General features: G+C 44.6%; 1 non-coding gene across 1 annotated transcript; it reads left to right on the plus strand.

The window, feature by feature from the left end:
- The first annotated feature begins 23351 nt into the window (after positions 1–23351).
- On the plus strand, positions 23352–23500 carry LOC122112774. Its single transcript, XR_006148264.1, has one exon. It is a non-coding gene; the product is annotated as a small nucleolar RNA SNORA57 (small nucleolar RNA).
- Positions 23501–144179: the final 120679 nt, after the last annotated feature.

A 144179-nucleotide genomic window follows, 5' to 3' on the forward strand; every position in this document is an offset into this window, starting at 1 on the left:
GGCTTCGCAAGGGACAGGCACTCCAGGTGCACACAGGTGGGCTCTATGGTCACTGAGCAGCCATACCATCACTGAGGTGAAGGTCCCAAGGCCCTGGAGAAAAAGGCTTTTAGCTGTGAAGTGGAATAGAGCCCTGCTTCCTCAGTCTTTTCAAATTAGCCTGCAGGGTTGGTCTTCTTGCTGCAGGGGTGGGAGGGACTGGCAGACAGCTACCCCAGCCCCATCTCAGCTAAAGCCCCATGGTCCCAGCCTAGACAGATGCAATTTATCTACAGCCCAAGGAAAGCTGGAGAGGAATGCCTTCTCCCTCCTCTTCCTTGCTGTTTGGGGCCATTCATCACCTTTGTTATTTTTATAGCAGTGTGGGAATGCTCTGCTATGTCCCCCCACTCCGGGAAACATGAACTAGTGAGGAATCCAGGAGTGTGTTACAGAGGAGGGCATGGAGACAAGGAGGCACAGAAGGGCGATTAAGAATGGGATGTCAGATCCAGGTACTCATGGCCACGCCTGTAATCCTGGCTACTCAGGAGGCTGAGATCTGAGGGGTCGTGGTTCAAAGCCAATCCAGGCAGAAAAAGTCTGCGAGACTCTTATTTCCAAAAAAAAAAAAAAAGTACTCAGAAAAAGCCAGAAGTGGCACTGTGGCTCAAGTGGTAGAGTGCTAGACTTGAGCAAAAGAAGCTTAAGGACAGCACTCAGGCCCTGAGTTCAAGCCCCAGGACTGGCACACACACACACACACACACACACACACACACACACAAAGAATGGGATGTTGGGTTCTCACCTTGCTGCCTTCCTACTTCTTAGTTCTCCCTCCACCCCATAATTCCCCAGCAGGACCTCAGACTTCATCTGAGTTATAGGTCACAACAGAAAAGTCACTCTGAAAGCAGAGGGGGGTCACTAGGATGCTTCTGGTATGGCGCCTCTAATTAGTGCCAGCCTAGTAACAGTGGCTTAAGGAGGCCAACAGGCTCACTGGGAAGATGGGAAAGGAGAGGGAGGAGGAATAAGGACACACACTTCCCCAGTGTGGCAGAGTCTGCATTGCTCTCCAGTGATGAGGTGAGCTGGATAAGGGCACTTTGATACCATCCAACCCTGATTTGAATCTTCACTCCACCATTACATGTACAGCAAAGGCTGGTTGTAAAACACCAGCTGTAACTTCCTGTTCTAGTTCCATTATAATCAGAAGGGGCCACCATCTAACACATTGGTATGTTATATTATCAAAATACAGAAGTCTTGCAAAGTATGCCAGTATGTAGCCTATGACTGTCTTCCTTTCTGTCTCTATTACATTGTGGTTTGGTAAGATGAAATACAAGGAAATACTTTATCTTCCTTTTGTACCTTTTATGTTAGCTCAAAAAGAAAAGTTTTTCAGGTATACAAAAGCATCTCGAATATAGGTATAAAATAGCTATGAATGCCCTTCATCCTTCCACTTCCTGAACTTGAACTTGTTTACTGGAAGGATTTCTAAGTAAGATCACAAAATCTATCCCCACAGAATTGTTGTAAAGCCCACTGCACCCTCCAGCAGCAGATCCCAGCAGGGCCCACCCTGGGCCGCCTCACTGGGTCAGAGCAATTAGCTGAATTGCACACACAGTTGAATTGGAGTCTTACAATACAGAGAGGGAAATAGCTCAGGTTGACCCAAGAAGCAGACCCTGAGACAGGATTCAAGTGCTAATAATTTGTTTGAGAAGTGCCAGACACACAGATAGGGGAATAGAGAAGTGACAAAGTAAAGGAGGACAATCCAAAACATGTGGAATTCAGCCATCTCCCCATGGTATGCTCTAGGGAAGGCCATGATCACCTGCCCAACACTCTCCATGTCACAAGCACCTAGGCAATTGGCTGGATGACTTTATATAGGAGCTGGGTCAAGGCTGTATCCATGGATGCTCTCTCCTCCTGAAATGGGGAAGCCAGGTCCAACTAGCCATCTTGGCCATGTGGTGGATAAGAAATTGGGTTTAACTGGTGCCATCTTGTCTTCATGGTGGAGGAAGGGGAAGCCCCACCTCCTAGAGGCAGGGGCGGGGACTTGGACAATAAATTAATGAACCTGCCAATCTTGTGTCAGGAATTCTCAAGCTCCCTGTGACCCTGCTCCCTGACCTAACCCTATTTAGGCACAGACCACTCGGGTGCCATTATATCATGCCTCGTGTCCGTGTCTCCTAGCTCTCCTCTGTTTACCATGGTGTCCCACTTCAGCTCTCTACTGAGATTGATCTGGTTTGTTGGTATTGTTTTTCTGCTCTTTTTTTCCCTCTCCTGCCCTCATGGCTCAGTTTTCTGACAGTGTTAAGTGTAGTTGAGGAGCTACAAGTCTTTGTGACAGGAGTTCCTCTGCAGATGCCAGCTTTCCAATAGACTCCCAATTTGACCTCTCAAATTGGTTTCTCTCTCCAACATAAGGCGAGTGGCCTCCAGAAGGTCTAGGCAAAGCCCTGGGTACTGAGTTGTCTATCCTGGAGGCTAGAAGACATCAGGACCATCCCATCTGCTAAGAGAGTAAGGGTACAGCTACGTCTCAGCCCGCTGCCCCAGCCACCTATGGCTATGACAAGCCTAGAGCTTCTCCAGGGCTCTTGAGCAGCCTGTGGGGGACTATGAAATGGGTGGAGAATTATGACATCTCCTGAGCTTTTTGACTTGGAAGGAGCAAATTTGTCAAGGGAGAGTTGGTTTCAGCTGGCCAAATATTCATTAATCTACAAGGTAGCCAGGTCTACAAATTTCATCCAAGTGATATTAAAATGTATTTACATAGAGAGCTAGGTGATATATATACATATATATGAATATGTAAATATCTAAGTTTGTAAGTATCTGTGGTGCAGAATGGAAATGAGACAGTGGGTGCAGAGCCATGAATTCATAAAATGTTGAAAAGGAGCTCTTGCCAACCTTTTGGTGTGTTATGTTATTAAGGTACAGGAGACTTGCAAAGTACGCTGTAAATTTAGAAGTTTAATGCATCATTTGCAGAAGTCTTCCATGGAGTTTGCTCTAAGAAAGGTCAGTAAGGAGGGAGGGACATCATGTCCATCTTCCTGTCACTGCAAGAGGTGCAGTAGGAACGACTTTTCCAGCCAGAGCTGGCATCTCATCCGCTTCCTGGGGACTCAGAACTTCCTGGTTGGATGGAGTTACCATGTGAAGATGTACAGGTTGTGCCTGGCACAAGCACATTAGAACCTTACCCATGCCATCCTCACCAAACCAAACCAAACCACCCAAGGCAAGATCTGCATTTAACTGAGGCAAAAACATTTTCACTTAACTTGCACAAAAGGACTATGTGGGTAACAGACATCCTGGCATCCATCACATGCAAAACAGACAAACCATCCTTGTAAGAGGCAAGGAGCAGAAGCTGGCAAGAGTAGAACACACAGAGAGAGGGTAGGTTTGCACAAGGAGTATTCATTTACCAGGCTATTATGTCCATGTTACTTCTAGACACTAAGAGGTATTAGATTCAAGGGCTGACAAGGTTGGTCTTTTCTATCTTTTTTTGCCAGTCCTGGGGCTTGAACTCAGAGCCCTGGCACTGTCCCTGAGCTTCTTTTGCTCAAGGCTAGCACTCTACCACTTGAGACACAGCACCATTTCCAGCTTTTTCTTTTTATGTGGTACTGAGGAATCAAACCCAGGGCTTCATGTATGCTAGGCAAGCACTCTTCCACTAAGCCACATTCCCAGCCCGAGGCTGGCTTTTTCTAAGCCCCCTTTTCTTGGCTTGTTAATGGCTTTCTTCTCCCAGCCTTCCCTGGGCCTCCCATTGTATATATCTTTATCCTGATTTCTCCTTATTAAAACACCTAATACATGGGAATAGAGCCCTCTCTGTTCAGTTCATTGTCAAAACACCACCTCTTTGAAGACCCAGTCTCCAAACAGGGTCCCGTTCTTGGGTACTGGGAGTCATTTTTATATGTGAATGATGACTGTTGTAAAGTTTCCTTCCTGGCAAGCTTCTACAATGAAGAGGCAGTGCTGTACTTTGCTTGGGACTCCAACATATAGTCTCTGTAACAGAACCTCCTGTTTCAGCATAGCTGTATATGGCATGAGTTCTTTCCACCAATTCCATCCTCTTCTGCTCCCCCTAAATCCCTGGCCTTTTTACAGCCCATTACAATATTAGAACAACTGCTTTCCCCTTACAACCAATCAATCCAAGGGTCACATGGTAGCCAGTCTCTAGGACAGCCACCCTGAGATGACCATGACCTCTTGGGATTCCTATGATTGGATAGTCATGTCCCCCACTGCACCAGGGTAACTAACAAACACCACCAGGAATCAGCATGGTTTGTCCCAGATCAGGTTATAAAAAAGTCGGTGTCTTCTATCTTGCCACTGCCTTTCTTGTCCTGAATCACCCAATCTGAAAGAAGTGGTGCAGGCCATTAGAATCCTCACAGTAGGACCCAACCAGCAGAAGTCAAAGCTTCCTGCACACAGACACCTGAAGCAGCTTGGAAACAAACCTTCCAGGCTGAGGCAACCTTCAGATGCTGTAGCCTGGCTGGTGCATGGACATTCTGATCCTCAGATTTCTGATCCACAGAAACTAGGAGATAATAAATGTTTGTGTTTTGGAGCCGATAAGTCAGGAGCCATTTGTTATGCAGCAAGAGATTAGATACAGGCCAACGACATGTTGGGTCATTATCAGGGTCAGCCTTGCACAGAATGACCATCAGAAAGCTATGCCTGGGTGTTATCAGCAGCTGTTACAGGAAGTAGCTGGGTTCTGGGTACCAATGATTGTACAGTGCCCAGCTGTGCACTGTGGACAGCTTTCACAACACTGTAATCCTCGTTGTAAGAAGCACTCTAAGAGCTTAATACAGGGCTCAAGCATTCATTATCCGAACCCCCACAAACATGAGGTTACCAAGAGAAGATGGTCTCTACTGGTGATATTAGTCCTCCTTCTTATTCCTCCCACACTTGCACTGGGGGTCTCTCTTTTCCAGTCCCATCAATGTCACTGTCACTACACTTCTCATGGTTGGCAGATGATCAATACCCTGCAAATACAATGCAAACTGATTGCAAAGTATAATTGCAAATTTTGCAAGAAAAGGCAGGCCGATTTCATAAAGTCTACAAAGGTGAAGTAGAAGGGCTGGCAGCATTGTGTACAAAGGCTTTCACAAATCTAAGGCAGGAGGAGGAAGCAGGAAACATTCTGAGAGACATAAACACAAAAGGAGAGCCTCCTATCATGGGAATATCAGAGGATGTGGAGAAGCTCTTGAGAAATGTGGTCAAGTGTTGGGCGGTTTTGCAAAAGAATAACTCTGTGTATGATCACGCGGCAAAGTCAGCATGCATTTGAGAATGTTATCTCATTCTATCATGCACTTTGCTTAAGAAAATTCCATCAAAGAAAGTTTCTTGTGCGCTGGACGCCAATGGATCAAACTTGTCATCCTAGCTACTCAGGAGGCTGAGATCTGAGGATCACAGTTCAAAGCCAGCCAGGGCAGAAAAGTCTGCGAGAATCTTATCTCTAATTAACCACCAGAAAACCGTAAGTGGCACTGTGGCTCAGGTAGTAGAGTGCTGACCTTGAGCTGAAGAGCTGAGGAACAGCACCCAAGCCCAGAGTTCAAGCCCCACGACCAACAACAATAACAACAAAAAAGTTTCTTGTGTTCAAAGAACAGGCAAAAAGTATCCCATGCAACTGCAACATTAAGTATGTATTTAAAATCAACTTACTTTAGTAAGTTTTGTTTTCCTGTTTCACAATTCAGTCTAGCAAAGCTTTTTGACAAGTACTCACTATAAAATGATCTCATTTATGCCTGATCCCTTTTGTAGATGTATATCTGTGTATGTATGAGAAAGAAAAAGAGAGAGAGCTTGAGCATGCTGTGGGGCTTAACTCACGGCCTGGGCACAGACCCTTAGACGTTTTTTTTCTCAAGACTGTTGCGCTACCACTTCAGTCTACTCTACTCCTGGCTTCTTAGTGGTTAATTGGAGATTCAAGGGTCTCATAGTCTTTCCTATCCAGACTGACTTTGAACTGCAGTCCTCAGATCTCAGCCTCTTTTTTTTTTTTTTTTTTTTGATCTCAGCCTCTTGAGTGACTAGGGTTACAGGCATGAGTTACCAGTGCCTGGATCTTTTAACTTTTACAGCTCTAGAGATTGAACTCAGGTCCTTCTACACGCCACTGAGCTATATCCACAGCCTAAAACCTAATAACCTAACAACCTGTTCTATTTGCTGGTATCCCTAAACATCAAAAGCCAACCCAAGCAGCAAGGAATCCACTCTTTTTTTTTTTTTTAATTTAATTTTATTTTATTTGAGAACATACTGTATAGAGGGGTTACAATTACATGGGCAGGATAATGCATACATTTCTTACCAAGCATTGCAGCCTCCTCCTTTGTTTACCCTTCACCTCCCTTCCCAGCCTCCCCCCTCCCCCCCACCCAATCATACCCCCCCTCTCCCCCCCACACCGACATTGTAAAGCTGGTTTTGACATGACATTTTGAACTTCTCATTGTTACAACAGGTCCACCTGAATCCTAAAACGACTTGTTTGTCCCCGTCTCCTCCACATGTTATACTGACATCAAATATAGTGAAAGCGGGGGTTACACTGTGGGGGAGGGACATACAAAGCAACAAAGAAATAATCTTATAAATGCGTTAGAAACACATGCATGAAAGAAACAAAAACATTAAAATACATATTTGAGGGTTCGTTTTCCTAACATCACATTCTCTGACTTTTTCCGCTTGACTCATACCTATACTAGATATTGCAAATAAGGGAAACCATGGGACCTATGTTTCTTGGGCCTGGCTTACTTCACTTAATATAATTTTTTCCAAGCCTTTCCATTTCCTAACAAATGGGGAAATGTCATTCTTTCTGATGGAGGCATAGAATTCCATTGTGTATATATACCACATTTTCTTGATCCATTCATCTACTGAGGGGCATCTGGGTTGGTTCCATATCTTAGCTATGGTAAATAATGCTGCAATAAACATAGTTGTACTGGTAGCTTTAATGTGGTCTTTTTTGTAAACATTAGGGTAAATGCCCAAAAGTGGGATTGCTGGGTCATAGGGGAGTTCTATGTGAAGTCTTTTGAGGAACCTCCATACTGCAGGAATCCACTCTTTTAAAGAACTCTGGCCTCCTTCCTAATGACCTGACCTTTGAAACTTTCACGTTACACATTTTGCATGGCATTCCAGGAAGCTTATTCAAATCTTACTGTTAACATGTTTTAGTTTCCTTTTTTATGCTTGGTGCCAATTTTTCCTTGCTAGCTACCTTAACTTCCTCTGTGGAAAGAGTCAACATTATTGAAAATTCCTGCAGCTTCTCTCTGGGGAGCAGGGGCTTTCTCTTAACTTCACCAAGGGGTCTTCCTCTGCTTCTTACCCTCCTGGACCCCGGAAAGCCTCTGGCCAGTGTAGCCACAAGCCCTGCCTCCATCCCCCTCCTTTGCTCTTGCCTCTCTCCTGGTACTCTGGCTAGCTGTCTCTTCATTTCTGTCCTCCCCTTCTTGGCCTCCTTTTTCCAAGGTAGAATTTTCCCTGCCTGAAACATTAGCTTTCTTTCCAGATGTTTCCAGATGATGTCTAGAGAGCTGAAATGATCCAAAAGCCATATATGATCAACAAGGCTTACCTTATCCTTAAGCCCCTCTGTGATGTATTCTGCTGTCCACTTTCATCACCCCACCTACACTCATTTTGACTCTTTAGCATATTATGAAATACTGTAAGTACATGGAAAGGCATAAAGAACAATGCAAGGGATATCTGTGTACCTTGTGCAGCTTAAGCAATAAAACATAACTGTCGAGGTGAAGTCTTCTATCTGCAGCTCATTTTCAATTATTAAAGAAGCAGACAGAAGGGACTGTATTTGAGGGCAGCCTGGGGCTTGGTGCAATCATGAATAAGGAACAGAGGGGCCATAATTTCTGGCTTACATGCACTCCCTCTGACATCGACTCTTCCCTAATGTAATGAGCTGCCTATCAGTCTTCTCATTGCAGAATGAGGAAATCAGTTCAAGGGTCATCTGATATGATAGCATGCAGTTGTTAAGACACGGGCCATGGAGCTGGACTCTCCAGGTCTGAGCCCTGCTTCCAGGATGTGCTAGCTGTAAATAGAGACTCACTTATATCAATGTTCTCCACCTCTAGCTATCTCATCTCTGACATGGGGATAGTGTATATTTGCTTCACAGGTTTTTTTTTTTTAAGATTGAATGTGTGTGTTACATAAGTGTTTGCTGCTGCTGATGCCTCCACTGCTAGTACTACTGTGATTACTTAGCCCAGATTATTCCTGTAAAGAGAGCTCTGTGTTCTATCCAATTATCTGTATCCAACAGTCTCAAATGCCTGTAGCTACAGCCAGTCAGCTCCAACCATCCCAGATTCAAGACTCAATCATCTTAGGAAAATTTTACAATCTCATAGTCTACTGTTCATGATTCACCCTTGCCAGACTGGTGCTTGGTCCTGTTCTGACTCTGTGTCCAAGGACATTTGGGGTATGTCTCATACCTTAGAATCCACTCTTTTAAGTTTGAGAGGAGCAGGTTGCAGCCAGACATTCCTAGATGTGACCACTAGCCAAGAATACCCCACTACCATCTCTCCTGGCATATCCTTGCTTATGAGGGTTTTATGATAATTATATCCCTTTGCAAATACCCTTGGTTGGTAAACAATTACAACTTTCAGATCCGAGACCTCCCTAGCCTACATCAGCCCACATCCAATAAGGTTCTCTTCCAATAAGAGTTTCCCATCTCATGAATGACACTTCACTTCTACTAGCTTCCACTTTCTCCCTTAACAAAATAATTAAATTTTCTTTAAAAATCTATACAGTCTCGCTAATCATCCTTCTGCCTTGGCATTTGCCCACTGAGCTTACAAGCAATCTGAAGCCCAGAGCTAGGTTAGGCCTTCACACAAATGCAATTGCATTTTTATTGCTGCCATAATTTTGAGTTGCTGAGTAATGAGATTGATCTCTCTGAGAAGTGAAAAAGCAAATATGTGACCAGTCAGCAGCCAACTCCTATTTCTTTGTAATTTGGTGCCGTTAAAGACTATGTCTTATTTTTCCTTGTATCTGGTCATGGCAACCTCAATAGTCATGAACTTCCTAAGCAGGCTCCACTTTACCCTATTTATTTCTTAAAACCTTTGTCCTGGAGTGGCAGGATTCTCTGAAAAGTACAGTAACTTGGCTGACTCTCACCAATCAAGCAATTGAACAAAACTTATTTTTAAGAATTGCTTAAAGTCTCTGAACATTACTCTAAAAGCATAAAACAAAAGGAGAAATAGTCCTTGAATAAAATCAACTAAACCTTATTTAAAGCACCAGCATCTATGGTATTTGTTCCACAATTCTAGTTCCATATTATAGAAACTACTCCAAGCCAATGTGACCAGGAAGAGGGCTCTCTGTCTCCCAGTTCCCAGTCCAGGGCTGTCATTTCACCCTGGCATGGAAGATGACTAGACATTTCTCATCTTCTTCCCAGTCTGTGCTGCAGAAACACTTTTCTACTTGATGCCACAGGGAAAGCCAACATTGCCCAGCTAGCTCTATTTCATGGGCGAGGTAAGAACACTGGGGCCTAATCACCATCTCCCAAACTCATTTGTAGGGAAGAGTTTCCATGTTCTTGGAGATAGACTATAAAAGAAGAACATATCACGCTGGTGAGAGTCCACCCATCCATCTGGAAGATATAGCAATTATAAACATACATGCATCTAGTAACAAAAATCCAAAATGGCTCGTCAACACCCACTAAAATGGAATAGGGAAATAGAAAATTATCGAATATTGTAAACTTCAATACTTATAGAAGAACTAGCTTTCAATAGTGGGTAGAGCAATGAAGCAGAAGGCCAAGCAGAAAACAGAAGACTTGAACAACAAAACAAACCTCCTAAGCCTAAAAGTCCCTATGGACTGTTTCACAAGAGGGCATCAGAACACATATTCTTGCAGGTGTACATGAAACACCAAGATAGAACTCGAGCCAACCACTAGACAAGCCTCAATAAATTCAAATGGACTGGAATTTTTTAAAGGAAGTGAAGAATGTTCTCCAACCATGATGGAATTAAATTGCAGATCAGAAAGAGAAGGAAACTTGGTAACTTACACAGATACATAGAAATTAAACAACACATGACTAAATAATGGACACAAAAAATAAGTCACAAAGAGATTTAGAAATTTTAGAAATTTAGAAATTTTTATTATTTAAAATTACTTTGAGACAAATAGAAACAGACGCACAACATACCCAAATGAATGGAATGCAGCTGAAATATCGCTAGAGAAGAACTCATAGCTATACATAACTACCTTTTAAAAAAAGTAGGAGGGGGCTAGGAAGGTGGCTCAGTGGTAGAACGCTTGCCTTGCATGCCTGAGGCCCTGGGTTCGATTCCTCAGCACCACATAAGCAAAAAGAAAAAAGCCAGAAGTGGTGCTGTGGCTCAAGTGGTAGAGCGCTAGCCTTGAGCTGAAGAGCTGAGGGACAGCGCCTAGGCCCAGAGTTCAGGCCCCACGCCTGGACCAAAAAAAAAAAAAAAAAAGTAGGAAAGGTCCAGATAAGATGACAAAGTAGAGGCTTCCTCTGTGTGACTCTCTGAGTGAGAAGTCAGTGCAACAAAGGACAAACTATATTCCAAAGAGAGGAAGAGATGACAAAGACAGCTGGAAAGCATGGAGAAACAGAAAAGGACTACACGGAAAAGTAGGAGACAACATACAGTTCAGTCCTGGATTGCTGGAAAGGAATGTAGAGCAAACAGAAACTGCACCACAATGCAACCGAAGACAGCCTTGGTGAAACAGTCTGGCAACCCTTGCCACTGGAGAAGCCCACAGTTTCACAGACCATAAATCCAATATAAGCATTTGGTGTGACAGACACTCCTTCCTGCCTGGCAGACCAGCATTGGAGAAGAAATCCATTTTGCTGGTCCCTGTTTCTTAGAAAGCTATAGCCAGGCATTATCTTGAGAGGGAGGCTTAAGACTGATCCACTCTGGGGACATGAAAACAAGGAGCCATCATGTGTCAGGAAGCCCAGAGACCCTACCCGGATGTCTAAGTGGGAGATGGCCACAGGAAGCAGTTGAGGGGGAGATGGGGAGTTAGACACAGACCTGCTAAGACATTTAGGAAGCAGGGAGGACAGGATCTGAAGGTCATCATGGTCAGTGGCCCAACCCACCGTAGCAGGATGCAAACCCCATCATCCATGATCATAACAGAGACTGAGCGTCCCCAGCCACAGCCAGCAGGTGACACAGCCTCCACTGCTGCCTCCCTGTTGTTTTTGGTTTGTTGCTAGGCAGGACAGATCCTGGTGAGCCCAGGTCCAGTGGATTGCTTGGTTTCTGGTTTCCTCACCTTCCTAGCTCTACCAAGTAGGTTTCTAGATAGAAGCTGGAATGAAAGATCTACAACCAGAAGACAATGCCAGATTTACTTGACTTTGTTCCTCACAAGTGCAGATGTCAGTGGGGGTTTTTTTGCACACACACCACACACACACACACACACACACACACAGAGCACACAGAGGACATCCTGAAGCTTGAACTTTTATCACTCCCGGGTGCATAAATGAAGGCAGTGCAACCTTTGGATCAAGTGAAAACCTGACTGGCTCACAGAGCACGATGCTCACTGGGACCAACAGCAGCTCTTGGTAGGCAAAGAAAGGAAGAATCTAAAGTGAATGCAGCCCTGAAGCTGACAACTGACCATCGAACAGCCTGTCCCTCAGCCTTCACGCAGCATCAGCCTGAACAGTGTTGCTACTGTTTCAGAAGTTTATTATGCCCTCTCTGAATAGCACTTGGGACTGCCTTGAAAAGAAGACTACTCAGTAAGAAGACCCCCAGACAAAACTAGAAGTGCTTTCCATCTCAAGAGATACACAGATCACAACTTAGAAACACAAGAAATATGAAAAAGGTCACACATGACTCCTCCAAAAGTTCAAAACTCTTCAATAATTGAACCTAAACATGTTGAAGAATTCAAAAGTCTAGTTTTAAAACTGATCAATAACCTCAAAGAGTATTTAAATAATCAGATGAAGAAGTCAATTTAAGACCTAGATGGGAAAAATACCAACAACTTGGACAGAAAATTTAACAACCTGAGCCAGACTCATATATGTAATGCCAGCTACTTGGGAGGTAAGGATGGAGAATGCAGTTCAAGGCCTGCCCAATGCCCCCCCCTCCCAAAAAAAAGTTAGGGAAAAATTCACCTCAAAGAACAATCATGGCATGGTGTTTAATAACTATAATCCCAGCTCAGCAAGAGGTACAAGTAGGGGCTGGGAAGGTGGCTCAGTGGTAGAGCACTTACCTTGCATGCATGAGGCCCTGGGTTCGATTCCTTAGCACCACATAAGCAAAAAAAAAAGCCAGAAGTGGTGCTGTGGTTCAAGTGGTAGAGCGCTAGCCTTGAGCTGAAGAGCTGAGGGACAGCACCCAGGCCCAGAGTTCAGGCCCCACAACTGGACCCACCCCCCAAAAAAATAGGTACAAGTAGATAGATGGTGGTCCAGGCTGGCCCAGGCAGAAAGTGAGATCCTATCTGAAAAATAGTTAAAGGCAAAAAGAACTGTAGGCATTGCACAAGTGGTACAGTGTTTGGTTATCAAGACAAGACCCTGGGTTTAAAACCCTAGTACTAGAAATGGAGGCATGATTCAAGCAGTAGAGCACCAGTCATGAAAGAAAAAGATCTGCCAGAGTGTGAGATCCTCAGTTCAAGCGCAGACATTTAAAAAATGAATGCTTTTCCCAAAACCCAAGTACTGCCAAAGAAAGATAGACAGACAGAGAGATCCAAAAACTTAGATGAAAAAAGCAACAAAGAAATAGAGATTCAGATTAGGTGTATTGAAATGTTGGAAATGAAAAGCTCAATAAATCAGATTAAAAAGTCAAGGAAAAGCTAAGTGCCAATGGCTCATGCCTGTGATCCCAGCTACTCAGGAGTGTGAGATCTAAGAGTCCTTGTTTGAAACCAGCCCGAAACTCTTATTTTAATTAACAACAACAACAACAAAAGTCAGACACAGAGCTGTGGCTCTAGCCTTAAAAAAGGAAAAAAAAAAAGCTCAGGGACAGCACTCAAGCCCTACATTCAAGCCCCAAGACTGACACAAAAAAATGACCAAACCTTTGAATTTATAGTATATTAGAAGGGACCAAGATATTGGCTGAACACACAGAAAACTTATTTGATAAAATGGAATATCAGAAAATTCTCCACATTTCCTAAATCTAAGGAAAGACATGGATATGAGGCATTTAGAAACTCAAAATAGACATGACCAGAAAAGGACCTCTCCATGTCATATTATAGTTAAAATGCCAAGACTTCAGAACAAAGAAAGAACACACAAAGCTTCAAAAGAAAATGGTTGAGGTACTTACAAAGGGAAACATGTCAGAACAACAGCAGGCCTTGCAGTCAAAGCCCTGAAGGCCAGCAGAGACCTTAGTAAACTGGCATTGATGGGCTCCTCCCTGACCACCTTGGCACTGCCCAGCCATCACCAGTCCAGCAACCTGCACAGGAGAGCAATGAGCACTTAGTATCTCTCTCTTCAAGGTTAATCTTCACACTAGGCCTGTGTGAAGAACCACTCTGTCATGAAAAGTGAATGGATGCCCTAACTCCAGGAAATAAGGTATTTTCACTCAGGAGCAAAGAGAGAAATCTCAATTTGATGAAGAAGAGAAGATACAGGATGACAGAGAGATGGATGACCAGATTGGTATAGAAGGACCAGGAAATTAATTAAACCAGTACATAATTCAATATATGTCAACACACATAAAAGAAAATTTTTTGGTGTTGGTACACTTGAGCCACAGCTCCACTTCCAGCTTTTTTGATGGTTAATTAGAGATAAAAGTCTCATAGACTTTCCTGCCCAGGCTGGCTTCAAATGACAATCCTCAGATCTCAGCCTCCTCAGTAACTAAGACTACAGGCATGAGCCACCAGTGCCCAACAGAAAAGAAATTTTTTATTTTGTGGGATAGCTCAGGGATGCAATAGTGATAGCTACACAGAAAACCAAGCGACAAATCATGATTATTGTAACCCAATACAGTCAGACAATAAAGAAAATATAATCACAGTATGTAATGTAACCCAATCTGAAAATAACTTTGCAATGATATAAATACTAAATATACATCTTACCAAAAGTGCCAATCTCATCCTACTGAGAGGATGGAGAAATGCATTTGTGGGAGACAAGAGAGCTAAATCCTATCCTTACATAGAAAGAACTTCCTAAATTTTAAGTAATTTCTAAACCAGAACTAAACATGTTACTGAGAAACATGATGCTAACAACTGGAAGAAATAGCTGAGGGTTGAAAATGGTTGGCTTGACAGAGAAGGAATCAGGAGGAGGAAAGAATGCTGCCTTCACTCCAAAGCCTTACATAAATATTTATTCTTTTGGATTATGTACATGAGTGTTCGATGCAGACTACACATTAGCTGATAGTGTTGAATTCAAGTTAAATTTTTTAGTTATGGTAATGATGTTACCATGGTTACAGAGAGGCTTGCTTTTAATTGTTAAGGAATACATGAAGTATTTAGGAGCAACATGTTTTTAAACCATTCTTCAGAAAGATAAGAGGGGAGAAAAGAAAGAGAGAAAAAGAGAAAGAGACAGAAGGAAGGAAGGAAGGAAGGAAGGAAGGCAGGCAGGCAAAGAGGAGGGAAAGAAAAAGTAAGATGTTTGTAATGCACTTTTTTGGTTTGAACTCAGGATCTTGTGGTTACAAGGCAGATGCCTTGCATCCTGAGCCATGCCTCTGGCCCCTTCTTGTGCTTGGAAGTGTGTGTGTGTGTGTGTGTGTGAGAGAGAGAGAGAGAGAGAGAGAGAGAGAGAGAGAGAGACAGACAGACAGACAGACAGACAGACAGACAGACAGACAGACAGACAGAAAGACAGAAAGACAGACAGAGACAGAGACAGAGACAGAAACAGAAACAGAGAAAGAGATTCAAAGAGAGACAGTGACAGAGAATCTTGCTTCATTCCAGGGCACACACCTCTGCCATGATCTACCAACTTTAGGCTTCCATTGTGTCTAGGATGACCAATGTGTCTACGATGGGTTCAGAAAAGGTATCACAAACCTGTCCAGGCTTGACTCACATCACAGTCCTCCCAAACGGCGATTGCAGGTGTGAGCCATCAATGCCTAGCTATCAAATACCTTTAAATCATGAAGGCCAATGGCTCATACCTGAAGCACTAGCTTCTTAGGAGGCTGAGATATGAAGAGCAAGATTTCAAGCAAGTCTAAGCAAGGATGTCCATACAACTCTTGTCTCCAATCAGCCACCAAGAGGCCAGAAGTGGAGCTGTGGCTCAAGTAACAAAAGTGTCCAGGGACAGGATAGTGCACAGGCCCTGAGTTCAAGCCCCAGGACTGGCACAAAAACAAAAAAGGTAATGATAAAGCGGCTTATACCTGTAATCTTAGTTCCTCAAAAGACTGAAATTCAGAATATTGCTGCTTCAAAGCCAACTCAGGCAGAAGAGTCTAAGAAATTCCATTTCCAAATTAACCAGCAAAATGCTAGTCTAGAGGCATGGAATGGTAAAGTACCAGCAAGCAAGCAAGCCAAGAAAACTTCAGGCCTGAGTTCACACCCCAATATCAGTTAAAAAATAAAAAGATAAGATAGGTAGGCAGAAAGATAGATAGATAGATAGATAGATAGATAGATAGATAGATAGATAGATAGATAGATAGATAGATAGATAGAGGAAATGTCAAAAAAAAAGTTTATTGGCGATGTAAAAAAGGATGCATCATCTTGCCCATGTAATTGTAACCCCTCTGTACAGTATTTTCACAATATAAAAGGATACATATATATTTATTGTAAATAAAATTAATATCCATTTTTAATTTTGCAAAACAAAATGGAGGAAACTAGGTATATGCATTACTCTGATCAAGTTTAAACTTGAAAGCAAAACATTTGTCCCCAGGCATGTAGAGGCTCTTAAAATGTGAACTAGCATAGTTAGTTTTAGCAGTGGCATTATTTTTTCAATCAACTAAAAACAGGCAAGATCCTGATAGACCACTGATGGCTACAAGTGCACAGTGACAAGAGAAGACACCAGCAAGTGTCTTTACACACACATGTTCACACATGTGTGAACACACACACGCACATACACACCCACACACACCATTCTACAGAATCAGGGTCTTGTTCTTAATGTGCAACCCTGGAAACAAGAAAAAAAATGTTCCTGCCTTACTCTGGGACAACAGGTAGGTATCAGTTCAGGTCACCTTAGGTTCGAGATGGTCCACAGAATGGCCCACAGCTTGGTTAAAGAGACAAGAAAGAAGTATTATCACAAATTTTGAAAGGCAGTGAGTGTCAAAATGGGCCTTGGCGGGTGACATGGCATTGCCTAGTCCAGGACCGCCTCCCTTGATCCCTGCATGCATGGTGCTTGAGTCATTAGAGTATCTGCACTGGCTTTTTAGCCCCAGGGCTATCCAAAGCGACTCATCTCTGAACATATTAAAGGCCCTACTTCATGTTACTATTTTCTGTCCATAGTCTATCCCAATCAATGGAACAGCTCATCTCCTAACAAGGCCAATGAAAATGCAGATCCCGGTGCCTTCCGTCACATATGGACCTGTGCAGAGCATCAAAACCTTCCGGTCACCTGGGCCAGCGTTTCCAGCTGGGCTCAGGCAGGTGGACCCTGATCTGTTGCTTCAACCCTTACAAACTCAACAGTAGTCTCTTCAGGCTATCTAGTGTCACCTTTTATTATTATTATTATTATTATTATTATTATCATTATCATTATTGTACTATCTTTGGTGCTTTGGGTTAGTAATGTCATGATTTAGAACACCCTCAAGCATGTACTAAAACAACATCTGCAATTTCCAAGCACAGGAAGGCTGCAAAGTGCCTTATGGAAGAAATGCATGTTAGGTATGCCTCATTCAGACGCAGATTACAGTGTTTTTTCAAAAGAGACCAATGCTCTTGATAACATATATTAAATAAGGTGTCTTTTAAGAGAAATTCATAGTATTAAGTCACATACTGAGCAGTTGACAGAAATGTGGTGACCACAGGCCCATAGTGACCTAATCTCAAGTTTTCCCACAAGCTGAGGCTCACCGTTCATAAACTCGGCATTCAAAATGACTTTGTAGAACAGGTTCCATGAATAACAACCATCAGTGGCACAGTGGGATTGTCTTACCTGTACTTTCATAGCTGTAGTATTTCCCATGGCCATCTTCTGTCCAAAACTCTGGGACAGTGCATTAATATACTGGGAAAACCTAGCGCTGGTGGCTCACACCTGTAATCCTGGCTACTCAGGAGGCTGAGATCTGAGAATCATAGGTCAAAGCCAGCCCAGGCAGGAAAGCCCATGAGATTTAATTCCAATTAACCACCAGAAAACCAAAAGTGGAGCTGTGGCTCAAGTGGTAGAGTGTTAGCCTTGAGCAAAATTGCTCAGGGACAGTGCCCAGGACCTGAGTTCAAGCTCCACAACTGACAAAAAAAAAGATACTGGGAAATGTAGACCACATTCATAGCACCTCCATTACAGTATTAGTTATCCAGTTATCCTTGTTCTTATTGTAAGAAAGGAGAGGCAAGCAAGAGTGACCAATACAATCTCAAGGCTTTACTGGGCAACAGGCCTGCTGGGCTACTCCAAGCAGGAAGGGAGGCAGCAGCCATGGACAGGTGTGGGCTGAATTTAAGCAAAATTTCAGGGGGCAGTCACATGGGTCACATGGGCAGTCACAGGGGTCACATTACATACAGCATGGGAATTTGGGGGTAGGGTCAATTCCAAGAAGAGGTGTTACAAAGGTGTTACATGGACTACAGGAATTAGAAGGAGAGTCACATTCTGAGAAGGAGTGTAATGAGACTGTTGCAACTGGGGCAGGAATATGTATGTCACACTGGAAAAAACAGTATCAGGAAATAGTGACATATTATTTTTGTAAACAAGTGGACACAGGGTGGGGACTTAATCATTAGCAAGCTGACTCTGAGACCTTAGATTCCCATCTTTTTTATATATAGGTTTAAGAGTAAAAGGCAGAGGATAGAGGGTCAGCAAGACATTCTCTAGCTGGTTCCTGCTAGTTGGGGACGTGGGTTCTAGGGGTAGAAGGCGGAAATGTCTTCAGGTCCACAAGAAGGGACCAGAAAGAGCTCCTTGGTGATGAATGTGTGCACACCTCTTCAGATGAAATCTGAAAGAAATCTTTTGAGGCAGGGGCCAAACAATAAGAAAAGAAAAAAACATTATTAGAGGACCTACAAACAGCAGATGGGAGGGAAGCCATCTGTTTAGGGTGGAAAAAAAGTTGAATGACTTGTCTAGCTCCTGTCTCCTGTGTTCCAAGTGATCCTGGAATTGGTGGGTTATATCCCTAACTACTCCTGACTGATTACCATCTGCTGACTGGGTAGGGGAGAGCATGGTGGACTGGTTAAGAATAACCAGTCAGAAGCTAGGGCTAGATTGAAGTGGTTAATGGCCCAGTGGGAGGCCTGATATGGATGGAAGACCCACTATAAATAGAAATAGCAAGTAATCGCCAGGCACCAGTGGCTCATGCCTGTAATTCTAGCTACTCAGGAGGCTGAGATCTGAGAGTCACAGTTCAAAACCAGCCTGGGTAGGAAAGTTTCTGTGAGACTCTTATCTCCAATAAACCACCAGAAAACTGGAAATGGCACTGTGGCTAACCTTGAGTGAAGAGCTGAGGGACAGCACCCAGGCCCAGAGTTCAAGCCCCATGACCACCAAAAAGAAAAGAAAAGAAAAAGAAAGAAAGAAATAGCAAGTAATAGATATAAATACCTACCAGTTAAAAGATAAACCAGTTTATGGATTAGATAGGCCTGATCATGAAATATTTTCTCTTAACCTCCTGGCTCTGGTTAATTTTGACAGGACAAACACAAAGTGACTCCATTTAGGATCTGTCACCATCCCCTCTTATCTGTGCAGTTTTTCCCAACTGCCTCTGGGTGGACCCTCATCAACAGGCTAGCTCTGTCCTAGTCGGTCTAGGAGGTCTCTTCTTGCTGGATGATGTTTCACGTGGCATGTTTGCTCATTGTGGGATGGCATGTCCCAGATGACTGATGGTATGTCCCACGTTGGGGAGTGGGCAGTGACTGACAAATTAAATGAGAGTTTTTGTCAGTAGTCCCTTTTATTATTTCCAAGTGAAGCAACAAGGAGACAGATAGAATAGTTCTGAAGCAGTATCTAGATGCAACTTGTTAAGAATTGAAGTTTGACCAATAAATATTTGTAAGAATTATTTATCCCTCTATGAGTCTGACTGAAAATGCTGCAGAGGATCAAATCTGTAATAACAAAACTCAATATTATGGGCTGGGAAGGTAGCTCAGTGCTTGCCTAGCATGCATGAGGCCTGGGTTCAATTCCTCAGCACCAACTAAACAGAAAAAGACAGAAGTGGCGCTGTGGCTCAAGTAGTAGAGCGCTAGCCTTGAGCTGAAGAGATGAGAGGGATAGCACCCAGGCCCAGAGTTCAGACCCCACAACCAAAAAAAAAAAAACCCCTCAATAGTGATCATAATGAGAGTTTTGAAACAGCAACTAATTAACTGGAAATAGCACTTTAGGATACTAAAGATTTAAACCACTGTCAACTCTGTGTCCAGGATGGCTTACATACTTGGGAAATAGACATATTACACACATTTGTTTGCACCCAAATCTGATAAATTTCTTGTGGTTTGAGTTTAAAACTGGCTCTTTTTTTTGGCCTGGGGAGCCAATTAAGTCTTGGTTACCTCAGAACTGTACAATGACTCTCCTTAAGGCAATTTACTGTTATACTACCCAGAGCCAGGCTGCTGGGGCAAAGAAGTTTGCTAGGCTTTTATCCCAATCCAAACCATCCTTCCTCCTTGTCAAGGAGTTAGGCTCACATTTTAAGTATAATATACCAAGAGGGCTATTCCCTAATTTTTGTCATAAGCAGCACCGATAATAGTTACATTTGAAGTCAAAAAGCAAATAATTTAAGGAAATGTCAGAACTAAAAAAAATATTAAATATTGAAGGCAAAAACACTTTAGTTACAGGGCTGGGAAGATGGCTCAGTGGTAGAGCGCTTGCCTTGCATGTGTGAGGCCCTGGGTTCGATTCTTCAGCACCACATAAGCAGAAAAGATGGAAGTGGTGCTGTGGCTCAAGTCAGCTTGAGCTGAAGAGCTGAGAGACAGTGCCCAGGCCCAGAGTTCAGGCCCCACAACCAACAAAAAAAAAAGAAACAAAAACACTTTAGTTTAATAGAAGACTTTTTCTTACACTATAACAGTTTTTATGTACACGCATACACTGTGCACAAAAAGTTTTAAAGCATGCTTGGGTTTTAAAAATGAAAGTTGGCCATAAGTTGTTTTTTTTTTTTTTTGGAATTCCAGTGGCAAAAGACATTTTGCCCATTGCATGATAGAACTACATGTTCAATGCTAGAGAGAGAGAGAAAGAGAGAAAGAAGTTGGCTTATGCCCATCCCCATCTTTGTGTCAGCTACACAGGCCTGGCAGGCATGGGATGAAGGTTAACAGCGGGAATTTGCTTAGAGAGAGAGACAGAGACAGAGAGAGACAGAGACAGAGAGAAGGATGAGCAAGGAGAGCCAAGAAAGCTTAATGTATGGAACCCCTGATCATTTACCATTGTGCTGGCAGTAATTTCCCAAATCTCTGAGAACATTGTAAGGTGGCCAGACTTAATTGCAATAAAAAAAAATGAGTCATTTTGGCTTTATATATGTAAAAGGAGTCTGATGTGGAGGTGGAGGGGGAGAAGTAGAGAAAGGGGTCTGTAAGGATGTAGAGGAAGGAATCCCCACTGAGGATATTGGGCCATCCTTAAGCTATTTTATTTTTTTCTCCTATCAGGGGAGGACTGAGAAATAAAGTGGGAATGGAAGGGAGCCATGCCCGCAAGAATGGATGGGTCAGTGTGGGTGAAGCAGTGAGCTGTCAAACAGCTCAAAAATTTACTGGGAGTCTCATTGGGACACTGAATTACCTCCCTCAATTTGTAGTTGATAGACTTACGGACAGTCCAGTCAAGTAGAAGACCATGTTATCCCTAAGGGTCTGGTGGGGGTGAGAAAGCTGGTAATTTCACCCTGGGTAAGAGTGAGGTACTGCTTTCTGACCAACAGGTTTTTGATTAAAGTATTTAAACTTTTATTTTAGACAAGCTAGAGAAGGAGAAAGGAATGTGAACATGAACAATGCCTTCAGAGCCAGCCAGGGAAAGAGGTGGGCTGGTGCCACAGCAGTTGGTTGATGGGCAGTGCAGGAACGGGTGTGAGGTAAAGAGAGAAGTGGTAGTGAAGAGGTAGAGGGAATAGAAGAAGGCGGGCATTGATAAGGTGGTAGAGAAGGAGGAAGAGATCGAGATGTGGAGTTGGGTAGGGAATGTGGAAGATGGAAAATGGCCAGCAGGATGGAAAGGCAGGTCTGTGTCAAGGAGAAGGGCAGAAAAAAAGCCTGAGCATAAGGGATTTCTCCAGCCTTGCCACTTCAGTGACAGAAGTTATCCAGGTCTGTGAGGATATTAAAGGTGAAGGGACCATTTTCAAGACATCAAGACCCATTGTCCAGTTGGTATTAAGGCCATTCCACATTACAATAGAAAATTAGTCTTGGGTTTAATAACATCTGAGAGACCTAATTCATGGAGATTAGCCAAGAGACAGCCCAAAGGGGTGTTCTGAGTCAGTTTAGATTGAGAGGTACACATTTTAGGCAGAGTGTGGCAATTGAGATCCCAGTAGAGGAATTTTCTGTTGCTCTAGGTGTCCCTGGGAGCACAGGAGAATTCCTAGTAGAGTAGGACAATGCCTTAAGGGATCATCACCCATGAGACAGGTCAGCAGCAGTGTTCCCCAGCCTGGCACCTGGTTATTTGTGAACAAAATGAAAGTAGATAGGGAGGCTCGTAGAGACAGGAGGTCAATGCTCACCCTTGCAGATCCAATCGTGAGGCAGGCATGTAGAAAGAAGTCTGAAATCACTGGCCGAGGAGAGTAAAGGTTGCTTGCTCCAAGGAGGTTGAGGAGGAGGGCCAGAGGCCAATCAAACCCCTATAGGGGGATCATCCAAATCCAAACCACTCCTCCCCAGTTTCGGCATCAGGATGTAAGAAATGAGAGGCAAGCAAGAGCAACCAATACAATCTCAAGGCTTTACTGGGGGACAGACCTGCTGGGCTACTCCAAGCAGGAAGGGAGGCAGCAGCCATGGACAGGTGTGGGCTGAATTTAAGCAAAATTTCAGGGGGCAGTCACATGGGTCACATGGCAGTCACAGGGGTCACATTACATACAGCATGGGAATTTGGGGGGTAGGGTCAGTCCGAGAAGAGGTGTTACCTGGACTACAGGAATTGGAGGGAGAGTCACATTCTGAGAAGGAGTGTAATGAGACTGTTGCAACTGGGACGGGAATATGTTTGTGACACTGGAAAAACAGTATTGGGAAATAGTAACATATTTTTGTAAACAGGTGGACATGGGGTGGGGACTTAACCATCAGCAAGCTGACTCTGAGACCTTAGAATTATTTATCATTGTGATGGTTGTTACTGTACAGGAGGTATTGTGGGTTATTATTGTTGATCTCTTTCTGTGCCTGACTTGCACATTAAACTTTATACACATACAGAAAACTAACACTAAGAAATCAGCCTAGATGCCCCTCAATGGACAAATGGATCGAGAAAACATGGTATATATGCACCATGGAATTTTACTCATCTACTAGAAAGAATGATAGTGTACCATTCATAAGGAATTGGAAAGGCTTGGGGAAAATTATGTAAGTGAAGTAAGGCAGATCCAGAGAAACAAAGGTTGCATGGTTTTCCTCATTTGTGGTAGCTAGAATGTGCCTATAAATCTATAAGTAAACACACCAGGAGGTATGCAGACAGTTACAAATGAATTAGCTGAAAGATAGTAGACTCTATGGAGAGCTCACATGGTATAATTCTTTAGAAAGATTAAGTCAAATAAGTGCTAGGAAATGGGCACTTGTAAGAAGGGGGTGGCACCATGGGGGTAGACAAATGAAGGGGGAAGGAGGAGAATACAGTCAAGAATTCATTGTATAGCCCTCCATTTCTTGGCGGGGACCGGGCATGCAGTCCTGATCTCCATTATGTACAGAAGCAGAAGGAAAGGTCTCGAGCCCTCTCGGCGTCATGTCTTCGGTGCCGGCAGCTTCTCGCATGCCGGTTCTATCCTCAAGCGCCGGGACACGCGTAAAAATAAATAAATAAAAATAAAAATGAAAAGGAATTCATTGTATATGCCACAAAATTAAGAAAAATTTGGGAAAGGGTGGATTGAAAGGAGGTGAAAATGTTGAAGGAAGTGATGTAGATCAAGGTGCATTGTATGTATAAACTGCTTGATTAAATGGCAAAAAAATGTCTAATACATACCCTACCAAATTAAGAATAATGAGAGAAGGGGTGGGTTGGGAGGGATGAGTGAGATTGTTAAGGGGTGGCATTGATCAAGACACACTGTATTCATAAACTGCTTTGTTGAATGGCAGCTCCTTTGTACAACTACTTAAAGATAATAAAAACATTTTAAATATAAAACATTTAATATAATATAAAATATTTAAATATAAATATTTTTCTTTACCACTTCTGGAGAGGAGGTGGGGAGGGAAGAGATAATAAAGCAACAAGGGAAGAGAGAGCAATGCTCAACAAGAAATGTACTCATTGCCTTACTCATGTAACTGTAACCCCTCTGTACGGCATCTTTACAATAAAATAAAACTCAGGAAGTAGCGCTGTGGCTCAAGTACTAGAGCGCTCGCCTTGAGCTGTAGAACCCAGGGACAGCGCCCAAGCCCAGAGTTCAAGCCCCATGACCGACCAAAAACATAAAATTTAAAAAATAATATATATTGTTTTTTTAAAAAAGAAAGATAAGAGATATAGTATTCACAGGGCTCAGTAATATCCACAGATTCAGAGCTCTGAGGAACAAGGAGGATTGTGTATGCATGAATGTGTGCATCCTCCCACAGCTTTCTTTTAAAGATCATATGAACTGATCCACCTTTGTCCCACCATCAAATGCTCTTCCCCAAAGACAACATGGTAAACATCAAGGATGTGGCTGGAAAGAGGAGGACATTTTAGAGAAGGTGTGGAGCTCACTGAGCTAGGGACTACTTAATGAACCCAGCTCTAACAGTAGGGCCCCTCAACCCCACTGAGGGAAGAGGGAAGGGAAGGCTTCTCATGGCCTCATCCATGGATTCTTCATCCACGGAAAGTAACTAACACTGAAAGAACATGGGCACTTTGCCGTGAGCCCCGGCCACCTCTTTCGTAAGATTATTCATACAGTGCTCTTCCTCCCTCCCCCCCCCCCAAATCATCCAACAAATGTTTGTGGGACAAATAAACACCTTGACACAAATAGTCTTTCTTCCCTTGAAAATCTGATTCTGAAAGATCTGGCCCATTCTTAATTATGGTTTATTATTCTTCAGGGTGTTTTTATTTTCTTCCTATGAAGGAACAGTGTCTTCAATTCCACAGCAAAAGCCACTAGGTAGTCAGTTGGCTCTGTGACTGTAATTTACAGATTGTATAAGCAGGACAGCTAACACGACCTCCATTCTCAACATGATCTGTGCTGGCACCCTGTTCCCACACGTGGCACCCTAGTCCATACTGAGGCTGGCCTTGGGTCTATACAATTAGCTGGCATTGAAATCCATGCAGCTAGACTGACAACCTTTATACCTCCAGCTGGCCATCAAAGTTCCCGGCCTTTCCCTCCTGTTCCCATACTTGGCTAGCACCCCAAGTCAACCCAGTTAGTAGGTAGGTCCCCCCATCTGGCTGGCACTTTAATCCACAAAGGCTGTCATCCTCCAACACAGCTAGAACCTCATTTACACAGCTGGCTGGCAATCCAGCCCACACCACTGGAACCCAATGCCCACATCTGGCTGGCACTCCAATGTGCACAGCTGGCACGTAGATGCAAACAACTGACCGACAACTCAGCCCACACAGATGGCACCCCAGTCCTTGCAGCTGGCTAGAATCCAGGCACTCACAGCTAGTGCCCAGACGGCAGTTGGACCCGCTGAGACGCTTCCCGCTGTTCCCTGTTCTACACGAAGAAGGCTGTGTTGGCCACCGAGCACATGCCAAGAGATGACTCTGTTCTCACTGCACTACACCAGGCTTAGTCACACAGGAAGAAAATCGGTGAGACACTGAAGAGAACTTTCCAGCCTGATGAGTTTCTGATTTCCCCAGGAACCTCTGTTCCCATGTCTCAGAAGGTGTGAGTGTGGCACTCAAATGTTTCTTGGGGCAAACTTGGACCTGTGCCAGGAAGGAGATGGGTCCCTTCAAGGATCGATGTAGATCTCAGGCACGGCTAACTCAGAAGCACTGCTCAGACCTTCACCAAAAGCAAGACTCCCGAAAAGGTCCACTGTGACCCTTCTGAAAGTACAGAGACTCCACATTGCTGACCCCTGCAGGCAAGGCCCTGGCGGATCACTGCACTCAGAGGAGCAACCCTTGAGAGTTGTGGGCGCTAAACCAGACAATCCACAGGAGTCCATCAGAACATCAGGAACCGTGTTCTACTGGGCTGGAATACACTTGGAAAAACCACACACATTCCGTGTTCTTTGAACTCCTCTGATGATTTGTAAAACACCCAAGGAGAGCTCCCATCCACAGGAGCACCCACGCCCAGGCAGGAATGTCCCCTAAGAACCGTCAGAGAGGACAGCTCACTCAAGTCCCAGACTCTCGGTCATTTACAGCACAATGGTACAGCCATCATTACCTGGGTTCCCTTGGAAACACACCACGTGGTTTACTTATCTTGAAAATGAGGATGAGACTGAAGTCTCAGAATCTCCTGTTTCTGCTTCAGTCTGAGCTGATCTAACCCCCAGTGCCTCTCTCCCCAGGGCACCTAACAGGGAGAAGAGAGACCATGAGAGTTAGCATAGCCAGATCCTACTGGCCCTTCACTCCTCCCTCTCTCCCCACTCTGCATCCGCAGGGCTGGCCTCCCAGGTCCTCTGGATTTCAGGCAGCTTTGGCCAACACTACACACCAGCGACCTGGAAGAGGGGAAGCGGGGAGAAGTAAGGAAGTTGGTTCCCTACGCCCCTTCCCTTCCAGGTGATATTGGCAGAGGCCCAGTTCCTCTGTCCTAGGCCATGGCTTTGCCCATCCCTCCAGTCCTGGCCAGGTTCTATAATCCTCCCTCCTCTTCTCTATCCAGGCCCACTCTGCTGGCCCCAGCGTGCTTCAGCTCCCTATATTGGTTCTCTGAACCCTGAATTGCTTTAATAGTCCCTTCTGTTAGGCTTCAGCTTCTGGTCCTGGACAAGTGTCAGTACCCGGCCTAGCAGCCAAGCAGAGCTGCAACTCAGTACAATTAAGAAAATCTCTCTGGCAAATGCTTCCTGGCTTTCACAGCCCATGGGCAAGCATTACAGAGAAGATGCACAGTTGAAAAGCTATACATATTGCTAATCAGCAGACACACACCAGCATCCACCATTCTCTTCTACCCAAACTGTTGTCAATATATCACTGCTTTGAGGATCCATGGCTGACCAAGAATTCCTTTTTGAACTGGAAGAGGCACTGACAGAGAAAAACACACAGACCTTGAGCATTTGCCTTCTGATTCTCAAATGTAACGAGCGGCAACAACAACAACAACAAAAAGGTTTTGCCTAGACAAACTTTGCCTAGATGTAGAGAATATTCCAGAGTTATAGGTCCTTGGCACTGAACAAAGTTCCAAGGATGGAGAAGAGGAGGGAAAGTCCAATTTCCCACAAATAGTAAAAATCACCTTCTACAAAGGCTGGTGATCTCCCTTGACCAGCTCAGAGTTCTATCCTGCTCAAGATCCTGGCCCCATCCAAAAGCCTGGCTCTCCAAAGAAAACAGACAGCTGTGTCCAAGGTGCAAATTCACAGCTGTGGATCCAGGATGCTGTTGTCCTAAGGGCAGGCTTCATGAGACAAGTTGCAGCCCAGGTGGCCACCCAGGTGGGCCACAGAAGTGGCAGGGACAAGGTCAGGAGTGGTCCTGCCCTGCCGCTGGCTCCATGGCACCTGTTATTCCAGGCCAGTGGCAAGACCATGAGCCACGCAGGTCCATGGCAAGGTCCTCCTCCAAGAGCCCACTTGACTACCCAACACAGCCACCTCCGTGTCTCTTGGCTGGCAGTGGCTGGTATGGGATGGCCTGTCCCACCTTCAAGAACCCCCAGCTGAGCAATCCCACTCCTGGGCATTTATCTAAGCAATCACAAACAAGGCCACACTAAAGCTCACAGCACCATGTTCATTACAGCATTGTTTACAATAGCTAAGATATGAAGCCAACCCAGATGACCCTCAATGGATGAATGGATCAAGAAAATGTAGTATATACACAATGGAATCCTATGCTTCAATCAGAAAGAATGACATCACCCCATTTGTAAGAAGATGGAAAGACTTGGGGGAAAAAAATCATGTTAAGTGAAGTAAGCCAGACCCAAACATAGGCTCCATGGTTTCCCTCATTTGTAATAATTAGTATATGTCTGTGATAGTCCTAGCAGAGGATCACAATAGCTCAATAGCTATGTACATATGACCGAATAAAATGATACTAATCAAAATTAACTCCAAGATATGGAAACAAGAGGGTTTTTTAACGTGCTGTGTGAAATTATTTTTTTCTTTCATTTTTCTTTCCCTTTGTTTTATCCATTACGGTCACTGCTTTTGATTTGTGTACCCTGTGTCTTGTATATATGTTTATCTGATTTGGGAAAGGGAAAGAAAATAACAAAATGGTGCGACAAAGGACCATGGGTGAACCAATACAACAGCGATACTCACAAGACACTACATTGGAAGTGAACTTTACAACTTGTGGAGGAGGAGAGTGGGAGGGAAGGAAAGTGGGAGAAAGCTAGGGAAGAGATAACAATGTTCAACAAGAAATGTACTCATTACCTTACTAGGTAACAGTAGCCCCCCCCCCCGTATATCACCTTTAAAATAAAAATAAAATTTAAAAAAAAAAAACAAAAAATGTACTTATTACCTTACTCATGTAACTATAACCCCTTTGTACAGTATCTTTACAGTAAAAATATATTAAAAACAAAAAACAAAAAACAGACTGAGCGAGGCACTGGTGGCTCCCATGAGTAACCCTAGCTACTCAGGAGGCAGAGATCTGAGGATTGTGGTTCAAAGCCAGTCACCATGAAACTCTTACCTCCAGTTAACCACCAGAAAATTGGAAGTGGTACTGTGGCTCTAAGTGGTAGAGCACTAGCCTTGAGCACAAAGAGCTCAGGGATAGCACCCAAGACTCTAGTTCAAGCCCCACAACCAACAAAAAACAAACAAACAAAAGAACTCCAGGCTGGAGAACCATTATCTCAGAAGCATGTTATATTACATTATTTTAATTATGTAATATTATATTGCTCCACTTTATAGATGAGGACTAAGGCCTTTGTTAGTAGCCAGAAAGAAATGGAGCAAGTATGGGAAAGCGAAGCTCAGGACCAGAGGAGCAGGAATTTGGTGAGGAAGAGGGGAAGCAGAGGCAGAATAGACCAATATGAAGGAAAATATTACTAAGCCTTCGAGAACAAGCAGGGGCACTTCCGGCCGTGAGCGGAAGGGCAGTGCCATCACAGGCCGAAGGAAGTAGCAGCAAGGGCAGCCAGAAACTCGCCGAGTCCTGGGACGCTGTGACTCAGCCAGTGCTGGCCCTTACCCTAGCCACACCCACTCCAGCCAGGCTGTCCATGCTCCATCAGCAATGCTTATAGTTTCTAAAGTGCCTGACTCAGCAGTCAGAACTGGACCAACAACCTTCAACATAACAGAGTTCCCTGCTCTAGCAAAGATTACCTGCTAATGCAAAAGACTATTTTAAAACACATAATTAATTCTTTATGTATTAGATGATAAATATTGTGCAAAAGTAGGGAGTTCTAGATGAAGAAGATGCTCAGATATTTAGAATTAAAGGATGGAGAGAGTGGGCCATTCAGATATTTGGAGAAGGGGTAAAGGGGGCAGCAGGTACAAAAGCCCTGAGGCAGAGACATTCTGGATGTTTGAGGGTCATCAAGGATCCAGTAGAGGGAGCAAAGGACTGAGTAGGGCCTAGAATCATCTGTTGATGCACCTTTGGGCCCCTCAGGGCCGTCATTCATGGAAGGAAGACAGTCCCCAGATAACAGAGATAGGATGCCTTATGTCTATGATCTCTACCGCCCTCCTCCCTGAAGTATGAGTCTTAGCCTGAGTAAAAAGAAGTCCCAAGTAAAAGCGGAGAGTCAATGCCTGGGAAGCCAGAGCAGTGGCAGGTGGGGAGCAAGAGGGAGTAAGAGGCCACACATGAGCACCAGGAGATGATAGCCTGAGAGCTTCCTCAGTCCCCCACCAGGCCACTGCCATGGCTGGGGAAGGGAGAGCCCAGATGGGGAATTCATGAATGGTGCCACACAGGAAAGGGGTCAAGTCAGAGGTGAGCAGAAGGGGCCTGACAGGGCCTCTCAGGTTCACACTAAACCTGACTGTGCACATGCTCCCTGACTTTCCACTGCCCGCTGCTGAGCCAGGCTCCGCCCCGCCTGCTGCCAGCCCTGCTCCCACCAGGATCCTGGTGAGTGGCTAAGGCTGCCCCTGTCCAAAGGCTGGTAAAAGGGCTGCCATATCCTGGGGTTTGATCCTCAGAGCAAAGCAAACCTCTGGCTCTTACAGATACCCCAAGGGAGAGACAAAGAAAGAAGAAGGTGTTCCCCACACGGTAGGGGTGCATGGCCTGCCCCACGCCCACCTCCACCCTCCCTTGCCGGCCACTCCACTGAGCTCTCTAACAGTGAAACGAAAAGAACACGTTGTACACAGAGAGGCTGAGATGCAGAGAGAGATGCGAACAATGGGCTTGAGAGCCACAGAGGAGGGAGGCAGCCAGGGAGGATTGGAGAGGAACCGACTGGATACACAGAGAGCAGCAAAAACAAGAAAAAGAAAAACACCCAGAGACACACAGAGAGAAGAGGGAAGCAGTGGGGAACAAGGGCAGGAGAACACAGAGAAGACGAACAGACCAGACAGCGGAGAGAAGCAGCCAGAGGCACAAGGATTCAAGTGTCAGCAGGCAGGAGATCCCCGCCACCATGCCGAGGGCTGCACCTGCCATCGCACCCCTGAATCTGCTTGCGGAGACCTCAGAAGACACAGGACTGGGGTAACCCCACCTTTAAGAGGAGACCTGTCACCCTAAACATCCCCTGTTCTAGGCAGGCACCATTACGGGCCTTCTCTCCCAAGCCTTGACTCCTCCCCTCCTGCTCTAGTCTTCCTCCCATGCAAGTGGGTGCCTCAGACCAAGGAGATGCAATGTGGGGATGCGTCGACTCTAGAAACTCTTACAATAGAAAGAAGACTGAACAAACTCGTCCCCTTTACCATCACCAGGCACCCACAATTCCACAGGAGGCCAGTGATAAAATACTCTTCCCCCACAATCCTTTGGTTGGTGAGATGCTAATAATGGCCTGGTTGATCACTGAGACTCACTGTACATGTTAATGTGTGTTTACACTATATGTTCAAATAAGTGCTTCTGAGTGCTTACTCCTCCATGAACATAGTCTTCCACACACCAGGCAACCTGAGTCCTCGGGGGGATGTGGGGGGGGGGAAGTGTGCACATGGGGACTCCCCCAGCATTCTCTCCCAGCATATTCAACGATCAGGATGGGTCAAGTTTGCTTCAGGAGCCATTTCTTTCTCCAACTCCCTTGGTACCTCATATGCCTGTGTTCAAAGGATGCTTCAGAATAAACAATAGCCCCATGACAGCCGAACAAAGACGCCAAACTTGAGTGACTCTGGATCTGTCATTCTGTGGGGCCACACGGAATTGTATCTGTGTATACATTTTCAAAACACTGAGACAAGATGCAAATGACAAAGCAGGGTCTTTTGTTGGAAGTGCAAATCTGGGCTTGCTTTGGCACTGTTTTGCTGGGTCTGAATAATATGTTTTACATTAAAAGTAATTCTTCTCTTTGAAATGTTGCTCATTTCAAAGTGAAAAAGGGAAACAACAAAATGGACACTGCTATGTTGTCTTTTGTGCTTGAAACAGATCCGCGAATAGGTATATTTTCCTCCTTTCTTGTTCAAATATTAATATAATTAAACTATCTCTTATTTTTCAATTCTTTATTTTTATTTCATTTATTTATTTATTTTTGCCAGTCCTGGGGCTTTAACTCCAGGCGCTGTCTCTGAGCTTCTTCTTCTCAAGGTTAGCACTCTACCACATGAGCCACAGTACCACTTCCAGCTTGTTCTAAGTAGTTTATTGAAGATAAGAGTCTCACAGACTTTTCTGCCCCATCTGACTTTTAACTGAAATCCTCAGATTTCAGCCTCCTGAGTAGCAAAGATTATGTTCTATAACATTTATTTCTTTTTATTTTACTGATATGTGTGCCTTCAATAAGAAAACACATACATATATAGAGAGTTATTTTGTCTTTAGGTTATCTTTACTAGTATCTTTTGAGATACCAGGTTTAAACTCAGGACCTCACACTTGCTCAGTTGACACTATACCACTTGAACCACACCTCTAGTCCTGATGTTTTCTGGTTATTTTGGCAAGGGAGTCTGGAGGACTTTTCTGCCTAGCTATCTTAGAACCATGATCCCCCAGAACTCAGGCTTCTGAATAGTCAGGATTACAGGCATGAGCCAGTGTTCCCAGCCTGGCATATGCTTCATTTCATGAGTTGTATTGGAAACAAAGCTACTGGACGGAGGAAGGAGATTGTAACAGTAGGACCTCTCTAAATATTCAAAGGAAACCTCCCTGGCCAAACTTCCCCACTAGGCTCCACTAACTCAGCAAGAGTTTGTTCGTTTGAGGCAGTTCCGGCCTCAAATGCATCTGAGAGCCCCCTGTAATGCTACATTCCCACCTCCACTACCTCAGCTTGGTATGTTTGCTTTCCCCAGGACCCTCCTTCCTTCTTTCCCTTCTTCCCCTCCTTCCCCTCCTGACGCTTCCAATCTATCCTCCACATGGCAGCCAGTGTGACCTTTACAAGCATCTTTTGGATAAGGTCCTTCCACAAACAGGGGTGGCTTCCCAGGAAACTTGGAAATGTTTCCAAGTTCCAAACAATAGCAGAAAGGGCCACCTGGTCTCTGCTCCCTATTTCTCTACTTTTCTTCCACATTTCCTCGGCACCACCCACTTCGCGTTTGTCCTGCTGGCCTTCCTGCTATTTTTTAGGCATACCAGGCTTTCCCCACCTCATGGCCTTTTCACACACTGTTTTATCCATCAGGAGTACCCTTCCTGTGGATTTGTGCACATCTTTGCCATCTCCTGGAACTTCATTCAACTGCTGCCTTCAGAAAGCTCTTCCCCTGACCACCTGCCTAAAAACATTGCTTCCTACTCCACTTTGTGTCCCTTTATTTAGCATTGTTTTTCTTCATGCTATCTGAAGTTATAGATATTTTAACGTATGATAATTTAATCTGACTCCCCTAGATGAGGTTAAAACCCAACTAAGCCTACAGCCCAATTTATTCCCACAAAAGAGGTTCAATAGCAACTTTTTGAGTGAATTAATCCAAGTCACAAAGTTACCCTTGAGCTTATTTGACCCCTAGAACTACTTCACCTTGAAGAATTAAATTCCAGCATTCCAGGGTTCGTGCTAACTTTGTTTTTCTACCTCTTCACTCTCCTGATCTTCCTTACACATGACTCCTTCTCCAAACTTCTATTTTTGTCAAATAGACCACTCACTGTCCATTTGTTTCAAAAGTCATAGTTTAACAACTATGTTGTCATGTTGCAGAACCCAACAAATGAGCAGTCAGTCACCTTCAAAAAAAATCCTAATTATCATGAGGGATAAACCATACCAAAAGCTATGGCAACACATTAGCACTGAAAAATTAAACCTCCTAAAATTAAACCTCCAAAAATAAATTATCAAATAAACAACAACCCAATTAATAAATGGACTAAAGACTTAGAGAAAGACTTCTCAGAAGAAGAAATAAGAATGGCCAATAAACACCTGAAGAGATGTTCAACATCTTTGGCCATAAAAGAAATGCAAATCAAAACAACATTGAGGATCCACCTCACCCCAGTTAGAATGACTGTTACCAAGAAAAGTAACAATAACAGATGCTGGCAGGGATGTGGCCAAAAAGGAATACTACTACACTGTTGGTGGGAATGTAAACTTGTTCAAACACTCTGGAAAGCAATATGGAGGATTCTCAAAAGACTTCTCTATGACTCAGCAATCTCATTGCTGGGCATTTATCCAAATAACCAAAAACCAGGCTGTACAAAAGCCACCAGCACAACCATGTTCATTGAAGTATTGTTTACTATAGCCAATATATGGAATCAACCCAGATACCGCTCAGTGGATGAATGGGTCAATAAAATGTGGCATATATACACAATGAAAGTCTATGCTTCCATCAGAAAGAATGACATACCCAATTCCTAAAGAAATGGAAAGACTTGGGGAAAAAAATATTAAGTAAAAGGCAAAAGATTTATAGGATCTGAAGAGAATGTATGTCCCTCCCCTATGGTATAACTCTGGCTTTCATTGTATTTGATGTTGGTATAATTTGTGGAGGGAAAGGGCAAAAAAAATCATTTAAATAGGGATACAGGTGAACCCATTGCAACAATGAGATGTACATCTGTTGTTATTAGAGTTCTTGATTATAGCTATTCTAACTGGGGTGAGGTGGTATCTCAATGTTGTTTTGGTTTGCATTTCTTTTATGGCTAGAGAGGTTGAGCATTTCTTCATGTGTCTATTGGCCATCCTTTTTTCCTCTTCAGAGAAGTTTCTCTTTAAGTCTTTAGCCCACTCATTTATTGGGCAGTTGTTTCATTGAAGATTTGTTTTGGGGGGATTTAATTTTTTAAGTTCCAGGTATACTTTAGATATGAGACCCTTGTCTGTTGTATGGCTAGTGAAGATCTTCTCCCAATCCGTGGGCTTTCTATTGATCTTGCTAGCTATGTTCTTTGCCATGCAGAAGCTCTGTAATTTCATGCAATCCTATTTGTCCAACCTTTCTTTGATTTGTTGTGTTTCTGGGTCTCTATTAAGAAAATTTTGGCCTGTGCCAAGGAGACCCAGGGTTTCTCCTATTCCATCCAGATGTTGGAGGGGATGTGGACAGAAGGGAACCTTACTACATTGTTGGTGGGGGTGTAAACTTGTTCAATCACTTTGGAAACCATTATGGAGGTTCCTCAAAAGACTCCACATAGAGCTCCCTTATGACCCAGCAATCCCACTTTTGGGCATTTACCCAAATGTTCACAATCAAGACCATACTAAAGCTACCAGCACAACTATGTTTATTGCAGCCTTATTTACCATAGCTAAGATATGGAACCAACCCAGATGCCCCTCAGTAGATGAATGGATCAAGAAAATGTGGTGGAATTCTATGCCTCCATCAGAAAGAATGACATTTCCCCATTTGTTAGGAAATGGAAAGACTTGGAAAAAATTATATTAAGTGAAGTAAGCCAGGCCCAAAGAAACATAGGTCCCATGGTTTCCCTTATTTGCAATAACTAGTCTATATCTGAGTCAAGCAGAAAAGGTCAGATAAGGTGATGTTAGGGGAATGAACCCCAAGATAAGTATTCAAATGTTTTTTTGTTTTATTTCTTTCACGCAATTGTTTCTAACATATTTATAAGATGATTTCTATGTTGCTTTGTATGTCCCTCCCCCACGGTATAACCCATGCTTTCACTTTATTTGATGTTGGTATAATTTGTGGAGGGGAAGGGAAAAAACAAATGATTTAACTAGGGATACAGGTGGACCCATTGCAACAATGAGATGTACAAGTCGTTATGTCGAAAAATAAACTTTACAACTTTGGTGGGGGGGGAGTAAAGGGGGGAAGTGGGAGATGGGAAGGGGAAACAAAGAGGAGGCAAGAATGCTTGATAAGAAACGTACTCATTACCTTGCCCATGTAATTGTAACCCCTCTGTACGATATTTTCACAATTAAAAAAGAAAAAGATATATTAAGCAAAGTAAGCCAGACCCAAAGAAACATAGGCTGCATAGTTTCCCCCATTTTATTTATTTATTTTATTTATTTATTTTTGGGTCTGGTTGTGGGGTCTGAACTCTGGGCCTGGGCGCTGTCCCTCAGCTCTTCAGCTCAAGGCTAGCGCTCTACCACTTGAGCCACAGCGCCACTTCTAGCTTTTTTCTTTTGCTTATGTGGTGCTGAGGAATCGAACCCAGGGCCTTATGCATGCAAGGCAAGCGCTCTACCACTGAGCCACCTTCCCAGCCCCCCCCATTTTAAATAATTAGAATGGGCCTATAAATCTACAAGTAAACCAATTGTATAATAAAAGACAAAAATTACACTTAGACATGATTAATTAAAGAGGACTCTAAACATTCACACAGTAAGACCCAAGAAGGATATTCTTACAAGAGAATCACAAGGGCTTAATAGCTATATGCATATGATCATGTAAAATGATGCTTATCAAAGTGAACTCCAAGAAATTGAAACAAGAGGTTTTTTAATTATACTGTTTGTGGTTCTTTTTTTCCTCTCTTGTTTTTTCTTTTATTTCTCCCTGTTGTTGCTGTGTTTTATTTTGTACCCGTTGTCTTATATATGTTTATCTGATTTGGGGAGGGGAAGGTGAAACACAGAAATGGTGGGACAAAGGATGAACCGATTCAGTAGTGCTACTCACTAGACACTATTTAGGAAAGGAACTATACAACTTGGGAAAGAATGGAGTGAGGAGAGGAAAAAGCAGAAGAATATGAGGGAGGGAATGACACAGTTCAAAGAAAAATGTACTCATTGCCTGACTTATGTAACTGTAACCCATCTGTACATCAACTGTATAATAAATAAAATCCTAATTATCATAAGGGATAAGTCATGCCCAAAGCTATGACATCATAAGTCTTCTCTATAGGTCAGTTTTCCTATGCCTCATTAGCATAGATGTGATGAACCAAAATGAAGTCCAGGGTATTAAAAACCCCTAGAATCAGACACCTGGGGGCAAAACAGCAGCAGCCTTTTCTCCTAAATAAAGTTCTTCACATTCACTTTTTGTTGTCTGTGGGTTTCATTCATTCTATTGAATCTATCTCATACCTTACCTGAAAACTCATCTCCTCCCCATCTCTACCATCACCCCATACTATCTCCAGACTGGAAAATTCCAACATCCTCCTTACTTATCTCCATCCTTCCACATTCCATTCCCCTACCTAACTGTCCTCTTCATAGGGGCTAGAGAGTACTTGTTCTTCCCCACCTCTCTGCTATACTCAGGGCCTTGAACTTCCTAGGCAAACATCATTTCAGCCACATCCTGATCTTTTTTTTTTGTTTTACTTATTTTTCAGGTTTCATGTTTCTACCTGGGGGCCACCTGGACCTTGATTCTCATACTTGCACCTCCCATGTGGCTAGGATGAGAAGCACACCCTACCACTTATTTCCAGCTTATCAGCTGACATAGGATCTTGTTAACTTTTTCCCAGGCTGGCCTCAAACCTCCATCTTCCTGATCTCTCACATCTGAGATTAACAGGCATGAGCCATTGTGCTTGGCTAAAAGCTACCTGAAAATGGAAATTCTATTCCAACACTTACATTCACTAAAACACTCAGTCACGTACCATTGGCCATACAAGGAGGATTCGATGAGGGCACAAAGTCCATGTTGTCCTGCAGCACTTGGCTGCACCTGCCTGTCTTACCTCTGCTGCCATCTGCCTTTCCTACTAAAGTCCTGCCACACTGGCCTCTGGTCTCTTCCTAAATATGCCTTGAAGCTTTTAATTTAATCATCTAATATATAAATATAGATATAGATATAGATACAGATGGATTGAAGCAAAATGTGTAGTGAATGCTGGAGTGCTATATTAGATAGCAAAGAAATCATTGCCTCTTGAAGCTTCTACCTCACTGAGGGAAGATGGATCATAAACAGATCAGAGGGTGACAAAGGGCTGGAAAGGAACATCAGCTAGGGAGAAGGGATGCAGGTTGTTAAGGATGCTGGGAATGTAACCTTCCACACTGGGGGCACCATCAGAACATCTGGAGGAAGAGATGGAGAGGGTACAGCCAAGGGAAAGACCTAGGCATGGAAGTGCCACACAGCTGTGTGTAAGGAATAGTAAGACATTTGGAAGGGCTTAGAACATTTTTCCCATCCCCAGATTTGGCCTGTCAAATTTCCAAACTGCCTTTAGATGGCTGGTCAAAAGTCCTTTTCTCCAAGCAGCCTTCTCTGACTCCAGCCGAGTTCAAATCTGTTCTAGCCCTCATGGGTCCTTCTTGTGCCTTCCTTCCTAGCACCTTTTAGCATACCTGTGCGTGTAATGGTGTGAGAAATGTCCGGCTGCTCTCCTAGGCCTGCTTGTCCACACATCACACCTGCTGGCATTGGCCTCTCTCTCCTGGGGGAGAGCAGAGGATGCACCTCAAGTTCTTGCTCTCTGGCTGACCACTGGCTAGCTTCTTCCTGATCATTGAAACATTACATTTTCAAACACAGTTCAATGCAATTGATCAGTATTGAGTCTTCTTGGGCATAATGGAATCTTTCTGAGGCTTGTATTCATTCTCTGGCGTGGGTGAGGGTGCATCACCACTCAAGGTGAGCCTCTACCTTCTCACTGGGCTTACTGAACTCCTTACATGTTGACTCTTCATAGTTTTAATCCCAGAGGCTGTCCTGAATTCAACTGCAGCCTTCCATGCCCTGCCCATGCCCTCCTCCTTCCTCTTCCTTCCATGTTTCATCAACCTGACCATCCTCTTGGCTTCTTAGGTGAGAACCTGATCACCTCGCATCCAGAATGTAAACACATCCCATTCTTATGTTGATTTGAGAGTTCCCATTTCACCAGGTGTACTCATAAAATTCATGGGCTGGCCAGAGACCATTTGATCCCACTTTCTAAGTCAAAGCCAGGTACCAGTGGATCATTTCTGTAATCTTAACTACTCAGAAGGCTGAGATCTGAGGATCATGGTTTGAAGCCAGCCTGGACAGAAAAGTCTGTGAGGATCTTATCTCCAATTAACCACTCCCTCCCCCCCCCAAAAAAAAAAACAGAAGTGGAGCTGTGGCTTGATAGAGCACTAGCCTTGAGAGAGAAAGGGGAAAATAGCTCTGGGACAGTGCCCGGACCTTGAGTTCAAGCCCAGAACCAGCATAAAAACAAAACAAAAAATCCTGAATCAATTCTATCCTCTTTCTTAAGAATGTGACCTAAGGTGGGAGAAGATTTTGTTTTAGCTAATAACAATGGAAGAATTGAGAAGGACAGCTTGGGTTGGGACAATGGCAAATCAAGGTCAAGTACCACAAAAACTCACAAAGGAAAAGATAAAGGAGATGTTGGGAGGTGGTTGCAGACACACAATCATGGCAGAGCAAACTCCTTTAGAACCTCAAGTAGATAGATGTTGTTTTCCATTACTTGCAGAGAGCCCAGCCAAGCTACTCCTCCTGTTCTTGGATCAGCTTGAGAGACTCCATATCTGTGTGCATTCTTAAAGTAACCATCTTTGCTGATACTATCTTCAAATAGACTTTGTTCCTTTGTTCCTTCATTCAACTATATTCATTGAATAGCTACTACATGTAAGATATTGTAGACCTCAGGATAGAACAGTAAGCAGATCAATCAAGATCTCTGGTTTCCTGGGGCTTGCATTTTTGTATGGGAACATAAAGTGAATAAGCAAAAATGTGTCAGATGTTATATTATGATTCAGTGCTACAGAAAACTAAAACTTGGTATGTAAGGGACCCATGAGAGCAAAAAGATACCTCCAACTATGCAACAATAGCTGAGATGTTCTGAGAGGCTCTCCTACTCAAAAACAGCTATATCCTGCACAAATACACTGGACTTCTAGGAGGAAAAATAGACATCCAAGGGGCTGGAAGGAAAAGGCCATGGACTATAAGCAACAGTGAGGTGTGAGGTAGCAGTCTAGGCCCTGAGCCTCAGAGCCAGGAGAAGCGTAGGACATCTAACCCTGGAGACTGCCAGATCTAACCTGGAATCCCAAAAGGGGATAAAAGGATTTCCAGTTAATAATGCCCTCTTGTGCCCAGCAGAAGTAAATATAAATCTCCTCTGGAGGAAGGCATTCTCAATTGATCATTTCACATATTCTACAGATTGAGATTGGCCATGTATACACATACAATCAAAGATCACCAAACATACAAAGAAACAAAGCAACATGAATGAAAAGCCAATCGATAAACAACACTTGAAATTTTTCCCCAAGGACTTTGGAGGCTGGAACTGAAAGACAAGGAATAGAACATAAATGTATATGAAATGCATAAACAAGTACAAGAGGGAATCACAAAAATGCACAAGAAAACTATAGGGCCAGGCAGAGTGACACATACTTGTCATCCCAGCTACTCAGGAGGCAGAGATAGGAGAATCACAGTTTAAGGCCAGGCTGGAAAGAGTTAGCTAAAACCTTAGTTGAATGAAAGCAAAAAGACTAGGGGCATTTCTCAAGTGAAAAAGCATTCACCTAGCAAGTATAAGGCTCTGAGTTCAATCAGAAGGAAGGAAGGAAGGAAGGAAGGAAGGAAGGAAGGAAGGAAGGAAGGAAGGAAGGAAGGAAGGAAGGAAGGAAGGAAGGAAGGAAGGAAGGAAGGGAGGGAGGGAGGGAGGGAGGGAGGGAGGGAGGGAGGGAGAGGAGGGAGGGAAAATAGGAAAGGAAAAAGGAAAAGGGAAAGGGAAAAAGGAGAGAGGAAAACAGGCAGGAAGAGAGAGAAAGAATGAAGGAAATAACAATTTTTAAAAAGTAAACAACAAGAACTGTCAAACAGCTTCTTAAAAATTATGAGTGGAGCTGGGCACCACTGGCTCACACTTGTAATCCTAGCTACTCAGAGGCCAACAGATCTGAGAATCATGATTTTAACACAATACAAAAGTGTACATGAGAGTCTTTGTCCATTTGACCAGCAAAAGCCAAAAGTGGAAGTGTAGTTTGAGTGGTAGAGTGCCAACTTTAAGTGAAAAAAAGCCACGTGAGAGCATAAGTCCCTGAATTTAAGCTCCAGTACCTCTCTCACACATAACACACACACACACACACACACACACACACCCCATTATTAGGGAGGGTAGAGAGTAACCTTCTATAGGGAGATCAAGGGCCCTATGTGGTCAGTCAACATTTGAACCCATACCTGAATGGTATGAGGAAATGCACAGCATAAGTATCTGAAAGTGAAGTGTTACAGGGTTATTTGCTGACCACTGGAGTGAAGGCAGAGACACAAGGAAGTAGGGTAGAGAGATCAAGGGGTCAAATCCTATTCAACTGGTACCAACGGAGACAAGGAGTCGCTCCTTGTCTCCTTAGCAGAAAGAATACATTATGTGATTTCTGTTTCGAGAAGGGTATGCTGGCTGCCACTGGATAAAAAGAAAGTAGGTGAGGGATCAGAGTGAAGGCAGAAGATCAACTTAAGATCATTGTCATCGGGCAATGTTTAAGTCACTAATAGTGACTTACACTAAGATTTGGAACTGGTGAGAAATGAAAATTAAGGCATCTATTTTGAAGGAGTGGCAAATTTTTCATTGACTAACAGAGATGGAAGCAAGTACAGAATTAAGTAAGTAGAAAAGGGAACTGACCATGAACTGTGATACAGGGGGAAAAAGGCAAAAGTAAGTCTAGAAGGAAACAAAAAAAATCAAGAATTTGAAGTGGGCTATGTTAAAATTGAAGCGCTCCTTAGTGATCTAGCCACATGGAAGGATCAAGTATGTGGCCAGATGAGGAGGTCTGGAGTTCAAGGACTAATGTTGGTCTTAAGATGTAAATTCTAGTCATCAGCATCCTAGTCATCAGTTTCTATTAAAGCCATACTCTGGGGTAAGATCACTAAGGGATTGATGATCAATGGAAATGAGATCCTTGAGATCATGAGGATGAGAAGACTCTAGAAGAAACAGAAAAGGAGAAACCAATGAAGTAGGAGGAAGACAAGAAACTGATAACCCAGAAGTGAAGTGAAGAGATGTTTCAGAATCGTGGGGTGACAAGAAGTAACAAATGCTTCTAAGAGAAGCCCTATAAGGTGGTCCCTGGGCACTAGTTTGAGACCAGTCATTGGATATAACAACACAATGCTCACCATTGGCCTTGATCCAAGCCTTTCCGTGGAGAGCCATGGAGATCCTGACTGTAGTGAGCCCACAAGACAAAGAGGAGAGAATATGGGCAGTGATGATGCAGGAGGGGTTTTGCTGGGGGCAGAGGTACACACTGGGAGAGGGAAGCAAGAAAATAGAATGGAAGATAGAGGAATATGTGAAATTAATCTCTAACAATCCAAATTGGCTTGAGGTCACTGATCTCCAAATAGGAGGCTCCTTGATTCGGTAGCCTCTACCCTGACTTCAGAACTCAACATCTTGTCAGCTGTGGGGACAAACATGGCCAACTTGGCAATGGAGAACGCCTTCATCTTCCCGCTCACCATGGTTAGTAAGACTGAGAACCTCAGTGTTGCTGAAACAACTTGAAAATCTCCTTGGACACAGGCTCTATAGTTGTGATGACAGCAGCGCCCCACCCCCACCCCATCCCACATTAACCTTTGCGATCAGGGCAGGGAAAGCCTTGCTCAAAAGACGTGTGTAATTGATAAAGTGAAGTAATGTGGGGAAATTGCTATCTAGGGAGATGAATAATTTTATTATTTCGTGGCTCTCCTGGCAGCCCAGCAGGCAGGCAGACAGAAGTGTGGAGCAGAAAACACAATCTAAGCTATTCCCTCAAGGATTGACAGGAGCACAGGACCAGCCTTACAGATTCGAAGCCAGATATGGCAATAAGTAGAAACATCTGGTATTTTCTTTCATACCAATCCAGAAAGGATACTGGTCAGAACCAAGTGTCGGTCACCCCTTTCCTACAGGACAGTTGTTGGACGCTGTACCGGATACACTGTGCACATTTTATCACAATTCTGTTTCTAATCTCTCCCAAATTCTATGCTGGCAGTATGTCAGCCTTATCTTACAGGTGGGGCTCAGAAGTGAAGGGTTGCCAATTTTGGAGAATTAAGAACATGGAGGTACTGGGCTAATGCATTGTATTTCATTAATCCACGCAGCAATTTGCCAGGTAAGCTCTACCATTATCTCCATTTTACAAATTAGCGAATGGCAGCACAAGCAGGTTGGTCAAGGTCACCCAGGCAGGAAAGATACCCCCAAGGTGATTTGGTTCACAGCTCCCAAATAGCAGGCTTGCATTTAAACTCAGAGCGTTCTGACTCCAAAACATGCCCCCTTACTACACCATGCCATCTCTTGCCATTTGTTCCTGGCTGACAGCACTTTGCCCCAAACCAGCTGACTTGAGAGGCATAAAGCATATAACTGAGCATGGGGCCTGTATACAACAGATCTCATTATCTCTACCTCCTGCTGCAGCTCAGAGTCCCATCTCCGCCTCTTCTGAGGCTATAGGAGGGTGAGGATGGCTGAGCCATTGCTATGGAGCAGGAGAGAACTCACCCTTCCAGACCACCCACATGCTTAGCTCCATGGTATCTTCCCCAAACAGCACCCAGAACCCAGAACCCAAAGGTGACTCTTCTGGACAAGAAAAAAGTCTCAGTTAAGTTTTCAGGAAATGACCTAGCAGAATTGGACTTCTGTGTGGTGTGGTATCCATAGGGACACCATTGACTTGGATTTCTTAGATAAATCTCCTACGTTAGCTTTCTTATCTTCAAATGAAGATAATAGTCATGATCAGGTAGATACTGAGGTGGGATTTAGTGAGGTCAGCCCTAACTCCTCTGGGATCTAGACAGGACTCCTTATCGCAGCCTCTTCCTCTTCTATGCTATGTGTATGCAGAAGGCTGTGGGGAGCATGAAATGACATAATCCAGCCTTATGACTTAAACTCAAATATCCTTTTAAAAATGTCAACTTTTACCAACTTCACCCTGGGCATGGTGAGCTGGGGCATCTGGAAGGTAATTTGGTGCCTAGCTCAGGCCTGTGATCTTGAGTCCTGGCTGAACTCTGCTATAAGATGCTTGTAAGGCCTGGGCTCTGAGGGAGCACTTAGCATGCACAATGAAGCCCACGCGATGCTGTTAGAAAGCAAAGCTAAGCATGCCACTTCCCTTTGGAAAATGCTGCTGTGGCTCCCTCAGGCCCTTGGGAGTCAAGTTCAACTGTCTGAATATTTTTAGAAGCCTTTTGTGAAGTGGGCTGTGTACAGTTCAAGCCTTGCCTTCCATTACTGTCCTTCTCCAAACAATCCAAACACTCACATTTCTTTTAGGACTTCAGGGCTGGATCCAATTCCTAATCCTATGCTCCTAAGGGCATCCCAAACCACCCCATCTCATGCACCAGGGCATGTTTCATGTTCTTCCATACCACATGAACACACACTGACTGAGTGCAAAGGGTCAGGTCCAAGTAAAGGAGAAATGTCACTTTTTTTTATTGTGAAAATACTATACAGGGGGGTTACAATTACATGGACAAGATAATGAGTACATTTCTTATCAAGCATTGTCGCCTTCTCCTTTGTTTCCCCTTCCCATCCCTTCCCATCCTCGCCCCCCCCCACAATCCTCCCCCTCCCCTCACCAAAGTTGTGAAGTTCGTTTTCGACATAACGACTTGTACATCTCATTGTTGCAATGGGTCCACCTGTATCCCTAGTTAAATCATTTGTTTTTTCCCTTCCCCTCTACAAAATTATACCAACATCAAATACAGTGAAAGCAGGGGTTATACTGTGGGGGAGGGACATACAAAGCAACAAAGACATAATCTTATAAATGTGTTAGAAACAATCGCATGAAAGAAAAAAACATTTGAATACATATCTTAGGGTTTATTTCCCTAACACCACTTTATCTGACCTTTTCTGCTTGACTCAGACATATACTAGTTATTGCAAATAAGGGAAACCATGGGACCTATGTTTCTTTGGGCCTGGCTTTCCATTTCCTAACATGTGTATTGATTATTGATATGGCTAAGCCCACTTCTCTTTAAAGCTTCTTTAAAAGGCCTCTATCCATTCTCCTGGCCTCTCCTCTCTTGAGTCACTACTAGGCCATTTGTCTCTCTCCAAGTCCCACAATTGTCCCTATTCCTGTGTTTCCAAATCTTTCCATTTCCTAACAAATGGGGAAATGTCATTCTTTCTGATGGAAGCATAGAATTCCATTGTGTATATATACCACATTTTCTTGATCCATTCATCTACTGAGGGGCATCTGGGTTGGTTCCATATCTTAGCTATGGTAAATAATGCTGCAATAAACATAGTCATGCTGGTAGCTTTAGTGTGGTCTTGTTTGTGAACATTTGGGTAAATGCCCAAAAGTGGGATTGCTGGGTCATAAGGGAGCTCTATGTGGAGTCTTTTGAGGAATCTCCATACTGCTTTCCAAAGTGGTTGAGCATGTTTACACTCCCACCAACAATGCAGTAAGGTTCCCTTCTGTCCACATCCCCTCCAGCATCTGTTGTTATTAGAGTTCTTGATTATAGCCATTCTAACTGGGGTGAGGTGGAATCTCAATGTTGTTTTGATTTGCATTTCTTTTATGGCTACAGAGGTTGAGCAAGAAATGTCACTTTTATCCACTTGACCATCCTGCTCAGTCTTGTAAGCCAGTGTGGGGTTTGGGGGCCTCATTTCTGCAAATAAAGCAGTGTTAACTCCAGCCAGGGTTAATGCAGACTAGCATTCATAAGACTTAGACAGTGCCTGAGAGCATAGATTAATGCATGAGCTCTCCTCCCTCAGTTCTCAGTCTCTCTCTGTGTCTCTCTCTCTCTTTTCTCTCTCTCTCTCTTTCACACACACACACACACACACACACACACACACACATCTAGATAGTGCCAAGTCTGTATGTGATGACACCTGTGTCTCCAGGTAGCATCCGTACATGTGCATTGATTATTGATATGGCTAAGCCCACTTCTCTTTAAAGCTCCTTTAAAAGGCCTCCATCCATTCCCCTGGCATCTCCTCTCTTGAGCCACTACTAGGCCATTTGTCTCTCTCCGAGTCTCACAATTGTCCCTAGCCCTGTGTTTCAGAGTGACTCAGCTCTGAATGTTCCAGACCCCACTCAATCTCTTTACTCAGCAAGACAAAAGTCCTGCAGCCAACAGGACTCACCCTCTTTAAGAATACAGTTTAGCTATAATCTATTTTACTTAAGGATAATCCCAGGGGTTTCCCCCAATCCCCAACCCAAGCCATTTATCAAAGTACCTCTTCCAAACACATCTATCATTTGGTCCAGGAATCTTTCATTCCAGCTGCTTAGAGGAAACATGAAAGATCACACTTCTCTTTAGAGTTACAGATCCATACATAAAGTCAAGGCAGGGTCCTCCCTCATCCAGCAATGCCGCAGGTGATGAGCTTACAGGGGGTCTGTGCCTGGGATGAGGAAGGAAATTCACGCTGGGTGAGCATCTATGTATGTACAGCCCATTCCTTAATGATTTATGACATTGTCTTATTCCATCTTCACAGTAGAATTCCAAGGCTTAGATAAGGAGACTGGAGGTCAGAAAGGCTAAGTAGTATGTGTTCAAGGTCATAATGAGAGGCATAACCAGGACTTGAACCCAGGGCTATCTGACCTCTGAATCCACTGTACCAGGAGGCCTGCTTTCAGTGCATCTAAATGTACCAAGTCTATATTGTAATAGGGGTCTTCAAAATGTATGGAAATATATAATTCATAATAACAGAGAGAGAGGAAGGAAGGAGAAGAGAGGGAGTAGGAAGAGAAAAGGAGGAGAAAAAGAAGGAGGAAGAAGAGGAGAAGAGGTTAGGTGGTGTGATCAATAAGGTAGCATATCATGACATGTTAGAATTGGATGAGACTTTGGATTATTTTATCTAACCACCTTATTGTAGAAATAGGTGTCTATGGTCACAGAGTAAATTAGACAATTGAAACTAGATCTTTGATCTCTTAAGAGTATGGCCAAGCTCTTTCAACCACATTCTTATGAAGTTCTGTGAGTAATGTATGTGTTCTTCTGAGGGTAACTTGTATAAAAGCTCCCAGACCCTTCTTGAACTTGAGATCAAAAACCAGGGGGAAAAAAATGCTGAAGATTTTCCCCAGCAGTCCCTTAGTCCCATCATTCAGTGACTGAAATCCCCACCTGAAGAGTCACACCTTCTGTGGTTTTGGGTCTTCCACTACTTAGGCATCCATGGATGGATGCATGGATGGATGCATGCATGCATGGATGGATGGATGGATGGATGGGCGGATGGATGTAAAGTCTGAGTGGTTATGGTGTTTGGAACTACAGGACAACTCTGCTTCCCAGTAGGAAGGGCTGGCACCTTTCCATTCTGGCACTGGAATCGTTCCCACAAAAGCGGGCAGGCCTGCAGCTGCCCATGGAGTGGGGTGGTGATGGGACAGGCCCTCCTGCAGGCCACCTTTGGAGCCAGCCCAGGCCTCCCCAACTCTGGTGCAGTGCGGCATTCACAAAAGCCCAGGACCAAGTGCAAAAAGATCTGCCTTTGGCTCAATATGTAAAACCTCTCCAGCAATAAATTTAAGCAATTCCATTTGGGGCTCTCACAATTTCCTCCACTCAGACAAACTGCTTTTTATTTCAAACGTTCCTGAAGGAAATTGGCCAATTGCTTACTTCAACTGTCAAGGCCATTACGCTGAGCCTGGAAGCCGGACACAAATATAACCTGGGGATTTCTTGGATTTGGATTTCTGCAAAACTGGGGCCTTACAACAGGGGGTCCGTCCCAGAAGTCAGTGGAGCTTGACCCCTTGCAACTATCTCAGAGGTCCCACAGACCAGGATGGTGGCTGCTGGAGCCAGGGCAGGGCTTTGGCAAACTAAAAAACAAGGAAATTTAACATCTAACTTGACCCTACAGATGGACAATTACATCATCAATCCACAAGGGCAAGGGCAAGGTGACCTCCAGGAAGCCTGGGATGGCCTCAGCAGTCAAAGCAAACCAACTAGAGGGAGGAAGAGGTGACATCAGAGGGCAAAGTCCCTGACAATGGCAATGGCTGCTGTTATTTATGAACCACTTGGATACGCCAACTGGTGCTGGGCATTTTATACAGAAACTGCAGTAAATTCGAGCTACTAACCATCTCTTTGGAACCACGCCTAGTCCATGGTAAGCACTTTGTAAGCATTAGCAAGTGCTATTGGTGTCGTGGCTATTATAACAAAGGGATCTTAGTGAACCCCAAGCCAAACCTCACTGGCTTCCACCAACAAACTGGTCTATAGAGTACTAAATCATTCTTCTAACACAGTGACAACTGACCATCTCTAACTGAATCATCCTCAGTTTGGACCAGGCTCTATCAGTTGTGCACTGCCCCAGATCCCTTACCCTGACAGACAATGTTTTCTGAGAACCTCACTCCCAGAGAGCCCAGGCTGGCTGGCTCCGCAGTGGCTCACATCCAGACACCTGCAACAACAAAATGCTCTCCCTACCCCATATCACCCACAGCAGGAAAGGTTGCACCTGATACTTCAGAAGAAAGGAAGAAGAAATCTACTTTTTACAGGCGAAGCACCGTGTGGTGAATGGCTCCTGACTCCAGCATCACCATGACAACACCTGAAAGGCATCCCTGGCCCTGGCCAGGAGCCGAGGCCCATACAGCCTCTTTGTGTATACTGTGGAGCTGAGTGGCAGTCTCAGGTGAGCAGGTTCTGGGAAAGCTTCTCCAAGCAGAAGAAAAGAAAGCCAGCAGAGAGTTCATGTATGAATCCCTCTTCAGTCAACCATCTTGGCTTGGGAACACTAAAGGTTAGGGGACATGTCTTGGTGACCAGTCCCTTTTAAAATGTGCCTTGTTCAGGATTTCTCACTCTACTTTTCTCCCTTTTCTCCCAGAGCTCTCCTGTTGCTTCCTTCTCCCCCCAGAGCCTTCCAGACTCTGGAATGGGTCTCAGAATGTGCACTTGACTCCTCAGTATCAAAACTAGACCCAAGCTCCAACAACAGGCTGCAACCAGTATTTCCCAGGTCTTAGGACTCTGAGAATATAATGATTTTGTTTTATTTACAAAAGAGGAGTGCATGTCTGTTTTTTTTATTTAAAACAAAACAGGCTTTAAAGCCAAAAGTAATGCCAGGGTGCATAAATGCCAGTGTCCTAGGAAAGAGAAGAGAAAATGATGGGCTACCAAATCTCACCCAATGCCTTACAGACATTGAGACTGTTAGGTTTTTAAAAAGAGGTAGCCGAGTAAAAACTGCACCAGCACGCACGTGGTTTTCAGGTAAGGGGTAGGTTTATTCAGTAGACCTGCTGGGACCAGGCAAGGGTGGCACTCCACGTGGCTGAGAAAGGCCTGGGAATGAGAGAGAGCTGGGAAAGAGAGGAAAGAGCTAGAAAAGAGCAGAGAGAGGGGTAAGAACAGTAGCACTCACGTGGTATTCAGGTAAGGGGTAGGTTTATTCAGTGGACCTGCTGGGACCAGGCAAGGTTGGCACTCCACGTGGATGGGAAAGAGAGAGGAAAGAGCTAGAGCAGAGAGAGAGCAGAGAGAGCTAGAAAAGAAGAGCAAGAGCTAGAAACGAACAGAGAGAGAAAGAGAGCGTCTGGGCCTGGGCTAGCCCTTATCTAGGGTATGGGCGGAGAAAGGTGTGGCCACATCAAATTCAGATGTGACCTCAGCGGATGCAGATGTGACCTCTTCCACGTGTCCCAGTTGCCTAGGTAACGCAGGTACTGGGTGGAGACTTTGCTGCCAGGAGGGTGGAGTCTGCTTGCCATCCAGGAGCGGACCTTACATTCCAGCCTTTTAATAATCATGAAATAGGGCTCGGATTCTCTCTGGCTACTTCCTGCTGACAAGGGGCATCGACAATAGGGGTAAAAGGCTGGAATTTGGTCTCCTCCCAGAGAAGGCAGTGAGCAGCAGCTGTCCCTTGGTGGCGTGAGTCCTTAGATGAAATCTGGAGAAGTCTCATGAGCATTGAGGGGCTGGAAAAAAAAATACTAGACAGCAAATAAATGGCAAGAGGAAAGATTTGGAGCTGAAAATGTTGGTAGAAATGTCCCTAGCTACTTCTGACATCTGGCGACTAGGTAGAGAAGTCAGGGGACAAAGGCAACAATATAAATTCCTGTTCCGTTAATAGGTAGACAGGTATAGACATTGGCTGGGTAGGCTTCTTACTTCCACTGACCTCCCGGCTCTGGTTAATTTTGAAAGGGCAGGCACAAAGTAGCTGATGTGACATTATCTCCTCTTACTCTTCTCCATGTTCCCTTGTTCCCCAGACTGGCTGAGTCTAGGTGCTCATTGCTGGGATGGCTTGTCCCAGTTGGTATTCAAGATTTGAACTCAAGGCCTGGGTACTGTCCCTGAGCACTTCTGCTCAAGGCTAGCACTGAACCACTTTGAGTTACAGTACCACTAATATTCAAGGAGGTTTGAACTCAAGGCCTGGGCACTGTCCCTGAGCACTTCTGCTCAAGGCTAGCACTGAACCACTTTGAGTTATAGTACCACTTGCAGAGTTCAGCTAGGAGACGGAGTCTTAGAGATTTTTTAGCCCGAGCTGGCTTTGAACTGAAATCTTTGCCACAAAAGCCCTTTATTATTTCCAATTAAGGCAACAAGGAGATCAAGTAGAATAAGTAAAGCTTACCTGGTTCTTAATTGCCAACAAGTATTCTGAAATGACAAAACTCATTAGATGTGATGAGAATTTTAGCAGATATACCCAGTATTTTAGAACCACATAGTCAGTAGTAGAATACACAACACAAAACAAAAAAGGCAAAACTTAAAACCTAAAATTTCGACAACGTTTAGACATCTTTGCTAACAAAGCATATCAGCTGGTTGGGCCTCCATTACCAGGGCCTGTGAAAAGAGCTACTTGTTAGCAAGGCACCTTAGAATAGATGGATGGAGTAGTAAACTTAGTGGAAGGTTAAGGGTCAGATGGGGCCAAACCCTTAACCCACCACGTGGCCAAGATGGCGAATTCAAGATGGTGAATTTCTGAAAGAATGCAAAGAAAGCCTGAATAGATTAAGCCTACATTGGCTAGCCTTTGAGAGGGAACCTAGAGGGCGGTCCCTGGGACCCAGCCTGCGTCGCACTCTTCAAGGCACAAGCCAAAAAGTTGTAGAAAAAAAAGGGTAGAAACTTGCCCATGAATGGCTGTGAGCAAAGAGAGCCCGAAAGTAAACAGACTTCTGATCATTTACCATTGCAGTAGCAAAAACTGTACTTCTGAGAATGGCATAAAAATGAGGCTCTCTGGCTTTCCAGGGAGCGCAAGAGACATTTCAAAGGGGTTTCACGGCTCAGGCATGATTCGTAGCACCCCATTAAATGAGTAGAGTCAGTCTGGTGAGTGAAGGAGAGCTGACCAGGCAGAAGCGGCGTCCCGACTTCCCCCAGAGCCCTCTAGAGAGAAATGGCCAAGCCCCCAAAGCCAAGCGTCCTCGGCTTCAGAGGTGACCGGCCTTTCAGCTAAAGGCCGTAGGAGCTCTCTGGCGTGGCGCCACGTCTGGACAGAGACTGAGTAACACAGAGCCGTAGAGTAGTTTCACTCACCAGAGTAGAGAAGTGGTGTGGACGTGGATGTGAAGGCAGCAATGGTATCGATGCACTGATTCCGCCGCAGACAGACTGGTTCGCAAAAGGCCGTCAGAACTGTGGGTATTCCTCAGAGCAAAAAGGGAAGAACAAAAAGAGAAAAAAGAGGAAAAAAAACAAAGAAATCCCAGCTATCCTGACTTTCAGCCTTTATCCGAGTCACGGCACCATTTATGTTAGGTTTTTAAAAAGAGGTAGCCGAGTAAAAACTGCACCAGCACGCACGTGGTTTTCAGGTAAGGGGTAGGTTTATTCAGTGGACCTGCTGGGACCAGGCAAGGTTGGCACTCCACGTGGCTGGGAAAGGCCTGGAAAGGAGAGAGAGCTGGGAAAGAGAGGAAAGAGCTAGAAAAGAGCAGAGAGAGGGGTAAGAACAGTAGCACTCACGTGGTATTCAGGTAAGGGGTAGGTTTATTCAGTGGACCTGCTGGGACCAGGCAAGGTTGGCACTCCACGTGGCTGGGAAAGAGAGAGGAAAGAGCTAGAGCAGAGAGAGAGCAGAGAGAGCTAGAAAAGAAGAGCAAGAGCTAGAAACGAACAGAGAGAGAAAGAGAGAGTCTGGGCCTGGGCTAGCCCTTATCTAGGGTATGGGCGGGGAAAGGTGTGGCCACATCAAATTCAGATGTGACCTCAGCGGATGCAGATGTGACCTCTTCCACGTGTCCCAGTTGCCTAGGTAACGCAGGTACTGGGTGGAGACTTTGCTGCGAGGAGGGTGGAGTCTGCTCGCCATCCAGGAGTGGACCTTACAGAGACATTGCTAGATAAGTTGGTGCAGGGAACCATCGTCTGAGACTCTTCCCTGGGAGAGAAGTCTCTGTGTTTACAAAAGGACTTTGCTAAGCCAACTGTGGGTGAAGTCTCAAGGCTAATGCTTAAGAAATTGTAGGTCCCAGGCTGAGGGTACTGGCAGAGTATTTGCCTAGCTGTGTGAGCTCCTGGGTATGATCTCCAGCAAAGAGGGGGGAAGAGAGAAGGAGAGGGAAGGAGAGGAAGAGGAAAGAGAGAAGAAAGAAGGAAGGAAGAAAGGAAGGAAGGAAGGAAGGAAGGAAGGAAGGAAGGAAGGAAGGAAGGAAGGAAGGAAGGAAGGAAGGGAGGGAGGGAGGGAGGGAGGGAGGGAGGAAGGAAGCAAGGGAGGAAGGAAGGAAGGAAGGAAGGAAGGAAGGAAGGAAGGAAGGAAGGAAGGAAGGGAGGGAGGGAGGGAGGGAGGGAGGGAGGGAGGGAGGAAGGAAGGAAGGAAGGAAGGAAGGAAGGAAGGAAAAAAGAAAGAAGAAAAAAACAAAGAGAAAGTGGGAGGAAGGGAAGGAGGGAGGGAAAGAGAAGAAAAGTAGGTCTATGTCTATCTAGTTAACCGCAGCACTTTTGTTGTGCTGAGAGGAAAAATCGCTCAAGTCAGGGGAGAAGAGACTAGAATCTCTCCATCGGTCCTGTTTATCCCCCAAAGGGGCCTTATCAGACTCCATTTGCATTTAATCCTTGTCCTGTTTTAGAGGTGAAGAATTTGGGTTTGCTGGATGCCAGTGGCTTACACCTATAAATCCTGTCTACTTACTCAGGAGGCTGAGATTTTAGGCTCATGGTGCCAAGTCCCAGGCCAGGCAGAAAAATCTGTAAGACTCTTAACTCCAGCTAACCACCAGAAAGCCAGATGTAAAGCTGTGGCTCAAGTAGTAGAGAACAGCTTTGAGCGCAAAAGCTCAGGGACAATGCCTAGGCCTTGAGTTTTAGTCCCAGGACTGGCACAAAATATTATAATAGTAATAATAATTCAAGAAAAGTCTAGTTATTTTTTTCTGAGTTGGGGTCATTCTGCTTTAGTTCTTGATTTTCATACTTTCCATCATCTAGGCTCAAAACTAGTGGTCTGAGAGATCATTATCCCACCACCATTATACCATGACTGTCAACTTGAGGGTGTTGGGGTGGGGGAAATTTCAAACAACTTTCTCCAGGTCTGAACCATGAAAGAAAGAGTGGACCAACTTCACAGGTAGGAAGCAACCTATTACTGGATAGAAGCTGGTTGGCTACCTAGTACAAAAGTTGCAGAGAAAAGTCAAGAACCTTTCAAGGTCTTTGCCAGCTCAAGTTTATGGTCAAGTCCTCTCTGACTACCTCTCCATTCTAGGAGGGTCTCCTGCCAAAGCTTTGTGTGTCCTAACTCCTCTAAGGACCCACTTCCTTAGCTGAAAGTGCTATACCCAAGGGCAGTATCAGTGGCCTTTCTCTCCGCTTTCTGCTCACAGTGCCTCCCAGATGTGGGAGTGGTGGGGGAAGGGGACCTGTTCTCCTTGTTCTAAACTCAGCTAGGATTTTTCTTAACAAAATGATCAAGCCTTTAATCACTTACTGTGAAATTTTCAAGTTAGAGTCCCAACAGGAATATGGATCCCCCAACAGTCATTTTTTCCCCATGGAAAAGTAGTAGGTCATGATCAGTTAGATCCCTGCAGATAGGATGTTTCTCTATTTTCTGATACACAGCTAGGATTTTTGTCCCAAGGAAGAGAATTTTATTTTTAAGAAAGCCTGTGAGCTCCAATAAATCAAGGTATGTTAGAAAAAGCAGGGTTCCCCACAGCTCCAACTCTCTTCTTCAGCATTTGGCTTCCTAGGGTGGAGTAGAAAATACCCAGGAGGGGATCACCCTAGTCTGTCTCCCAGCCAAAATAATGATAATAATAATAATAAAACCACTGAGAAAAGAGGAGCTCTGTATCTCTACCTTGGTAGCAAAGGCTTAGCTACTAAGGAGAGAAGCCCTTCTGTGTCTGAGAAGGAAGTCAGAGGACATCCTGGCCACTCACTATCCAGCCACCAACTCAGAAGAGAACCAGGAGCATGGTGACTCTACCCTCTAATATCCTAAACTTTAGAAGATTCCAGTATGTGTGCAACTTCTTGCAAATTGGTTAGCGTTAGGACCTCCTCCACATTTCCTGGTCGGCATCCGTAGTAAAACTCTTAAAAGAAAGATGCTCTACTTACAGGTTTTAAGGGACCAGGAAGTAAAAGACTTAGGAAGACAATGCCCTACTTAAAGTCAAACTTCGTGGAGAGAATCCCAACGGTCAAAGTGACAGCTCCAAGTCGAATGCCACAGAATAAACTTCAGTTCCAGAGTCAGACTCCCAGATGCACCAGTGACAGGAGTGGAATCACAGACTTAGGCTTCTCCAAGCCCCCTCTGCTAAACCTGCCCATTGTACCCTGCAGTGGCCCTCAACAACCATATTGGAGCCATGTGACTCCATCCCTATAAGTGCACTCCTGACCCAGCTGCGAAAACCTAGTTGAACTGAGAGACAGGACTGAAATTTGAAAAGTAAGACATGCTAACAACTAACACAAGGCCAACCCATCACAGCAGCAGCAGCAACAACAACAACATCACTTGGGAATGTGTTAGAAATGCAAATTATTGTTGGAAGTTGGCCCAAACCAGACCCATCTCCATCGATCCACATTCTTGATCAACTTTCTCGCTAAAAGTCAGAGAAACTTTGCCCTAGAGGAAGGAAGTGCAAGAACTCCTACTGCTAAGTCCCTCCCTCCCCTAATTTGTTCAACTGCTCCTTTGAATTCTAGGAGACACCCAAATATGTTTTTAATCCATCAAATATACTTTTTTTAAGCTACCTCAAATTGGTTCCTATTATTCGCAGCCAAGAGAATCTTTTAATTAATACAGCTAATTGAGCTGAAGATAACACAAGTAGATGGCTCTATCCCCAGGTCAACACCAAACATCACCTTCCAATGCTGGCCCCAGAAGGAAGCTTCGCCACTCAGCTCATCTCTTGCTCCTCTGTAAGAATCTCCTGAATTCCCCTTCCCACTCCTTGCCTACCAACAGCTCCCCAGAATCACCCTCTTATTAGCTTGTTATTTTCTTCCCTGTTCTTTAAAGTTAGTAAATAATAATCATGTGTATTTAGGGGTTACCATGTGATGATTTGATAAATGTATATATGTATGTGTGTATATGTGTGTATATGAATGTATATATGTGCAATGATCAAATCAAGCTAGTTGAAATACCCAACATACCACATTGTGTTCATTTCTTTGCCATGAGAACACTTCAGGTCCACTCTTGTGGATTTTGGAATGTACATCATCATTATTATTATTAATTATCATGCTAAGCATTATTCCTGACTTACAGGTTACTGTAACACCTTAACTTTCTCCCATTAGTCAGCTCTGTAAGGCTCCTCCTAGATGGACCCTCTGTTCTCTGCTTGCTCTCAGGTTTTATGGATGGAGCTAGAAGCTGTGTACAGCAGGGTCCTAGATTATCAAAGGGCACATTCAGACACCAATGTGATCTGCCTGAATCCCAGGCCCCTGTTCATTGCCATTCTCTGTGTGTTTCATCCTTTCATCCTCCTTCCTGCCCCTGGGTGAGGAGGGAGGACTGAGCACCCTGAACTCCTCAGCCTCCTACCCAACCCTGGCATTGTATTCTATAAAGCAACAGATTTGACTCTATCAGGGGGCAAGTTGTATGTGAGAGTATATGTGGGCATGTCTGTGCACAAGTTCAGAAGTCCATTTCCAAACAGCTATTTCCAAGTCCCCTTGTTTGCCAAAGAGCCTAGTAGTAGGCCTAAGCTTGTATATAATCCCTAGGTCCATTCCCACCAAATAGCAGTGATGGCATTTCACATAAGTAGTTTTTCTGATACATGTTCTTTTTCCAAAATAACCCTAGTTCCCCTACATCAGAGATCTATTAGGACCAAGTAAATCCACTCCTTCAAGCTCTCTACCAGGGAAGTCCCTAGCAGCTGAAATACCAGCCTCACTTGCACCTTGGGACCACGTGAGGGGCCTGAGCTCCCTCAGTGGTTTGCAGCCAGCAGTTGCCTTCTTTCTGTGGCCTTTCTGATCTCAGGCTCCTGTCCTGTCCTGAATTCACACTAGGCTGATGAGCTTCCTTCCATAGGGACTGATCCTCTCCCGCCATTGACTCAAAAGTTTTCCTGCTCTTTTGATTTTTTTTTTGCCCATCTCATTTCATCCTACTTTGCCAATTATCATCGATAGCCTGGGCACAGCATCTTTTTCCATGTTGTCTAGTTTGCTGTTCATTCTCTATGATCAGTCTGCTGTCAAAAAAAAAAAAAAAATTCTCCCATTTTCACTTGCAACATCCATTTCCTCACCACTTTCAATTTTTGAAATTATTATTCCACTTCGGTTTCCATCGTAACCATATGTCTCTTCTAACTAGCATTTTCAACATGCTCCCCACTCGCCGCTTCTCCACTTATTGGTCATGATGATAATAACGTTTGTAAAACACCTTCAGTCTGAGCAAATGCACCACAAACAAGCTCCAACAAATCAAGTGCCAGCCAAGCACAGCCACTAACGCCATCTGTTGGTGGCAGGAAGAGTGGACGTGATTGTGCCCTGGAGCAAAGGGGCAGGCAACCATATTTATTTGTAAATAAAGTTTTATTGGAACACAGCCATGTCTTCTTCATTTAGCTATCATATATGTCAGCTTCTGAACTTCAAGGGCAGAGTTGAATGGTTGTAGCAGAACATATATAGTCCTCACATCATAAATCACAGCCAGTCCTCCGTATCCCTGGAGACTGGCTCTAGGACCTTCCCACAGATACCAAAATATATGGATCCTCAAGGCTTTTTACAGGAAGTAGAGCTGTGGCTCAAGTCATAGAGCTCCAGCTGCAACTGAAAAAGTTCAGGGAAAGCACCTGGTCCCTGAGGTCAAGCCCAAATATTGGCACTAAAAAGAGAGAGAGAGAGAGAGAGAGAGAGAGAGAGAGAGAGGAAGGAAGGAACAAAGAAACAAAGATATCCTAAGGCTTTTACATATGTAGTATGTATATTTAGCCTAGGTTCAATCCCCCACATATTTTGAATAATCTCTGGGTAACTTACAGTTTCTAATACAATATAGATAGTTGTTTACCATATTAAGAAATGATAACAAGGAATAAATGTCTGTACAGGTTCACTACAAAGGCACTGAGGTTTTCTGAAGTGGTTTGGGGGTGGGGAGGTCCTTTGATATTAGATTTGTTGAATCCATAGATAAAGGTGAGAGCGACTAATACTATAATAAGGGTCTTTCCAGAGTTGCCAATCTCTACTCCAGAGCCTTTATGAAAATCAATTAAGTTTATAAGTTGAAGAATATACAACTTGAGTCCATGCTCAAGGTGGGAAGGCTGATAAATAGCCTTTATGAATCTCATTTACATGAAACTTGAGGTCTTTTGAGAGAATTCATGCTAAGTAAAGAAAGGATCAAACTCCAATAGCCTGCCCCAGTCAGAAGGTTCTAGTCAATAAAAAGAAATTTCTCATTATTATCTGGTGGCTGTTAAATTCCAGCTCATCCTTGGCTATTTCCAAAACAAATGCATATCTGGATCTTGGATGGGAGAAAACATATATCAGTCAGCTATTGCCCCAATCATGTTGCATAACAAACATCCCTAGATTTGTCTGCACACTGTAATAAGCATGTATTTCTCACTCCATCCTCCACAGGTCTTCTGGGAGCTGTGTGTCAAGCCATCAGGTCTGCAAGGTCTGACTCTGCTCTCCATGTCTCTCGTTCTTCTGGGAAAGTGATGCATCCATAATGACATGTTCCTTTCCTAGAAATGGCAGTGCCCACAGACAGCAATGTCCAACTTCTCCAGAACATACTAACCTTCTGTTTACTTCATGTCCACTAACATCTCAGTAGACAGAGAAAGGCTCAGAGCCAAAGCCAGCATCCATGTCTGGGAAGCACACTCTTCTCCCAGTGATAAATGGAGAAGAAATGAATCTTTGCTGAACAAAAGCTACTGCAAGAAGGGCTGGAAGACCAGTTCCACCCTGTAGAATTATGAGATGTTAAAGACAGTGAACATCTGGGAAAAAGGCTTTCTTCCTGTCTCTCCACCTTCACCCTAAGCCTTCTTCTACTTCGAGGCTATGAGCTGTATCCCTCGAAAGATGGCAGCCATTTCTGTAATAGGGCAATGAGTCAATAGAAGTATCTGGTAGACCCTGCTGGGCCTGACTGAGCAGCAGCACAGCTCTGCCCAGGAGTACAGAAAGAGATAATACCTAGCAGATGGCCAGAAGGGTCCCACACCTGTAGAGTAGCCATGCCACTGCCATGCCCTGCAGAGCATCAGCAATCCCCTCCAGGAGAAGGTGGTGTTCAATGAAGCAGCAGTACTCTGTCCACAAAGGCCAGGAGCACCTAGGCACTCTCCAGAATCCACATAGGGATTTTTTTTTTTTCACAGTGGGTCTGGGTGTGGACTCAGGCAATATGATTGGAGCTTTTTTTTTTTTTTTTGTCAGTCGTGGGGCTTGAATTCTGGGCTTAGGCACTGTCCCTTAGCTCTTCAGCTCAAGGCTAGTGCTTGACCACCTAAGCCACAGCACCACTTCCTGTTTTCTGGTGGTTTATTGGAGATAAGAGACTCACGGACTTTCTCGCCTGGGCTGGCTTTGAACCGTGATCCTCAGATCTCAGCCTCCTTAGTAGCTAGGATTACCAGCACCCAGCCAAGCTAATTCTTTTTTACTCATCATCTTACTGATGCTGATGGGCTAGTGGATCCTGGAGAAACTGAGATTGCACAGATAGAGGTATCTAATTCTGAATCCTAGATGCCTCCAAGCAGTGAACAGAATCTCTTAGATACACAACACAAATGCCTCTCTGAAGGAAGCAGGAGCCTTCGACTCTCAGAGCACATCCTGCCTTCCATCCATTCCATAGGCTCCTCAGACATCTCTCGCCCCCATCCCTACCCCCTGCTAACCCAGACAGGCCAGTGAACTGGAACCAATCCTGAGCCCCAGAGACAGAGCAGCCCCAATTCAGGAGGCTCTGGAGAAAAAACCCTGGAACAGCCTCTGTGAGTGGAGGCTCTTCCCTTCTCTCCATCTGTCCAGCCCCACCAAGCCCTGTAGCTGGTGATCATTAAGCAGTAAGTGCAGGCCTAATGGTGGCTAATGGTGGGCTTAAGTACTCGTTACCCAAAGAACCCCTGGGGTTGGCTCACTTACTGTATTGAGTGATCCACGGACCCACAGAGCCGCTCTTCCTAATGAGAACATCGACTAAATGCTGAACTGGAGCCCAGGAAGTGGCTGGGGACCCGGAAGAAGGCTTGCCAAGGCCTTCTGTGGGGGGGGGTGGTCACAGGGAGGGCACAGCCTTGTTTTCTCTGTGCAGTGTAGCTTGCACTTGCCTTCAACATTCCGTCCTGTGGGGACTGAAGGGTTAGGGTGATGTGGATAATTGAAGCTTCCATGCCAGCCCTGACTTTCACTTCTGCCCTATCCCAGTCGCCTTCCCATGATCACTTATGTCCACCCACAGGTGGCCTGTCTCCTGATTCACCTGTCCTCCAGCTCTCTCCCACCCACTCCCACCACCTCACCTTTCCTTCAACATTCACCATCCTAGCCATGACCACACAATTCCGCCAAGTGCTCAAGCCAGAAACTGAGACACTCTTCCAGCTGTCTTTCTCTCCTTGGATCCCCCACCATGCCACCAAACCCCATTGACTTTTCCTCATAGGCATCTCTTAAATCTACCCAGTTTCTCTCCATCTTCCTTATCCAATTTCCCATGATCTCTTGCTTAGATCATTTCAAGGGATCCTAATGGCTCCTGTCTGCATCTCAAATGTTCCCATGTCTAGCACAAGAGGACTTGGGAAACTCTTATTGAATGAATGGATCAAAAGGCATTCATGAGTAACTGTGCTCAGTGCGTCTCCCCTCTCAAGTACCAGCTGTGTGTACCTGACTAATGGCTTTTATGCTCTGAGCCTGCTTTGCTAGCTGCTTTGTTAAGAAGATGTAATTCACACCCAGGTAGGGTTGTTATAAAGATAAAATAAATAAATACTTAGCCATACAATGGATAAGGGTCTCATATCGAAAATATACTCGGAACTCAAAAAATTAAATCCCCCAACAACAAATCCTCAAAGAAACAACTGCCCGATAAATAAGTGGGCTAAAGACTTAAAGAGAAACTTCTCTGAAGAGGAAATAAGAATGGGCAAGAAATGCTCAACCTCTCTAGTCATGAAAGAAATGCAAATCAAAACAACATTGAGATGCCACCTCACCCCAGTTAGAATGGCTATAATCAAGAATTCTAATAACAACAGATGCTGGAGGGGATACGGACAGAAGGGAATCCTACTGCATTGTTGGTGGGAGTGTAAACTTGTTCAAACACTTGGGAAAGCAGTATGGAGGTTCCTCAAAAGACTCCATATAGAGCTCCCTTATGACCTAGCAATTCTACTTTTGGGCATTTACCTGAATGATCACAAACAAGGCCAAACTAAGGCTACCAGCACAACTATGTTTATTGCAGCATTATTTACCATAGCTAAGATATGGAACTAACCAAGGTGCCTCTCAGTAGATGAATGGATCAAGAAAATGGTATATATATAGATATAAATATATATAGACATGTATATAGATATATATATAATGGAATGCTATGCCTCCATCAGAAAGAATGACATTGCCTCATTTCTTAGGAAGTTGAAAGATTTGGAAAAAATTATATTAAGTGAAGTAAGCCAGGCCCAAAGAAACATAGGTCTTATGGTTTCCCTTACTTGCAATAACTAGTATATGTCTGGGACAAGCAGAAAAGTTCAAAAGCTATGTACATATGACCACAAAAGATGATATAAGCGAAATGAACCCCAAGATAGAGGTACAAATGGTTATTCTTTTCTTACTATTGTTTCTAATGTATTTATAATGTATCATGTGATTTTTTTGTTTGCTTGTATGTTCCTCCCCCATGGTATAACCCCTGTTTTCAGTGTATTTGATGTCGGTGCCCTGCATCTTGTATACACACTTCTCTAGCTTGAGGAGGGGAAGGGAAAAAACAAAATGCTTAAATAAGGATACAGGCTGACCGGTTGACCCATTGTAACAATGAAATGTACAAGACACTGTGTTGAAAAACGAACTTTACAATTTAGGCAGGGGGGGGGGGAGGGGGAGGTGGGAGGGAAGGGATAGTTGATGCTTGATAAGAAATGTACTCGTTATCTTGCTCATGTAATTGTAACTCCTCGGTACGGTATTCTCACAATAAAAAAAAAATGTAGGGCTGGGAAGGTGGCTCAGTGGTAGAGTGCTTGCCTTGCATGCCTGGGGCCCTGGGTTCGATTCCTCAGCACCACATAAGCAAAAAAAAAGGGAAAAAAATGTACTCATTACCTTGCTCATGTAACTATAATCCCTCTGTACAGTATTTTTACAATAAAAAGTATTAAAAATAAACAAATAAATGCCAAAACATGGTCCTGCTTATAATAATATGAAAAACAATGACCAAGCATTATGAAAAGAAAGACTCTGGGAGATTTTATAACTACTAATATTGCCTCAAAGGTTCAGGGATAGCCCAGCCAAGAGTATTGTGATGGTTTTGGCCTTTTCCTTATGATTAACTCACTTTTACAAACTGGCTGCTGTATATCTAAAATTAACCCACATTCCCATCGAAAGGAAGAAGAAATGCCAAGGGCAAAAAACAAAATTGGTAGTCGGTCATTTTTAAAGAGTCCACAACTTCCCATTTGGCTAAACAATAAAGCTTTAGGCAAGACATCAAACATCTGTTTGAATGAGTATGTCATGATTGCAGGCACTGGAAACATCTCCAACTATATTCATTTTTTTAATATTTGAGATCCATTGAATTTTGGGGATGCTGGGGCATCAGTTGGAAAATAAACAAGAACCAACAGCCAAAGCCCAGGATCTGACCAGGGTGCTGTGGCCACTACAAAACAACACTATCACTAGCCACAACATACTGCCACAAGGTACCACAAGGCTACTCCAGCTGAATTCCCAGCCAGAGTTCCTGCTCTGCATCGTTTGCTCCAGATTAAAAGCCCTGGGCAATGTAAGTGATTGAACAAGCCCCATGTCTCAGTCAGGGTCCTGGTAGGAACTGGGGGGACTGCTGTTTAGAGAAGTGTCAGGAGCAAGTAGGAGAAGTACAAGAGTGGTCCAGCTCTCTGGAGTTTGTAACCTCAAGATGCCCAGAAGCCTTAAGAGATAAGCAACAGTTGGTTTCTGGAACCTACAAAGAAAGAGTTTTGCAGAGAAGAAAGGTCATTGGCTGGTATTCTGCCCTTCCAGAGAGGGACACAGTCAGCCAGCCAGGGAGGGGCAAGGAATTCAGCTGGGAAGGAGCAAGGAAAATAAATGTTCATGGGTTCCCTATTAACCACACCCAGCCAGAACACAAAGGGTATGTGATGTAGTTAATGGTCAGCCTCTGGAGACACAGAACAAGGCCAGTAAAGAAACCACTGAAAACCCCTGTTTTCACTGTATTTGATTCCCTTTCCCTGCATCTTGTATATACATTTTTCTAATTTGGAGGGGAAGGGAAATAACAAAATGCTGAAACAAGCATTTTGAAACAAGCATTTGACCCATTGTAACAATGAAATGTACAAGACACTATGTTGAAAATGAACTTTACAACTTGGGGTAGGGAGAGGAGTTAGGGAAGTGGAGAGGGAAGGGATGGTAAGGGAAAAACAAAGGAGGGAGTAACAATGCTTGATAGGAAAAGTACTCATTACCTTACTCGAGTAACTGTAACCCCTCTGTACAGTATCTTTACAATAAATATACATATACATTTTTTTAAAGAAACCACTGAAGTGTCTTATCACCCACTACCCTTGTTACCTCTTAGCACCCCCTCTGGCTATTTAGGGTAAAACGTTTATGTCTCCAACACAGATAATACACAAAGACCATCTGCCCCTGAATCATTGCAGAGTGATGTCAACTCAGTAAAACGCTACTGAAACACTAAAAAAAAAAAAAATGTAGTCACTACCAGAGCTATTCATGTAAATGTAGTCACTACCAGAGCTATTCATGTAAAATAGCCGAGAGGAGCCATAAAAGGGGCAGGGGAGCCTCAGACAAGGCTTTGGAACTGGACACCAGGCCTAGCTTGGTAACCATAGTGGCCCCTTCCCACTACCCAGTTCACTCTTCTTTTAACACTTAAGAACATGTTGGCTGGATGAGATTCACTACCCCAGGGTGACCCAGCTCTTCAGTCCTGTGAGATCTGAGTCCTAATGGTCATGTCATAGTTTGCCACTGACAGTTCTGTTGCTCAAAAGAGTGCTAAGAGATAACTAGGTGGCCCGATAGCTCAAAGAAAGGTTCTTTTTGCCACCATTACATGGCTGAAGGTAATTTTTCTCTTGAGAGCCAGGATCAATCACCTGCACAGTACAGAAGTACCCGTTAGGGCCTTTTGTTTAGCAATGCAAGCATCATGCATGGCCAGAGGCCTGTTTTAACTTCTAGTTCCTAGTGAAGACCAAAGGTCAAGGAAATAGCAAAGGAAGCAATCATCATGAAGGTTATGATGAAAAAGTGTATCTCTTAAGACCCAGATCCATGCACTCTGGCTCTGGAAGAGGCAGCATCAAGCATTCACACATACCATACCCCACAGAACTCTACCCCACCTCACAGATTCCTTCTGCCCTGGGTATTATCAAGCCACCTTCTCCTGAGGACAGAGTGGGAATAGCGAATTCCATGATCTTGAGATCACTCACATATGTGTTTAAAGTGAGCTCTGGTTGGAGGTGTTAATGTTTAGGACTCCTACAAGACAAAGAATCCTGTAAGTCCAGTAATTACAATTCTGGAAGGAGTGTTTTGGGAAGGAATGGCAAGTCTGTACTTAATGAACAACTTACTCAAACAATATACACAAACAATGTATCATAAGAGGGCTTTGAATTCACCATAACATTAAGAACTGCACGGACGAAAAAAACACCAGTGCGTACGCCAACAACTCCCCTGGGAACCTGTCACCATGTGTTCTCAGCAGAGCCACCACCGGGAACTCAATGTCAACCCCCAGGACAAAGAAGTCATGGTTCCCAAATGTCAGAAGTGATAAGATTAAGAAAGAAATAGCTCTACAGAATTCCTGGGTTGTGCTGGGCTTTTTCTGGGGTCTGTCATAGCAAACCCTATCTCCCAGAAGCAGTTGGCCCCACAAGGCGAGCATCTCTAACTGGATAGTTAATGTGAAAATTGTACCTTCTTTGTCTGTGGCCACTCAGCACTACCAGCCAGCCTCAAAAAGGCTGGGTTCCCAAGATTTCCAGTGAGATCCAGGATCTCAGTTCTATCCTCACCTTGTATGTGAATGCTATAAGGCTCTTCAAGGGCTTTGTGTTGATGCTCTGCTTAATTCCTCAGTGGACGGAGTGTGCTTCAGGCTCTCCTTGGGGACAAGGCTGAGCAGGTGGCACATAAAAGATCTGTTCTTTCATTCCCAGCTCCCTCAGCCTTCAGACATCTCTTCTTATACAGTAGTTCTCAGCTGGGGACAATTTTGCCCACCCAGGGGACATTGGCAATGTCTGGAGATATTTTAGTGGTTGCAACTTGGAGGATACTACTGGAATCTAGTAGATAGAGGCTAATGGTGTTGCTAAACAGCCTACAGTGAACAGGAGAGCCCCCCCATAACAAAGAATGTCAGTGGGAGAGAGAGTAAAAGATACCTCTCTATGGAAACGCAGACAAGCTCTAACTCCTTGATCCCATTGGCAGCAGGCTGTTGGGTCTGGTTTTCCCCAGTGATTCTCAATGTATGACACATAGACCAGCAGTAACAACATCTCCTGGGACCTTGTTGGAAATGAGCAGCCCCAGGCTCCACCTCTGACCTACTGAATCAGGCCTTGGGGGGAAGGGGTGGGAGGAAGGAGGAGATGAGGTCTTCAAATATCTTTTAGTTGACTTTGATACCCAAGTATGAGAATCACTCTGATAAAGCAGAGGCTGACAATACTTGGCATATAAAGAGTCAGAAAGTAAATCTCTGTCCTCACTACTCAACTGTGTTTTGAGGAGGCAAGCACAGCTATAGGCAATGCATAACCAAACGAGCAGAGCTGGTCCCCAAATAGAATGTCACCTATGAATTTCCTATCATTTTCATGAATCATAAAGTCATTATTGATCTGCTGGTTTTTTTTCAACTATTAAGAAGGGAGGAAACTTTTTTATCTTCAGGGCTACACAAAATCAAACCACAAGCTGTCTGTGACCACAGATGATCATTTGCCCACCCTTTAGAAGACGATTACCCACTCAAATTCTCACCCTGGCATTTGGAAACCAGAATCTCAGGGAGCACACCAATATTGGCAAGTTTGGCCTGAGGAAATCATATGGACTTCCTTCTCCTCCCTTCCACTTATCTCCTGCCAGTGATAGCCTCCTGGAACCTGGGAAAGGGTGGGGAAGGGCAAGAAGTGGTGTGTGGTGGGTGGAGGACTTATGAAAGGCATCCGCTGCACCCAAGTCAAGGGCCAAAGAAGGGAAACTCCGCCCTTTGGTGCCCCAGAGGGAATTCAACCTCAAAAAAAAAGAGGGGGAAGAGGAACAAATGGATATCAGAAAAACTAAACATGTCAAATACCTGCTGAAATATTACCTGTTTATCAGTGTCAGTTGGTCATCTCAGTGTTGTGTCCATGTAACTACCCACACCTCACCTGGGGCACAGAGAGCCTGCACAGTCACTCATCCTCCTTCAGTACTGGAAGGTCACTACATCTCACTGATGTCCAGCCTTAGCCTGAGGGCCAGGGCAGGGCTCCAGCGCAAGCCAAAAGGCCACCAATAGTCCTGAAAGAATTGGCCACCTCACATTTTCCTTGACAGTTCTCACAATCTGAGGCAGCTCTTGGCAGCACAGTTAGCTTGGCTCCTTGGCCAGCCCTCAGGGCTATTGCTAAGCTAAGGCCAGAGTCAGCAGTAAACAACATCTTGCAGCCATCTCTCTCACCTTTGATGACACCTGTCCTCCAGGCATGACACCCTCATCTCACCCAAGGGCCTCAGTGAAGGGCCCCAGACAAGACCTGTGTGTGACTAGGTACATAGACTCGTGGTCTTTTTTGTGTGTGTGTGTGTGGGGGTGATCATAGGGCTTGAACTCAGGGCCTGGGCCCTGTCCCCAAGCTCATTTTGCTCAATGCTCATGCTCTACCTTTTTAAGCCACAGCTCCACTTCCTGTTTTCTGGTGGTTAATTTCTCACAGACTTTCCTGCCCAGGCTGGCTTTGAACAACTATCCTCAGATCTCAGCAAAATTATACCATGGAGAATACTTCACATTATTGACTTAAAAATCTAGAGACCCTCCAGGGGTGACCATCCAGAGACTGGATGAGAGGAGGGATCTTAAAACCAGACATAAAAGGAGTAGAGGTGGGCAGGTTCCCCCTAAAGTTGCCTTATGCCTCTCCCAATGGATACTGACATCCCCAAACTTAGGAAACGGAGAGTTCACCCATTTAGCTGAAGGGCTATCTGGAATTGTGTTATCCGAGAGTATGAGAGCAAAATATGGGTGAGAGTAGGGTATCATTTATCCTCAATGACAAAGGGAGATCTCTCTGTAATGAAGACAACTGAAACCCTAAACACACTGAGATCTTGGTTCCAACTGCTGTGTGACCTTGAATAAATTACCTCACCTCCCTGAGCCTGGTTTTTGGTCTGACAATAAATTGGATTACCATGGGAGAGCGGTCAGATGATACGTAGGCAGTTTGGAGGGACCATGCCCAGCACAGAGTGGGCATCCATAAAGCATTTGCTCTTTTCTCTCCCATTTCTGCCATGGAGGGAGAGTGAGAGGAACAAGAATCTCCTTTCTGGAATCTCAATGGGGTCTCCCACACTCAGTCCCTAGAGCCTGCATATTCTATCAATATCATTTCTGTTCCCAAATTGATTCATCCTAAAACATTGGATCTGATTACTCCCCCTGGTGCTTTAGGTCTCTGAGGTTTTTGGGGGGGGGGGGAGGGGGGGGCCTCCACTAGAGGAATTTGGTTTTCCGGCTGTGTTTGCTCGATAATCCTTCTTGCTGACTCTGCTTCCTGACTACTTTCTACTCTAGGAATTTTTTTTTTCTATTTTTCTATCTCCATTTCTTCCTTCCCTTCCTACTTCCTTCTTTCCTCCTTCTCTTCCTCTTACTTTTCCTCCTTCTCTCATTCTCTCCCTCCTTTCTTCCATTTCCTTCCTTCTTCTTCCTGTCTACATTTGCTTTCAAGAATCTCAATATGTCCACCACCACACTAGACATGGCAGCTTAACGTGCAGTTCCAAGAACAAGATGAATGTTGCCCTTGATCTCCAGAGCCTTCATTCAGATAGAAGAGACAGAATATGAACAAATATATAACAGCATGTTAAAACAGAAATGTTAACCAGGGCACCAAAAGACAATCACACTCATATTTCAAAGGAAATGCTGGGCCATGGGCAGAATTTGCAAAGGTGGTTGTCAAAACCAGTGGCGTATCAAGTGCCCATGCAGGTCAAGGGTGGAATTGGGGAAAATATTTTAGCAGATAATGTCTTGGAGTGAGTGCTGCTGTGAATCTCACTCTCACCCAGGGAGAGTGGTGCAAGCTACTGGAAGCTCTAGTCCTGCCCTCAATGATTGGGTTTTCTCTACATGTAGACACACCCTTTTAAAGCCAGGATGGTCACATGATTTGCCTTGGCCAATGAAATGTGTCAGTGGCAGACAGAGGGGCTCATAGCAGTTCTTTTTTTTTTTTTTTTTGGTTCATAGCAGTTCTTAGTCCTCTAGTCCCCTCTTTTCTGTGTCAGTACCATTTGAACTCAAGACTTCAAGCTTGTTCAGCTTGCCTGCTCAGCTGGCACTCTACCACTTAAGCCATGCCTCTAGCCCTACATTTTGCCAATTTATTGGAAATAGAATCTCTCAGACTTTTCTGCCCAACCTAGCTTCAAACCTCAGTCCTCTGATCTCAGCCTCCTGAGTAGGTAGGATTACAGGTATAAGCCACCAGTACTTGGCATACAAAATCCTTTTTAATTGTTTAATTGTAATGATTCAGCTCCTCAAAATATGTGTCAAGTGTTGAAAAGAGAAAATATGCACAATAGCTGAGTGAATATCTAACAATTTATTAAGGTAAAATGAGTTTTCCCATATGATGCTAAACTTAAACTCACTAAAAACATCTTTTTTTTCTTATGCAGGGCCTTATTATGATGAACTAGATGCATGAAATTTACCACCTTGACCATTTGTGCATGGATAGATAGGTGAAATTCAATATGTTCACATTAAAATACAAACACCACCTCTAGCATTGTCTGCAAGAGCATAAGGTGGGGCTGTAATAGGGTTTTGAACTCAGGCCTTGTACTTGTTAGGCAGATACTCTACTGCTTGAGCCATGCCTCCATCCCTTTTTGCCTTAGTTATAAACAAATATGCAATAGCATGTTAAAACAGAAGTGTTAGCCGGGACACCAAAAGACAATCAGATGATAATTTCTTCCCCAGGCAAGCCTTTGGCTAGGCCTACCCTTCTGCCACCTATGAAGCTGGAATTAGGCATTGTTCTTTGAGGTAGGATCTCAGGAACTATTTGCAAGGGAAAGATAGTGGTCTGGACTGGCCTAAAAATCATAAACCTATCTTCACCCTCAAGCTACTGCACCTGTCATGAATGAGCACTTTTTATATAATGGCACCAGAGATCAAAGAGTCAACACATGGAAGTCAACTGCCCATGAGGGTTGTCTGGATGCACAGATAACCCAGAGGAAGGAGTGAATGTGTGTGGTAGTGGGCAGGGTGGGGGGTGAGGAGGGGGCTAGTTCAGCATGACAGAGCCTAGTACAGGTGCCATGTACAGGTGCCACCTCCAAATCAAGAGGTGATGGCTTTGAGAGACTACTCAGAGACTTAATACAGGAGCCCGGGGGTCTCACTTGAGAACTTCAATGCCAAGAGGGTAGCTGCTGCAGTCTGTATAGATCAGGGTAGGCAGGGGAAGTTTGGGAAGTAACTTACTTTAAGATCTGCCAGAGTCAAGAATAACGTTTCCCATGAACCTGATACAAATATAAGGGAGCCCAGGTAGAGGTTGCCATAGGCCTTAGCAAGAAGGGCATGTGGAAGTAGAAAGCAGGCAGGGGTGATGCACATGATCTGGACCAGGAACTGTAGGGGAGAGAGGCCCAAGGGATGAGGAGGGCAGCCCTGTAGTCACAAAAGCAGCCAGGTCCCAAGAGGTACTGAAGATGACTACCATGGCTACAGCCAATGGAAGTCTTCCCTTACCTCTTTTCTCTCCTGAATCCAGTCCTAGGGGCATTGGAAACCTGCCTACCAAGATGGGAGAGGCATGGAGGAATGAAAACGCCAACCACACTTCTCCTTTCCCCAACAGCCTCGGGCCTGCAGTAGGTCTGCATGGAAAAAGAGGAGAAAGGCTTCCCACAACCCTTGAGGTTGTGCAGCTGCGTGTTTTACTGCGTACTTTAATGACTCCATTAGGAATAGAGTTGAGACCTGAAGTACCCACAGGACACCTCATTACTTCACAACAACCACAAACATCAAAAGCTTGGCTGGGTTTCCCTCCAGAAGTAGAACTAGACCCACGAATGGACTTAAACTAGGACAGTAGGAGATAAAAATAAAGTTGCCTCCTGATTCCATCTCATGAGTCAGGCTTCTTCACCAACATGGTCCAAAAAAAACTACAACTATTTTCAGAGATCAGCAAAGTCATATATGAGATTTGATAGGAGTATTATAGCCAAAGAAATTCTTTTGTGTGTCAAAATGGAACTGGCTGGTCACAGGCACTGCAGAGGAAGAGATACTTAGAAAACAATGTCTGTTCCCTCCTGACCCTGAGGATTTGAGTCTCTCTAGACCATGACCTCTTCCATTTCCAATGGCATCTTTGTGGCATATAGAGGTGGGCACTTTAGATGTCTTAGTTTTACTCTATTCAGCTTTCAAGTTGCAGGAATTAGATTATATTGCTCTACAAAATCATGTTGTTTGCAGGGAAATGGATAGAACTGGGGGGTAGGGGGAGCCAGACTTAGGAAGGTAAGTATTAGATATTTTTCTCTCATATGTAGACATCTAAGGAGGGTGGGGAGACTTGAAAGTAGAAGGTTGACAGTATTTCCATGCCCAGAATATTGTAGTGGTAACAAGAGTAAGTTCCTTAGCCCTGGATCCCAGTGAGAATTCTGTCCTGAGCCTCAGTGGCTTCCAGGTCAACCCTACGCTCTCTCACCATCTAGATGGTACCAAAAGTACCATCTCTTCTGCTGGACCCCATCGACTAAGATTTGTTTCCTAAAAGACTGACTTAAAAACCTCTGCTCCAACTTTGGAAACACCTAACTCCTTTTAATAAATAAATCTCTTTCTTTCTAAAATAGCCGGTGTTTCTGTTTCCAGTATTGAATCCTGGCTGATGCATGAAAGTCACTTCTAAATTCTAATTTAACTTCTTATTTGGCATGGCCACAGAGAATGAAGGCTGTGGTCTGAGAACATGAGTAGTCACTCATCCGAGAAGTAATATTTCCTCATCAGTTCAGATGCTGCTTATCAGACACTTGGGAAGTTCACTGGCATAAGTGCATTGGCATTCATTCCTGAGTTTAAGAAATTCTAGGGTACAGAGCAAACTGTTTCCATAAAGTTAGACTAAAGCCTAGACATGCATGAAGTCACCAAGGAAAATGCCACCCTGGAAGTCCTGGGGATCAGGGAGGAGAAACGGGCTACCTGGCTTTCTCTGCTGGCACTTCAACTTAGCGCACATGTCCACATGCCAACACCCCAGAAATCCTTGACCTTCTCTGTCCTGACAAGCCCGTCCTCCCAAGGTCTACTACTCTTGTAGCAGATCTGAACAATTCAACTGTCATCACCATCCCTTGGCTTCCTCCTGCTGTTTCCCACAGGGCCCTAGTAGGGTGGTCCCATTCGCTACCCATCAGGAAACTCTGCCACTTGACCAGAGAAAGCTCAGTTTTGCAAAGTAGTTCCATCCAGGTAGTATGCATCTAAGAAACACAGCAGGTTTCACTTTCTGCCATCGTAACAAAGCATTCCACATCACAGCCAATGCCTCCGCAGGAACCTGAGACACCGCCTCAACCATCTTCTCTGCGGCCTCCCTTGCGTATGTTCCAGCCAGAGCTCACCTAACTCTGGACTGTAACAGAGTCTCTTGGTGATGGCTTGTTGAATGAATGAATGAAGGCCACGTCTAGTTCTTGCCTCTTTTCTTGCCCTTGTCCTTTTATGCCTTACATACCAGCCACATTGGATGGTTTTCATCACATGCTCTCTCCCACCCTCTGCTTCCCATATGATTTTCTCAACTGATGACACATATCCACTTTCAACCCACCACTAATACCTCCACCTTTCACAGGAAGCTTCTCTAATTCCTTACACTAGTCTCTCCCATTAGACACCCAGAGCTCCTGGTACTTCCTCCCATAAGTGCCCATCACCCCTGCGTGTCCACCTGACCAGGTATGTGTCCTCCTCACTCTACAGGAAGCAGCCACGGAGGTAGTGGCCACTCAATACTTGATGAAGGAAGGAATGCATTTCTCCATGATGCTGATGCATGAATACTTAGAATCCTGGTCCAAACAACTTTGGGCCAGATTCTCTAGCCACAGAGGGAACTCAGATCTTCATTTTCATCTTTGAAGAAGGAAGCCCACCTTGTCTCTGGTTGGCCTCAGGTTTTTCATGCTTAAGTCACCTCCCAGATCTCATATGAGCACTTTCATGTCCTGTTCTTGTATTCTTTTATATCTTGTGTTTAAGGCAGTTTGCTTTCACCCTTTCTCTATCTTGTTTGTATTCTGCCATTTTTTGACCATTGTTGTTTCTCCTTATTATAATTTTTGTTGTTCTCCATCATAACAAGGAAAAGCTATAAGAACATAAAATGTCACTTCTTATCTCCTCCCAGTTCTCCCCACCAGCTCACACACTAAATGTCCAAATGAAAACTCTCTGGCCCACTTTTGGAGAGCCCCTGCACTGCACAGAGCTATATCACCAGGATGGCGAGATGTCTCCCGCTGAAAGCCTCCGCGTCTGCTCACAAAGGAGAGTAAATGCCAGATAGTCAATATGGTCAACATAAAACAAACCTACCATGTGTCTGTCTATCTCTGATTCCTCAGAGCCAGGTTTGGGGGCCTTTGTGTCTAGTGTCAGAAAAAATGTCTGAAAAGTGGATACATAAATAAGGAATGGGGGCTGGGAAGGTGGCTCAGTGGTAGAGCGCTTGCCTTGCATGCATGAGGCCCTGGGTTTGATTCCTCAGCACCACATAAGCAAAAAGAAAAAAGCCGGAAGTGGAGCTGTGGCTCAAGTGGTAGAGTGCTAGCCTTGAGCTGAAGAGCTGAGGGACAGCCCCCAGGCCCAGAGTTCAGGCCCTACAACCGGCAAAAAAAACCATAAATAAGGAATAGATACTTAAGAAAATGGCTGAACAAGAAGCTGGGTGCTGGGAACAGACACCTGTGATCCTTGCTACTCAGGAGCCGAGATTGAGGATCACAAGTTCAAAGCCAGCCTAAGCAGACAAATCTGAGACACTCTTATCTCAAGTGGTAGAGTACCACCCATGAATATAAAAGCTGAGTGAGACTGAGAAGCCTGAAGGTCAAACTTCAGGACTGTCACAGAAAAAAAAAAAATTAAGTAATAACCTGAATAACCAGTGACCAGTAATAAATAAACACTCAGATGTGCTGAGCAGAGGAATAGATAAGTCAATGAATGAATGAATGAATGAATGAGATAGTGAATAATGATAGTGAATGAGTAATTGAATGAATGAATGGACAAATAAATTACTAAATGAATCTGAGTGAACCCTGTAACTCCAAGGCATGCTCTTGAGACTAAAAATGAAATCCAATACTAAAAATACAATAAAGTAATTAAAAACAAAAACTTATGACAATACAAAGCCCATTGATCAGTGTCCCTAAGTCAATATTCTCTTGGCCTACTCTTTAGCATATCTGCTCCACCCCACCAGCTGATTGGCAGAGCTGAAGACCGGCTGAAAGGTAGTTGGGGTACTGAGAGATCAGGTATGTGATGGGGACCATGGTCTTCTCCCTAGCTCTGCCTTCAAGTCACCTGGAAAGCTTTGGAAAGATTTTTCTGATTCCTCTGGATTGAAAGAGGGGAGAATAGGGGAGTATGTAGCCCAGCAGGAGGGGGAGATCTTTTTTTTCTGCCAGGGAACATTTGGATATTTATAACATCATTCATAGGCCATCTAAAATTATCAAAACAGGCAGACAAGCTGTGAGAAGCCAACAAGATTGCATATGTGTCTGTCCTGCAGTATACCAAATGATTTTGTGGGCCTCATATGGCCCATGGTCTGATGCACCCCACCCCTACAAGGCTCCTGCAAGACTCTAATGCACAGCCAGGATTGGGGACCATGGGTGCCATGATGCAGGTTCTTGTACATACATCATCACTGGAATACAAATGGCATCCCCAAATGACCAAGCAAAAACTTATCTTCACGGTGCTCTTTTGACCATGTAATGTGTGAACTTGATACTTCATGTTCTATAAGACTATTTCATTGCCCCCACAAACACCCTCCTACACTCAACTGGCTTTGCAGAGGTGAGCAGTTGATCCAAAGGGTAGGGATCTAGACCAGAGTAAGGTTGTCAGCTGGAGTAAGGCTCAGGAATATAGCACAGTTCCATCAAAGAGGGAAACAGAGGCAGACAAGCATAAATGTGTCTACAGTACACAGTACATGGTGATTGATTTCCTTTCAATGTTTTGAAGTAGTCACAGTAACACGAAATCACCAAAACAGTCAGGAGCTCAGCATGTAGCTCAGTGGTAAAATGGGCTATAGCATGAATAAAGCCCTGGGTTCAATTCCTCACACCAAAACCAAACAAAATAGTCAGCTTACAATGTTTTGTCTATCAAAATATCTCACATAGGAGACACAGAGCAGATGGGTCTGGGCTGTGCAAGGAAACAGCAATGTTTCTGGTAGCCACAAGACAAAAGACAGGCAAGAAATCAAATGACGTATTAGCCTAAGCATTTGGAAAGGAACATGGTGCTCTTGGTACCTAAGAACCAGAGCCCCAGGGAGAGCACACTCTCCTCAGTATACGGCTGTAAGCTTAGGCCACCTGACAATTTTAACAGTATTTCGTCCTTCAGTCTCATTTGGGTTGCCTTTGTTTTTAGGAAAGCCCTTTTTTTTTCAGGTCATTGTATGCATTCCACTATGTCAAGAAGAGACGAAAGGAAATTAAAATAAGAAAAAATAAGAAATAAGAAAAATAAAAATAAAAAATCAGAAAAGTGAAGCATCTCCAGGAATGAAGAACAGGGTGGGTATGGAACGTGGGTACTTGCTCACCTAGTCCCAGCTACCTGATCCAGAGGAAGATAAAGGAATGGGGAGGGAGAGACTGGGAAGTTTTAAGTGAACAGGAGGTAAATTCAGAATCAATAAAGGGATGGGCTCTTTCACTCTGCAGGAAGCAAACTTTATGGAACTCATTATTGCAAGAAGAGATACAGTAGGAAATCAAATAGGACCCAAAACTTGCAGACATATATTATGTTACTGAAAGATAATCATGATATTAAGTAGACATCCAGGGGAACAATTCTGTTGTTCCCTGATTTACACTTCAACATCCTAGATGAAGACAGGGTCTCAGGCTGTAGGCACCATGGACATGATATAGCATAGTGATCCAGTTGTCTCATGCTCCATCTGGCATCTATAATTGCCTTCAAACTAACTTCCTTCTTCCTTCCTCCCTCATAATCAAGTGACAGGTGTCATCTGTTCAACACCTTTTCTTTTCTAGGCACTATTACTATATATCCACTGTCTACATCGAGTATACCAAAAACACTTAGTGCATACTTTTCATAGTATTCACCACTTTTCAAGACTCTGTGGGTAGTGGAGGATTAAAGGGCCCATCCAGGTCTTTGAAGAATCAATGAAACATGTCAGGAGGAGATTAAATATCTATAATCTAGCCAAGAGCTGGTGGCTCATGCCTGTAATCCCAGCTACCCAGGAGGCTAAGATCTGAAAAACAAGATTTGCAGCCACCCTGGGTGGACTAATCTGAGAGACTCTCAATACCAATTAACAAGCAAGGAGCCAGAAGTGGAGGTGTGGCTCAAGTGGTAGCCTTGAGTGGAAAAAGCCTGGGAAGAGTCCAAGGCTCTGAGTTCAATCTGTGGTGCGTGTGTACACACACACACACACACACACACACAATGCATAATCTATTAAACAATTGACAGACACAAAAGACCACTAGAAACAATGGGTAGCTAGACATAGGAACACTCTGTATTTGAAGTGGGCAAGACCAGTAGGATTTAGTAACCCTGTGTTTAATGATGTGATGGCAAGTGGTCAAGAAGGAAGCATCTCTAATCCCAGCACCTAGAGGCTGAGGCAGAAAGATGGAGAGTTCCAGACAAACTCATAGCAAGACCTTGTTTCAAATAAATAAATAACAGATAAAGAAAAAGAGTAAATCCTCTGGCTTGAGACATTCGGATTTCAAATCACAGCTATTCCAGTTATGAAGATCTAGAAGTTGAATACATTACTGCCCCTGTCTAGAAGTTGGGTACATCACTGCCCCTGTCTGAACCTTAGGGTCTTTTTCATCTGTTAAATGTGGATGAGAATAACACCTTCTTCGTGGGGCTGTTGATGGATTATATGAACCAACAAAGTCAAAGCACTCAGAACAATGCCTGACACATAGTAAGTGCTCAGTGAATGAGCATAACTTGCCAGAACTTTTTTTTTTTTGCTTATTCTGTTTTGTTTTGTCTTTATGGTGAAAATACCATACAGAGGGGTTACAATTACATGGACAAGATAATGAGAACATTTCTTATCAAGCATTGTTGCCTCCTCCTTTGTTTTCCCTTCCCATCCCTTCCCATCTCCCCCTCTACCCTCCCCCCCAACCTCTCTTCCCCCAACCCCCTACCCCACCCCCACCAAAGTTGTAAAGTTCGTTTTTCGACAGAACGACTTATACATCTCATTGTTTGCCAGAACTTTCATCTGTGGTAGTGGTCACCCCCAGGTGACAGGCGACCCAGAAGGCAAACCAACATCTTCCTTTGCTATGGAGCTGTAACGAGATGACACCGAAGTTCTTTACATAGCCAGCAACACTCCAGCCTACTCTTCCATCTGCTTCCTGCCCTTTCTCCTGCTCACAGCCCCAGACACACTGCCCTTCTCGCTCCTCGCACAGGTCGACCGGCTCCCTGCCACCCCACAGCTTTCAGGCTTCTGCTTAGAGTGACTCTCCTCCCTCCCCCGCTCCTCACATGGCCGCCTTCCTCCCAGCCCACAAGGCTAGCTTAAATGTCACTTCCTCAGGAAGACTTTCTGTTGCCATCTGTGTCCATCAGGGCCTTTCAGAAAACAACGGCTCGAGTGCATTCAGATAATTCAAGGACATTTGCTAAAAGGATTCGTGAAAGTGGGAAGTAAGACAGAGGGAGATCCCTAGGGACAGGTCAGAACCACCCCAAGAGTTGGAAGGATGAAGCACAGGACGATAAACCTAGCCAGCCACAGGTAACCTGACAGGGACAACGCTAGGGAAAGAAATTCATTCCTCGCCTCATCTCCTTGCTCTCTACAGTCCCTTGCTAAGGACTCTCTTTGCTTGAACCCTAGATCAAGGTGGAAGACAGGGACAGAAGTTCTGGAGGAGCCAAAGGCTTCTGGTCCAACCATCTGTTAGGTTTTTAAAAAGAGGTAGCTGAGTAAGAATAGCACCACGCACGTGGTATTCAGGTAAGTGTTAGGTTTATTTAGCAGACCTGCTGGGACCAGGCCAGGTTGGCACTCCCAGTTGCCTAGGTAACACAGGTACTGGGCGGGGTCTGCTCACCATCCAGGAATGGACCTCACATTATCCAACCTACCGCCTGCTTCCTCCGTTGTCCTCCTCACAACTTGTTCCCTTTCATCACAGTTGGGACAATTTGCATATGTGGGAAATAAAACTTTCCTAAGTGCCAAAAGCAATGGAACTACAAAGTCTTTCCTTCCACTGGGAAGCTGATTCCTAGACAGTCACTGAAGCATAGAATCTGCCTTTGAGATCAACAAAATGAGTGAATACAATCACTGCTGCCAACAAGTAACAGCTAAGCATCCCAAGTGTATTGTCCCAACATGTGAAGGCATCTGATTTGACCACTCAAGCCAGTGGTCAAGAACATAGGTATACAAGAGGACCAAGCACACGTAGGGTGCCCTCCAGGGAGAGACTCTCTTTTTCATTCTCTACTCCCCACTGAAATGCTTCCACTCACTTTATTAACAAACATACCATTCCTAAGACATGCCAGCCAAAAGACTACTGTCTTTTATAAGCCACTGTGTATCCTGGCCCCAGCCTGCTTCCCCAAACTCACCTCACACTCCCACCTCCAATGCCCATACATGTATACAACAGACATTTAATGTATACCGGTGCTTGTTCACCTCTCTCTCCACCTGCTTTGATTTTCACCGGCAATTCCCTCAGATGGAATGTGTTCTTCATGTGTAATTTGCTTTGAGCTGCCTAAATTTTGCTCAGCCTAGATCTTACTTGTTCTGGGTAGTGATCCTTGACTTTCCTTCCAACCTCTGGGCTTCTTGGCTATCTCTATTTCCTTCCTTTTCCTACTTGAAAACTCACCAGACTGTGTCACATCACCCAAGTGTCCTTTCTTCTAGTAGGCAATGATTTCATGAAGTTGGAGCAGAGCCTGTCTTGTCCTCAATGTTAGAACACCAGGCACAGTGCCTGGCACATAAGTAGGCTTGCATCGCTCAATAGTGGGAAGGTGTGTGGGTAGATGGATGGGTGGTTAGCTCATGACTGATGTCAAGGGAACAATTTGATTCAAGGCAGTTCAGCAGAAACTACAAAACATTGCATACTGACTCAAACAAAAGCAGATAGGATCTCATTGGAGGCCCTTCTGTGGATCCCTGCCCTGACTGGATTCCCCCAGGGAAGATTTTACTGCCTGTGAGCAATGGGAGTGAGGGGAAGACCAGGCTAATGCTACTCAGGAAAGGTTTCATGAAAGGAGAGAACACTGGAGTCCAAGGAAGCGATCCACAGGAGTACTAATACTGTCACTGCATGCATTATTAAACATTTATCTGTGTCAAGCACGGAGCTAAGAGCTTTATATATTTTACTTCATGTAACTGACAGAGGCAGACTATGAACACCAACCGTCAGATTCCACAGCTATGCACTTAATGAAGACACTGCAAAGTCTTTCAAAGCATGGGTGAAGATGAAACAGGAAGCTGTCCCCAGAAGAGACATCTAAAGAAGACAAAGATGGCAATAAGCAGGTTTTGGACAAGATCTGGCAGGGTGTCAGCTCTGGGAGGTAGAGAGCTTCTGAGAACAGAAGCCAAACGGAAGATGGAAGGATAAGACTGGATACAAGGCTTTTTTTTTTTTTGGGGGGGGGGGGGTCCAGTCATGGGGCCTGAACTCTGGGCCTGGGCGTTGTCCCTCAGCTCTTCAGCTCAAGGCTAGCACTCTACCACTTAAGCCACAGCGCCACTTCCGGCTTTTTTCTTTTTGCTTAAGTGGTGCTGAGGAATCGAACCCAGGGCCTCAGGCATGCAAGGCAAGCGCTGTACCTCTGAGCCAACTTCCCAGCCCCTGGATACAAGGCTTTTAAGGTTGGACATACAGGCATAGAATATTGGGTGGAATCTCAATGATAGGTACCCAAGACAGAGCTTTCTGTGGGTGTATTCTGGATGGGTGATACTGGACAGAAAGACAAAAGACTCATGGGAAGTCATCAAAGTGATTTAGGTGACAAGTAACAACTTGAGAGGTATCTAGGAATAAAGGAGCCCTGGCAAAAGAGCTCAGAATAAGCTAGGCACAGAAGCTCACATCTGCAATCCCAGCTACTTATGAGGAGGGAAAGGAGAATCATGGTTCAAGATGAGCCCAGATATAAAGTTCTCAAGACACCATCTCCATCAATAAAAACTGAGTCTGATGGTATATGCCTAGAAGGATCATGGTCTAAACCAGGCCAAGGGTAAATGGGACATACCATTAGAAAAATAAAGCACAGAGGGCAGGAGATATGGCTCAAGTATAGAGTACCTCCCTAGCAAATATGTGTGCACATACACATGCATTTACACATGCACACCACACACACACACACACACACACACATACACACACACACACACACACACACACACACACATACACACACACAGAGCACACAGTCCCTACCATCTGAGGAAATAAGCAGTAGGTGGCCACATTCAGCCCAGTAGTTCTGTTTTTACTCTCAACACAAACTATTGACTCAGTTCTGGCTTCTGCCCCAGGCCCAAAATCTGCTTCTGTTTCCGTTTGTCAACACCAGCAGAACGAGAGCCACCAACATAGTTAATTGCCTTGCGTGCTGCATGGAGGATCTGTGGATCCCAAAGTCATTAACCAGGGCTCAGTTTAAAGTTGCTGACCTCCAGTTCCTCTAGGATACTGAAGGGGAAACTTAATTTAATTGACCTGATTTTTAAATAAAAAATTTTTAAAAAAACAATTTCTGTGGTGACTTTTGTGGAAATAGGCCACTAAGCAGAGAGACCTTGGGAATGAATAAAAATTCAAATGCCTGAAAAACTTCCCAGCAACAGGTCCCACTCATAATGTGAGCTGGATTTCCTTGGGCTGACTCCTCCCAAGGGTGCTACTTGACTGAGCAGGGACAGCCCACCCAGTTAGGAGTGCTGGGGGGGGGGGGGGGGGGGGAGATCACTTGGAGTTAGAGTTAGAGGTGATGGGCAGAGCTAGTTAAAGGAATATAGGAATTTTGCCCCTTCTAATTACCTCCCATCTCATACCCAATATGAATGTTCTAAAACATTCATTATTCTCCTTAAAATCTTGGGGGAGGGAGAGAACAGATACATAAGTCATAGAGTGCCTGCCTAGCAAGGGTAAGGTCCTGAGTACAAACCCCAGTAAGTACTACCAAAACACACACACACACACACACACACACACACACACACACACACACACACACACACACACCATCACCAACACCACCACCACCAACTTTAAGGGATTCTCAAAACTCTGGAAAGGAATCCCAAATCCTTAATGAGGCTTTGATTCCAAAAGGTGAAGCCCCAGGCTACCCCTCTAGCTTCCCCTAACCCTACCTACTGTGCTTCAGCCACCAAAATGGCTGTCCTATAATATCCCATCATTGCGTCTTAGGAAGGACACCCCAAGGACATGAGGCATGTCTACCATGGAGGCAGATGGAGCTGAACAAATTTCCATGCAAACTCAGTATTAGGACCTGCCAGAAGCTGCTGTAGGGCACTTCCACATACTAGGAGGCTTAAGACAGTAGAATGCATTCATGCAATGTTCCGGAAGCTAGAAGTCAGGGATTGAGGTATTAACAGGGCCACACTCCCTCCAAAGGCTCTACGGAATGATTTTTCCTGCCCTGGCATTCCTTGGCTTGTGGCTATGTCACTCTAATCTCAGGCTCCATTTCCGTACAGCTTCCTGCCCTTTTCTACCTGTGTCTTCCCCTCTTCTGTCTTTTATAGTCACTTATCATCAGATTTAAGACCCAGCTAGATAACCTAGGATGAGCTCATCTTGACATTTTTTAATTTTATTTTATCTATAAAGATCTGTTTTCCATATAAGGAATCTTTGCAAGTTCTGGGACTATGATGTGAGCCTATCTTTTGAGAGCCTGACCAAAGAAGCGTGAGCTTTAGGTATTTCTTAAAGCAGAAGATCTTTTTAGAAATACAAGTTGCAGACAATGTATGGCAATGGCCCATGGAGGCAGCAGAAAAGGCAACTGGCCATTAAAATGCAACCTAGTTTTATGCCCAACTCTGACACCAACATCCCCAAGGAAACCTGGAAGGGACCAGAGGTAGAGGACCAGGGCCTGAAGGCAGAGCAGCCTGGCTCTGGCTTGCTCTGGAATTGAGACCCAACAACACAACCTACATATCACCAACCCTGTCCCAAATGCTCTGAGATCCCACATCCTATCTTACAAACGCTAAAGAAAGAAGCTGGGGAAGAGAAAAGGCCAAGTCAATAGCTGAGTTTCACTCCTGGCTCTGCCACTTCCTGCTCCTTATCTCTCCCTGCGGTCAGAGTCCATGGAACATCCATCCTGTGCCTAGCACATAACGCAGGTTTTAAAAATGCCGAGTCTCAGCCCGGCACCGGTGGCTCACACCTGTAATCATAGCTACTTAGGAGGCTGAGATCTGAGAATCGTGGCTCAAAACCAGCCTGGGCAGGAACGTCTGTGAGACTCTTATCTCCAATTAACCACCAGAAAACTGGAAGTGGTGCTGCGGCTCAAGTGGTAGAGCACTGGCCTACCACTGGGCCTTGACAGAATCAAGGCCGAGAGTTCAAGCCCCACAACTGACCAAAAACAACAACAACAACAAAAATGCCAAGTCTCCTCCTTACCTCCAAAGCCACCATTGTTCTGTCCACATCCAGGAAGTCTGGTCCCATGCCTTCCCCTTCCTGCAGGTGTTATTGATAGAGAGGCTTCAAAAGATGCATAGTGATGAGAGGCTCTCCACTTAAACAGCACCAAACAAGCCTGGCCAAGACTGCTACTCCTTTTGGCCTTCAGAACCCAGCAGTGCTTCAGCCCCTGCCATCCTGCATTAAGCAAGACCTTACTTCTCTGTCATTTTTTTAATCTAATTTTTTTTAAAAAGACTCCCTTGGTACTTTCTCTCCCATGCTTTTCAATTTGCCTTTCATTCCCATTCTCCCCCTCACCCCCATTACTGTGTGTAATGTAATATCATTCTCCTCGTCAGCTGCTATTGAACAAAGACACCACTGTCTGGGTTATATTCCTGGTGTCAGAAAGCCTAAGAAAGCTTATATCCTTCAGTCATGACAGGTGACAAACATCCCAGAAGCTATTGGGAGCCAAGAGTCCTCTGACAGCTCAGCACCATCCCTACTCTGTACTGGGGGGAAATGACACAGTAAAGGGACTGGATGATTTGGGTGTGGGGTAGGAGGTGTACTGTACGGTGCGGAGCAATGACTGCAGAACACTGTGGAGTTCAGGGGTCCTGCTCTTCCTCCCGTCTTGGAGAAGGCCAGTCCCATGGTGATGCACGGAATGTTTCTTTGGCCCCACCAGGTCATTAACATGTGGCAAGATGTTGTAAGCCTGAAGCCCTTGGTCATTATCAAGCATTCCAGAGGAACTGAAAGCTGTCCTGAGATGAATGACACAACATACCTTTATTAAAGGAACCTCTAGTTCAGACTTGTGCTTCTCAACCTGGGGGCAGTTTTTCCCGCCCCTCGGGACATTTGACAACATCTAAAGACATTTTAGGTATTGTTGGGGAGAGGGTTGTCATTGGAGGGTCAGAGGAAAGCCCAGAAGGTAGATCAACTGAGAGGTCTGCACCCTTCACCTACAGAAATGAAAAAGACATCTCTGAGTCAGGCAAGACTCTCCCCAGTAGCATGCCACGGCACTGTGGGCTGGCTGGGCAAGCTGGTGTTCTCTCCCAGCCCTGGTCCCAGCCCTCACTCCCACCCACAACCCTTCCCCCTCAGGGGCAGCACTCATGTGGCTAAGATGAAAGACGGATGCTGCGGGGCCCCTATGCCAACTCACCACTTGATTGCTTTTAATTAATTCTGCTTGATTACAGCACATGGGAGTCACATCGGAGAGATAAGACAAGCTCTTTATATTCTGTCTTCATTAAAAAGTTTGGATCTGGAAGCCTTTTCAAAGAGCTATGTGTCTCCTTTACTTTTGTGTCATTTTTAATTGAGGAGGGCACAAGGAGATGTGCCAAGCTATGCTGAACAGAGACTTGGCAAATGAAAGATGGAATGTCCAAAGCCCCTTTGGGGGAAAAGGCAGCTAGATTGGGATCCAGTGACCCTCCTAAAATAGCTAGCAGGACAGAGCTGGTCCACTGTGGCTGAAAGAGAAATGGGGGGGGGGGGGACCAGCTCCCCTTTCACTTTATTATATGGCATGGAATCACGGGCTCAGATTCCTCACGAGGAGTGAAGGAATCTCCAGAATAGGCTAGGTGATTGGAAAAAGAGTGTGAACAGCCACCAATTATCTATCTAGAATCTTCCAGCAAGAAGACCAGCCACCCCTCAGGGAAGCCAATCTACCCATGCAGACTTGATCACTACAGCACATGATTCACAGAGGTAAGCACTATGTGGTCTTAGTTAGCTATTGCTATATAACAAGTCACTCCAAAATTTAACAGCCTAGAAGAACTTATCATCTTATTGTCTCTGTGCATCAGGATCCAGGTATGGCTGAACTAAGGGCATCAGGTTCAGAGTCCCTCACATTGTGGTAAAGCAGAAGGATATGTCACTGACATGGCTGAGGTGGGCCTCAGAAAATCTAATCTCATTCATGTTGGTATTGCCAGGCCTCACCATTGGCCAAAGATACCCATTTCTTGCCAAAGGAGCCTCTACATAGAAGAAATCACAATATGCCAGCAGGCTTCCCACAGAGCAAATGAGCAAGAGAAGGAGAGGAATGCTGGAGGTAGCAACCAGAGTCCTTCAGTCACCTGATCACAGAGGAAAATCTGCCATCCGCTGGTTCACTGCCTTGCATTTATGAAAAGTCACTGTGTGGGTCAAGCCCACACATAGGAGAGGGAATCACTCAAAGCATGAACACAAAGAGACAGAGAGCATTGAGGACCATCAGTGGCTGTCTACCACACCTATTGCATGGTCATAGCTGCCTCTTCTTCTAGAACAATTCCTCCTAGATATTAAGACACTTAGAGGTTGGTTGAGCAACATCTATCCCAATGTCTAGGATGCACTGGTCACCCCAAGGTTGTTTGATAGGATGAACAAGTAGATAAACACGCATGAATGGATGAGCACACAAATATAAAGTGGTCACTTCTTTAAAATAACCACTTTTGTGCCAGACGCCAGTGGCTCACACGTGTAATCCTAGCTACTTAGGAGGCTGAGATCTGAGGATCACAGTTCAAAGTCAGCCCAGACAGTAAAGTCCATGAGACTCTTATCTCCAGTTAACCACCAGAAAACCAGAAGAGGTGCTGTGGCTCAAGTGGTAGTGCACTCACCTTGAGCTGAAGAGCTCAGGGACAGCACCCCACCCAGAGTTCAAGCCCCATGACCAACAAAAAATTAAAAAATGTTTTAAAATAATCACTTTTTATTTATACTTGTCAGACTAGTATTCAACAAAGAAAACTTGTTTGTCTCCAAAACTGTTATAGCAGGGGCAAATAGATCCACGTCAGCTAAACACTACTAGGTTATTTAGACACAAGTACAAAATAACAATGTACAATTATATTTTATTCCCCTTAACGTAAGGCCATTACTCTCCAAACCTATCACAGTTTCATCTGAGTCCACTCTTAAATATTTTCTCCTTGGGGACCAATGAGTGATAGTAAATCAATAATGCTGAAAAAACAAAGCTTTTCATTATTTTAAGCTGCTATTTGGGTGACAGTACACAGCACAGCAACGATCAGGAATGAAGCGGTGGTGTCTAAACCTAGTTAGTGTTAGTGCAAGATCGATCCAGAGAAGAGCTTGGAAACAGGAGATCTCACACCAAGCTGGGTTAGGACAAGGGTTGGGAGGGCAGCCTAGCTGAAGCTCGCTGAAACAAGCTGGTCTGCGCCAGCGGTGCCCAAGCAGCTAGAGACATAATAATAAGGAGCCAACAAATCAGCAGAGTCAATGCATGCCCAGCCCCAAGGGTAAGGAGGCACTGGGTGTTTCTGAAGGTGGCTGGACAGGCAGATGCCAAGAAACCGGCAGGGAGGGAGAAAGCTTAAGGTTACAGAGCTTGGGCTCAGGGACATAGTCTCCCATGAACAAAAGGATAGTCTGAACCAAATAAGCCCCAGGACAGGCAAGAATAGGCTGCCAGGAGAGAACAAAAGGTGGGGATGGAAGCACATGTAAAGTAATCCCCTGGAGATTAGGGATACACAGTTAGGGCTTGGTTTCAGGATTGAACAGAGGACTTTTATTCAAGATTGAGCTTGGGTTCTTCCCTAGAACCGAAGTGGCCCCAGATCCTGGCAACAGTGGGAAGGGCTTCTGAGTTCGAAGGAGAGAGCAAGGATTCTATACTCTCCTCCTGTTTACGCTCATCTCTTGAAGAACAGGTTATGCTCTGCAAGCCAAGCGGGGCCGGCATCTTGTACCACAGTCCCAGTAAAGGGGCTTCTAGGGACCTGACTGTGCAGCCATTCTTCCCAGAGAAGGATTCTTGAAGCATCCATGCCAACTCAGCTCACAAGCACTGAAGCTTTCGGCTGATCTGTCCTCTCATTGGAATGGTGGAGTTGAGCTATGGGTCCAAACTTTCATGTGGAAGAATAGACAGCAGGATGACATGTTTTGGGCTGCCAATATTGCTAAGATAAAGGTAGTCCCTTGTGGCCAAGGCCATGCATTTGAGTTACTGCCCATAGAACATCCTCGAGTTGTCCTGAGCTCCTAGACTACAATCATCTTCTCATATCTCAGCCACACTGTATAAGCACTTCCAGGAGTTGATGAAACCAAACTTGTGTGCCAAGAAATCAGTCCAAGAGACCAGGATGGTTCTGGGATACAGCATCAAACAGGCCCTTACCATTTGCAATGGAGAGATGTGCATCAACTGTTGGCAAAGACCAGTCATAGAGCAGCAGAAGAACCATAATGTGGTATCAGTGAAGGGCGAGCCTTTTAGAGGATGGGCAAAACCACATATTGAATGCATCCTCAGGGAACTACTTCTGAGGAGTTAATTAGGATAAATCATTCTGTGTGGGTTATTTATTTATTTAACAACCCCTTTATTGATGGCCACCTTTAGAGTGGCAGGCACTGTGGGGATACAAGTGAACTGAAGAGATATAGTCTCTGGCTGGTGGTGCTTGTAACCTGGCAGGGGAAGAAAGGAGAGAGACATGGACACTAGCAGGAGTGGTGGGAGTTGCGGAGTACCCAACTACCCAGATCCAGATTCCATTGAGAGCTCAGGGGCCAGGACCTATGCAGTATTCCAACTCAGTAGCAGAGATGAAAAGACAAAACTTCCTAGGTAGGGAATCTAATCTGGTCTGTGAAGAGCTTGAAATCAGGGTGCCAGGTAGTTCCAGTTTGTGTGTGACTGATGGGTTCTAAGGTCATGTTGTTTGGTGGTATCCAATGTGTTCAGGCTTCACTTTTGACAGGAGGTTATGTAAGTGTCTTGGAACTGGGTATGGGGTAGATGTGGAGGAATGGAGAGCCTGAGAAAGGCAGTCAGTGGACATGTTCTGCAAAGTGGAGAAGAGTTGTAGAGAGAGACTGTGGTGGCTGTCTCCTAGAAGGATAAATGTTCTTAATACACTGAACTATATGCTTGCAAAATGACTGAGATGGAATTTTTTTTTTGTCTGTCATGGGGCTTGAACTCTGGGCCTGGGCGCTGTCCCTCAGCTCTTCAGCTCAAGAATAGCTCTCTACCATTTGAGACTCAGGGCCACTTCAAGCTTTTTCTGTTTATGTGGTGCTGAGGAATCAAACCCAATGCCTCATGCATGTGAGGCATTCACTCTACCACTGAGCCACCTTCCCAGCCCCTGAGATGGAAATTTCGATGGCTATACTCTGCCACAATCAAACGTTGGAAACAACTGCTGAGTTCACCAATATGTGCTAAGTACTTATAGGCTGACCCAGGTAAAAATATGAATAAGCCTGGCCCTAAAAAGGCCCACAATCTGAGGGCAGGGGACAGGGAGAAAAATAAATAAATCTAGGATGTCGTTGCTCCCAGGAAGTCTTCTCTGATCCCTGCAATCTGGGCTCAATCTGCTTTTCATTTTCCTTGTTTGTTCCACAGTTGCCTTCGTTGATTCAGCAAACATTTATTCAGCCAGGCTTTAAGGATATAAACCAAATGAGGTTTTCATTGCAAAGGAGAAAACAGATATATAGATGAATAAGTGCAACACACACACACACACACACACACACACACACACCACTACACTTCATTGACCAACACATAGACTAAGCTTCTGAAAAGTTACAGTAAATGTAAACGACTGCTGAATGAATGAATGAATGTGTAGGTATGTGGGAGGATGGACAGTTGGGTGGAATGGATGATTGAGCATCTGGAATACAGAGGAGTGAGTTACAAACTCTACACCCAGGAATGACAAGGATGATTTAACCTGGGTTTCAGAGTTTGAACAGAAAATGTCTGAATGTAGAATAATGGAAAGAAAATCCCAGACAGAGGTAGGGATAAGAAAGTAAGCCTACCAAATTGGGGAGCAGAAAAGTATTTGGAGCTAGATGTGTGAAAAAGAGGCAGAGCGGGGCTAATGAAGGTCACTGGGTCAAGCTGAGGAAATTGCACATTATGATTGATGGTTGGAAGCTAGAGGGATTTGGAACAGGAGAACATGACCCTTCAACTTGCTTACTCTGCCATGGATCAGGTGATGCTGGTGGACATTGAGGAGTATTTAGGAAGTATGGCAGACAAGGTGACAGATTGGGCAAGAAGGTGTATTGATTTGTTCTGAAGATATGTAAGAAGCATCAGCTACAGATGGGCTCTGCACTGGTCTAAACAATGAACAAGAGATGTGCTGTTTCTACCCTGTGAATCTTACATGGGTTGGGGGGTGGTTAGAGAAGGAAGCAAGAGAACCCAAGAAAACATGGTGAAGGTGAATGATCTTTGGCAAGCTACTTCACTTGTGGTGGGCCTCAGTTTCCTCAAGTGTAAAGTAAGGATGTGATGGTACCTGCCCAAGAGGCTTGTGGTGAAGATTTGTTGAGTTCATACACATTAAGTGATTGGAATTGCTCCTGGACCAGTTCAAGCACTGTGTAAGCATTCACTATTATAACCAAGAAAAACAACCCAGAAGACTTGAGAGTAGAACTTAGTAAAAAAAAGGTTACTTTGACCAGCAAGATAAGGACGTCTTTTCTGAGCTTCTTATACCTGAGCTGGAATCTAAAAGATGGATGAAGGAGCCAAAAACATTAAGTGCTAGGCAACAGTGCTGGAGACTAGAGCAAGGACCGGAAGCTGGAGGAAGCCAGGAGCATCTAAGACAGAGCCAGGCCAGTGTGGCCAGAGCAGGGAAGGACCAACAGAAACAGCCAGAGGCTCTGCATGCCTCATTTCTACAAGACTGTGAATAATATTTTTTCCTTCTCCACTCTGAGACATCAGCCCATCACCTTTATAAATTCAAGTCTGGGTATAGATTACCCTGCCCTATGAAGAGACCCAGGCTGACCATCCAGAGCTTCTCCTGAAGGTCTTTGTCCCAACCAGTCCCAGCTGATCCGTCACCCAACTGCAGATGGATAAATGATCTCAGAACGTACACAATCTTCAGAACCTGACGCAAATTGCCAACCCACAGAACTGTCAGCAAATAACACAATCACCTTACTATGCTGCTAAGGCCGGGGCTTGCTGATCACAAAGCAGGACATAGCTGATATGCTGCTTCTGGAGAAGGAACTTTAGAGAGAGAAGAGTGGAAGCCACCACTGGAAGACAAGTACTTATGAGATTTGGCCTAGCCCAGTAGCGGAAGAAGTGGAGAGAGGTAGCTGCGTTGCCAAGATGTGGTTTGGAAGTAACTCTGAACACCTGCTGGTTAGGTGCAGGTGTGAGTAGAAAGATGGCACATTTCCAGCCCAAGCAATTGTACAATAGCAGCATTAAGACTGAGGGGAAGAGTGGATTGGGGTTAGGTGTGGGGAAGATCAGCAGTTCACCAAGTAGATTTAGTCAGGAATGTGTATTAAATATCCAATGCCAGTGTCAAGCACCAAGCCAGACATTCCTAGCAGAGCCTGAAGAAACCAAGGAGGCTATAAAGGTACATTTGTGGGTCACTGGGCCAATAGATTCAAGAGTTTGGAAGCCTCGGATCACAGAAAGAAGAGAAAAAGACTCTGGACTTCTCAGAGTTTATATGTTGAGTAGGAAATTGCAAAGAGCCAGGTAGGAGGAAAATTGAGCCAGCATGAGAGAACATTGTTTCCTAGAGAAATGAGGCCATCTGCCAGATGAAGTACACATCTGTAGTACACATCTGTAATCTCAGTACTCAGGAGGCTGAAGCAGGAGGATTGTGAGTTCAAGGCCAGCTTCATCTATGTAGTAAGACTATCAGAAAGGAAAGAAGAGAAGAAAAAGGAAAAGGAAAAGAAGTGGATTGGTTGTGTTTTACTACAAAGAGGTTTGACAAGAATTTTTTTAAAAAACATTGAACTGGCAACATACAGGTGACTGTGGACCATGATAAAAAGCACTCTCTGTGTTGTCTAAAGGACAGAAGCCAAGTTCAAGTGCAAGGAGGGGAGGGCGGGAACTATGGAGTTAAGGACAGTGAACCCAAACACACCTATTGGGTTTTGACACGAAAGGTGTGGAAAGAATGGACCACAGGGGTGATACGAGGGTTAAGGGAAGGAACTTATTCTGATTGTAAAGCCTATCAATCATTCAAAAAAACAATAACTATAGCACGTGTGGGCTCCAGGAAGGGAGTCGCTCCCTTTCTTTTTCTCAGGACGAGAGGTGTTTGGTATGCTGATGGGAACGAGAACAAAACTGATGATGTGGGAGAGGGGGATATTTGCAGGAGTCCTTGAGAAGGTGAGGAAAGATGGAATCCAGGGCCCGCGCCAAGGGGTCGCCTCCGTTAAGAGTAGAGACACGTCTTCCCTTGGAACAGGAGGTTTGTCGATTTGTGATGGGGAGACACGGGGGTTCTGCTCTGATTGCTTCTGCAGCTCGATGAAGTAGAAGACAAGGTCACCAGCCGACAGCCGGGGAGGCTGGGGAGGGGTCTGAGCAGAGAGACTGCTGTCTCAGGCAGCAGGGAACAGAAGTGGATTTGGTTAGAAATGTGTATTAAATATCCAAATGCAAGTGTGGAAAAGAAATGGCATGGCACTGCCCGCCATTGCTGAAGGCCCACCTGGGGCATGGGGCTATGAATTCAAAGTCCAAGCAGTCTGAATATTAAAAGGTGTAAGCTGAGCACAAGTAGCTTAGACCTATAATCCTAGCTACTTAGGAGCCTGAGATCTGAGGATTGCAGCTCAAAACCAGACCCAGCAGACGTGTCTGAGAAACTCTTATCTCTAACTAGCAAAAAGCCAGACGTAGAGGTATGGCTCAAGCGGTAGAGTGCCAGTCTTGAGCAGAAAAAATAAATAAGAGCTTGAGGCTCTGAGTTTAAACCTTAGTAATAGCATTAAAAATAAAAAGTTTTAAAATAAAAAGGCTTGGTGTAGATCTTGGGGAAGACTGGGTTAACTAGGATGGGTTAACTAGCCAAAAACACCACTGTCACCCAGGAGGAAGTCCAGGTTTGGGGAGAAGGACTCTGTGTTATGATGCTAGCTGATGATGCCCGTGGCCAGAATGTCACCCTCCCCTCACCAGCCCCCTCTCCTGCCCTTGTTCCTGGCAGAGAAGATGAGAACCACTTCAGTATCCCCCAGGCCCCTGCAGCTCCTCCTTCTTTAGGGATCTGTCCTGGACCTGCTTCCCAGTCTTCTCTATTTAATACATTTTAATCAGAAAATTAATCAGGAAACACCAGTTTGGCAGGTAATTGAACAATGAAGAGACAGGATAATTGTTGTTTAGTCTAATTAACTTTGTTAAGTCTTTACTGGTAATAGAGAGTTGCTGAGTAGAATTTACTAAATGTTGTGCCACAGAAAACTCAATTCCTATTCAAAGGAAAAATTTCATCTTCTGTCTTTGTGGCATTTCCAGGGAAAAAAAAAGCCAATCTCTCAGCCTTAGAGCAGGTCCTGGGAGCCTAGGGAAACCTCCAGCCTTCCTGGAGTCACAGGTGTCTCCTCTTGGAAGGACAGGGCACACAGCCTCAGCCAGTCCTGAGACCCGTGGCACCAGGGCACCTCGCTGCCTGACCTGCAGCCAGTGGTCCTGGTCTTCTCATCTTTGGGTTATTTCTCAAATACAGCTCCCTCAAGTCACCAAGCCCCCCTCTAGGGACAGGGCTAGCTGTACAAATCACCGGTGGGTCTGAGCCAATTCCCATTCTGTATACCAGGCATTTGGACCTGAGCAGTGTAAAAGCATGACCTGAATTAGCTAGATCAAGTACTTCTGGATGCACAAGAATCTCTGCACCAAAGCAATGGTACCTTGTAGGACTCTGAAGGTATGCACAGGAGCTAGTTGATTCTCTAAATGCTTTTCTCCTTGGGCTCCTCCCTTGCTCTCTTCTCCAAAATCATTTCTGATGTTGGTTCTTACTCTTAATCCTCTTTCTCATTATTCACAGCTGGCTGTGTATGGCATTCCATCCATTGAGAACATCACACTAGCAGGACCAGTTAGGCGCCAAGCTCAAGAGAGCCCCAGAGACTCTTGGACGACCACCATGAGACCTAGAAAATCGATGTCACCTGCCAAGTTCAGAAGTCAACCCTCGCATCAACCTGGGTGAGGAAGAAAAGCATCAGGCCTTACTATGACAATTATCTGAAGAGCTACTACCATCATGGCCATTGTTGTCCTGTGACATCCTCTTCACCGTCCCCTTGGGGACTTTTGGCATCCTGTGACTGACTTTTAGCACCTGCTTATGAGCACTGAAAGGCTGGGGTTGCTCTGGACAGTCTGTCACAAGCAATATTTATTTTAATGTTCTCTGTCATGTCCAACATCAAGAGGCCGAACAGATATTAAATTTACATAGATCCTGAATGTCAACCAGGGGAGAGGTGACAGTGAAATATTTCAAAGCAAAAGGAAGTATAGTTCATGACCAGGAGGTGTCATTTGACAGGCAGAGAAACGAAGGGTGATAGGTGTCTGGTTTGCCTCATGCAAGAGAACCTCTCTCACTGCTGGAAGTTTACTTCTCATCTGGATCTCCAGCACCTCTGAGAGCTAAAGACCATCTTGAGTGCTCCAAGGAATGAGCCCCTAGGAATGTCTGCTTGTAGCTGCCCGGGTCTCCAATGAGATCACCAGGCTTCTGAGCCTAGCCACGATTTCCTCTTACCCCATAGTGCCCAGCCTAGGTGCCCTCTCTTGGACTGCCTGCTCTTTCTAAACCTCTGTTCTCTGCAGGCCCAACTATGTAAAACAGAAGGAACCATGGAAGCTGTCTCAGTCAGGATGATGAGATAGGTTGAAAGAGGCTGGGTTCCAGGAGTCATTGACCCTGAATACAAGCCCATGGCTCTGGAATCAGGCAGTTTGGCTGTCACTTGAGTGATAATATTAACAGCTGCCTCTCATCAAAGTTACTCAGGAGGCAGAAACAGGAGGAACATGAGTAACATGAAAAGGTGTGCCCATGCAAAGATAGAAATACCTTGCCTCAAAACCAAACTAAGCTGGGTGCTGGTGGCTCATACCTATAATCCTATTTACTCAGGAGGCTGAGATCTAAGGATAACAGTTTAAAGCCAGCCTGAGCAGGAAAGTCTATGAGACACTTATCTCCAATTGACCACCAGAAAATGGAAAGTGGCACTGCAGTTCAAAGTGGTAAAGCACATAGCCTTGAAGCAAAAGAGCTCAGGGACAGTGCCCAGGCCCTGAGTGTAAGCCCCATGACAAAAAAAAAAAGCCCACAAACTAAGAACAAAAGAACTCAAGTGGTAGAACACCAGTTATGAAGTCCTGGGTTCAATTTCCAATACCACAAAAAAGTTAAATAATAATATTAATACTGAATGCTATTAACCTCACCACTGCTACTACCAAACCCCTGGCCTGCTACTTCTCAGCAACATCACTGAAGGTATGGGACTAATGCAAGAAAGGGCAACAGACCTGAGTGCAAGAAATTGCTACCATGGCCGCTAGAGCTCTTCCAAACCCAGCCTTGAAACTTCTCACTGGTTACTGCCAGCCTTGCCTCTCTGGAGTCCAGGCCTGTCTCCCCAATCCTCACATCCTAGCCCAACGATGCCCCTAGTAAATCTAAATGCTTTCCCCTACACACACACACACACACACACACACACACACACACACACACACACACACACACACACACACACACACACATACACACACACACACACACACACACACACACACACAGAGACGAGGAAATTCTCCAAGAAGGCATCAGAGTGATGGGACCAGAATCCCACGAAATATTTTCTATCATCTGTGAGCAAACAGCAGGTCCAACTGCTAATAGATCTCCCCAATGTAGAACCAATGCAACAATTTTTACAGGTACCGGACAGTCTCTGTCCAGATTTAGACAGGAAACATTTCTCTAAAGGAAACATAATTTGCAGAGACGTGGCTTCCGCTAAAATACCTCCTGATTTACATTACTGAGCGGTACACCTAAGGGTTCAGTCTGAAGCAATTGCATTTCCATCTCCTCCAAGAACTGGGAGAGAAAACTTGCTGCTCATTTACATAACTACAAGGGCCCACTCAAGAGGTTCTGCCAAGAACAAAGGGACAGCGTGCCCTCAAGCCGAAATTCCAGTCTCCACCCTTAAAGACAAGAAACTGTACCATTTTTAAAATAAGTTTCCAGCTTCAAACATCCTAAAAGCAAGTCTCTCCCAGGCACAGGGTTACATAAGGAGTGGAAGGACAGTGCTGTGATTAAGGGCTGGGATGATGTCCATTGTCTCTAGTCTCGTTCAAGCCCAGCTTGAGCCTCTGCATACCTAATAGGTTCTCTTAAGAAATGGTCTCAATAAGACTGCAGAGACCAGGCAAGTGTGAGACGTGGATCAAGAGTGGCAGAAGTGAAAAGCAGGCCTGTGGAAGCAAACTCACAAGAGCCTGAGAGGTTGCCTCTTTCTTACCCGGGATGATGCAGTGTTTTGTTTAGAGTGACTGAGTTCCAAGGGTCTTCAGCCATGAGTACATCTCCCTGGGAGAGCATATGGCTCTGGGTTCAGAGTCTGGCTGTGACTTGAGTGATAATAATAGTCATAGCCGATGCATCACTATATTATTGACTTATGTCATCATCTGAACGTGCCCTTGTAGAAGGTACTGTAATGCAAGGAGTACTTAAACTGTGCTTGCTGAAAACAATCAGCTCCTTTGGGTGCCCAAATTAACTAAAGCCACAGAGAAGCTGGCCACCGCTGCCTCTATGTTTGTACCAATGTTCTTTCACTATGAACTTCTCTACAGCCACTTGGGCAATTGCCTTGAAACCCAGAGAGGACAGAACTCCTACAGAACACATTTACAAGGAAGGATGGAGGAAATTTCCTCCAAGAAAAGGAACTACAGAGAGGCCCCTAGACAGACTACCATCAGCCATCAACAACTTGCTTTTCTAGACTACATTGCTCCCTTCTCTAGAAGTCTCTCATAATTATAACTGGGTCATACATGGATGAGGACTGTTAATGGTTGGACATTACTTTTTGTTCCCTGCCTAATTCTTTGTCTATTTAAACCTTTTGAAAGCTGTGTTTGGTTGAAGTGCTGTTTGCCTCTTCCTGTGCCATCTAATGAAACTCCTTCCTCTCCCTTTACCACATGTCTTTATTTGGCACACAGAGGCGAATGTCAGGACCTGCTATGTGGAGCCCTCTGAGTTCTAAAACTCAGATTTCAGTTTCATCACCACCTCCAGTGAATATGTGGAGGGAAAGCACAGAGAAGTTAAGATATGTGCCCAAGATCATAAAGCTATTGTGACCAGAACACAGGTGGGCCAGGGAGATTCCCCATAGGGAAAAGTCCTGAAGGCTGTCAAACTGGGGTGCAGGGGTTTGTGACATGAAGAGGAAGAGGAGAAGGACAAAGAGGAGGAAGAGAAGTAGAAGAAGGAGGGGGAGGAGGAGAAGAGGAGGAAGAGGAAGAGGAGGAGAATGAGGAGGAAGAGGAGAAGGAGGAGAAAGAGGAGGAGGTGGTGGAGGAAGAGGAGGAGGAGGAGGTGAAGAGGATTTTAGGACACATGAAGAAAAAGTACATTAGTAAAACAAAGCAAAGGACACTGCACACCCAGACATGATTGTGGGCACACCTGAGAAGAGGCACACAGTGCCTCTTGTGGAAAAGTGGTTTGGGGTTGGTTTATATTTGAAGGATAGGGTGAGTTCTCCCTTTTGTTCTGGACATGCAGCATGTTTCAGTCCGTCCTGATGTCACACTACTTTGACATTATCAGCTGGGCCCAGAGACACCAGGTCTGGTCAGTTTACTAAATTTGGTTCCCTATGACAGAGCCACCTGCTCCCTTGAGCATCCTCTCAGACCAAGCATGAGTTTCACCCGATGCTCCTCCTAAGACAGGTGTTCTTTCTTTAAGATAAATATTTTTCCTTTGCAAACATTTCTGTGATCAAAGGAGCCATTTTATCTAGTATTTTTCCCCCAGGGTAAGTGTCTTTCTTTAAGATATTCTTAGTTCCCAGAGATTAGTAATCATTGGCAAGGTCAGAGGAAGAGAGTTGCCTTTTTTTTTTAATTATATGTCACAGCTCTGTAAGGGACTGTGAGATCAAAAAAGAAAGGCGTGTTTGCTCCTAATCAAGTTCCTCGTTAATACAGTGTTCCAGATTCCCATGCTAGGTGCCAGTGGCTCATGCCTGCACTCCTAGCTGCTCGGGAGGCTGAAATCTGAAGATCCCGGTTCGAAGCCAAACTCAGGCAAGAAAGTACGTAATATCTCCAATAAACTACACTGAAAAGGCCAAAACTAGCACTGTGTCTCAAGTGGTAAAGTCTCACCTTGAGCAGAGTAAGCACAGGGACAGAGCCAAGGCCCAGAGTTCAAGCCCCAAGACTGGTAAAAAAAAAAAAAAAAAAAAAGTTTTATTTGCAAAAATCAGACAGTGCACCAGATGTGATTGTAATCAGCCATCCTTCAGGTGAAGATCTGCCTCAATTACATTCTAGGCCATAATGAATGTCAAGGCTTAAATTCCTAAGCACTGCTTGCAGTAGGAACTTAGAGGCTGCTGTTGTTTAAAAGGACTCACCCTTCACTGGGGCTGTGGATGCCTTGTGGGGAATCAACAGGATAAGAGGTTAGCATCTCTGCCTTCATTTTGTCTCTGTCTCCTTTGCTACCGGAAAGCTTTGAGTCAGACTCTTTTCCAACTCTCCACATAGACACATTCATCATTTAAGGAATGTTTGTCTGAAGCCAATAATCTTCCTTCTTCAGGGCTGAAGTCACCAAGATAGGAGTAAGAAAGGTATTTTCAAGATTTGCAGGGCCACCATTATCAACAATTAGTCAACCATCACCATTTACAATGTTCTGTTCCAGGATCCTGTTCCTCCAGTGGCACCTGGAAGTTTCCAGTCCTTGCTCTATATCCCACAGCACCAGTGAGTCCCATACCCCATGATGAGACTGCCCCCACCCCAGCAAGAGCAGCCATCTCATGAGGAAAACCAAACTGTGCCCTCGAATGATACTCCAGAACCCCCCAGGATCAGACAGACCTAAAATAATCACCATCTAGACCTCCATGTAGCCAAGACTGCTTAACCATGCATGCCTCTTACCTTGCCTCAGTGATTGCTCTATTTTAGCCTGGAGTTCAGGTTAGTTCTCTGGAAGGGGACCCTGGTCTCCTTGACTCCCTGGCACTGTGAGACAGGACATACAGAGTTCCTTTCCTACTTCACTAGGCCTTTATCTTGGGTGTTCTTGAGACCTGAGTCTAGAGCAGCTAGAAATGAAAACGAGAGAGTTGTTATACACTTTCCTATGCAAACCAGAAGCCAAGAAGCCTTCCCAGGCAGGATAGAGAAGTTGAGCTCCAAGGATCTTTGGCTCTGATCACACGCCCAAGTAAGAAATAGCACAGGCCCTGAGGTGGCTAGACCCAGTTTGATGGATTCAGAGGAATCAGGTTCTCCTCTGGACAACTCCAATCACATACACACATCTTTCTCTAGAGCTAAGGTCCCAGAATAAGGCCACCAAACAGTAACTATAAGCTTGAACTATCCACCAGGAAGAGGCTCAGTCCTGCAGCCCGGACCGCCCTCACATCATGACTTTATCATGACTTTTGCCCGGGATGCTTCTTCGTCTTGAAGGTAGTAATTAAATCTTCGGGTCACGAAGGATGGAAAACAAAGCCAAGGTAGGGCAAACGGAGTCGGAAGCCCTGGGAATCCATGGGCACTAAGGCCATCACGGAGCCCATTTCTGATGAGGCCATTCATTAGGATACATTAACAGTATGAAGTATACTTTGAACACATGAATAGGCTCAGCCTCCCTATTGTACTTCCTAATTCCTTCCCTCTCCCCACCTTTCTCAAATAAATATTTGATGAAAAAAATAGTATTGAGTGGGTGTCATTATGTTTTCCTCATATACATGTAAGATGCTTTGATCCTCTTCAGTCTCTCCGCATACCATAACCTTCCCTTCTCCCTTCATGTTCCTTCATTATCACCATCATCATTATCACCACCATCACTACCACCTTAGCTCTAGATTCCACATGCAGTATTTGGACTTTTGAGCTTGGCTTCTTTCACTCAACATGAGGTGAGCAAGTTAAAACGAGGTGTCTCTAGCAGGTTCTAACCCAACAGATTGGTGACCTTAGCAAAAGGGGAAGTTTGGAGGCAACATGCACAGTCGTGTGAAGACGTAGGTAGAAGCCAAGGTGTGAGAGCTGGAGCAGAGCCTCTTCACAGTCCTCAGGGACCATCTCTCCCACCACCCCATCTCACACCCCAGCCTCAGAACTGGGGGCAATAGATAGGTCTGTAGGATTTTGTTAAAGAAGCCAACACTTCCATTCTGGAAGTTCCATTTGGCTCTTAACCCTTACATAAACTGAAGTTCTCAGGGGCTGAGTGAGTTGCCAGCCATCACACAGCTAGAAGAAGTGAACTCTCAGGGTTCGAGCCAAGGTCTGAGTATTATTGAGAGCTTCAGCCACAAGTCTATACCACAGTGCAGGGGCTGCTGGGTGGGGCAGGGACCCTCACGTCTATCTCGAACCCAAAGTCCTACCCTCAAGGGATGGACTCTAAATTCAGTCCCAACCTTTTAAAACCCTTACACATATATATATACCTGTGCTCAGAGTTGGTCCTGCGGAGCTGAGAGCTCAGGGGCTGAACAGGACACTCTTCCCCTTAGAAGAAGCTAGGGTCCCTCCAGCACTGAGGAAGCAGTGGAGCTGCTGGCTTACCCAGAGAAGGGCCTGGCCTGTCACTTCTCATTAGGCCGGAGGGGACAGGAGACAGCTTGGCCCACCGCTCACTGCAGCATCTTCTGCCGTGGGCACTAGAGCTGCATGGTGCAGACGCTGTGGCTGCCAACTCCAAGTCACCTTGTCCCCTCCCAGAGCCACGGCCTCCCTGCCTAGTCACCCCAGGAACGTGCATTGACCAGTGGCTGTCAGCACAGAGGGCCACACCCCCTGCCTCTCACAGCAGCATGAGTGGCAAAGGCTGTTTAAAGAAAGCAAATTTTTTCAGAGCCCAAAAAGTAATTAATATCGAAGCACAAATTTGGCAAGGTTAAAAACTCACACAACACACACACACACACACACACATACACACACACACACACACACACACCATTTCAAATGATTTTTAAATACTAAATCGGAAGATGGTGCCTTGCCCAGTCTGGGAAGCCATTAGGAAGGATAGAGTCCCAAGCCAAAAAGACCCAACCCTGTCCAGCATTAGACAGAAATTCTTCTGTCCAGACTTGAAAGCTCTCATCTGTACACCTAAATCTACTATACCCCATTTGTCTTTGTGTCTTCTCTGGGGCCATCATTCTGCCAGCCACAAAACTGACATCCTCAGAATCCCCCACAGCTTTGTCATCTTGGGTCCCATGATCTAGGATTGGTTCTTAGCCATGCCACTCAGATTCAGCCACATCACTCCAGCCTCGGGCCTGGGCCCTGGTCCCAGCCCTATCCCTGACCTGGACTTCTCTGTCCCTTTACCATGCTACTCTACCTCAAGAGTCTGCATGTCATCCTCCTACATAGAATGCTTTTGCAGTGCCCCTGCCAAGTCACCCAGGGAGAGTGCATTCATTCACCCTTCCTCTCCTGCACTGGGCTCAAACTGCAGCCCCACCTAGTAACCCAGTGGTCTTGGAGAAGCTCCACTTCCTCATCTGTAAAATGGGAATGCCTGCACACTCCAATGACCATATAAGCAGTTAAAGTGGGTCCTCCAAGGGTGGCTTTCGTGCGTATTAACTGAAGAAGCAGCTGTCCACAGTCATCTGGCAGCTCAGAGCAAGTCTAAGACCTCTGGCTCTCTTGGCACCTCACAGCCCTGCACACTAGGTTCTGGAATGCCATAAATGGTTATCAGTCAATCAACCAAGCACTCCGTCAGTCCATGCATCCCAACCTCCTTCACCATCTCTCTAAGTAATAAATCCCATGAGTCTGTTAAAGTCCACTCAAGACAAAGTTGATAAGCCAATCTACTTCCTTTTTTTTTTGGCTTCCATCTTGCAAGACTCAAGGGGCCCCCTTGTGCTCACATCTGGGATTGTATGAACAAACCCAAGCCCAGTGCTGCGGGCTCAGCTTGGCTTCTCACACTGACTTGCTGGCTTCCCACATGACTTTCTCTGCATGGCAACCCAGCAAAGACTTCCTGAGCTCCCACTACTGTCCCAGAGGGACTGAGGTAGCCAGACAGATGGGCCACAACCCCTAAGTGGCTGGTGGCAATAACAAATTCTAAAATTCTACCTGTTGAGGGTCACGCTGGGTGGGGGCAGGGGGTGTCACTGAGCCTGTGGACAGCAGTACCAGGAGTCCAGCAGAAAGCAAAGGACACAAGATGCATGGAAAAACTAAAGACTCCAGCTTAGATGGGAGAAGCTTTCTTCTGATTCCTCTAATATTAGAATCCATGGGCCACAGGCACATGGAGTCACAGCTGAGACCCATTGTAATGCTCAGCCCCACCACACAGGTTGATGTTACATACAATCCGAGCCCTAGCTCTAAGTTTCCTGCAGGCTGGTTTTGGACACGCTTGCTGCCCGTAGCAAGACCATGGCCCCCTCAGGGGCTTTGCTTGTGTGTGCCTAGAACTGTGCCTAGAACTGCTGCTGACCTGTGAGCTCTGAAAGCAACGGGCTCCAGACACCCACGGGCTCCACAGGCCCTCAGGAATAAAAACGAGAATTGACAAGTGGAATCTTATCAAATTAAAAAGTGTCAGCACCACAAAGGAAACACCGGACTGAATAGACAACCCACGGCATGGGAGAGAGTCTCTGCCAGCTTACCTGACAGAGGACTAATAACCAGAATATATAAGTAACAGAGAAAATGAACAACAAAAGAATAAGTCATGTAATCAATCAATGGCAAATGAGCTGAGCAAACACTCCAAAAGAAAAAACACAGCCAATGAGTATATGAAAAATAATGCACAACCTCTGTAGCCAGCGGGAGATGTAAATCAAACTACACTGACATTCCATCTCACCTTGCGATCAAGAAAACAAACAACAACAAATGCTGGCAAAGATGCTGCAGGTGGACCCTCATATGCTATTGTTAGAAATGTAAACTAGTGTGACCACTATGGAAATCAGTATGGAGGCTGCTAAATAAAACTAAAAATAAATCCACCGTATTATTCTACTATCCTTCTCCTGGGTATATATCTGAAGGAATTAAAATCAGCAAACTCTATTATTTGTGTATGTATATACACACATACACACAGTAGAGTACCATTAAGCTATAAAGAAGAATGAAATGTCATTTGCAGGAAAACAGATAAAGGATAGATGGTGGGAGAAAGGGAGAATGTGGGGGAGAGGGTTAGAATCTATTTGTGAAGCAGATGTGATTCATATGGGAATGTCTCAGAGAAATCCAAGAATACACACATTAACAGTTATAATTTTAAAAGCCACAAAATTTTAAAAACCAAGACCAATGCTTCAAGGAGAATGACAGGGACTATGACCTTGGAATCTGGGACCGCTTCACTATGGAAAGGACTTTTTTTCCAGAGGTGACAGGACAGACCCAGGACTAGTTGTGGCCCACTCCACCCAGTGTAGAAAAGGGATGCCAGCAGATGAGAAGCAAAATAGTCTCAATGGAGCCGGCAGCCCTGTTTCCCAGAGCTATCATTTTCCCTCTGATGTTCTGAGTCACTCATTTTCCTTTGAGACTGGCAGTGAGCAAGCTAATAAGATAATCAGGCTAATAAAATAACAAGGCTAACGGCTGGCAGTGGCATGGCCTTTGAAACCACAGCAACAGGCTGGCTTCCTGGACCTTCCGTTCTTCGTGATGGGCCTACATATCAATGTATGACTAACAAGCCTTTTGTATGAGCTGGGTCTTATTCCACTTAAATCTATAGAATGTATGGAGTGCTGCCAGTTGAGCAGTAAACACTAGGGTGTCATCACCAGTACACTGAAGAGGGCTGTGTCAACGTTGGGCTTCTGAAGTCCACCCTTAGCATCAAGCGGCCTCTTATACCGGGAGTCCTAGGACTGTAGTCTCCATCCTCAATCAGAACCTTCACTGCCCAGAGATCCCTAAGGGCCTCTGTTGTGCAAGTGTCTCACACACTCTGCACATACTAAGTCCTTTCATGTCTACAGTGACCCTGAGGCGGTCACCTCCATCTTCTAAAAGGGGAAACCAAGACCTTGCCGGAGGTTACACAGCCAACACTGGAGCTGGCAACCAGCTCTCTACCCTCCCACTTCTCCACCCCTGCGCTGGACGCCTCTTGAGGCAGGGGAGAAAGGAAAGGATCTTCTGTCAGGGAGAGCCATGACATGCAAGCTCTGGTGGCATCTGAGACAATAAAAACAATTTTTTAAAGCCTGGTGCCAGTGGCTCACGTCTGTAATCCTAGCTACTTAGGAGGCTGAGATCTGAGGATCACAGTTCAAAGCCAGCCCAGGTAGGAAAGTCCGTGAGCCTCTTATCTCTAAGAAACCAACAGAAAACTGGAAGTGGTGCTGTGGCTCAAGGGGTAGAGCACTTGCCTTGAGCTGAAGAGCTCAGGGACAGCACCCAGGCCCAGAGTTCAAGCCCCAGGACCTGCCCAAAAGAAAAATTAAAAAAAGAAAAAACACAGAAATATCCCAGTTACCATACTGAGGCAAAAAGTCAGGAGACATCTATGATCTAGGGGTGAAATACAAAGGCAGAAAAAAAAACCCAAAGTGCCCTTCTAGCTTTGGGATCTTCAATCACACGATCCATTCTTGTGGAAGACCCAAGAAGAGTTGCATGGGTGTGACTGGGTGGTTGCCATAGCAACAGCTGTCCTTCTGGGAGGTCTGGAGATGGGTGGGGAGGGCTCTGCTCCTCAAGGGTTCCAGCATACCTGAGAGGTGACACCTGCCTCCCATCACCAGATCACACACACAGAAAACTTAAGCAGGGGGCCTGAGGTAGTCAGGCTTGATAAATGTCATTAAACTTCTCTGAAGAGCTCACATGGGGAGGCCCAGCCCTGACTGTGGGTGCTTTTCTCTGGAGGGGAAATCCCTGGGGGGCTAATCTTTAATTAACTCAGCAATGGAGTCCCGTAGAGAAGGACTGCAGGCTCAGAGATGTGCCTGCCTGCCTGCCTGCATGGTCAGCATCTGGCAGGCTCGTTGTTTTAAGTGATGAGCAATTGTCATCTCCCAGCGCCTCCATGATAAATCACTTTAAGAAGTCCCTTCTCTTGACAGCATAAGTAATTACAGCCCTGGTGTCTGGGGCCCTGGCACCGATTAGGAGTACGCAGGAGCCCAAGCTGACTCATTTTTCTTCTTCAAAAGGACCTAGAGGCCACAGGGTCAGCACTTGGTAGCTGAAGCTTTCCTGGCAGGAAGTTGACCCCAGCCAAGCAGCCCTGGACATGGCCATAGCTGATTTGCAGGGACCTTGCCCTCTACTCTGACCCCTGCCAAGCCCCTCACCCCCTTTTCCCCAGCTGCCTTCAAGACGTGTTTCCCAAATGGACCAGTGATTAGGAAGAAAATGTATTGTGTCCTAGTAGGGAGAGATAATTAGGTTAGATAATAGGAATGGGAAGTGTACCTTGTAAGAGGTTCTGCCTGTGGTTATGCATGCTTGGGAATAGTTGATCTATTATGTTTCCTTGGGAGACGTGGGATGTATTAAATCAGGAGAATAAATAAACATCTTGGTCAGCAAGAAAAATACATCTCCGTCAGTATGAATCTCGGTGACCCAGAAACTACAATGAGAGAAGGATGATCCTGATGTTCTGATGGCTGGAGGAGGGGCTGCTGGAGAGGCCTGGGAGAGGTCTGCAGGATGTTTTGCCCTGAACATATTCAGCACAAAGACTTAAAGCCTGTGGGGCTGACTAATGGGGTATAAACGATCTCAGAATGTCAGGGGCACTTGCTGTCACTCCCCCTACTGGCATCAAAAAAGCAGCTATCCATGAATGCTATCATGCACCTGCCCACTGGCATTAGCACGGAAGAGTTGGGAAAACCCTCTTCCTGGAAGTTTCTGAGATTCCTGGGGGGAGCTAGCCGTCATGCCCACCTTCTGTCTAAATGATTCTCCCCATCTCTTCCACCCGCCCCACCCCCCCATAGCCTGAGAGGCAAGGAGTTTCTTCCCAAGAGAGCCTCTTACCAAACAAGTTTAAAAGGCCAGGGAGACATTCATCATTAAGTAAATGCAGGCACTGCTAGAGATTCCTGACTATAGTCGCATTTTAAAAGCTCAGAGAAATCCCACAATAACCTACCTGTTTCTTTCTCCAACCTGGTTTTCCCAGAATGCTTTGATTGTGGAGTCTTTTTGCAGGATACCCCCTAACACCCTGCAAACACTCACTGTGAAAATGTTTCTTGACAAAGCCAAGGTATCTGGCAGGTAGGAGAAGGAGACCCCTGAGACCTGATCACGGAGAAGATGCTGAAGTCATCTGCTCACCTGAGCACAGGGCTTCACCTGAGGTTAAAGAGCCCCGATTTGCTGGGCACTTGGTGTCAGGATTTCCAAGAAAAGCAATGCATTCAGATATCCATTGTAGATGGTAGAGGCAAGGTGGAGGCTGATCTTGTGCCTGTCACATATACCATAGTCCACAGGAAAATACATTTATTTATTTATTCATTCATTCATTCATTCATTTATGGTTATGGGGCTTGAACTCAGGGCCTGGGTGCTGTCCCTTAGCTCTTTTGCTAAAGACTAGCACTCTATTACTTGGAGCCATAGCTCCATTTCTAGTCTTCTGGTAGTTAATTGGAGATAAGAGTCTCATAGACTTTCCTGCCAGGGCTGGCTTTGAACCACAATCCTCAGATCTCAGCCACCGGAGCAACTAGGTTTACAGGTGTAAGCCACTAGCACCTGGCTGAAAAGACTCATTTTTACCTCCCCTCAATGAGGTGTGTGGGTTGAGTAAAGAAGGGTCTCAATCAGAGGCTGACACAAAAAGCAGCACTGGGTTTTATCAGATGGGGAGGGCTATGCTCAACCTCTCCAACCACCAGCAGCTCCTGACCTTACAAAGCCCTTGACACCCTGGGCCACTCTGTAACTGAACCAAAATCATGTCTCTTCTTTCTCTGTTTTGTCCTAGTTCTGCCCTGGAAGCTGCCCCTTGCCCTCCCTCCCTGATAGCTCTGATCTGCTCATTTCTCTTCCTACACCCCTCCTCAACCTCCAGAGTCAAGGCACCTCTAGTACCTTTGAGATTTTCTTTCTCCCCCACTGCTGCCCTGGCTCCTGAGGTTTGTGGGAGTCTCCCATGAACAGCACATTCATACAAGGGTTTGTCTGCCGAGGAGAACTGGCATCTGCCACCAAGCCCCAGCCCCCTGAGAGCCTGGCAGGGGACACAGACCTCCTATCACTGGGTGTCCCAAGCCAGAGGCTGACTCCGGTGGGGTGGGGGAGAGGGTCCAACATGTCAGGCCTGGCTACTCACTCCAACATGCCAGTACGCCATCCTGCTTGTCTCCTCTGGTTCTGCAAGGGGTTCTGTCATCCCTCCAAGGGATGTGGCTGCCATGGGCAGATCCCTCCTGCCCCAGGTGCGGCCTCTTCAGCACAGGGCACTGTCCTCATTGGAGGATGGTCTGCCCCTGGAGCGCCTACTGCTCCTTCCCTTAGGGGTAGTTTCAGTCCCTCTTCCTAATGTTGTTGGTCAGCCTGTTCTTCCTGAAGCCCACAGAGACTGGAGGAGAAACGATGGAGCACTGGAGACAGAGGCTTCCCAGAAGCAGGGTGCCAGACTTTCCTCCTGCTCTCAGTAAACTCGTGGGCCCAGCTGTGCAGTTAGCAGTTCATTTCTAAGCTCCAGCCAAGCTGTCACCATGCCTAACTCCCTGGTCAGAGCAGAGGGGCGAACAGGTTGGTGCTGGTCAGGACCTGAAGTGCAAGATGAGGTGCACCATCTCAGCAGCACCCCAAAGCCAGAGTTTTCAGAAGACTCAGGAGTGACCAGAAGACCAGCACCATGCTGAGATCACCCTCTGATGTCATATACCATACATCACCACCACCCCAGCTCCACCCACTTCATCTAGAGATGAACTTCATTATCCCCTGCCCCCAGATACATCTGCACCCACTTCACAGGTGAGCCCACCAGGCCAGAGAGAGTTTAAGTAACTTGCTGAAGGTACAGCAAAAGTGATGCGTGGCAAAATGAACTCCAAGAAATGGAAACAAAAGGTTTTTTACTGTACTGTTTGTGAGGGATTTTTTTCTCCTTTGGTTTATTCCCTGCTGTCATTGTTTTATAGTTCTATACCCTTTGTCTTGTATGTAAGTTTATCTGTTTTGGAGAGGGGAAGGGAAAGCACAGCAATGGCAAAACAAGGGTGAGCCCGTTCAGCAGTGCTATTCTCTAGACACGTGGTAGGAAATGAGCTATACAACTAGGCAGCGAGAGGGTGGGGATGGGAAAACCTGGGAGACAATGAGGAAGGGGGTGACAGAGATGGGAGGGTGGAGATGGGGGGGTGGGAGATGGGAAGGGATGGGAAGGGGAAACAAAGGAGGAGGCAACAATGCTTGATAAGAAATGTACTCATTACCTTGCCCATGTCATTGTAACCTCTCTGTACGGTTTTTTTTCACAATTTAAAAAAAAGAAATGTACTCATTCCATGACTTATGTAACTGTAACCCCTCTGTATATCACCTTTATGATAAAATTTAAATTAAAAAATCATACAGCAAAAGCCAGGTGCCAGTGGCTCATGCCTGTTATCTTAGCTATTCAGAAGGATGAGATCTGAGGAACATCCAGCCTGGGCAGGAAAGTCTTTGAAACTCTTATCTCCAATTAACCACCCAAAAGAAACCAAAATGGAGCTGTGACTCAAATGCTAGAGGGGTGGCCTTGAGCTCAAAAAGCTCAGGGACAACGCCCAGGCCCTGAGTTCAAACCCCAGGAAAGGTACCAAAAAACAACAACAACAACAACTCAATCACACAGCAAATAAGCCACCTAGCCAAGGCCTTGACCTTGAACTCCACTGTCTTCCCAACAGCAGATACTGCAAGGATTCAGGGAAGAGAGGGCCAGAGGAAGGAAGGTTTGAACTGAGACTGAAAGCACAGGTCTCTTAAAGGCTCAAAGACAGAGAGTGAGGGCATCGGCCAGGAGAGCCACATGGAAAAATGTGGACAGCTGAGCTGAAAGACGTCAATCAGTAAAGCCGAGGCCAGGGACAGGACTCCCAACTGGTTCTGCTATCACTCTTAACTGGAGAACTGTTGTCAGTCAAAAGAAGCAGGGCAGTCAGATGGACAAAGAGCCCTACCTAACATATATCCAGGATACCAAGATGGAGAATACATGCCTTGTTCCATGTCTGGATAAACCCTGCAGTGGCCCTAGGCACTGGGCTGGATCTGGGAGGGTCCCTAAGACCCTGAAAGCCTGCACCCCCAGCCAGGGAGGTTGGCATGTGCTCAGCTGCATTCATAAAGCAAGTCAGACTCCAGAGGGGAAGCATCTGGAATCCCATTAGCACAGGCAAGGTGGGCACTGCCTCCCCCCCAACACCTCACAATGAATTACCCCATGACGGAGATGGAGGAGATGCCATACCTCCCGCCATCTTCCCTAACCTTGGGACAAATTAAATCAAATTCCACTGCACGGCCTGGAGGCATAAACTTCGTTAGCTGCACCAATATATTCTGCCAGACAGGCAGGCTCCCAGGTACTAATTACTTTATTCAGCACGTTAAACAAATGATATGATATCTAAATTTGAGGGAGAGACACCCAGGAGTTATGGAACACACACCACTGGGACTTGCCAATGAGCAACGGAAAACAGAATTGCAAAAACTAACAGCATCACGTTTTGCGCTGTGTGCCCACCGAGGTTTTGCACTAAGCCTCTGTTCTTCCTCTCCTCATCTTCTCCAGGAAGCCCTCCCTGATGTCTCCATCTTCGCAGACCTTTCCTTTGCAAAAAGTCTGTATAGCCAAGTGGTTAGGAGTGTGGCTTTTGGTCCTGGCTGGAATGGCGTCTACCACAGGCTAGTTGCATGACTTGCTCAATAGCCAGGTTCCTCTAAGCCTCTGTTTCCATCACTGGAAAGTGACCACAGAACAGTTCTGCCCTCCTGAGATTGTGACAAAGGGACATGAATCACCTCCTCCCCCTCCCCCTCCTCCTCCCCCTCCCCCTCCTCCTCCCCCTCCTTCTCCACCTCCTCCTCCTCCCCTTCTCCCTCTTCCACCTCCTCCTCCTCCCCTTCTTCCACCTCCTCCTCCTCCCCCTCTTCCTCCTCCTCCTTCCCCTCCTCCCTTCCTCCTCTTCCTTTTTTGTGCCAATCCTGGGGCTTGAACTCAGGGCACAGGCACTGCCCTTTAGCTCTTTTGCTCAAGTCTGGCATTCTACCACTTGAGCCACAGCTCCATTTCCAGTTTTTGGTGGTTAATTAGAGATAAGCATTTCACAGACTTTCCTGCCTAACTGACTTTGAACCATAATTCTCAGATCTCAGCTTCTTGAGTGGTTAGGATTACAGATGGGAGCCACCAGTGCCCAGCTAGAGAACAATCTTGCTATGGTCCCCTGGGGTTGGAAGTGTGGCTCAGGTGGTAGAGTACCAGCCAATGAGTGAAAGCATCAGATACCAAGTTTGAGTCCCAATCTCAGACAAAGGGAAAAAAAAAAAAAAAAAAACAATGGTCCCTGTAAGAACATGTACCTATTTCTATTGATGTACCTATTTGCAATGTTCAGGGGCTCCAGAAAGCTCCCAATGACAAGCAGCCCTCTTCTTGGCTCAGTCCTAAAGAAATTTTTCTCCTTTTTCTTTTCTCTTTTTTTCTTTTTTGAGGGAGGGAGAGGAACACTGTTTGAGCCAAAATCGTTTTTCCTCTCATTTTTTTAATAGGATCTCCCTTTTCCCCCTAGACCACCATCCTCCTATTTATTCTTCCTTCATAGCTGGGATACAGGTGTGTACTACCATGCCCAGTTTTCTGTTGGTTGAGATAGAATCTCCTCTTCACTCAGGTTTGGCTGACCTCCAACCTTAATCCTCCTGATCTCTATCTCCCTAGTTCGCTAAGATTCAGGACATGAGCCATTGTACCTCCCTTTGGAAAAATGTCTTTATATTACCATGTATTAATTGTACAAAGGTGTTTCATTAGGATACATTTTTGCTACTGACTTGGGGGGGGAGGGGCCGGGGAGGCTGTACCAGGGATTGAACTCAGAGCTTCACACTTGCTAGGCAAGCCCTCTACTATGTGAGCCACATTCCCAGCCCTAGCCCAGAAGAATTGTTTTAATAAAACAAATGATAGAGAGAGACCCCTGTCAGACTAAAGGGTGGGCACTGTTTAGCAGAAGCACAGTGAACTAGAAAGTGAACCTTAGATCTAAGGATCCATACCACATGGAGCAGAGCAGACCTTCCTGGGTGAAGGGGCCTGCCGAGGGGAGATGCACAATAGGACAGGGCTTGGGGGGAGAAAGGGGGTCTCCTCCAGCCAGACCACTCCCACACCCCTGAGTTTACCAATCTCAGACAAAAACTCACCATCTCCCCAGAGTGCTGAAAGGAAATGGGGTGAAAATGGTCCTGGAGTTCCACTCATTGATCCCTCCTCTCTGTGAAAAGCACGCAGAATGGGGTAACACCTTTCCCCCCAGCAGGATGGAAGAAGTGGGGATGGCCTTGGAGAGTGGGCTTAAATCTGCTCTCCCCTGCTGCAAGTGGCTGAGCAGTCCTGGGGAGGCAGCCCTGAGAATGGAAAGGTAAAGGTGGGAAAACCTACGCCGGGCGCCGGTGACTCCCGCCTATAATCCTAGCTACACAGCAGGCTGAGATCTGAGGATCGAGGTTCAAAGCCAGCCCAGGCAGGAAAGTCCATGAAACTTATCTCCAATAAACCACCAGAAAACCAGAAGTGGCACTGTAGCTCAAGTGGTAGAGCGTTAGCCTTGAGGTGAAGAGCTGAAGGACAGTGCCCAGGCCCAGAGTTCAAGCCCCACAACTAACCAAAAAAAAAAAAAAGATGGGACAACCTCCCAGTAATTTGCAGAAACTGTGGAGAAGGCATGGAAAGAAGGAGTCGATCCCTTAAACACAAAAGCAAAGGCTCACAGCTCAAGGCAGCCTAGAGTGAACTGAATGGAAATCCAGACCCGTTTGAAGCCCTCTGAGCCTGGCCTGCACAGGTTCCTTCAGGACACGGGGAGGAGAGGACTACCAAAAATGCTTAGCAGTGAGAATTTCCCCATGGGGAAATATGGGGCTATGTGAGGCTGGGGCTCCTAAAGCTTTGCTTAGAAATCCTGGGGGGACTAGAGAAGGGAGAAATGGTTACAGCCTGAACAGGAAAGGATCTGGGGGAACATCTAGGTCTCAGAGTTCAACCTGAGCATCCACTCTCAACTGGGGAATGGCTATAATGGCTCTGTCGAGGAAGTTCGACAATCAATTAATCACATCTGCCACAGATACAGGAACAAGACTGGTAGTTTGTATGCTGTCTAGTCACCATCTTTAATTCACCAAGTTCTCTTATGGAAGATGAAAAAATAATGAAACAACTTTCCCTAAGTCACAGAGCGGCCAATGTCAAGTTTAATATCAAATTCTGGACTCTTCTTTGGGTTGTGATACCCCCAAAACACACACACACACACACACACACACACACACACACACACACACACACACACACACAGAGCCCAAGGCAAGAAAGCAGGCAGGTCATTGTCTGGGCTAATTAATTGTCTGGTGAAATGACTCAATGCTGTCCACAAGAGATACAGACGGAAGGAAAAACTGCATGAGGTTTATTTCAAGAGCAGGTTTTTTCAGCTAGACGTTATCTTTGTTCACTTGGAGGACAAATACACAGCCTCTTCCCGGCAGCAGGCAAAGACTACAGCGTGGGTTAGTCTACCAGTGTGCCCCCTCTGTACATCACAATTAAAATATAAACCATGTTTCAAAAAAAATTAAAAACATAACAGTGTGACGAGGACTGAGCTCCAGGTGTGAGAAAGAGACAAGACAGACACAGTTTAGTGGTGACTGCCATCCTTGTAGTCTGCTTACATCCCACACAGAGTTTTTGAACACCCATGAGTTTGTGAACAAGAGCTGGGGCTAGAGTTCTTGAGGCATTTACATCCAAGAGGAGGCAGAGCCAGTCAAGGAACAGCTAATTATGCAATTAGTTATTCAGTAATAAATGGAGATAAATGCCATGAAGGGGCACAGGGCGCTCTGGAGACAAACAACGCAGGATCTGATGTCATCTGGAGAAGGGGGAGAGCAGCTTGTGGAGGAAATGACATTTAAGCCGAGGATTAAAACAGGAGGTGGTGAAGCTTAGGGGTGGGGTGGGGAGCAAAGAGAAGAAGGTAGGCTAGAGACGGAGGGCAGGAGAACCAGGGAAGGGCCCTCGGGAGGGAAGAAATATGACAAATCTGAGGAACTGAAAGACCAAAAGGCCAGAAGGGCTGCTACCCCATATATGCATCCTCCTCGGATTGTTATTATCAGAGAAAAAAAGACAGACAACAAGATGTGATGGGGGGAGGGAGGAGGCACTCAATGAGAACAGCTTCCTAACCCCTCACCTGTCTCCACGGCAGGTTTTATATAGTCTTTAGAAGGCATCCTCCCCACCCCCACTGACAGCTCACAAGATCAGCTGGGCAAGCAGAGCCCCCATTCAGCCCCTCCATGAAGGGCATCTGCACAGCGCCCTCCTGGCCCTCACATCCCTCATCCCGGCCCTCCCCAAGTTGGCTAGACCCATGAAGTTTCCAGATTCAGCGGCCCAGGCTGGGGCCTGAGACACTGCATTTCTAAAGAAAAAAAAAAAATCTCCCCGTTGTTGCTGCTATGGACACCACACTTTGAATAGCAAAGAACAAGCAGACTGGTTGTAAAGGACGAGCATTAGCATCCCAGGGCAAACTGAGAAGAAAAAGAAATCCATGGAAAATGATTTTGTTTGATTAAATGCAATCCTGTTGGATTATTTCCTGCTGTGTGAGGGGCTTTTCATGCTGGAGACAGATAAACATGGCAAAGCCATTGTCAACCCAGACATTCTGCCCCATAGACTTAGACAGGATAAATGGGCTCCCTGAGCAAAGGGAAGGTGAGAACCAGGGAACCCCGGGAGGAATGAGTCCTGTCAATTAAGAAGTCATGGCATACTCCTCAGAAGAGGAGACATTCGAGGGATGAACAGAATTTCCACACACGGCAAATGGGAGAAGGCAAGCAAACCAATCAGCCAATACAAGCCTTGAAAAATAAACCTTTACACACCTTATAATTTTTTTTAAAATTAAAGGTGCACAAAAATCTCAAGGCACATGAACTAAAGGAAAGATTAACAGGAAGCAAGCAAGACCAGAAAGTTCTCCAGTATCATATTATCCTGGCTCTTGCATGCCAGGCTAAGAGAAAGAGGAAATTGTGGATGAATGGACAGATAGATAGATAAACAGACAGACAGACCGACAGACAGATAGATAGACAGATGGATGGACAGTGGATGGATAAATAATATAGATGATAATGTAGATAAATGATAGATAATAGAAATAGATGCTAGAGACATGATTAAATTATATATATGTATATATACATATATATATATACATATATATATACAGAGAGAGAGATAGACACATACACCGATGGATGGATAGATAAGGATAGATAGATAAAATGGTAGGGGCTGGGAAGGTGGCTCAGTGGTAGAGTGCTTGCCTTGCATGCATGAGGCCCGGGGTTCGATTCCTCAGCACCACATAAGCAGAAAAAGCCGGAAGTGGGGCTGTGGCTCAAGTGGTAGAGCACTAGCCTTGAGCTGAAGAGCTGAGGGACAGCGCCCAGGCCCAGAGTTCAGGCCCCACGACTGGACCCAAAAAAATGGTAATAGTAGATAGATGATAGATAATAGAAATAGATGATAGAGACATGATAAAATGGTATAGAGATGAAGAGAGCTGTGAGTATAGCTGTGCACATGTATACATCCATTTACAAGGGCATTGTATATAAAATGCACCCTTCTCCCGGCTCTGTCCACTAAGAGGCCTGGTCACACTCCAACACACACACACACACAAAAAAATAACCACAGCAACCAGTACACTGAACACTGAGCCCAGATTTTAAACACCATTCCCCCAAAAAAGGAAGAAACTAGGGCTCCTTGAAGAAATAGCTAATCCCAGGGCTATAGCAGGAAAAAGCACAAGGCCCTATGAACCCCGACATCTTGCCTCCCCCTAGGCTGCTCCTCCCTCTGGGCTGCCTCCAGCCTACCAGCCCTTGTCTCTCCATTCTCCAACACCCATCAGACACACAGCAGCACTCAAGGTGTTATCAGCCTTCTGTTCTTCACTGCCTCACAGGCAAATACCTAGGGATGTGCAGTGAGCTAGAACAGCCCCCTTGGGAATCCAGACTTGGGTGCAAATCTATGTTTGGCTATTGTTAGTTACTTTGCCTCTGTGTGACTCCATTTCTTCCTCTGTAAAATGAGGGTGTTGACACCTGTGTCACTGAATGCTGTAAGGCCCCAGGCAGGCAAATTGCCCCCTGCAAATCTCTGGGGCTAAACACTGACCCAGAGAACAGCAAATTAGTGGTGTGTGTGTGTGTGTGTGTGTGTGTGTGTGTGTGTGTGTGTGTGATGGTACTAAGGATTGAACTCAGAGCCTGGGTGCTGTCCATGAGTTTTTTTGCTCAAGGCTGATGCTCTACCACTTGAGCCACAGCCCTACTTCCAGCTTTTTACTGGTTAATTGTAGATAAGAGTCTCACCAACTTTTCTTCCCAGGCTGACTTTGAACCCAGCTCATCAGAATTCAGCCTCCTGAGTAGCTAGGATTACAGGTAAGAGCCACCAGCATCCAGCTAAATGATAATATTTGCTTCATGGCTCCATGTCCACCTGCCCCACTAGAGACAGAGCCTGCCTCACTTCTTCCTGTCCCCCAATACCCTGCACTATGCTTGGACCCCCCAAAGCAATCCACTATGTTGAACTTTATACTTGAACTGCTAGCATATATCCATACTGAGGAACTCAGCTTTTCCTAACAATGCCCTTAACCAACATTCACCCCAGGACTATCTTGTCCACTCCAGCCTCTGCCCAGCTCCTGAGGAAAAGCCCGCAGGGAATCCTGGGGCTCCTGGCCCCACCTTTGGCTGCCCTACCCGCCCGTTTCTTAGCCCTAAGGGATCCTCTCTGTCCCTGTCTTCATCTCTCCTCTCAGTGTCTCTGCCTCTCCTCAGTGTCCCCGTGTCTACGTTTTCCTTTGTCACCACGTCTCTAGCCACCTTTTCTAACACCTTCTCTGCAGAAGCCTCCCCTCCTGCAAAAATGCCCCCAGCTGCTTGCTGATGGCTCTGGCTGCCACCCTCAAGGGCACTCAATAGTATCAACGCACATCCCTTGTCACCTCTCTGTTGTTCTAACTGTCAAGACATCTCTGCTTGCCTATTCTTTGGGGATGGCATGCAGATAGTTTTCTTTGTCCTCTCAGTCGGGGCTGCCTGTTCTTTCCTTCTTCTCCCTTCCCCAATCTTAGGCAACACCTAGAGATCAGTGGAGAGAGATCCAGATTTGGGCAGAGAAGGAAAGGCCCTTGCAAAGGCCCAGGAGAGGATCCTTGCACAGAGGCCCCCTTCTACAAAGTGTGGCTCACTCAGGAAGGGAAAGGATATGCCAGCAGATGCACTGCCGCAGGGTGGCATACTCTGTGGGACAAACATGCCCACCTTCACAAGCCTGAAGGACAGTTCACATACAACAGTGATCGTATTGAGGCACGTGTCCATGGGGAGGGCTACTTACTTGAGGGTATGTCGGGTCCAGCCTGTGCAGGGCACCTCCAGCTCTTGCTCTCATTCTCACTCTCCTTCCTGGCTGCCATGAGAAGAGCAACTTGCCATATGGTCCCTGCCATGACATCACAGCTCAGCATCAACCTAGAAACAATGGAGCCCAGGGATCGAGGACTGATATCTCTAAGCCCTTTGTTTCCTCTTATTTGTGACCATTATGTAAAGTCTGACTCGGGGCTGGCTAGGAATATGTCTCAAGCGGTAAAGCGCTTCTGAGTTAAAACCCCAGTACCACAATTTAAAATAAGGAAGGAAGGAAGGAAGGAAGGAAGGAAGGCAGAGGGAGGGAGAGAGAGAGAGAGAGAGAGAGAGAGGAAGGGAGGGAGGGAGGGAGGAAACAAAGAAAGAAGAAGGCACCGGTAGTTCACACCTGTACTCTGGAGGCTAAGATCTGAGGATTCTGGTTTGAAGTCAGTCTGACAGAAAACTCCATGTGATTCTTGTCTCCAATTAACCAGCAGAAAGCTGGATGTATAAGTGGGGGGGGGGAGGGGGGGGAAGCCAAGTGTGAGTGTGAGGCGCTGAGCTCAAGCCCCAGTAAAGACAGACAGACAGACAGACAGAGAGAATTTTAAAAAAAAGAAAGGTCTGACTCACTCACATTCAGTGCAATACATTTCTGAGCATATCAGTGAGGTTGCCTCTGGATGAGATTAACACTGAACCAGCAGACAGAAAAAGACAGATTTCCTCTTCAATGTGTATCTCTGAAAACCTGCACAGACTTCACTGGAGACCCAACTAGAGCAAAAGGCCAAGTAAGAAAGGATTCACCCTGCTTCACAATGGTTCTCTGGGACACTTGTCTGCTCTCCCTCCAGACTCAACACCATCAGCCGTCCTCAGTCTCCAGCAAACTGACTACCCATCGCAGGACTTCTCCACCTTCACAATCACATGAGCCACGTTCCCTACTGTGTATATGCTACTGCTTCTGTTTCTCTGGAGAATCTAGACTAATGCAAAGATGATGAACAACAGGAGGAAAAATGAAGAAGAGGAGGAATGTTCAAGCTCTTTGGAAATGCTCCCCCTGAGCAGACTCCAAAGCTCAGATCTGATACTTCAGCACCTGTACCAGGACTAGCCCAAGCCCTACTACCCGGCTTACCACTTGCTCCTCAGAGATGGCCAGGGTGCAGGCCTCATGTTCACCAGCCAGGGTTGCCCTGTTCACTGCCCCTGGACTCCTCTCCCTGCCCAGAGCCTTTCTATCAGACAATGTTCTTCTTCTGCATGCCCAGAGAAGGGCTGAGCTCTGTGAGGGCATCTGGATCACTTAATAAAAAGACTAATAGTTTTAAGAGTCAAATGCTTCTAGAGCCAGGCAAGGCAGTATATTCCTAGAATCCCAGCTCTTGGAAGACTGCAACAGGAGAACATTATGTTCAAAGCCAGCCTGAGCTACATAGAATCAATGCCAAAACATTGGCATTGGATCCCCATCACCATGTCTAGTGACACTAAGAATTGAAACCACATATCCAGGCTGTAAGACTAGCCACAGATAGATAGGGATACTGGGTTCAGGTTTAGCAAAGGAAAGATCCTGTGGTTGAAATAGGTTCCCTTCAAAATCCAGATGTTGAAACATAATCACCAATATAAACAGTGTTAGGTAGGGTGAAGTTTTGTGTAATGACCTACATGAGATTAGGTATCCTTGTAACCAGGCTCAGGAGGAGGCTCATCCCTCTTTCCCTCCAACTCACCACAGTTCAAGGCTCCAGGCACCATCTTGGAAGTTGGCAGCCAACCCTGCTGGCACCTTGATCTTGAACATTCCAGCCTACAGAACTGAGAACAAACACAATTCTATGTTATAAGTTACCCAACCTGTGGTATTTTGTTATATGCCCCAACACAAAACGATTAAGGGAACGAAGTCATTTGGTTGGCTTCAAACATTACTCCCTGCCCCCACAGGAAGAGTATGGCAGGAGAACACACAGAAGACCAAGGACTTCATTCAGATTTTCACAGTGAGATACTAGCCTGGCTGTGTGGGTGCTTCTGTTATGACACTGAAGACCACAGGGACCTCCAGGAGCTCCCAATATGGCAAGGCATCACCATTCACCAGGAAGCTCTCATCTAGACCCTTCTCTCTGATGTACCAGCCCTCAAGACTTCCTCTTTGCTACCCTATCCAACTGTATCAGGCTGCCAGTCAGAGGTGGCTTAGGCCTTTAGGACATCTCAAGGTGAAATCACACATCTCTTTCTCCACATCCATGGGGCTAACTCCATGGGCAAAACAATTCTTACCTGGATGTTGTTCTCTCAGGTCTTGAGAAAACTCACCTGTTTATCAGGCAAGGGTCCAAGCCACTTCTTCCACAAGTAGATGCTTGACTTAGTCATTCTCAGACAGTGGCATCCAGGCCTCATTCCCTGGCCTAGCACCAATGAAAGAATGCTGGTAGCCAATTTGTATACATTAAAAGTTCATCAGGGTTCATCTATTTCTCTGTAAATGAAAATTTTATTCTTCTTAAAAATAAGTAAATTTCCTTTGTGTGTGTATGTGTGTGTGTGTGTGAGAAAGAGAGAGAGAGAGAGAGAGAGAGACATTTTCTTGGTCCACTTGTTGTAGGGTATCTGGGCTGTTTTCATAACTTGGCTAAGGTGACTAGTTAACAATGAACATGGTGGTGCAAGTGTCTTTACCATATACTGAGACATAATATTCTAGGTTGATACCCAAGAATGGTATGGCTGGATCATAGGGTAGTTCTATATTTTTTTTGAGAAATCATAGAAATGTCTTCCATACTGGTTGCACTAGTTTACATATTTTCTCTCATATGTGGAAGGTAGCTCTAACTTATAGACATGTATTAAAACGCATATGTGTGTGTATAAACACACACATATTTAACAAAGTGTATGCCAGGAAGCTAGAGTATATATTGTTGGACCAGTTGGAGCAGGAAAGTCTGTAGACTCTTATCTATAATTAATCATCAAAAAGCTGGAAGTGAAGCTGTGACTCAAGTGCTAGAGTGCTAGCTTTGGGTTAAAAGAAAAGACTCAGGGACAGCACCCAGGCCTGAGTTCAAGCCCCAGGACTGGCACAAAAAAAAAAACTCAAACAAAACACCACTTTCCCACTGGCCACCACATACAAGCCCTGTGTCATCACTTCAAACAAGCATCACTTCAAACCATGCAACATTATAGATGTCTGCTGTCAGCTGCTGTCACCACCCCATCTATCTTCCTCATGACATTGTATCCAAACAGACAGATCTTTTCATTTTACGTTCGGTTTGTCTGCAGGATGTTTTCCAAATTATAAAATGAATACATGCTGACTGTGATTGTTAAAATATGCAAGAGAAAGATTTATGAATTACAGCTATTCCCCACTCCCTCTCACAGCCTGCTCTGTAATCCTCCAATACTCACCTCATGAATAAGTTTAGCTGTCTGTAAAATCATCAGCATAAATACCTGCCATGTGCTTGGATTCCTTAGCTACTTGGGAGGTTGAGATTTGGAGGATCCTGATTTGAGGTCAGCCTTGGCAGAAAAGTTCAAGAGAACCCTTTCCTTAAATAAAAGCTGAGCCTAGTGGCATATGCCTGTTACCCTAGCTAAATGAGAAGCCTAATATAGACAGAACATATCCAGAAGGAAAGGAAGTATCGAGCAAGAAGCTGGGCTGGAGGTATGGCTCAAGTGGTAGAGTACCTGCTTATCAAGTACAAGGCCTGAGTTCAAAACATTTAAACATTAAAACATTTTCCTTCCTTCCTTTCTTTCTTCATTCCTTCCTATTCTTTCTTCCTTTCTTTCTTTTTCTTTTTTTCTTTTTTTTGCCATACTAGGGTGTGAACTCAAGTCTTTGCTCTTGCTGGACCAGCTTGCTTAGCAGACAATCTACTACTTGAACAATACCCCCAGTTGGCCATCATACTGGTTATTTTGGAGATGGAGTCTCACAGATTTTCTACTCAAGCTGAGTTCAAACCTTAATCCACTGGATCTGAGCCTCCAGAGCAGCTAAGATTCAGGCATGAGCCACTGCAGGCACTGGGCTGAAAACACACATCTTGTTTACATCCAGGGGTTAATCCTCAAACATTTCCTGGCTCCCTGAAAAGGAAGAACAACCAGAGCTTTCTGGTGAACATGGTGACAGTACAGTTCAGGTACACCAGCCCATGGCAGACCCACCTCTAGGAGGAATGGATGCCTAGGGCCAGTGTCAACCTGGGGCTATAGCTCTAGATGGAGCAGCATGGCAAATACAATGCTGAGAGTGGCATCCTGACAGCTGGGTCTCCGGTAGGTTTCAGAGATAGTGATGGAGTTTCTCTTGTAGTTAAAATCATGCCACTGGAGGCCCAAGTATAAATCCCACTGTTTCCTATGTATGTGAAGGCATGCAGGATCGAACTGTTGTTAGTAAGGGTCTAATCCAAAAGAGAGCCGCCCTGTAGTCCAGGAGAAAGGGCTAAAAGAAAAGGTATCAGTACTTTCCACAGCTGCATGCAGGCTGGAAAGTGACCAATGGAGAAGCCCCTGCTGAGCACACAAGCCACAGGGTCACACACAGCAGGAATGTCCCAAGGTCTTACCTAGAACCCCAGGAAGCACCACTGAAGCAGGTAAATCTTAAAACTCAGGCAAGGCCAGGCGCTGATGGCTTACACCCTAGAATCCTAGCTACTCAGATCTGAGCATCACCATTTGAAGCCAGCCCAGGAAAAAAAGTCAATGAGACTCTTATCTCCAATTAGCCACCGAAAAGCTGAAAGTAGAACTGTGGCTCAAATGATAGAGCACCAGTCTTGAGTGGAAAAGCCAAGCAAAAGTGCAAGGTCCTGAATTCAAGCCTAAGTACTAGCACACATGCACATGTGAGCACACACACATACACACACACACACACACACACACACACAGAGATTAAATTTAAGAAGAAACAAAAAAGGATCCAGCAGAAGGTGATTCAGACCTTACACCTGCCTACTTACCTGCACACCATGAACAATGGCTGGCCACCTTCTCCACTCTCCAATTTCTCTCTTGCAGACTGGGAACCAGAGACCATGCAATGAAAGGCATTCTGGGAAATCCCAGTCTCTTCCTCCCTTGATCACAGGTGTCAGCAATGTCAGGCCCACAAGCTACTGCCCAGTGCCACCTACCATAAAAGCTACTAGGAGATTGAATTTTAAAAATATATACAGGCAAATTCCTAGCAAAGCACTTAGCACATCGTTCCTGCTCCATGAGGAGCTGACATTACCATCCATTTTGTCTTCCTCATCCGAGATGTGGGGGCTACCACCCCGCCTGGCAACACCCACGCCATCCGATTGCAGAAAACTCAAGGCAGAGGGGCTCCTGTCAAAGACCTTCTCCCCAGCACCTGGCATCGCTCAGCAGAGGCCCCATCGATGCTTTTCCCATCCGATTATAATGGCAACATTTGTAAATACTGATCCCTTAATTCCCCCATAAGCACATATTCCGGCTGCAGGTATTCAGATCAATTACACTGTGAGACAGGAGCTCAATTCCCTCTTCTCTCTCCCCAGTTTTACATTCCATGGTTGATTGTACCCAAAATAACCATAGAAGGAAAGAAAAACACCAAAGCATTCATTATGCTACAAGAGCTACAGGAACATTAAGCTAGTTCTACCAGTAACAGTTCGAGCTTCACCGTCATCACCATCAAACACTATCTATCACCAGATATTTCAGAATAATGACATGTTTTCAATGCGAATTAATTTTGAAAACCCTGGCAGCCCATAAACTGACTTCCCTGAAACTTAAATTCAAACCATTCCACAGGTAACAAAATTATACTTGTAAAGAAACCCAAATGGATTGGACTTCAAAATTCAAAATTCAATTGTGGAAAATAAAATCAGTTATAAACTGCCAGGGCCTTGGCCAAGTCCTTCTCTGTCCTGCAGACATTGCAAACATCGGCTGGTCACAGGTCAGCGCTTCCTGCAAAGAAATCCATTTTATAAACAAACCCAGTGTAATAGCACCCGGATCTGTAACACCTTTGCCTGATTAATGCCGGCCCCTGCCGCACAGCCGAGGTGACGAAGGGTAAAGCTAATATTTTGGGGAGCAGAATTACTGTAAAATTGCAATAATCTCCAGGGAAAATGATCCAATTTAAACTTATTCTCTCCTTAGCTGAATCTGTTTAGCTCTTTTAAGAGCTGGTTTGATGTTGTTACCTGTGTCCTTCAAAGACGTGGCCCCTGGGTATTGGGTACAAGCATCTCCTGTGGTCAGAAGGCTCTAGTGATTTAAAAAAGCCCTTTAACCACTTGCTTGCCAGACCACCCCAGAAAAACCCCTGGAGCCCAAGCAAGATTTTAAGAAGGCAACACTTTCAATTGGCACGTCCATTTTAAATCTCTAAATTCAGCCAGGTGGCAATGGCTCACACCTGCTATCCTAAATACTCAGGAGGCTAAGATCCGAGAATCGTGGTTCAAAGGCAGACAGGAAAGTCCATGAGACACTTAAATCCAATTAATTACAAAAAAATGGAAATGAAACTGTGGCTCAAGTGGTAAAACGCTAGCCTTGAGCAAAAGAAGTTCAGAGACAGCACCCAGACCCTGAGTTCAAGCACCAAAACCAGCAACAACAAAAAAAATTGAAATTCCTATGCACAAATGTTTTATCTGTTCCGTCAATCCATCCATAGCTAGCTAGTTGCTTGAGTAAATGAGTCAGAAAGGGGAGCTCAAATTCCAATCAAAAGAGAATCTATCTTCTGCCTGACACCAATGGCTCATGCCTGTAATCCAAACTACTCAAAGCCAGCCTGGACAGACAAATCTGAGAGACTCTTATCTACAAATATCCATAAAAAGTGGAAAGTAGAAGTATAGCTCAATTGGTAGAACACCAGCCATGAATGAAAGCATGAGCATAAAGCCTTGAGTTTAATCCCCAGTACCAGCACACACACACACACACACACACACACACACACACAAAGAAAAAAAAAAGAAAAGAAATCCTTACCTCCCTTGAAATTATAAATACACACCCTGCATGCCTCTATTATAAAGAAATGCGGACCCCCACAGCAGGCTGTGAGGTAGGTGGTGAGACCTGTAGTGGCTTGCTCAACCTCTGCATGTCTTGATTTACTCAGTTACTCATACACCAAACAGAGATGACACCAGTCATGGGTTGTTCTGTGGGCTAAGTAAGTTTCATGTGAATAAAGTGGCTAGACAATTGTCTGTTATGTGCTAAGTATTACATACCATCATCATCATTGCCAAGTTTATAACTTGGTAGTAACTTGGTGAATTCTACATTTCAATCTTTTAATTATGTGAAGCTGGTTTTTGTATATAGTGAAGTACAGGTCCTACTTTTTTTTTTTTTTGGTAGGTTATGAGGCTTGAACTCTGGGCCTAGGCGCTGTCCTTCAGCTATGCAGCTCAAGGCTAGTGCTCTAATCCTTGAGCCACAGCGCCACTTCCAGTTTTCTGGTGGTTAATTGGAGGTAAGAACTACAATTCTTGTATCTCAGCCTCCTGAGTAGCTAGGATTACAGGCATAAGCCACCAGCATCCGGCCCTACTTATATGATGTAGTTATTCAGCACAATTTTTTAAGCTGAGTTTTTTTAATGCTTTTTTTGTGAAAATACTCTACAGAGGGGTTACAGTTACATGAGCAAGGAAATGAGTACATTTCTTTTCAAACATTGTTACCTCCACCTTTGGTTTTCCCCCAACCATCCCTTCCCTCCCACCTCCACAACTACACTCCCCTCTTTCACCCTCCTCCTTCTCCACGCTTAAATTATACAGTTCATTTTTCTTTTTCTTTTTTTTTTTTTGGTCCAGTCCTGGGCCTGAACTCTGGGCCTGGGCGCTGTCCCTCAGCTCTTCAGCTCAAGGCTAGCACTCTACCACTTGAGCCACAGCGCCACTTCCAGCTTTTTTCTTTTTGCTTATGTGGTGCTGAGGAATCGAACCCAGGGCCTCATGCATGCAAGGCAAGCGCTCTACCACTGAGCCACCTTCCCAGCCCTAAAGTTCATTTTTCAACACAGTGTCTCTCATTGTTACGATGGGTCAACCTGTATCCCTATTTAAGCATTTTATTTTTTCCCTTCCCGTCCCCAAGCTTGAAAAGTATATGTACAAGATGAAGGGTACTGACATCAAATACAGTGAAAACAGGGGTTATACTGTAGGGGAGGAACATACAAAGAAACAAAAAAAATCACATGGTACATTATAAATATATTAAGAACAATAGCAAGAAAGAAAAAACCACTGTGTCCCTATCTTGGGGTTCATTTAGCTTAACATCATCTTATCTGGTCATATGTACATAGCTTTTGACCTTTTCTGCTTGTCCTAGACATATACTAGTTATTGCAAATAAGGGAAACCATGGGACCTATGTTTCTTTGGGCCTGGCCTACTTCACTTAATAGAATTTTTTCCAAGTCTTTCCATGTCCTAACAAATGAGGCGATGTCATTCTTTCTGATGGAGGTATAGAATTTATATATATATATATATATATATATATCACATTTTCTTGATCCATTCATCTACTGAGGGGCATCGAGATTGGTTCAATATCTTAGCTTTGGTAAATAATGCTGCAATAAACATACTTGTGCTGGTAGCTTTAGTGTGCTCTTGTTTGATCATTTGGGTAAATGCCCAAAAGTGGGATTGCTGGGTCATAGGGGATCTCTATGTGGAGTCTTTTGAGGAACCTCCATACTGCTTTCCAAAGTGGTTGAACAAGTTTACACTCCCACCAACAATGCAGTAGAGTTCCCTTCTGTCCACATCCCCTCCAACATCTGCTGTTCTTAGAGTTCTTGATTATAGCCATTCTAACTGGGGTGAGGTGGAATCTCAATGCTGTTTTGATTTGCATTTCTTTTATGGCCAGAGAGGTTAAGCATTTCTTCATATGTCTATTGGTCATTCTTATTTCATCTTCAGAGAAGTTTCTTTAAGTCTTTAGCCCACTTATTTATCAGGCAGTTGTTTCTTTGAATATTTGTTGTTGGGGGATTTAATTTTTTGAGTTCCAAGTATATTTTAGATATGAGACCCTTCTCAGCTGTATGGCTAGTGAAGATCTTCTCCCAATCTGTGGGCTTTCTATTGATCTTGCTAGCTATGTCCTTTGCCACGCAGAAGCTCTGCAGCTTCATGCAATACTATTTGTCTAAACTTTCTTTGATTTGTTGTGATTCTGGGTTTCTACTGAGAAAATTTCAGCTTGTGCCTAGGAGACCTAGGGTTTCTCCTATTCCTTCCTGTAATGTTTTCAGGGTATCTGCTTTGACTTCAAGTTCTTTGACCCATTTGGAGTTGATTCTGGTGCAGGGAGATATATAAGGATCTAACTTTAGGGCTGGGAAGGTGGCTCAGTGGTAGAGCACTTGCCTTGCATGCATGAGGCCCTGGGTTCAATTCCTCAGCACCACATAAGCAAAAAAAAAAGCCGGAAGTGGCGCTGTGGCTCAAGTGGTAGAGCGCTAGCCTTGAGCTGAAGAGCTGAGGGACAGTGCCCAGGCCCAGAGTTCAGGCCTCACGACCGGACCCAAAAAAAAAAAAGGATCTAACTTTAGTTTTCTACAGGTGATTAACCAATTTTGCCAGCACCATTTACTGAAGTGGCTGTCTTTCTTCCATTCTATTTTTTTAGCTCCCTTATTGAAGATTAGATGGCTATAGGTCTGTGGGTTCATATCAGGTTTTCAATTCTATTCTATTGGTCCTGAGGTCTCTTCTTGTGCCAGTACCAAGCTGTTTTGATTACTATGGCTTTGTAGTACAGTTTGAAATTTGGTATTGATATTCCTCCAGCACTATTCTTTCTGTTAAGGATCGTTTTTTGCTATTCAGGTCTTTTATTGCTCCATATGATTTTTTGGATTGTTTCTTCTATTTCATTGAAGAATGAGGTTGGAATATTGATAGGTATCCCATTGAATTTGTAGATAGCCTTAGGAAGTATTGCCATTTTCACCATGTTGATCCTTCCAATCCAGGAGGATGGGAGGTCTTTCCACTTCCTAAGTTCTGCTTTGATTTCCTTTTTCAGGTTTTTAAAGTTTTCATCATAGAGGTCCTTCACTTCTTTAGTTACATTAATTCCTAGTTATTTTATTTTTTGTGGAGCTATTCCAAAAGGAGTTGCTTTCCTGATTTCAGCCGCACTCTTTTCATTGTTGGCATACAGAAAAGCCATTGATTTTTGAGGGTTAATTTTATACCCTGCTACTTTGCCTAAGTTTTGAATCAGCTCAAGTAATTTGGGAGTGGAGTCCGTGGGATTCTTTAATTCTCCCTCTGCAAAGAGGGAGAGTTTTGCTTCATCTTTCCCTATTTGGATCCCTTTTATGTTTGCATCTTGACTTATTGCTGTAGCTAGGCACTCTAATACTAGATTGAAGAGCAGTGGAGAGAGTGGACATCCTTGTTTCCTTGTTTCCTTCCTGAGTGTAGAGGAGATGGCTTTAGTTTTTCACCATTAAGTAAAATGCTGGCTGTAGGTTTGTCATATATAGCCTTTATTGTATTGAGGAATGTTCCATGGATCTTAATTTTTCCAGAGCCTTCATCCTAAAGGGGTTGGATCTTGTCAAATGCTTTTTCTGCATCTATTGAGATAACCATGTGGTTCTTATCCTTGCTCTTGTTAATGTGATGAATTATATTAATTGATTTGCCTATATTGAAACAGCTTTGAATCCCTGAAATGAACCCTGTTTGATTGTAGTGTATGATTTTTTTGATGAGTTGTTGAAGTCGATTGGCCAAAATGTTGTTGAGAAGTTTTGCATCAATGTTCATCAAAGAATGGGTCTAGAGTTCTCTTTCTTTGATGAGTCACTGCCTGATTTTGGGATGAGGGTTACAATGGCTTCATAGATAGTTCGATGGTGAACTTTCTCTTTCAATTTCATTGAAGAGTTGGAGGAGTATTGGTGTGAGTCCTGCTTTGAAAGCCTTGTAGAATTCCACTGTAAATCCATCCAGTCCTGGGCTTTTCTTAGATGGGAGGTCTCTTATTGCTGTTTCTATATTGATGCTTGATATGGGTCTGTTAAGTTGATTTAACTCATCCTGGTTTAGTTTTGGCATGTTGATGTTTGCTAGGAAATCGTCCATTTCTTCCAGAATCTCAAACTTATTAGAATAAATGTTTGAGAAGTATTCCCTTATAATGTTCTGAATCTTGGTTGTTTCTGTGGTGATGTTTCCATTCTCATCTCTGAGTTTGTTTATTTGTGTTCTCTTCCTTTTCTAAGATTTGCTAAGGGTCTGTCAATTTTGTTAATTTTTTCAAAGAACCAACTCTGTTTTGTTGATTCTTTCTATGTTTTTTATTCTAATTCATTTAATTCTGATTTAATTTTAATTATTTCTTTCTGTCTACTGGATTGGGGTTTAGCTTGCTGCTCTTTTTCAAGGAGGTTCAGATATCACATTAAATGGTTGGTTTCAGATCTCTCCAATTTGTTGATGTAGGAACTCAGAGCTATGAACTTGCCTCTGAGTACTGCCTTTGCTGTGTCCCAGAGGAGCTGGTAGTTTGTGTGTTCATTTTTGTTGAACATCATGAACATTTGAATTTTCTTTCTAACCCCTCCATGACCCACTGGTGATTCAACAGAGTGTTGTTCAGCCTCCATGTGTTACCAGACTTTCTTTGATGGCTTTTGGTGTTGAGTTCTAATTTTATTCCCTTGTGGTCTGAGAGAATTCATGGCATAACTTCAATGATTCTGAATTTGGACAAGTTTGCTTTGTGACCTAAAATGTTCCATGTGCTGCTGAGAATAATGTGAAATATTTAGTAGATGTCTGTTAAATCTAGTTGATCTATGCAGTTGTTTAGATCTGCAGTATCTCTGTTGAGTTTTTGCCGAGTTGATCTATCTAGTGGGGATAGTGGTGTGTTAAAGTCCCCAACAATTACTGTCTTTGGATCTATGTGAGATTTGAGGGAAAGTAGTGTTTCTTGGGTAAATTTGGGTGCTCCGTTGTTTGGTGAATAGATATTTAAAATTGTAATATCCTCCTGAAGGAGAGATCCCTTAATTCGTATGTAGCGACCTTCTTTATCTCTTCTCACTAATTTTAATTTGAAGTCTATTTTATCTGGTATTAGGATTGCAACTCCTGCCTGTTTATGGGGGTCAATTGCTTGGTAGATTTTATGCCAGCCTTTCACTTTCAGAATATGCTTGCTTTTATGGGCAAGGTGTGACTCTTGAAGGCAGCAGATAGAAGGATCTTGCTTTTTAATACAACTAGACAGTCTATTTGCTTAATTGGAGAGTTAAGTACATTAATATTGAGAGTTAGGACTGAGAGGTGTTTGGTAGTTCCTGCTATGTTATCCACCTTCTTGGGGGCTGTGACAACTGGTTCTTTCTATGGTTCTTGGATTCTCAGTTTGGGTGTAGTTTCTTCACCTTTATTGCACTCGTATTGGTTTTCTATGTGTAGGATATCTTTAAGTATCTTTTGTAGGGATGGTTTGTTGGAGATACATTGTTTCAGTTTTTCTTTGCTATGCAAGGTTTTTATTTGGCCTTCCATTTTGAAGGAGAGTTTAGCTGGGTACAGTACTCTTGGTTGATAGTTGTTTGTCTTTATGGCGTAACATACATTATTCCAGGCTCTTCTTGCTTTGTCTCTGCTGAGAAAGCTGAGGTTATTCTAATTGGTTTCCCTTTATAGGTGATTGATCTTTTCTCTTTGACTGCTTTAAGGATCCTTTCCTTGGTCTGAATTGATCCTGTGTGGATTATAATATGACAGTGGGATGTCCTGTTCTGGTCTGGTCTATTTGGGGTTCCAAAAGCTTCTTGTATCTGAATAGGCCTATCTTTTTGCATGCTTGGAAAGTTCTCTACTAGGATCCTGTTAAATAAATTTCTTTTTTTTTTGGGGGGGGGGGGGTCCAGTTGTGGGGCCTGAATTCTGGGCCTGTGAGCTGTTCCTTAGCTCTTCAGCTCAAGGCTACTGCTCTACCATTTGAGCCACAGCGCTACTTCCAGCTTTTTTCTTTTTGCTTATGTGGTGCTGGGGAATCGAACCCAGGACCTCATGCATGCAAGGCAAGCGCTCTACCACTGAGCCACCTTCCCAGCCCCTTAAATAAATTTCTTTTTTTGAGGGGGGGGGTCCAGTCGTGGGGCCTGAACTCTGGGCCTGGGCGCTGTTCCTCAGCTTTTCAGCTCAAGGCTAGCGCTCTACCACTTGAGCCACAGCGCCACTTCTGGCTTTTTTCTTTTTGCTTATGTGGTGCTGAGGAATCAAACCCAGGGACTCAGGCATGCAAGGCAAGTGCTCTACCACTGAGCCACCTTCCCAGACCCTTAAATAAATTTCTTAAACGATTAACTTCTGTCTCTAGGTGCTCCTCTACACCCATTATCCTCAGATTAGGCCTTCTATGGTGTCTTCTAAATGTTGAATAAATCTATCATATTTCTCAGATTTGTCTTGGATAGTTGTATGTTCTTTCTCTATAATATCTAGGCGATCTTCTGCATGGTCTAACCTACTGTCAAGACTTTCTACTTTGTTTTTTATTTCCTTTCCTTCTAATTGGTCAGCTTTGATGTCTCCAAATTCTTTGTTGGAGCTTTGTTTTAGATCTTGATGGACTTTTTTATTTCCTTAATTTGGTGTTCAGTGTTTACTCTCAAATTCCTTGGTTGATTGGTTATGGTTTTACTGGACTCCCTTTCCTTCTGACAGGCTCCATTTAGCATTTCCTTTATGGTCTCCCTGGATTCCTTCAGCTGTCTGTTTATGGATTCCATGAATGCCTCTATTGATCTTTGTCTACTCTCATCCTGCTCATGCAATTCCTGTATTACTCTTTGATTAGCTTCCTCACGCTCACATAATTACTGTATTTCTCTTTGACTGTTCTCAGCCTGCTCATGCAATTCCTGTATTAATCTTTGATTAGCTTCCTCATGCTCACGAGATTCTTGTATTAATTTTTGGTTAGCCTCATCATGCTCATGAAGTTCCTGTATTAACCTTTGGTTAGCCTTGTCTTGATCCCTATCATGCTCACACTGAGTCCTTTGCAAGCTTTCAAACTTTTCATTAGCCATGTTTACTAGTAGTGTTTGTAGAGCTTTTTGGGAACTCTCCTCTGGATTATACAGTAACTGTTCTGTCACCTGATTATTATGAGTGGGAGTTGAGATGCCTGGACTTGCCATTTTTCTTGTGTTTCTCCGGCTTGTTCTGCCCATTTGGTATGAAAGTAACAACAATTTCATGCTAGAACACTATTTTAAGGCAAGTATCAACCAGACTCCTGTAGTTGCAAAGTCAAAATGGCTGCAGAGGGGGCGGGGGGGGGTAGGATGGGAATGGATGGGAAGGAGAAACAAAGGAGGAGGCTACAATGCTTGATAAGAAATGTACTCATTATCTTGCCCATGTAATTGTAACCCCTCTGTACAGTATTTTCACCATATAAATAAATAAATAAACATTATTGAAAAAAATGGCTGAAGATACAATCTAGTTCAACAGATACAAGCTATTCAACATTAAACAACTCTGGATTAATAGGCTAAGAACATCCAAGAGGGATTCAGTAGACCAGAAATTAATAGATTTAGAGAGAATTGTGGGGAAAATAGGATGTGGAGAGGTAAAAGGAAAGAGTGAATTTAACCAAGTCCTAATCTCCAAGAGGAAATGGACAGAACAGAATAAAAAGGAGATGGATAAAGAAACAAGAAAAATTGAAAAAACAAAAATTTGAATTTAAAAAATGAAACACTTAAAAATTATGCAAGTATAAAGAAATAATAGTAATAGAAGAAAAAGATAGGATGAGAAGAGGAGAGAGATAAAAAGGAAAAATTAAAAATTTACAAATGGAATACTTAAAAATTATATAGGTATAAAGAAATAATACTACTATTAAAGAAGTTAAGCCTAAGAGGTTGTGAATTGAGTAATCAATTTCTGAACTAAGTATGTACACAATGAAGGATAAGATCTAATAATCGACCATGGTTATATATCTGGGGATGAGCAGAACAGCAATTAAGTCACACACACACATACACACACACACACACACACACACACACACACCTAAAATAAAAATTATGAAAGAGAGGCTGGGAAGGTGGCTCAGTGGTAGAGTGCTTGCCTTGCATGCATAAGGTCCTGGGTTCGATTCATCAGCACCACATAAGCAGAAAAAGCCGGAAGTGGAGCTGTGGCTCAAGTGGTAGAGCACTAACCTTGAGCTGAAGAGCTGAGGGACAGTGCCCAGGTGCAGTTGAGGCCCCACAACCAACAAAAAGAAAAAAAGAAAGAAAAAATAGAAAACAATTTTTAAAAAATAAAAATAACTTAGGTAGAGAAAAGAGTTATTTGATTTTTTTTAGGGGCGGGGGTACAGATCTTGTATCTCCCCTGTGTCTCTTGGTGAAGTCTCTGGTTTGCTTGTGGTATTTGGTTTTCCTGTGACTTGACTGGTTTCTTAAATCAGTTTGTTTGAGCAGGCAGAAAAATGCTCTGCCTTACCCAGGACTTTGTGATCCTCCTCCCAGGCTAGTTCAGTGGGAGGGAGATCTGCTTTCAGTATCACAAAAGAGGGAGATGGCTGTTTCCTCTAACTTGGAGTTGCTGTGATAAGGCTAGGTTCTGGGTAGGGTTGAGGCCTATCAACACTCAGTAGCTTTTCCCTGAGGGGCTAGCTCCTGAGACACTCACAGAGCCCAGCCTGGAGCCATTCTCCAGATTTATGTTTACTGAGTTTCAATTGTTTGTCTTTTACTCCTCCTGCTGCTGGGCATGCTGCCTAGGCTGTAGTGGGGAGGGGCAGCCTCTGGCTCTGTTTACCCAGTGAAGAAAGTCACTCCTCCAGGGGTAGAGCTTCTCGGCCTGGGCGGGGTGACTTTCCCCTGGGTGAAGCTGAGCCCAGCAGGTCAGGTCAAGTTCCTGTGACCTGGTGAATGGCTCTTATTGTTTTCTTCCAAGGCCTGAGTTGGAGCTAGCTGCTCCAAAGAAAGGGGGTGAGGATGTCTTGAGGGTACTCACACAAGCCTCTTGGTCTCTAGGCCGTTCTTGTCTGTGATCAGCAGGATGAAGATTTCTGCTCCTTGTCAGTTCTTGCTGGTGGTGAGTAGAATCTGCTCGTACACTGCATCTGGCACCTTTGTCCTGGACTCCCTCTGTTGACGTGGCAGCCCCGGCAGCAGCCACCACAGCTGCTGCCACTGCTACCGATACTAACAAGTGCTCAGATCTGTCTCCTTGACCAAGCTGCCTGGATTTTTCCTCTCTGACCAAACTCTCTGTACTGTGATGGCACACTTGGTGTGATTCCCTAGCCTAGGACTGTTCACTAGAACACTAAAACTGCTTTCTATGTGAGAGCTTCTTTAGCCTCCAGCTTCTCCTCCACCATCTTGGAAACTTTCTCCTTAAGCTGAGTCTTACATCACTGAACTGCCTGCTAACTCTGGGATGAGTCATGATCCCATTCATAAGGAGTCTGTTCAGCAGTTGCTGTTATCTTCCACTGGTCCCTTGGTCTACTCTGAAGCCATTGCCAGTCTTGGAGAGCTATGTCATCTACAATGCTAGATAGTATTTGAGAAGCCAGACCTCATCTTACCTTAATAGATTTTGGCCCTTTTTTTACAACATACATACATACATACATACATACATAGAGAGAGAGAGAGAGATACAATGTGTGTGTGTGTGTGTGTGTGTGTGTGTGTGTGTGTGTGTGTGTGTGTGTTGCTGGGGATCAAACCCAGGGCTTCCAAAAACAGGCAAGCATTCTACCACTGGGCTGCAACTCCTGCCCATTATCTATATGTTAAACCAGTTTGAATTTCAATTGGAATTGAATTGAGTTTGTCAATCCTTTTGGGACACAAAATATTTTTGCATTATCGTCTTCCAAACCATGAAGTGGATCATTCTTAAACATCTTCAATGGCTTTGCTTTTTAGAAAAACAATAATAACCAAGCTCCTGCCCATGTGTGTTAGATTTATTCCCGGATATTTTATTTTGTTGGAAGCATTGTCAATGATGTCTATTTTAAGTATACTTTCCATGGCTTATTGTTGATATGCAAAATGCAATTAATTTTTTGTGCTGGATTTTATATTTAGAGAACTTTTTATTATTTCTAATTATATATCTGCACCTTCTTTGGAGGTTTCTAAATTGATAAGCTCTTATTTCATAATATGAAAATAAGATTATTCTGCCCAGTCTATATTTGTCCTTTTTCTTTGCTATTTGCCATTGGCCAGTATCTTTGGTGTATTGTAGAAGAGATGTGTTGATAATAGATACAGGACTCTTGTGTTCTTTTTCCTCTTAAAGGGAATGCTTCTGAGATTTCCCTTTAACTACAGTTCTCAGAGTAAGTTTCTGAGTAGATGAAACCAAGTGAGGACATTTTATTGTACCTTGGTGCACAAAAACTTTTTTTGGTCAGTTATGGGGCTTGAACTCAGGACCTAGGCACTATCCCTGAGCTTTTGTGCTCAAGGTGAACGCTCTACCACTTTGAGTCATAACACCACTTCCAGTTTTCTCGTGGTTAAATGAAGATAAGAGTCATAGCCCCTGAGTAGCTATGATTACAGACATGAGCCACCAGCATCCAGCTCAAAAACTTTTTATAAAAAATAAAAACTCATGGGCTGGGAAGGTGGCTCAGTGGTAGAGCACTTGCCTTGCATGCCTGAGGCCCTGGGTTTGATTCTCAGCACCACATAAGCAAAAAGAAAAAAGCCAGAAGTGGTGCTGTGGCTCAAGTGGTAGAGCGCTAGCCTTGAGCTGAAGAGCTGAGGGACAATGCTCAGGCCCAGAGATCAGGCCCCACGACCAGACCCCCCAAAAAAAACAAAAAACAAAAAATAAAAATTCACAAATGAGCCCAAGTGATGCAGTGCTAGACTTGAGGGTGGAAAAAAGCTCAAGGACAGTGCCCAAGTCCTGAGGTTAAGCCACAGCCCCAGTAACAGCATGTGTGTGTGTGTGTGTGTGTGTGTGTGTGTGTGTGTGTGTGTGTGTGTATTGCAATTCTGCTATATTTTTGTGTCTATTTAAATGATGATATTATGGTTCTTTCTTGTAGTATTAATGTTCAGAATCACGTGGATTTTTTTTTAATGCTGATGTTTACCCAGTCTTACCTACTTTGGGTAAATTAGTTCAGGGCAGATTACTAATTTTTTATGTTGCAAGATTATGCTGACTAATAATAAGGGGCTTAGAATTAAAGCATCTGAGTTCTTAAATGGGATGTGTCTACAATCTTCCTTTCTCACACTGTTCTTGTCTGAGTTTAGGGTTAAAATTATATGATACTTATCAATGGGGCTGGATAATGTTTCCCCTTTTCCATTTTACAGAATGGTTTGTGAAGCTTTGAAATATCAATATCTTGAATGTTTGGTGTACCTCATCAGTAAAATCATTTGGGAAGATCCAGTGTTTTCTTTCAAGTATATCTTTAAATTAATTATTCCATTAACTTAATAATTACAGTCCTTATTCTTTGGACAATTTTTATGGCTTGTATTTCACTAGAATTTTTTTCCATCCAAAGTATTTACATAAAGTTATTTGTCTCACATCTTAAAATTTTCCCTTGGAACTAGAAATGTACACAAAATAGTTGAGCACCAACCTTGAGCAAAAACGCCAAGGGAGAGCTCAAAACCCTGAGTTCAAATTCTAGTACCAGTACACACATGCACACACACACACACACACAATAGTTTCCCCTTTTCCATTTCTCTTATTGTTTTGTCTTTCTTCTTTTTTCCATGCCAATCTCATTGGAGACTTTTTTCATCATATTAGTTTTCTTAAAGAAATTACATTTGACTGAGTTGGGACCTTCTATTATGCTGTGATTTCTACTTTGTAAAGTGCTTGCTTCTTCCTTTTTATTACTATCCCCTACATTATACTTTGGGGGCGGTCATTATGTTCATCAATTTTAAATTTTAAATTGGGTATTTCCTCAGTTCGAAGGTTGTCAACCACGGGCAGATTTGCTCTCCAAGAGGACCTGGGCAGTGATCAGGCCAATTCTCCCTGTCTTTTCCTGAACTAGTTAGGGTCCTATTCAGAAAGTCATTGCCTGTGTTTATAAGAGGGAATGTTTTCCTTATATTTTTTTTAGTCGTTTCAAATTGTCAGATCTCACATTAAGGTCTTTGGTCTGTTTTGGATTGATTTTTGTGCAGGGAGAGACAGGGATCTCATTTCAGTCTACTATAGGTAGATAGTACTTTCTCAACTAATTCCACTGCCCGTTCTCTGATGTATGTTTTTTGGCTTCTTTGTCAAGAATCAGATGGTGGTAACTGTGTGGGCTTATTTCTGGGGTTCTCTGTATTCCATTGGTCTACACATCGGTTCTGTGCTAGTAACGTGATGATTTTGTTAATGATGACTCTAGAGTGTAGCTTGAGTCAGTGTTGTAACTCCTCCAGCATTTTGCTTTTTGCCCAGAATTGCTTTTTGCTAGTTGGGGTCTTTTGTACTTCCATATGAATTTTAGAACTGATTCTTCTATTTCTGAGAAGAATGGCAACTTCTGAACATCTTTTCTTGGGTTTCAGCACCACTCATGGCTTCGTTAGAAAGATGTCTGCTGAAATCTTTGTCAGGTTCTTTTGTTCAATGATTTGTTTTCTTGTTGCTGAAGGGTGTTTTGTGGGTTTTCTTTTTTTTAAGCAATTTTATCAAAGTCTAACTGACATATTATAAAGCACAGGTATAAAATGTACAATTTGATAGATTTTGACCACTTGTGAAATTATCACCAAAGCCAAAATAGTCAACAAACTACTGCCCCTGAGATTTAAGAATCCTTCTCTCTCTCTTCTCAATTTCCAGGCAACCATTGATCTTCCACCACAGATACATTCACTTTTTCCAGAAAGTCATAAAAATTAAATCATACAGTATACATTCATTTTATTTGTCCTCTTTAACTTAACAAATTTTTTTCTTATCCATCCAGGTAGTTGAGAATTGTTCATTCTTTTTTATGTCTTAGTATTATTCCATTGTGTAGATTTTCCTCAATTAACTTACACATTCTCCAGTTAATGAACATTGGGATTTTCCTAATTTTCCAAGTGTCCCAAAATATACGCCAAAATAAATGTTTGTCCTTTATAAATCATTTACTCCCTGGTATTTCATTATAGCCATAGAACATGAACAAAGACAATCACTTAATAGGTATCAGGTGGTGGGGTTCTATAAAATGTTTTCAGTGGTGCTAGGGCTTTGAACTTGGAGTTTGTTAGGCAAGCATGATGTGACTCAGACACACCTGGTTTTCACTATTATTTTTTTTGGGGGGGGGGGGTCCGGTCGTGGGGCCTGAACTCTGGGCCTGGGCGCTGTCCCTCAGCTCCTCAGCTCAAAGCTAGCGCTCTACCACTTGAGTCACAGTGCCACTTCCAGCTTTTTTCTTTTTGCTTATGTGGTGCTGAGGAATCAAACCCATGGCCTCATGCATGCAAGGCAAGCGCTCTACCACTGAGCCACCTTCCCAGCCCTTCAATAGTTATTTTTAGGATAGATTCTCCTTTCCTGACTGGTGTGTACCTAAGCCGAGATCTACCAACTAGTTTTCCATAGTTGCTGGGATCACAGGCACAGGCCACTAATTTCTTCTGTGAAGAAGGGAGTCTCAAGGACGTTTTTTGTTTTTTTTTTTTTAATTTAATTTTATTTGTGAACATACTGTACAGAGGAGTTACAGTTACATGGGCAGGATAATGCGTACATTTCTTACCAAGCATTGCAGCCTCCTCCTTTGTTTACCCTTCACATCCCTTCCCAGCCTCCCTCCTCCCCCCCTAATCCCAATCCTTCTCCTTCCCCCCCTCCCCCCCCCCTTCCCCCCCAAGGATGTTTTTTATTATTAATAATAATAATTTTATTGTGAAAATACTGTACAGAGGGGTTACAATTACATGAGCAAGGTAATGAGTACATTTCTTTTCAAGCTGCCTCCTTTGTTTCCCCTTACCATCCCTGCCCTCCCATCCCCCCCACCCCACCAAAGTTGTAAAGTTCGTTTTTCAACATAGCATCTTGTACATTTCATTGTTGCAATGAGCCCACCTGTATCCCTATTTAAACAATTTGTTTTATCCCTTCCCCTCCCCAAATTACATCAACATCAAATACAATGAAAACAGGGGTTTGCCTGGGCTGGCCTTCAAGTTTGATCCTCCCAATCTCAGCCTCCCATATCACTTAGGATGTACCCAGTGATGGGTTGAGAAAGGATCTTGAGATTTTTTTCTGCCCAGGAAGGCTTGAAACTATAATCTTCACCATTCTCAGCCTCCTAAGTAACTGAGATTTTAGGCATGAACCATAGCACCCAGCTAAATTTTTTTGTTGTTAAACACTTATTTCTGGTGACCTTTAATAACTCTCAGTAATTCAGCCTTAGTGTTGTATAGAAACAAAAGTCCAAATTTTATACCACATTTATTGGCCTAAAAATAATGGATTTTTTTATCAGTATACAGCCCATCAGGAGGGTAGGCCAAGAACACACCTGGAAAAATCCTTAGAGAACCCAGAAAGATCTTAAGTGTCTCTAAGAACAGAAAAAGGACTTACATTTGTCTAAGAAGAGGGAATGGCTTTGAATGCACACCAGAACCATGACCTCAGCCCTGTATTCTCATCTAAATAATCCATAGGCATATGGCTCTTTAAAAGCAGAGGAAGTTGCCACGGATTCTTGCCTAGTATTTCTCTCCTCCAACCCCCAAACTGGTCAGGGTGTGTCCACATACAGACCAACATTCACAAACTCTTCTAATTCTCACACCACCAACACAGCCTAGACAATCCTAGTGTTTCTTCTCTGGCCCCAAGGACACCACCTCTTAGAGCTACGTCTATTTCCCACAAGTCATACAGTCAGTGGAATGTGGCAAAGGTGGACTTTTGTCTTTCCTCTGCCCCATCTCACCTCCCAGCCAAAACACTGTATCAAATTTATAGAGGTACTCAAGTTGCTTTGTTCCCCACATGCTTTATTGTGCATGCAGGGCTGTTGTATAATTACCACATGTGTGTTTGTTCTCTCCTGCTCAGCCCTTGTTTCCATGTGTTGAAACCATTGTCAAGGTTAATGGTTACTATGTCTTCACATTCTAATGCTGGTGGTAGCTGTAGTTACCCTGTGGTTCCCTGGAGGAACCATGCTTGTCTTCACGTACATAACTCACCCTAGGAAAGGGGGAGACTTGGGAAACCCAGGGTTTGGGGTGAGTGGAGCAGGTGTGGTGGAAGCTGTTGTGACAATCTGATAGTCAGCCAATGGGGTTGAGACACACACATGGGAGATTAATAAAGCACACCTCCCTGTGGGAGTGAAGGCACTTCCAGAGATGATTGATCAACTGAGGAGAGAAGACCTGCCCTCAATGTTGGCTGCTGGACCATCCTGTTGTCTGGGGACCTAGACACAAGAAAGGGGGATAGAGGAATGAGTTCCCATTGGCACAGGCATTCCTTCTCAGCTTCCTGTCTGCCATGATGCTCTACTTCACTACTGGCCCAGAATCAACAGAGGCAAGTACCCAAGGATTGAAACCACTAATATCATGAGCCACAGCAAACAGTAGCTCCTTCCAAGTTGTTTGGTCATGGTGACCAAGAGCTGGCTAACAAGGCTGGATAGGACAAGGCTAGGAACCTATACTTCACCCTGCACTTAAGCAAGAGGCTAAAGCAACTACCCTGAGGACTGACCCTTGGAGGCCTGGCCAGGATGGACCATGCCTATAACCATATCTACACATGGCCAAGGAGCATCTCTAGCCTCACTCTGTCCTGGGTCTCCTCTGTCTGTCTCTGTCTCTGTCTCTGTCTCTGTCTCTATCTCTCTCTATCTATCTATCTATCTATCTCTATCTCCCTCTCTCCCCTAGTCCTGCTTCTCCTACTTACCCCTCTCTGTGTCTCATAATCCATGTCAGTCCTCTTTGGCCAAGGGGGCCCAGACCTAGAGCCTCTGACACTCACTAGCTATACACCTGTGGTCCAACGTCCTCTGTGTCTCAGTGGCTTTACCTGTAAGCAGGGACAGAATAGAAACTCATTCATATGACTGTTGTGAGGATCAAAATGAGCCCATGCACTTGACACCTTTCGAAAGGGGCTGACACTGAGTAAGCATCATACAAGCCCGGCTGGACTCAGGTGAAGCTTTTATCCCTGGATTCTGCCCCGCCCCCTTAAGTCCTCCTACCACAGAAAGACATCTCCATCCATGCCAGAGCTAAGGCCTGCTCGGACTTCTGTGCTCAGGTCTGTGCTGCTCCTGGTAATTCCTGGGGGTACCTTTGTCTGTCTTCTCTCTTTATGCTGCATGAGAGCCCTTGGAAGGGTCTAAGCATTTGTTGTGCAAAGAGAGCAACTTCTTACCTCACTGAGGCCCTTCTTGGAAAGCCAGCTGTTCTCTGCTGCTTCAGCTACTTCTGAGGTATCTCTGATACCTCAAAGACCTTGCCAGACTGATTAAAAGACAGAGAAGGCCTGTCCTTCCACAGTTTCCCTGGGCACCCCTTTTTTAACTGTTTCCTGCCCTCCTCTAGGTGAGTCACACAGGCCTCCCAGCTGCTCCCTTCTCTGCACTCCAGCTCCTTCCAATCAGAGAGCGGTTGCCAAGGGAACCACAGGTACCAGACGCCCTCCATCCCCAGAATCAAGGCCTAATCTACATTGGAAGAAATTTCCATTCCAGAGCTCAGCAGATCTGAACCTTTTACAACCTGCTTGAACTCCAATCTGGTCTTCCTTAAAGGGGTGGACCTCCCCCACAGCCATTAAAGCCTGATACGTTCACAAGGCTACTGAGATTTTTCTTATGGCATTAATTTGGTTAATTGATCTCTACTGAGATGTGAATGATAGAGTAGAAGGACAATAAAGCCCACTTGTCAGAGGCATAAGAAGGACTGGATAAGATCAACATAGGTAAAGTGCTTGGCACAGGAGAGGAAGTCAATAAATAGTCATCCTAGCTGGGCACTACTGATGGCTTATGCCATCTAAGGATCGCGGCTTGAAGCCAGCAGACTCTTCTCTCCAAAAAACCAGAACAGGTGTAACCTAAGTGGTGGAGCACCAGTCTTTTGTGGAAAAGCTAAGGGACAGCACCCAGGCCCTGAGTTCTAGTATTCTCTCTCTCTCTCTCTCTCTCTCTCTCTCTCTCTCTCTCTCTCTCTCTCTCTCTTTCTCTCCTGTCATCTTGAGAGTGAAGAGGGAGATGTCAGGGATCTGAGGAAGTGTTTATTGGTGAACTAAGATTGGGGGTACCTCTCAGAGACTGCCATTCTGCTTTCTTCTAAGAAGGGGCCCCCATTTTCTGACATTCCTCAAAGGGCAGGCTGTCCATAGCAAGCAGGTTTCCTAGGAGGAAGGACCGATCAGTCTAACTGCAGTCTCTTTCCAAGCTCTTGTCTGGGAGCAGCAAATCAACTTTAATTTGCAAGTTAACTTAACAGGCTTCTGAGGAATAAGAGCCCACCCATACTTCTCTTTCTGGGTCTTCCAACTTCCTGCTATCTCAGGCTGCTCCCTCAGATCTTATATCCCCCTTTTCCAAATATCCCCACATGCACCCTAAAACCATAGGAGGCCAGGAAGCCAGGCCACGAGCATGTCAGGGGAAGGCTCCGTGAACATTGGTGGGCGGGGGGCTGTATTGCCTTATCACCTAGCTTTCTAAGACACTAGGTCAGTTCTGTAGTGCCTTCCCCATTGAGACAGTCACAAAGTCACCCAAGTCCAAGGGAGGGGACCCAGAGCTCATATGTGATGAATGCCTCCTGCAAAGGTCACTGTCTGTTTGCTGAGGCTTCCATAACACCCTGCCTGCTCCTAAACAACAGAAATGTGTTGTCTCACTCCTTAAGGCTAGAGTGTGAGGTCAAGGTGTTTGTAGGTTTGGTTCTGAAATTTGGCTCATAAGACTACCCTCCAAGCCCCAAAAGGTTCAGACTTTGGACTAAAGGAACAACTCCACCCCTCTGTTCAATCTCCTATTCTTCTTTATCTCCCAAAGCACAGGGTGCCAGTGGCCTAAGTTGCCTTCCCAAAGGGAATGAAGGTACTTCAAAGTTCCATGTTTAACACCTGAGAAAGAAGACTAGGGTCTTCCTGCTGTATGCCCAGGACACCTGCCTGGACAGTCTTCATCCAGTTTTCTGATGGCAGCTCTAAGACATTCTCTGAAAGACTGCCTTTGTTGCCCCAGAGCTTGTCATGAACACCCTCCAGGAGCCCCATCCTCCGGTTCTAACAGGCTCGAACAGGTTCTAACCGGTTTCAACAGGTTCTAACAGGCTCGAACCGGTTTGAACAGGTTCTAACCAGTTTGATAGGGTTCGAGCCGGTTTGAACAGTTCTAACCGGTTTGATCCGGTTCTAACCCATTTAATCCGGTTCTAACTGGTTTTATCCGGTTCTAACCGGCTCGAACAGGTTCTAACCGATTTGAACCGGTTCTAACCGGTTTCATCTGGTTCGAGCCGGTTTGGTCCGGTTCTAACTGGTTTCATCCGGTTCTGACCGGTTTGATCCAGCTTGATCCGGTTCTAACAGGTTTGATCCAGTTCAATTCTAAACAGTTTGAACCGGTTTGATCCGGTTCTAAACGGTTTGATCCGGTTTGATCCGATTCTAACCAGTTTGAAACGGTTCTAACCGGTGTGAACCGGTTCTAGCCGGTTTGATCCAGTTCTATCCGGCTCGAACCGGTTCTAACAGGTTTGCTCTGGTTCTAACCAGTTTGAACCGGTTTGATCCGGTTCTAACCGGTTTGATCCAGTTCTAACCGGTTTGATACGGTTCGAAGCGGTTCTAACAGGTTTGATCCGGTTTTAACCAGTTTGAACCAGTTTGATCCAGCTCTAACCAGTTTGATCCAGTTCTAACCAGTTTGAAACGGTTTGATCTGGTTCTAACCGGTTTGATCCAGTTCTAACAGGGTCAAACCGGTTTGATCTGGTTCTAACCGGTTTGATCCAGTTCTAACCAGTTTGAAACGGTTTGATCTGGTTCTAACCGGTTTGATCCAGTTCTAACAGGGTCAAACCGGTTTGATCCGGTTCTAACCGGTTTGATCCAGTTCTAACCGGTTTGATCCGGTTGTAACCAGTTTGAACCGGCTCTAACCAGTTTCATCCGGTTCTAACCGGTTTGATCTGGCTCTAACCGGTTTGATACAGTTCTAACCATTTTGAACCGGTTTGATCCAGTTTGATCCGGTCCTAACTGCTTTGAACCGGTTCTAAGCGGTTTCATCCGGTTTGATCCGGCTCTAACCGGCTCTAACCCGTTTGATCCTGTTTCAACAGGTTCTCGAACCGGTTTGATCCTGTTTCAACAGGTTCTAACCGGTTTGATCCTGCTTGATCCGGTTCTAACCAGTTTGATCCAGTTCTAACTGGCTCAAACCGGTTCTAACAGGTTTGATCCAGTTCTAACCATTTTGAACCGGTTTGATCCAGTTTGATCCGGTCCTAACCGCTTTGAACCGGTTCTAACCGGTTTCCAGTTTTAACCATTTTGAACCGGTTTGATCCAGTTTGATCCGGTCCTAACCGCTTTGAACCGGTTCTAACCAGTTTGATCTGGTTCTAACCGCCTCGAACCAGTTCTAACCGGTTTGAACCGGTTCTAACTGGTTTGATCCAGTTCTAACCGTCTCGAACCGGTTCTAACAGGTTTGATCCGGTTCTAACCAGTTTGAACCGGTTTGATCCGGCTCTAACCGATTTGATCCAGTTCTAGCCAGTTTGAACCGGTTTGATCCAGTTCCAGATCCAGCCGGATCGAACCGGTCAAACCAGTTTGAGCCAGCTCCAGTCGGATCGAACCGGATCACACCACATTGAGCCGGATCGAACCAGATTGAACTGGTTTGAGCTGGATCCAGCCAGATGGAACCGGATCAAGCCGATTTGATCCAATTCCACCCAGATGGAGCTTGATAGAACCGGATCAAACCGATTTCAGCCGGATCCAGCCAAATGGAACTGGATCTAACTGGATCAGGCCGGTTTGAGCTGGATCCAGCCAGATGGACCCGGATCGAATGTGTTTGAGCCAGATCAATCCGGGTCGACCTGGTTTTAGCCGGATGCAGCCAGATCGAACTGGATCGAACCGGATCAAGCCGGTTTGATCCTATTCCAGCCAGATGGAGCTTAATCGAACCGGATCAAGCCTGCTTGAGCAGGATCCAGCCGGATCGAACTGGAGCAAGCCGGATCAGCTGGTTTTAGCCGGATCCAGCCAGAAGGAACCGGATCGAACCGGATCATAAAGCTTTTAGCCGGATCCAGGCGGATGGAACCGAATCGAACCGGTTTGAGCCAGATCGAACCGGATCGAACCGGTCTGAACTGGATCCGGCCAGATCGAACTGGATCAAACCAGTTTAGGCCGGATCAAACCGTATCCAACCGGTTTGATCGGTTCAATCCGGCTCCATCTTGCTGGATCTGGCTCAATACGGCTTGATCCAGTTCAATCTGGTTTCATCTGGCTGGATCCGGCTCAAACTGGCCTGATCCAGATCGATCCGGTTCAATCCGGTTCCATCTGCCTGGATCCGGCTCAAACAGACTTGATCCAGTTCTGGCTGGATCTGGCTCAAACCGGCTTAATCCAGTTTGATCCGGTTCCATCTGACTAGATCCAGCTCAATCTAACTCTACTCAAAATATGATTGTGTCAACAGAAAACCATTGTAGACTTTTTTCTTTGGTGGTGGCATTATGGCTTGAACTCAGAGTCTTGTGCTTGCTCACTTTCTTGTTTTGTCGCTTTCACTGCCTCTGTACTTCTCCGTTACTCTAGATCTAACCCTCACCCCATTCTCTATACAGGTCCTGGAAATTAACACCCACATAAAAGAGACAAAGATCACATGGTAGGTTTTTCTACAACCCCATTTCCACAAAGCCTCCTCCTCTAGGTATTCAAAGGCTACTTCATATACTAACATGTCTCATTACCAAAATTATTTCAAAGATTTTTTGATTCTTGAGATAAGTATTTATTTAAGCATAGAGACTCTGTTAAATTCTGCTTTTTATTGTCTACATCTTAAGTTTTGAATAGTGTCTGTTTTCTAGCATTAACCATGTAGTGGGTAATAAAAAATTGGATTTAACTGGTGTCATCCTGACAATGTGGTAGATAAGGGGGCGGGGAATGTGGACTCTGTCTAGCTCCCAAACAGCTCAGCCACCTCTTTGCTACATACTTCTTGTTCCCTGACTCCTCAGGACATTGTGACATCCCTCTTCAGCTTTCCATTAGAGGTAACCTGGTTTGTTGGTATTTAAAAAAATATTCATTTAAACTTTATATTCAGAAATCCATTCCCTAATTTTTATAAGTCTCCTATTAATCTTCTTTTTAATATTGTATACCTTAGTTTTTATTTGAATTTTGAAAAGATCCCTTGAAATCTTGAGGCCAAGTGTCACTCATTGCCTCTTGGTTGCTTGTTTTAAAACAGACACACATTAAGATTTTTAAACTCAAATGACAATTTTCCTTAATGCAAAAATTACAGTCACCATCATTATACCACGAAGCTAGACTTAACACCTCTATAACTTTTAAAATCATCTTAATTGTAAAACATAATTGAAAGTAAGCCACATTATATAAATAACTTTTTAACCCTCTTTTTAAGGCCTTCCTAATTTTAATGTTAACACATCCAAGGGGAAGTTTTAGCAATACTAATCAGATCATCACATCACTCATTTTAACCATCATGTTTTCAGTCTGTATCTGCAGGGAAAAGAGAGAGAACAAAGATGGACCACTCAGCCCCTTCTATGGAATGGGCACGCACCCAATCCGACTCTTTAGGGTTAGATGAACTGCGTTTGTGCCAGCTTGTCCTCTTTCACCATGCGTGGACTCCTCCCAGGACCTGTCCCACCATGCATGACCAGCTGAACTGCACTTCTGCTCGTTCACCCCTTACCCCTAAAGATAGGTCTTCTGTTGGCTTTTAAGTTTTCCTTTTTTTATCTCTTGGTTCTCGAATGAAATACACAGTTTTAGACAGACAGAACAGGTAACATCTTTGACAGTGTTAAACTAACCTTTACATTTAAATTTCTTTGAACACGTTCACAGACACACACAAAACACTCACACAGATCTTAAAGCACACAAAAATCAAAATCAGTCGTATGTACACCTTTTAAAGTTTTTAAACAAAAATTTAAGACAGTATTTCTTTTAAACTAGGTACCTTTGTTGGGCTTTATTTTCCCAGAGCTTGTTTGTCTAGCAAGGCAATTCACTAATTAGTCTTTTGAATCCCTTCTGTTGGAGGAGGGCTGGAGGAGGGGGTCACTTTAAACTGGCCAGATTTTTCTAATCCAATTTTAGACAAGAGTACTTTACAAATTGTTACATTGTCAGGACTAGCTGAAAAA

Source organism: Dipodomys spectabilis, unplaced genomic scaffold, assembly GCF_019054845.1.
Source record: "Dipodomys spectabilis isolate Male_0828 unplaced genomic scaffold, ASM1905484v1 ptg000002l, whole genome shotgun sequence".
NCBI classification, from domain to species: Eukaryota; Metazoa; Chordata; class Mammalia; order Rodentia; family Heteromyidae; genus Dipodomys; species Dipodomys spectabilis.